At 40.5% G+C, this 144,179-nt stretch overlaps 5 protein-coding genes and 1 pseudogene across 9 annotated transcripts; 4 read left to right on the forward strand and 2 right to left on the reverse strand.

Moving 5' to 3' along the window:
• Positions 1-7,672: 7,672 nt before the first annotated feature.
• On the reverse strand, positions 7,673-11,989 carry LOC111838789 (carbonic anhydrase 4-like). The gene is made up of 9 exons (XM_023802102.2): positions 11,921-11,989; positions 11,226-11,304; positions 11,088-11,114; positions 10,090-10,260; positions 9,844-9,995; positions 9,660-9,755; positions 9,509-9,581; positions 9,119-9,282; positions 7,673-8,809 (listed from the first exon to the last, which is right to left on the reverse strand). Exons 2-9 carry the CDS (start codon positions 11,302-11,304, stop codon positions 8,615-8,617), a joined length of 957 nt encoding a protein of 318 aa, XP_023657870.2. The 5' UTR covers positions 11,921-11,989; the 3' UTR covers positions 7,673-8,614.
• Positions 11,990-15,466: 3,477 nt separating this feature from the next.
• LOC111838785 (uncharacterized) lies at positions 15,467-39,336 on the reverse strand. 4 transcript variants are annotated; one of them, XM_023802093.2, is made up of 18 exons: positions 39,319-39,336; positions 36,056-36,146; positions 34,576-34,627; positions 33,917-33,946; positions 31,631-31,657; positions 31,288-31,464; positions 29,864-30,012; positions 29,636-29,725; positions 23,286-23,358; positions 23,009-23,172; positions 21,877-21,982; positions 21,755-21,781; positions 21,491-21,667; positions 20,100-20,254; positions 19,838-19,927; positions 19,406-19,535; positions 18,399-18,562; positions 15,467-16,097 (listed from the first exon to the last, which is right to left on the reverse strand). In XM_023802093.2, the coding sequence occupies exons 2-18, from the start codon at positions 36,065-36,067 to the stop codon at positions 15,918-15,920; spliced, it is 1,803 nt and encodes a 600-aa protein (XP_023657861.1). In that variant the 5' UTR covers positions 36,068-36,146; positions 39,319-39,336; the 3' UTR covers positions 15,467-15,917. The 4 variants fall into 4 exon arrangements, with proteins under 4 accessions (XP_023657861.1, XP_023657862.1, XP_023657863.1 ...); XM_023802094.2 differs by lacking the exon at positions 39,319-39,336 and adding an exon at positions 37,113-37,130; XM_023802095.2 differs by lacking the exon at positions 39,319-39,336 and adding an exon at positions 36,369-36,386.
• Positions 39,337-42,127: 2,791 nt separating this feature from the next.
• On the forward strand, positions 42,128-54,825 carry kat8 (K(lysine) acetyltransferase 8). The gene is made up of 11 exons (XM_023802096.2): positions 42,128-42,755; positions 43,238-43,312; positions 43,394-43,572; positions 43,743-43,796; positions 44,557-44,721; positions 45,075-45,164; positions 50,064-50,204; positions 50,517-50,610; positions 53,972-54,122; positions 54,275-54,429; positions 54,608-54,825. Exons 1-11 carry the CDS (start codon positions 42,383-42,385, stop codon positions 54,670-54,672), a joined length of 1,542 nt encoding a protein of 513 aa, XP_023657864.1. The 5' UTR covers positions 42,128-42,382; the 3' UTR covers positions 54,673-54,825.
• A 714-nt stretch (positions 54,826-55,539) lies between these two features.
• Positions 55,540-62,125, forward strand: LOC111838787 (serine protease 33-like). Of its 2 annotated transcripts, none has more exons than XM_023802099.2 (7): positions 55,540-55,798; positions 56,035-56,081; positions 56,272-56,295; positions 56,387-56,552; positions 56,645-56,916; positions 59,346-59,506; positions 61,120-62,125. In XM_023802099.2, the coding sequence occupies exons 2-7, from the start codon at positions 56,036-56,038 to the stop codon at positions 61,375-61,377; spliced, it is 927 nt and encodes a 308-aa protein (XP_023657867.2). In that variant the 5' UTR covers positions 55,540-55,798; position 56,035; the 3' UTR covers positions 61,378-62,125. The 2 variants fall into 2 exon arrangements, with proteins under 2 accessions (XP_023657867.2, XP_023657866.2); XM_023802098.2 differs by having other exon boundaries at positions 55,541-55,861.
• A 4,384-nt stretch (positions 62,126-66,509) lies between these two features.
• LOC111838783 (uncharacterized) lies at positions 66,510-77,389 on the forward strand (annotated as a pseudogene).
• Positions 77,390-97,272: 19,883 nt separating this feature from the next.
• Positions 97,273-101,258, forward strand: LOC111838788 (carbonic anhydrase 4-like). The gene is made up of 9 exons (XM_023802101.2): positions 97,273-97,420; positions 97,892-97,970; positions 98,086-98,112; positions 98,705-98,875; positions 98,970-99,121; positions 99,210-99,305; positions 99,383-99,455; positions 99,682-99,845; positions 100,175-101,258. The coding sequence occupies exons 2-9, from the start codon at positions 97,892-97,894 to the stop codon at positions 100,367-100,369; spliced, it is 957 nt and encodes a 318-aa protein (XP_023657869.2). The 5' UTR covers positions 97,273-97,420; the 3' UTR covers positions 100,370-101,258.
• The last annotated feature ends 42,921 nt before the right edge of the window (positions 101,259-144,179 follow it).

Genomic DNA, 144,179 nt, shown 5'->3' on the forward strand with positions numbered 1-144,179 from the left:
TGAGACTCCCAGACATTCCGGGCTTACCTGGACTGAAGCTCTGTGGCATCTGCTAGAAAAGGGGCCTCAGCTACCACCCATTCCAAATAAAAAAATCCATCCATCCATCCCTCTTCTAACACACACACACACACACACACACATATATATATATATATATATAAAATCTTTTTAAAAGGTATTGTTGTCTGGTTAAACATATATGTTTGGAAAAAAAGCTGTTAGGTAATCTTATGGCCAACACCTTACATGTTTAGCCCAAATTGTAATTTAGCTTAATTGCACGTATATCAGGGAGACAATATCACAGCCTGAAGACCTAGGGGACGTAGGACAAGTTTCTTTACTCAAGCTGTCCATCTACTGAATGAAACCCCTGCTAGAGGCAAATGTAGTGTTGGTGTATTTACACACTGACACAACTGAGGATTAAAGTGGACATTTCTCTTGTGAAACATTTATTGATTAAAAAAAAAAGAATAGATGCCTTAAAACATAGACACCCCCATTATTATTATTATTATTATTATTTTATTCTTAATGTTCAGCAGGGTGGTAGTTAATTTAAGCTTAAGGAGAGGAATTTTACAAGGAATTTTGTGGTACTGTATGAGTCTACCTGGCAAGTTAGGAGGTTCCTCTAGGGGCGCTACTGATTACACGTAACTCCAGAACAGTGCCACAGAGAACGAGACGAGGGAGTGAGTGTACAGCAGCAATTTTCATGCTCTTTGAGTTAAAACAATTAAACCCCATTTTATTATCTCCTTACATTGCAGGTAACTACTGCACACCAGGGTGAGAATGTTCCCTATGTAGTTAGTGCATATATAATGAAGGTGATTTAGTGAAGGTTATTGCACCGAGTGCCAGATAGACACTGAACTGCGGAAGTGGTTTAGTGAATATCGCGAAGCACCATGAAAGTAAGTGCTGTTATCGCTGGTCGGCGAACAGGCAGGAAGCGGGGAAGGAGGAGGCAGGCAGGCGAGGATGCCGGAAACGGGGATTTATTAGGGGAACGACAGGGCAGACGGCAACAAACATCAATGACGAATCTGGGGAAAATGGACTCAGACGCGGACTAAATACACAGGACAAGCCGAAAATAACAGGCAACAGGTGATGATCACAATCGGGAATTAACACGAGGTAACTAGAGGGGCGTGGCACACAGGAGGATCGGACGAGCAGTGTCCCCCTCATGACAGTAAGCCAATTTAGTTTAGATTAAAATAATTTATAAGGATGTGCTGTTATAAAAGGGCATACTTAACAGGAACCATCATCACTTATTCGCCTGTCGGCAACTGGAGCAGTCTGGTATTATGCCTAAGATGTCTGCCATCGACCACATCATGACACTGAGGGTTCTCATCGAGTGCAAGCGTGAATAGAGGTTCTTTGCACCCTTTGTCAATGTTCATAAAGCATTTGACTCAGTTGATCAAGTTACCCTGTGGGACATCCTGAGATTTTGCAGGATCCCCCTGAAGTTGCTGGACGTCATGGCCAGCCTATATACTGGTACTGTGAGTGCTGTATAGAGTGGAGGGTGAACCTCTGTGTTCTTCCCAGTTGATTCTGGGGTTCGCCAGGGGTGTGTTCTTGCTCCTTCTCTGTTCCTACTCAGTTGTGGGGCATCTGTTGGTAAAGAAAGATTTACTGAACTTGCTGACGATGCTGTGATCCTTGCGGAGTCAAGGGAGGCTCTGAGGATCTCAAGAAACTGAGTGAGGAGTCTGAGTATCGGGGATTGCGGGTGTCCTGGATAAAGACAGAGATCCAAGCATTTAATGACTTCTTAGGCACAGCCATCAGTAGTGTGTCTGCCTGCAGGGAGAATGTCAACCTCGTCGAGAGATTCACTTACCTTGGCAGCGACATTCATGTCTCTGGTGACTCTTCTTATGAAGTCAGCAGACGGATTGGGAGAGCATGGGGGGGTTCATGAGGTCGCTGCAAGAGGACAACGGTCCATGTCTTTAGAGCCCTGGTGCTCCCTGTCTTGCTGTATGGCTATGAGACAGAGCCGCTGTCCAGTGAGCGGAGACGAAGACTGGACTCCTTCGGTACTGTGCCTCTTCCGTATTGCCATACAACTGTACTCCTTCTAGTATGTTATTGCTTAATTATTTGCTATTTTTATGTTTTTTTTTCCCCTATTTGATCTTTCTTTTTAAGCACAGACTAGGGAGCAGTGAGAGAAGCATTTCACTACGCTCTAAAAAAACGCTGGGTTATAAACCACCAAACTGGGTTAACTGGCACCCTGGAGCTGGGAACATGTTGGACAGAACACATGCTGGATTATTTGACCCAGCTTCTTGGGTTATACAGTTGAACCGTCATGCTGGGTTGTTACAACTACCTAACAGTTAAATTTATCATTGGTACTGGATTGTTCATTTATTCCTTCTATTATTATTAAATACATATTAATATCATATTTAATAGATGTATATGATTATAAAATATAATCACTTGACCAACACTAAATGTTGTTGTAAATATTGCTGTTGACAGAGTTAAGTTTCACAGCATTAATATCTACTGAACTTTGGTGTCAACCTGTCAGTTTTTAGTAAGAACATAAGAACATATTACATGATAATTACCCCCTGACAATACGATATCTCTTAGCTCAGTTAACTACCTAGCTAGTTTACATTAACTAACAGCTATCTGACAGCAGATGAAAGATGGGGGGAGAGGGGGCACAACTTCATTATTTATATGCAGGGGAGGTGGTATATGTCCCATATGTCCCACCCACTCCCCGGTTCCTAAGCCCCTGTGTGATACATTTGTAAATTTTTTGCAATATTATCAGCCCAAGCTGTAACCTACCTCTCTGTGAGTTTTGGAGCCAAACAGAAATGTGATAGTTTCTTCTGCTGTGTCTGATCCAGGGTTTCATACATATAATTCAATACTAAAGGACAGTGAGAATTCTCCTGTATCATCAAAAAATGACTTGCAGGGTAGTCAAAGCAACAATTTCTACCTGTAGTGGATGTATAAAAAAAGCTGTCAATCTGTGTGTCACACTTTCACCTTTAACTGAGTTAAACTTGAAATAAACAAATAAATAAATGAATGAACAAATCGCTCACATAAATAAATAAACAAATTAACTTTCAATATATACTTTTCTCTCTTTAAATAGAATTCAATAATTTCTGACTTCTCTTTCAGATTAAATGTCTGTCAGTCATACCCAGGTTTACCAGAAAAGCTTGTTTGTGAGAGTGACAACACTGTCTGCTTAGTTACTGTGCCTCTGTGTTATTTACATTCAAACCAAACACCTTAAGATCAAACAGGTTCTATTTTCCACTTTCTACTGTCTTCCACATTCCATTATTTACCTCCATACCATAGATAAATTTGACACATTGTGACATAAATGCTCTACAGTGAAATATATGACAGTGAAATATAATAGAAAAACAGTATTGAAAACACAAAATCAAATTATCACATGAAATGAAACAGGTATGGGCAGTTTTGTAAAATTCTGTAAAGTTATATGCATGGGGGCATTTTTTGTGTGTGTGGGTGGGTGAATTCTGAGATTAATGCCTATTTGACTTGGCACATGCCTACATATTTTTTTGTATCTACCTTGTGCTCATTCCATCAACGTTACATTCCTCTGATCTTATCAGACATTCTTTCATGATCCGATTGTCCGCTTCTCCCGTGTGTCACGCCCCCTCATCTACTCCATGTGGATTCCCCGTGTTTCTTATTGTTGTCATTAGTCCTATGTATATAAGTCTGCGTTAGGTATGTTTCCCTAAGGATGATCCGGCTCACAGGATCCTCATTGCTGGGCACCCAAGTGGCTGGACCAGGCTAAGGGGACGCCCACATAACATCTGGCAGACGGATGGCCATTTCCGAAGGGTAGGACTGGACCGTTTATCTGCCTGGGGAATCTCCGGCTGGGATCATGAGGAGTCTCGCTGTGTGGTGGGTGCGGCAACGCGCTGCATCAGTGCATGCTCCCCAACCTGACCTAACCAGATACCATACAAACATCTGACAAAAAGATTTACAAACACTGAAGTAACAAACTTTGTGAAAACCAATACTTGTGTCATTCTCAAAACCTTTGGCCGCGACTGTAGATTCCAGGTGGTAAACACGTGCCGTTTATCAAATAATTGTTTTGTAACAAAAACTGCTTTATGTAAAATGCTTCCTTGCCTCTTTACTAAACAAAATATGTTCAATTGTTTCTTAATGGAACTGAAATGCCCAATATTAAAATATACTGAAGAGTCAAAACATAACTACCCCCACATGATGCAAATATCATTTACTACCTTGTTAAAAATAGCTCATGTCTTTAGATGGTAAGCCAACATTTCATAGTCAGTAGTGATGGGGATGACACCACGCATACTGAGTTTGATTCAAGACGAAGACCTTGAAGGACAGAGTCAGAGTCAAGACCAAGACTTTGCAGGGGTGAAGACTAAGTGAAGAGTGAGACTTTTTTTTTGGGGGGGAGATCAAAACAAAGTCAAGACTGAGAGCAGAAACAAATCAAGTCTGCTTTCAGACCAAGGTTTTAATCATACATATTTACTATCTCCACCCTACGGGAGAGCTACTGTAGCACAAATTGCGGAAAATGTTAATGCTGGCTATGATGGAATAGTGTCAGAACACGCAGTGCATTGTGGCTTGATGTGTGTGGGGCTGCATAACTCCATACTGGTCAGAGTGCCCATGCTGACCCTTGTCCATTGGCAAAAGCACCAGTAATGGGCAGGTGAGTGTCAGAACTGGACCATGGAATAGTGGAAGAAGATGGTCTGGTCTGATGAGTCACATTTGCTGTTACATCATGTGGACTACTTTGTGTGTGTCAATTATTCTTACTTCCTCCCTCACCCCTTCTGGGGTGTGCTCCATGGAGCACAATGTCGTTGAAGAGTTTATGCTTCTGCGGCCTGCAAGACAACTACCTCAACCTCCGGCAACTACCCTACAACCTGCCTGCCCTTGGCTCAACACCATGCCTCGCCATCCATCCTGCGGCTGTGTGTCTATTAATCCTGCCATCGTGCATCAAGCACCACGTGCCTGCACCGGTCGGCCGCTGCATTGAGACATATATTTCAACCCCTGTATTAGCTTAGTCATTTCATCTTGTCTGTATTAGCTTAGTCATTTCATCTTGTTTGTTTGACTCATCTGCCGGCCCCTGGAGGATGGGCTCCCCCTTTGGGTCTGGTTCCTCCCAAGGTTTCTTCCTCTTAGGGAGTTTTTCCTTGCCACCGTTGCCTTTGGCTTACTCAATGGGGGGTCCTTACGAGGCAGAAATGTAAAGCGCATTGAGACAATGTAATGTTGTGATAATGCGCTATATAAATAAAATTGAATTGAATTGAATTGAATTTACCTGGGGAAAAGATGGCATTGGGATGCACTATGGGAACAAGCTGGCAGAGCATTCATTCATGCATTCGTGTATTCATGTGGATATTATTGTAACACATACCAATTACCTAAATATTGTTTCAGACCAAGTACACAGCACTGGGGATGGGCTGATGCACATTTTCTGAGTTCTGATCCAATTCCAATTCAAAACTGCTGATACATAAGAACATAAGAAATTTACAAACGAGAGGAGGCCATTCGGCCCATCAAGCTCGTTTTGGGAGAACTTAACTAATAGCTCAGAGTTGTTAAAATCTTATCTAGCTCCGATTTAAAGGAACCCATGGTTTTAGCTTCCACTACACTAGCAGGAAGACTATTCCATACTCTAACTACACGCTGTGAAAAGAAGTGCTTCCTCAAATTTGTTTTAAAATGTTCTCCCGCTAATTTCCACTTATGGCCACGAGTTCTAGTATTTAGACCAGGGGTGCCCAAACATTTTCCCTTAGTGGGCCAAAATGAAAATCTATCGGAGGACCGCGGGCCAAATGTAATATTTTACACAAAATACAAACACTAATAGTAAAGTAAAGTACTTTTATTTATCAAACAGTTATCTAACCTTCCTTTCTGTGTAAATAACATTAAACAAAATATGACAAATAAGTCCTATATAGGCATTTAGAGCACGTCTAAACTTTTGTAATCACATGTAGTGCAAAATGTCAAAGAGTGCATGTCCAACAGAAACACAACAACAGTAGCAACAATATAATTGCACCACTAGTGAGAAACATGAAGCTGTTCTTTGGCGTTTATCAGCCTATCAATATTAGGTTGCAGCTGACTCACTGAGAGGCTGAGGATGTCCTGTAGGTGTGGGTCAGTCTAAGTGCTTCTGAGCCTGAACTTGTTAAGGTTCATTACACTAAAAGTCTGTTCACAGATGTAAGTGCTGCCAAACAAAGTGCGGCAGCAAAGACTCATGGGACTTTTTGTAAATTGTTAAAATATGACTATTTATGAAGTGTGGAAATGTACATACTGTATGTGCACAGATATACTCTACATTACCCTTATAGTTGCTTGTATTTCAATTTTAGTCTTAGATATTTCAAATGTAATCAAAGCACCATGAGTGAGGACTGTATAATATACAGTCGAACCCACTTATCTCGACCTTGGCCAACTCGCCAACCCTAGTAAATCGACGTTTTTGAAGTGGAACCGCCAAATTCTTTTATGTCGCCGAGCCCTAATATCTCGAGCACGAAAGAGGGCCAAAATCGCCACTTAACATCGGTTATCTCGATCCCCGTGACTAATCGCCGGCTTTTTAAAATGTATCACAAGTGCTAAACAGCGCGTATTCAAATCGCATTCGCATGGTAATTCGCTGAACAACGCAGGTGAAACGCGATCTAGGTAAATCCCCATCAAAACCAAAGCCAAGCATATCTGCATGCGGCAATGACAACTAAGATGAAGAAGATGCGGACGAAGATTTGGAACCAATTCCCTCTGCCGGTGAGGTGATACAAATGCTACAAAAAATTCGACAGTATGGTTCTTTTGTAGGGGATGGACTGTTTTAGACAGCATAAATAATATCGAAGCATTTGTTTTCAAGCAGATTGTTAAAGGCAAAAAGCAACAAAGCATTTTAGACTTTGTAAAGAAACCATATTAACTGCGTGTATGATACATTTCAGAGCTGTCAGAGCGAAATGACTTGTGAATGTAATTTTGACACTGCAGATTTGCTTTTTGTAACAACGGACTACACCCCGCAGGTTTTTTTGTGAGCGATCTTTGTGTTTGCAATGTTGGATAATATAATTAAAGGTTTGTATCGAGAATCGACGGTGGTTTTTATTGTATACTGGTAAATCTCCGCTTTTAGTTGGTGCACATATGCCTTTTGTTGTTAGTCGACATGCATGTGCATTTTTATAGCATGCAAACAAATCACGGCAACGCCAAAAACCCGTGCATGTACATTCTAATTTATTTTAGATATTCATTGGCGGGCCAATCTAAATAGTACGGCGGGCCAACCTTGGCCCGCGGGCCCCACTTTGGGCACCCCTGATTTAGACTAATATTGAAATAGTCATTTGGCTGAACAGCATCCAGACCCGTTAGAATCTTAATGCGAGAGCTCTTTTTACTTTAATATAATAAATGTATATAATATGTATTTATACTTTATATAATATTAGTATAATAGTATTCTTTAAAACTAGTAAACACAAATGAAAAAAATGAATACCAAAAAAACTTTAATTAGGCTCCTAAAGACATGCATAACGTACCTTTCCACCTCATTTGTTTTAAGTATTTTTGAGCCATTTGCAGTTCAGTTTGAATATCTTCCAAGCGAGGATACGCAAGTGTCGAATGCTTAAAATACCATGCAATTTTTCTCCCTCTGGCAGCAGCGTCACTTACACTTCGCTGCAATCGCAGCGCTCGTGTATCACAAACTGTATCGAGTGCGCACAACAGCCCAAGCTAGCGACTCCCAAATCATCCGCTGCTTTTTTCCTATTACATTGTCTCACACAATTGCGTGAGCATTGTTTAGTGGGATATTCTACTACACGCTACTTCCACCTCTCATAACTTTGTTTTTACTGCTGTGGTACTAGTTGTTGTTAAAAGCGTAAAATGCTTCCAAATTGTCACGCCCTTATCTGATGTTCTTAGGCTCTTCGTACTGCAAGGGCATACAAGGATGGAAGTCGCCGTGCTCACACCAACTGAGTGGCAAAAAAACTGAGTGGCAGCGTTAGCGTTCAGCTTGAATGCAAGTCGTTTCGAAAATGGGAAAGAGCTGTCCTGCAAATGATTTTACAAATTGATATTTCATGTTATAAAGAAAAAGCTCTTGAATTATCTGAAACCCATGGAAATTCTTCAGGTGCAAAATGCTACAATATTATTAAATATTATTGGCTGCTGTTTTTATATAAATTCCAAAACATTTAGTCCTATACTCCCTTTCTCCTCCTACTTCAATCTCCTTCTAATGCAAAGGCAGTGCACAAAAATATACATGTACTCAATTTAAATACATTAATGATTAAAATAAATGATTTATAACTATATATTGTTATTACAGTCAATACATTGGCGTTCCTCTATCATAATATAAGTTATCCTCCAATATTGTAAAAATGAAAATCACACTGACATCAAAGTTTCCTCATCATGCATCACGTTCCCAGAGGAGAACATGTAGCATGACCAGGGACAGAAGGAAAAGTCTGTCTGCAGTCATTAGTGGTGATGAAGCTGAAGCCTGGGTCATGATACTTCTACCATTGGGCACCTGAGTACTTCGGTAGGTATTGGTCATCAGCACGGGGTCAGAGGTGTATAGCGACGTGCTGAAAAGGTCAATCTATGAGCACAAACAGAAACAGTGGTGTATTATGCACTGAACAATTACAATATTTCCAGGAGGTACATAATTGTATAAATTTCGCTGTATAAATTCAGCTGCAAAGGTGCCTAACTAGTGAACTTTAAATAATTATCTTAACACCTCTATGTTCATTAATTTGCTCTGTATGTGTGTATGTCTGTGTATGTGTATGATATAACCTAACCAGACATATGCATTGCATTTTAATATACCCAATGGAAGCAAAAATCTGCAACTATAATAGAACAGGTACCAGATATATTAATTTCATGAGGTAATACCTACCAAATTCTTGCTAACTTTGACTGGATCCTTGAATACAGTCCAAATCACAACCTCGTCACAACCGGGGGTAGTCAGGGAGCCCAAATAACGGTAATACTTTGTACGGTCCACCCCCACCAGGAGATCATCAAGTGAAAATTGCTGAGTAATGTTTGCCTTTTGGCCTGAGGAACAGTGGGTGGGAAATAACTTTACTGATACTTCTGCCACCAGATTTGTCCACATAGGATATGGAAACTGCTTTGATGGTAAATTTATATATTAAATTTTGTGTGAAATTTAAGAATTATAGTGAAAGGCAAGAGTGAAAGATAAGAATAAATGTACAGGATCAACCTTAGACAGCCCTTTTAAAAAATGCGCTAAAACTGGTTTCATTCTAAGACTCACCACTGTTTGTAACATTGGGCAGGTATGATGTCAAGATTTTCCAGCTCTCTGGCAGGGAACTGTCATTTTTTTTCTAACACAACAAAAAAAAGTCAGGGTATGATTTTCAAAAGTCACACACTATTATGTCGATAAACCTTGTATCGCTCACCTCTATTAAGAAGCCCAAAGCTGCCAGACCTTCAGGGTCTTTGAGGGCAAGGGTTGTGTTGCCTTTGTATTCAGACTTTACAGTCACGATATGTAACTGAGGGAAATGGAGGAATAACAGTGTCAAATCAGCCTACAGCACAATTAAGACCAATCCAACATGGCACAACGAACAGTTTCATTACCTCCATGGGGTATTGCTTGCCATCCACAGTGTGCTCTGATCCTGGAACATCACTGCCATTGCCCCAGTGCAGATGGAACTGTTGGGCATCGTAGGTCCCAGGGAGCCCCCCACCGCTGATCTTCACAAGCCCGTCTCCTAATGTTACCTTCACTAAGGGTGGAGAGAGAGGAGAGCCAACACATGTGCATATTATTTGGATACACGCCAGCCCACTATCAACCAGTGTTTCCAGGGAATAGCCCACCTGTATGGCCTGTGTTCTCTATTGTCGTCATAGTGTTTCCGTTACTAAAGCCAGTGAAGTTGAAGGCTATCAGACTTGAGTTCCCTTTAACACTGGTGGTGTTGATATTGAGGGGCGATTGCCGTGTTCCATTACAGAAGCCCAGTGGTTCTGAGACCCAGACATTTTCATCTAAAGAATATGCAAAAAAAAAACTAAATCAGGTACATTCATCCACGTTCTGCAACCACTTGTCTCATTCAGGGTCGTGGAGGATCCAGAGCCTATCTTGAAGGCTATGGGTGAACAAAGCAGGGAAAAACCCAGGATGGGACACCAACGCATTGCAAAGCATACTCACACATGCACACCTAGGGGCAATTTTGGTAACTCCACTTAACCTCTGCATGTTTTTGGACTGTGGGGGGGAAGGGGTGGGTGGACTGGAGTATCCTGAGGAATCCCCACAACTACATGGGGAGAACATGTAAACTGCACACACTGAACCTGATGGAGACTTTACCCCTGGTCCTGGCAGCGTGAGGCAATAGTGCTAACCACTGCACCACTGTGCTCCCCTAAGTGCAAATTCATTATTTAAAAGAAAAAAAGAACATTGAAGGAAAACACCACACTTGACGTTGTGGACAGGAGGCCAGTCCATGACAGGGCATATACAGTCACACACACAATTTAAAGACCTAATTCACCAAACTGCATGCTTTTGGACAGTGCGACCAGAGCAGCACAAGGAGAACATACCACGCAAATTCAAACAAAAAAATCAACTCAAAATACAACCAATTAAGATATTACATATGAGATGTAATACAAAAATATTGTTAACATGGGTCACAAGGATAACTCAAATGTCGTCTAACTGGTGCAACATAAACGTGGTACTCTTATTGGCATTTAAAATGAACGTTGCGTTGCATTGCACAGACCAGTGTAAGTAGTGCCATTACTTATAGGCATTGCCATTTATTTGGGAGAATGCGTAAATAAATGGTACTTACTGCATGATGCATTATTGTAACACCAGTCTGAAAGGAAGACGCATTATTCATTCGATTTTGACATATAAAAATATTTATTATGCAAATATGACAACTATATGTAAAGAAAGATTCAATTAGGAAAATGGTTACGCTTACGTATTTGGCCAGATTCTCCGTGTACTAAGGCCACCAACACAGACCCCAAAATGAACATCGTGTCAAGTGGAGTATTCATCTGAAAAATGATACGGGAAACCCCTCATTAAAAGTGCTTTCAATGCATTAGTGACGGTGAAACTACAGAACCATTTCGTTAATCATGTTCTCCGTGTGAAAGACAATAACACAGGCAGGATGTCAGTCCATACAGGGATACACGTTTTCGCTTACACATGTTAAGGTTACACAAGTGTCCCACTTTCCAATAAAGATAAAATGGATTTCTCACATGAAAAACCAGTTAATAATAATTTAATTTGATAATTTGATTTCCATACAGTTATTCATGCGTTAATCCGTTAGGTCTATTTACTAAATATCTGTAGTGGTTCGTTTATAAAATTAATAATAACAACAATTATTATTATTATTATTATTAATTTATATAATAATAATAATAATTATTATTATTATTATTATTATTGAAACTCAAATAACGATAAATAGTATACGGGCACACAAAATTGCAGTCGAAGCCTTTTTACTTTATTGTATTATTATCATCATTGTATTAATAAACAACCGTTTATGCATACAAGCAACCTAGAAATTAAAGCCGAACATAATAATAAGCCTATATAAATATGTAGAAGTCAGCACAAGAAACTAATAGTAAAAGTGAGTAAACATACCTTTGCGCGTTTCCTTTCAGAGTAATTTTTCACTCAGAAACTTCGTAAGTTCTTCCCCTTATATACAGCTATTCAGTGATGTTATCTTATACTGCCACGTGCCATTCTCCTTCCCCCGTGAGTAAAGTAACAGCGTAACACCTGAAGTATTATGCCACCGCTGACAATTTCTTGCTATCCAAACAGGTTCTTAAACGTGTTGCTACTTTAATGCTAGGAAGATGTAGTGCTGCTCTCGTGTTCCGATAGCCAAATTTGGCACAATGTTTTTTGTGTTGAACGTCTCCTGAATTTAATTCTACTTGTGTTTATTAATTTATTTGTGCATATAGAACTGGAAATGATATACCTGTACTGTTACTGTCCTAATATTTTGCCAAAATTACATATTCAGGTGAAATAAATGGGAAAAAAGTCAATGTATATTATTTAGCCTATCATTATCTTGGCAAGTTTCCCCATTTTAGCAGGGCCCCCTAGAGGGCAGTGTCTGGTGTTGCGGCACCAGTTGCAGCACCCTAAATATGGACATGTCTCTGCCATTCATACTCAAATCAGTGGCCTTGATGAGTTTTAAAATCCATCCATCCATGTAAAAATGTTAAAAACAATCTGCATTATCTTGTATCACTGCAAACAGTATATTTATAGGCTAACAACAAACCCCTCTTAACGGCATAGCTTACTCATCTGCCTTCCATCACTTTCGGTGTATCTTGATAATGAACCTGGGTGGCTTGATCCATCCATGCTGTATTGGTGCCAGAATATCTGACACCCAGGCCCTAGTGGGTCACAGTGGAATTACCAGGATGCTGTCCTGAGGTGGGCAATTGGGTATATTGGGTGGACACCAGTATTTGAATTGTGCCTCAGGCAACATAGGCCACAACGCAGGAATACACCTGGGTGCCAGTCCATTTCAGGACAATTGAAGAGAAAATGTCCAAAAATCACTCAGTCCATGGACTTGGTTTTGGAAATTTAACAACAGTTCTTCGTTGGATTTCAGGAGGACTGAGTTTCGGTTCCCAAAACTGTAACATATAATGTAAGTAATGTGTGGTTTCATTATTAAGAACCATTGTGTTTAACACTGAGTTATTATTTGAATTACTGCAGCCTTCCTCTCAGCTTGATCCAGTGTGGGCAGTCCCCTCTGTGTGTCACACCTCTTTTTTTTAACTGATTAATTGTAAAGGAAGCACACGTTTACTGTCATATGATGCACTGATATGCCTGACAGGATGACAGACATTCCTATGCCACATGATTTAAGACGAAGACAGGATTTCTCAAGCAAGACGGTGGCAGGAAGAAAGTTATCTTCCTGATACCTGCAATACACAATCTTCCTTAGACATACCACCCCTCGTGCTCACTTACCACTTCAATCTACTCTATTATCTTCCCTCTTTGTTAAACAGCATTTTTCTGACACTGTCTGACCACAACAGATGTCATGGCTGAGTTTCCATTCCTTTCTATTGTATGTTTATATTGTATGTGTTGGGTCAGCCCAGATACATGTCACCCTTTTCTAAACATATAATGTGCTAATCCTGATGTTCTGATACAATATGAGTTCTAAAATGACCATTCACTATTAGCTTCCCAATGTTCCCATTCTAAGCTATGCCATTTACAGAAACATTACATTTTATTCACTTATTGTAAAAAAGTACACCTTGTGCTACAAATACAAAGATTTCCAAATATTAGCTACTGAATATTATGTTAAATATTAGATAAATTCTATACCATGATTTACTGTACATCAGAGAGTTTTAGCTAGAAGTTTCACACGAGAAAATTTGCGATTTGATAACGAACACAAGCTCCACATTTAGCAGATGGGTTATACAAGCTAAACCAATACTTCACATCATTGTAAAGTGCAGGAAATATTCACTTGCATTCTCTATCCAATTCAGCATTTGTTAAAATTATTACTGGCAGAAATTTACTCCTGGCAATATACTGGGGACATTGTAATAGACAGATGGTCTTTACATCTTGCCAAAAACTTCAGATCAGTTAGTGCTTTTTTTCCTCCCTCCTTTTTATAGTTACTGTGGCAGACACTACCAGGCCTTGGAGAATGGATGGTCTGACCTGTGTAATGTGCCCTGTTGGACTTAATTCGACGTCCATCCATCTACCAACTGCTTACTCAGTACAAGGTCATGGGCGGTGTGATTAAGGTATCACAGGAAACAAGACAGGGCAACTTGCTAAGTATAATGCCCTTCCATCACAGGGCTCTTACACACTATGGGTAATGGTGAAAGAAAGGGAGATCCATGGGGACAGCTTGTTAATCACATACATGTAGAGCAGTCTGCATTTGAACCCCTTATCCTTGGCAGGTCTGCAACTCACTAAATTGAATTTTGAATTTAGTGATTAATTGTCATTGTTAACACACCACAGCAAAATGTGTTCTCTGCATTTAACCCATATGTGACACAGCAGGGGGCAGCTAATTCAGCACCCAGGGAGCAGTGCTTGGGGGCGGTACCTTGTTCAGGGTACCTCAGTGGTGCCTTGCTGGTCAAGGATTCGAACCAACAATCTTTCAATTGTGAGTGCACTTCCCTAACCATTAAACTACCACTGCCCACAAAAAGAAAAAAAAACTGGGGACAAGCACTGACCCACCATGCTAACCAGAGTACTTGTTATTGTTTCTATGATTCAATTTTGATTTTGCAAGACGGAAATAATCTGAAGTGTTACTGTGATACGATTTGTTTCAGTAATACATGATCAATATTTTCAATATAGTGAAACATAAGCTGATTTTAGTGGAATTTATTTATATTCAAAAAGACTTAACAATAAATGTTTCATTTTTCATTTTAACAACAGAATGATGAAAACAACTATACAAAGAACTTTAAAAAGAAGTCTCAAAACTACAAAAATGACTGAACAAGAAACATTATGTCTTGTATTTATACTATAACAAAAAAAAACAATTTATATATATATATAGCTTACTCTCTGAAAAGATATTGGTCTAATCTAGATAAAAAATACTGTAATGTATTTGCAACTATTCTGTTCTTTACAGAGTCTACTCTGTACTCTGTACCAAGTCTTTAGACTGCTTTATTTTGGCATACTGTCATCGTTTAAAGATATGAATTGATATTTCTTAATTGAGTCAAATCGTATGGTGGCCTTAAGAATTGAGTTATCGATTAGAATCGATTAATAGTTACATCCCTATTGCATGAGTAGACTTGAATATATATATATTTTTAGTTGATCATTTTTTTCCTTTTTTCAAGCTACATCATTGGTAAAGATCTGGGTTGGGTAAAATGTGAGATGGAGACCATAGTATGTCTGCGTGCATGTATAGTGTTCTCATGCATACATACAAACTGTACTACATTAACAGTCCAGTATGTACTGAGTGAGTATGTGATTTCAAATGCACTACAGTTTACACTGAGTATTTTTCTTATTGTATAGAGTTTTTGAACATACTGTACTTTATCTGTAATGTCTACAGTTATGTGAAGAAAGGACAAGGAATCATCATTACCACTTTTAATAACAAATAATGGTACTTCTACTGATGTTTGAATCTTATTTATTATTTCATTATCAATTCAAATGATCAGATTTATTCAAACAGATGTATGGCAATATGATTATTTAGAAAATCACTGAAGATCAAAACAGTATTTTCTCTGGTCATAACACATTCATGATCTATATAAGACTAAACTTAAACATATTTTAGCATTTTAACAGACAAATAACACTTGATAAAGTTGTGTATAGATATTCCGGATTTAAAAAATGATTTTCTTCTATTTCCACTCCACCCTGTGAGTCGTCCATTTCTTTGTTTTTTCCTGTCCTTTACCGCCACCCCCCTGCATACACTATACTTTCTGGTTTCAGTCGTGAGCCCTCACCTTCTTGGCTGATTTTAATTTTTTTTCTGGACACCAGCCAGTGCCCCCTGTTATATTTCCTGTTATCCTTTCTTACTGGCTGACATGGACCCCCAGCCTGCAAGCAGAAGGTTAAGGAGCAGCAGAAGTGGCCATGGAGCGGCAAAGGTGGGTGCGGCACTGATGTAGACCTTGCGCTTGTGGAGACACTGCTGGGGGCGATAGACTTCATTAAAGCCCATCTTAGCTGGGAACATCTTCACCTGAGGGAGGAGAAAAGGCAAAGCATAAACATAGCTGATTTAGGGTTACTCCTATAAGTACGACGTGAAGATTTTCAGGATTTAAGCAATTCTTATAAAAAGTGTACACTATAGTGTTATATAAGTCTTTAATACTACTATTTAGTAACTTAAGTCTCTACCACAGTTTAAGCAAGTTACATATTTTATTGAGAAGTGCACTGTTGAAAAGTATTATGCCAGCGTATTTTGTGCCCATCTGAAAATAAATAACTTTGTTCCTGAATACTATTTATTTTTCTAATTGCAGCTGATGGATGATCATCGATTCAGCTGATGGTTGTATTTTAAGATGCAGCAGAAATGCCAATAAATTGGATAGAATATAAAGTGCACCTTCAGGAATACTCTTATATAGCATTCATCACATCCAAACTTTCTGACAGATGAGGTTTTAAGTAAGAAGTAGTGCAAAATTGTACAGGAGACATAGAGCCAAATCTCACAAGCAGAGGTGGATAGTTCAGGTCCAGAAAGTAAAAATTCAGATCAATATTTTGTTTCAAACAATCCAATTGAGCATAAAGAACCACAGTCACAAAGTACTCATTTGGTTTGTTGAAAATAAATCTTGGTTTAGATTTTTACTTTCTCGGCCTGAACTATCCATCTCTGCTAATTAGACAATTCCTCTAATGAACTACAGTGTCCATACGCTTTTACCCATACAGTATAATGACTTACTTTTAGACTTGTACCTTAATCCCAACTGTTTCCCTAAAGAGCAGAGGCTAACATTATGAGACAATGTTAAAAGTTCCATTTTTTTTTTACTAATATAGACCCTTGGCTATGTTAAGGCCTCTCATATCTTAACATGTAAACAGTGGCATACCTTGTGATGAGTGAAATAGATGAGAGCAGCTTTATTCATAATACTGATTATTCATAATCAGCCGCCAAATGCAAAATAACATTATTAAATGCAAGTCACAACTAGTCAGTAGGGTTCATAACCTGTTGGATATCTTCTCCACTCATCTTCCAGCTTGCTTATCATATCTGATGGGTCAGCCCTCAAACAGTGGTTCTCATGTACCATAGTCTAGTACAATGACAATTTCTGTGCAAGCTTCTGGGTCAACTTATACTATGACTGGTATCAGCAGAAATGCCACACATTTCATGAATAACTAAACCTTGCATAGGGACACGGGTATACACAGGTATACATGTCAAAAACACTTATTTACTTAAAGGGAAGGTGTATCTTTTCAATGAACCAGACTGTTGGCAAGCATTGAGATGGAAGACACAAGGCTAGACATAAAGTAAAGAGTGAAAAAAGAATGAAAAGAAAATAACAGGTATTTAATGCTTAATTGCTCAACAAGTAAAGCATTATATTAACAATACAAAGAGTGTGGGTTCAAATCCCAAGGAGTTCACATAAAATTGTATCTGATCCCTCTATTAAGTTGATTTAGGTAAAATGGTCAGATAAATGTAGCTTCAATTATTAAATGATTAACTTTTAGTTGGTTACTTAATAACATAGGAATTTGGGAACTTTTTTTTATTTTATTTTATTTTACCCACAGCATCAGTTAAATATACCACATATTCAGTAGAATGCAAAAGTCTTAGGCAGTCAAAGGAAATTTTTAAGCTATTTATATGAGTACTATGCATATATTTGGTCAGAACAAAAAAAACAATTCAATATTAGAAGATATGCAAATTAAGAATAACACAACAAAAACTAACCGGAATTTCTTCTGTTCTCTGAGTTAATGATATCTTGTTGGATGGCTGGACGAACACCAGTTCAGTTCTCAAACCTCTCTTCAGGGGCACCTCAGCCATTCAATGTATTTATAAATTTTCAACAAAAGCTCACTTAATTAATTTATTGAATTCATTTAAAAAGTCAGTGAGGTTTTGATTACCCAAACAAGGAGCGCTAGTGGTTGAGTCAAAAAAAATCATGGGTGTATTGGACGATTGTTTCACATACTGGGGTGACTTTACGAGAAGTTTTGAAGTGGCTGAACTGACATACTTCAATTGAAATTTTACACCAACATGCAGATCATTTACCAGTAACCCTGCTTCGTAGTATAGAAGTATAGATAAAACTCAGGGATTATTAGGGGTAACACACTCAGGAAGATAAAGCAGCACTTACAACATTGTTTGACCACCTAAGACTTTTTGCACAGTACTAATATATATTTTATTGCAAATATGGAGTACATATTCATGTATTCAAAAAAAAACTGATTGCACAAAATACTCAACAACTGAAGTTTGCTTTCTCACCAAGTCCCTGCTGACTGTGATTGGTTGCATAAAGACAGTCCATACCACTGCCTCATCGCAGGTGGGGGTAGTCAGGGATCCATTGTAACGGTAATACTTAGTCCGGTCCACATCTCCAAGAAGACAATCTAATGAAATTGGTTCATGCACATCTACAGCGCTATCTGAAAAAAAGTCATGAAAGATTTCAATGTATATTGGATTTAATATAATAAATGAGATATCCAGTAATAGCCAGTGGGGTGGTGTTTCTCTAGCCAAATCTCTAGAATTTGTAGAAAAATGCCTGACCCTTGGCTTGAAGCCCAAGCTTTGCTGTCTGCAATGTGTTTCAGAGATAGAGATGCTTCACTATCCCCGTGGGGACACAGGGGAGTAGGATGGCCTACGTGAAAACGGTTTAATTCAGATGTACTTGCTTGAATAGGAAATAATAACCATTTAACTTGCTCAAGAAAAGACATAGAGTTCTAAAACAGTGGCCACTGTCTGTGATGTGACACAAAACAGTGTGCAATTGCAACAGAGTGAAAGGGAAAAAAAAGATTCATTTATATTACTTAGATGTGAACAGGTTATGTATTGGAAAGCAGTTAATCCAAAAACCAAACAACACAATTAAATAATCCTGAAAATACATCAAAATTCATCAGAAAATGAAATAGGTCTTGAAAATCACTTTCTTTAGCAGTACCGTTTTAGTCTGTAGGGCAGCAGAAGGCATATCTGTCAGTATAACTAAGCATATGATTTTGAAACAGACCTGGCATAATATTAAAAAGTATCTCACTGTAGGAAAAGCTGTAGATCGTGTCAGACAAAGATTAATTTTTGGTGTGCTGCGAACAAGCAATACATTATTATCAGACAGAAACAATAATATCAGCCAAAGGTAACTGTGATGTAAACAGCCCCTTTACTGCACTTTTGTATCTGAACTAGAGGTAACCAAGTCTTTACAGTGAAACAAGTATATGCTACCAATCAAGAACTTCTTAACCCCACACCTTTCTCTTGTATTTGAGTTAAATACGATGTTAGGACCTTCCAGCAGTTCATCTTGAATTCTTTGCTTTTTAGCTGAGCTATATAGCCTGTCCCATGGTCCAGGCGTTCCTTATGTTCCTCATCTACCACCTGGACAGAAAAGAGATTTTTATTTACCAAAAAAGATGTACAGTAATTAACACAACGAAGGTAAATTAAGGTAAGCAGTGGATCAGTGGATCATATGGTATTTTGCAAACCACTACGATGTCATACTCATATTCATGTTATATTGCTTTTTACAACATTGCACATCTTGTTACATTTTTATATTTGGTTGTGAGACAATTACCAGGAATAGGGTTCCTCTGCTGTGGATTTAGGGCAAGCTGGATATAAATGGATGAGATGCCATTAATGGATGAAGCCCTTAAACTGTTATAGAGATTTACCTCTATGAAGAATCCTAAGACAGCAAGTCCTTCCGGATGCTTCTTTGCTTCGTTCATGGTAAGCCCTTTCATTATATTAACAATGTGCATCTGTCAGACAACGGAAAAAGAATAAACTATTAATAAAAAAAATATTGTATTTATTAATATACAATAATATTAAAATTAATACTACCATAATGACTACTACTATTAATAATAATAATAATAAGTCAGGAAGAATTAGACTAAATAGATAAACCATTGAGACTGTTTCTCTTACCTCCATTGGATATCTCTTGGAGTTCACCGTGTGTTCAGAGCCGACAGAGGAGTCAGAGGAACTTCCCCAGTGAAAGTGAAAGTGAAGAGCTGAATACTGGTGGTTGAGGCCCCCTCCACCAATTTCCACCATGTTTTCCACTAGCACACAATTAACTGCAAATAGAGCATGAGGGAAAACTGGATTTTCAGTACAATGCATTCTCTACACCTTTGTCTGTTTGAGCGTTCTGATTCTAATATGAGGTTGGTGTGCCCATTGTTGCTATAATAACCTCTATTCTTCTGGGAAGACTTTCCATTAGATATTGAAATATTGCTGGTGGGATTTGCTGCCATTCCAGTAAGGTATCAATGCTGGGTTATCAGGTCCCATTCTGTGACTTTATGTGGCTGCCACTTCGCTAGTGAACTTGCTCCCAGCGGTTTTGACTTCCACGCTCACTTCACTTGCAGTTCACCAGGGCAGCTCTAGCAAACTGAATTCTTAGAAAGATGGCATCCTATGATGGTGCCAATCTCTTCTGCACAACAACGTATTCTACTGCCAGTGTTTGGTGCATAATACTGTGCAAATGTCTTATGCAGTCAAAGAAAATATTTAAGGCTAGTTGTCTGGGTATTAAAACATATGCAAATTAATAGTAACACAATAAAAAATAAAAAAGAATTTCTTCTGATCTCCAAAAATTGCAGACATCTTGCTGGATGAATGCCACTTTGGTTCCCAAAGCTCTACTTAGGGACACCACAGCCATTCCATGTATTTGATAAATTTCTTCTCACACTCAATCAATTAATTACCTTAATTTGCTAAATGTCATGTAGTCACAAGGTACGGTATGGTAAAATCCGACAAGTTACACCGATAAGCCAGTAACCCTGCTTCGTAGTATAGAAGTATAGATAAAACTCAGGGATTATTAGGGGTAACACACTCAGGAAGATAAAGCAGCACTTACAACATAAAGATGTCAATGACCAGACTGGGAAAAGACTAACAAGAAAGCACTTAAATACAAAAAATCAATTAGACATTTGGTAAACAGGTGGATTCCACATGAGGTAAACAAGGGGGCGTGGCACACAGGAGGAGGAGGGCATGACACTAAATAACCCAATGATGTATTGATTAGCCAAACAAGGTGTGGTAGTAATTGAGTCAAAAATATATTGGGTAATAGAGTGTTGCTGAAAATTCTGGGATGACTTTAGAAGAGGTTTTGAAGTGACTAAGTTGAGATACTTTGACAGATGTAATATCATAGTTTTCCACCAACCATGAATATCATTTAAATGCAATTGTTTTTGAATTCCTAAGATTTTTGCACAGTTCTGTATGTAGTTGTGAATGCACTGCTAATGTGACAACTAAGAGTGAATGCTGTGTACCTGTGTGCCCTGTGTTTTCAATAGAGCGGATACTGTGGGGACTGGAGAAGTTGGTGAGGGTGAAGGCTTTAAGGCTAGAATCAGGGATGACATCCTTGGTATTGATGCTGATGGGAGACTGTCTTTCTCCCCCACACTGAGAATGAGGCAGCATGTGCCAGTGTGACGGGACATATTCTGGTGATGAGAAAGAAAACATACTGAGCTGAGTGAGAGAACAGTCAAAAAGAATGATTCTTTTCCCTATAACCTGTTTTAGCTTACCACAGTCATGGTAACACCATGTATGACCTGAGGGAGAAACGTAAATGAGTCTGAAGCTGGTCTGACAGCAAAATCAAGTCATAAAATCACGCACAATAATGTATTGTTCATTTACTAGTTACCCCCGTCAGATAGTATTGCTGGGGAAGCGTAGATTTTGCGGCCATTGAGATTTTGTATGGGTCTATAAATTTCCTCATAATTCATAGTTTTTGGAAATTGTTCTACCTGAAGCAGAAAGTAGAGAAGAAAAGTGAAAGACTTATTTAACATTGCCATTAAGCTCTAGAAAAAACTAAGAGACCACACCATAATCTGCATTGTTAAATTCTGCTTTAATGCTGGTTCTGCTAGCAGAAGGCTACACTGAGTGGCAGGTTGCTTCTACGCTCAAAATTTCTAAGACAGCAGTACACAAGAACAATGTGAAACAGGAGACACAGGGAACAACCAAACACTAGCCAGGTAGAGGGCAGAAGCGACTTTCTAATGACAGAGATAACCATCAACTTATCCAACAGTGCCTCATAAATCGGATGATGACCTCAAATGACCTTCAAGATGAATGGGAAGCATTAAGTGGTGTGAAGTGCAGTTAACAGGAGCCTAGAAGCAGCACTGAAGTCCCATAAAGCAAGGAAGAAGCCAATGAGAAGCAGGAAAGAGCCAGGCTGAGAAATGAATGAAACAAAATCTTGCTGTAGTCTCTTAATTTTTTCCAGAGCTGTATTTAAAACACCATCTTTCATTTGTATTTGTTTAGAACTTACACATTTCAAGCTGGTAAATGCTTTAACATGTAGCCAATTTTTAATTCACATTGCAATAACTAACATTTTCTATAACTAAACATTAAAAACATGAACAGGACAAGAATAGAATAATTCATGACCTGGTTTTCTTAAATCAGAATCCAAATTGAAACATATTGTTATTACATCACTGTGCAGACTTTTTACTGTATCTGTGATCATCAAGTGCATATTTTGCATTTACCATATTTTTCATATAGATATAGATTCCCTTTCTAGCACACCTCTTTTCCAGGAATATATATGATAATTCAAAAAGTTTGTTATGCAGTTAGATGTCAAATGTTTAGCTGAGTTGAAGCTTTATTCATGACAAACATGCTGTTTTAGGTATTATGTCAACCCCCTGTGACAGTGAATTAAACTGAAAATGAAAAGATTCCATCTCACCTTGTAAGCTCCTGTTATTTTTACATTTCACTGTATTTTCACTGATTCTTACCAGATCTTTGGAGACTTTAATTGGTTCTTTAAACACTGTCCACACTACCACCTCATTACAAGTTGGAGTAGTTAAAGAACCATTATAGCGGTAGAACTTATTAAGGTCCACATCTCCCAGCAAATCGCTGATGGATATCTTGTGATTTACATTGACGAAGGTCTCTACAATAGGGTGAAAGCAAACAAATCAGTTTGGTTGATGCATGAGAAAATTAGCAATGATATATTATTTTTGCTATGCCTGTATCACAATGTTAAATCACTGATCCACTCACGTATTTTTGTTATATTTGCAAAGTATGAAATCAAATTTTTCCATGCTTCTGTCGTTTCCTCTTCATCTGCTTCCTAGGGAAAAGACAAAATAAATTATTAATAAAAGTTCTTGTATCATATGTTCTGTGTCAGATGCCATATTGTCATATAATAAAATTATAAATAGCTAAGAAAATTGTACATATTTTACACTTGAAATGCCCTTTTGACATAACCGACAATCAAGAAAACTCCCCCCCATTCCATCCCACCCAGTCGCAATATTTTGCCTTGGGCCAGGAAAATGGTCAAAATACCGGTCTGCCACACCTGCCCCTCGAAACGTCCGTGCCCATCACTGACCTGCATTGATATCCTAAGAGCTGCAGGTCATACAATCTGCTTTTCATATTACCTTTGTGGGCAGCAGGAACAACTTTGAGCTCAAAGTCAACATGCAAGAAATAAGTCTAAGTAAAAAATAAACCTTCAAGTACTTCTTTCATTACCACATTTAAACTAACCCAGTTTATGTTGCCAAGAAAAAGTCTTTAGGTTCCTAGATATGGGAAATAAATAGACTCAAACGGCTATACCATCAGGATTGGTTTATCCACCCAGATGATGAGTCATACATACAACTTCAATCTGTTTATCTTGGATAGGGGCCTGGAGCATCTCACACAGCATAGGGAACCAGGCGTGGGATGCCATTTCATTGCAGGGCACATACTACTGGCAATTTAAAGAAAGTTATTACCAAAATAGTCTTTGAACTATGGAAGGAAACCTAGGAGAGAACATACAAACTCCAAATAGAACAGGAATCTAACACACTCGATGTGCAAGACAATGGTGCAACCCACTGAGGCAACATGATGCCAGATGATCAGTCACATGATTAAATTTGGTCACAGTTTATAACAGAAGCACAAGAATGCAGCAGTATTATCATTAATCAAAAGCAAAACTATAAGAAAAAAAAATTGTACACTGAAAGATACAAAAATAAAGAACTACAATGAAACTAAAACTATTCTGTTATTGGTTTTGAAAATACTATATACCTAAAAGTAATGATTTTTTTTTATTTAATTTTTAATTAGCATTAATTATACCTGGAATATTATTTGCCTATTTTGAGGACATTAGTACATAATGCGCTATGTATCCATGTAGGATTCACTAAAGATCAAATAAATAAAATTAGCCCTACAATGTTCAGTGCATACTTAGAAACAATAGTACTATAACATAAACTCAAACTAAAATATATAATAACTATGGCTGTGAATGGACAAAAAAAAAAGTCAGTGATACCACTGGTCGGAATGCTCTGTATGGCTCCCTAGTAGCATGTGGTGAGGATAGGGTTTCGAAGACTTGCGTTCCTCAGCTACCATAGCTGCACCTTCTTTACTCGAGTGGAGGTGATGAGCGTCCAACTGAGTTTGCCCAATGCACTCCAAGAAATCTGCTGCTTCTGACTTTCTCCACTGTAGATCCCTCATTATGCAAGAAGTGGACCATGGACCACATGGACCTTTTCAAAGTCAACAATTATTTCTTCCATTTTGTGCACTACACTTGAACTAGGCACAGCCACTTCACCTTCAGTCACTACAAATTCATCACCCACTACTGACCCACCACTGTCATGTCATATGCAAACTTGATTATGCTGTTTTCCCTTTATAGTATAGTTATGAGTCAGCAGGGTCACCAGAAGTGGGCTGAGCGCACAACCCTGGGGGAAGCTTCCACTTCCCCATTAGCTTCTATGGGATGATGGTTTTGAAAGTTTAACTGAAGTCAATGGACAGAATTCTAACATACTGTAGGAGTCATTCCTATTCAGGGAGCAAAGGGCCAGGTGAACAGCTGGAGATATAGAATCCCCAGTAGACTGGTTAGGATGAAAGGAAAACTGGCTGAGTCCAGTTTTCATGTGCCCCATGACAAACCTCATGAAGCACTTCATAATGACAGGTGTGAGTGTGGCAGACTGTTGACTTCTTCGGATCATATCTGATGCCAGTGCCCTTGATGCATGACCACCTGGCTCAGATAAATGTTGATGATGTGTTTGAGGACATCAGCAAGTCTGTTTGCACATTGCTAGGGATGTTGTCTGGTTCAGAAGCTTTGTGGGGATTCACTCTTGACTGAGTTCTCCTCATATGAGATATGAACAGACACCTCATGAATAAAGATCTTCATGTCATTCAGTGCATTAAACCATGAATAGAAGATATTTAATGCCTCTAAGAGGCAGGCATTGCTGTCATAGCTCTTCCATGAACCACAACAGGTACCATGAGTCTCAGTTATCTTGAAAACAGACATGGAATCCTTGCCCACATACAGTATATGCTTTGCTGCCTTGATCTTGTGTAAAGGGCTTGCCCTTGCTGCCTCCTAATCTGAAAACAGCACTGTGGGCTTTCAGCGGTGTTGGTACCTTTGCTAACATCCTTGATTTCTGGTTGCCTCAGGTAATGAAGGTCTTGGAAACAGTTACATCATCTATGCACTTCACATAATCAGTGATGGATGCTACATGCTCCTGAGTTAATATGGTGCCCACAGGTGGCAGCTTTCTTGAACATGTTCCAACTTGCATTTCACAACAGTCCGTAATAGTTCAGATATCTTCTTCTGGCTGGACTGTAATCTTTTGTTGGGCTGGTTTGGCTTGTTTGAGCAGTAAAATGTATGCTGGCATTAGCAATACAGACATGTGATTTGAGAGACCATGGTGGTGCTGGGGAAAACGTGTTTCTTTGCTTTGTATCCGGTTTGTTTTCTCGAAAGTTCACGTGCTAGCTAGGTTACCTGAGGCAACATGACAGGACAAAAAAGCAATTTTCTCTCAATGACAAATATAAACCCATCAAAACATATGATAAACTGCCAAAAGTGAAACAATGAGATGCAGCAGCGAAACTGCAACAAGCTGTGTTTTATGTACAATACTATACTGTATTATATCATATTTTAATTATACACTGTTCAGTAATCTGTAATTTGAAAAGTATATGAAACAGCTGTACTGTATTTTTAAAGAGTAAATACATATCAATAAATAGCGACGCTGTCCGTTTTATTTCCTTATATGCATGTAATAAATATACAAATGTGAATTAGATGGTAATCTGCCTGAGACAAAGAAAAAGAAAAAAAACGATGATCATCCACTTGTAGTGATCAATTTCATACTGACAGACATGATAACTATAAGTGAGTCTGCTGTATTTGCTGTAAAATATAGTAGAGTAAAAGTCAAAAGTGTCCACAGCTAATCCTACTTAATTATGACAGTATGACAGATATGTCGAAAATGTACTTCAGCACAGTAACAAAGTCATTGTTCTTTGTTACTTTCCACCACAGTATTTATATGATTCATCACTATGCCCAGATGGCAAACTAAAATAAAATACATATTTGTAACAGCATATACCTGCATATTTTTAAGATTACATCTATGCCACATTTAACAAACACGACTTAGGAGCATCTTTGTGCAACAGCACTACCCCAGGCCTGGTGTCAAAGTATGGCAAAAGAAGTGAGAACATCCAGGAATGCAGGGAGGGATGAAAAGCAGCCACAATGAACTGTCGCAGGAGGTAGAGACCACCATTGGCGAGTAACTGAGTACCACAGTGTTTACACACCATGCATTGCGCACAGAGATGCACAGATCACATTTGTGAGTGTAGGGTGACCAGATAATCCATGTCAGGGAGGACACATAGGATTTGTAAACTACCATTTCAATTAAAAGGAGCTCGATTCTGCTTATGCGCTGAGTTCTTGTGGAGTGTCTCGTAAAGTCATGCCATTGTCAGTAATGTTAATGTGAAACAGGTGTATGAGTCTTCCAATCAAGGAAACAAACCAATCAAAGCACAAGACGAACTAAACAATTTAGCCAAGCACAAGAGCCTTTCAGTTTTAAATCAGTTTGTAAAACCTGAAGCAGCTCAAAGTGTCCTCCCTGACATGGATTAGCTGGTTCACTATTTATGTAATGTTCTATGAGAGCCCTCTCCTGGTTCTTTGCAGTGATACATCATTAAATCAGGACCACAGGTCGATCTTTCATTTTACACTTATGCTAATTTTTCATTTAAGTGATCTGCATAGACTTGGTTTTCTTATGAATTGAATGGATTTTTTTCCTTCTCTCTCTCATTTTCTTTTGCTTCATAAAAATAGCCCAAGTGCCCCCCTTGAGAGAAGACCTCCTAGTAAGTGCCCCCCGGGTTATTTGAGTTTGACTTTAAAGCCCTGAGCCCAGAGTGAGACAGAAGTTTTGATACATGGGACAATTTCACAAAGACACCTTCTGTATCAGCCTTAGATATGTATCAGCCTGTAAGATATTTCAGGATTGGTTATACTGTCCTCCTGAGAGATCTTCAAATAGCTTGAGAAAACCAATATGAGGAATTGCAGATAAGGCACTAAGTACCTGCTCCAGAAACACATGGCATGAAAAAGTGCCACTTAAGTATTATGTTCACACAGTCCCTGAAGTCACACGAACAAGATTATCCATTACAAGGAAGCTGGTGATATTAGTGACCTGACTAGGAGAACAGGCTTACATGGTCATTGTGCATATAGGATACATAGGACGATGACTGTGATGGAGACCATTCAAGCTGCTGTCATGCAACACCTTGCATTTGCTTTGTCATTTTATCAGTTCTGTGACCAACAGCCACAGGCTAAGGGCTCAGGGTGTGTAACACAGCAGAATGTCAACGTGTGCGCTCACTTCTGCACCCACAGTAGCCCAGAAACACAATTAAATACTTTTGAACACAATTAAAATTGTTTAGCTGATATACTGTATAAGGTCAGATTGGATAATTTGAATTTATGGAACTAATGATTTAATACAACATGATATAAAAATCATGAATTGTCATCATAAATGAAACTTATCAAAATGTCCATAAAGTAACTAGGATGTTATATTTAATACAATAAAAGTTATTTCCACAGTAAAAGTACTTTAAAGTTTTTCAGCATGTGGGAGGTTACATACAAAAGGAACAAGTCATTCATGCTACCAACATTACAAACAAACTGAAAAGTTTACTGAAAACAGACCTAATTAGTAATATTTAACTCAATCTGCATTCTTTTAGATTTGGGTAAAATGCTTGGTAATAATTAAAATTGAGATACTGATCTTCTGTACATAGGATTCATCCATCTTCCATACCAACTTGCCCTATGCACAGTCCAGAGCTTACATGCATCCAGGATGGGGTATCAACCCATGGCAGGACACACACACACATACACACACACGCACACACACACACACACACACACACACACACACACACACGCACACACACACAGTCATGTAATCATATCTTTTTGGGGATCACTCTTTCATTTCTATGGGAAAAATGCTAATGCTAACTATGACAACCTTAACCCCTATCCAGCCCTAACCATAACCATAAGTAACCAAACAAAATATAAGAGCTTTTTTAGTTTTTTCATTGCAGTCACAGATTTTATACAATAGAGTTTTTCCATATGGGGACCAGGAAACTCACACACACAGCATTTTGCAACTCCACTACACCATAGCATGTTTGGGGCTATGGGCGCAGTAATGCGGTAACTCCTCACCCACAGAGCCAGGGTGGAGATTCATCCTAGTCTTCAGAACAATGAGGCCACCATGCAGCCTTTGCATATAAGCTTTCTATACAGACATACATGCATATATATATTATATACACATTATATATACACTATATTCACAATATCAATATTCACTGCCTAGTGTTTGTCTATTTTAATTTTATTTTTTCTTTATTATTCTTGGAAAACCACACTAATACTTAAAAAAAGATTTATACAAATCAATGCAATACTCAATGACATTAAACCTGCCAATTTCTACAGTGGGTTCCAAATTAATTAGCACACCTTACAAGAAATACACTAAAATACTATTAAAAATACATAATATAATTTAATAAATAGAAATAATAAATAAATCAAAACTAATGATATTTACATAATAGAGATAAACTCAAAATTACAAGATGCAAAAACTATTGCATTTTTTTGTTTCCATGAAACCAACCAAAATTAGAATCAATGTCTTCCAAATATTCCATTGGAATAGTAATAAACTTTATTTTTCACATTTTGGCAATTTGAGTTCATCTCTATAATGCGATTTATTTATTATTTATTTTTAGTAGTACTTTAATGCATTACGAGTCAGAGGTGTAAAAAAAATATGTATTACTATATAGAAAAAAAATTAACTAAGTTGAACACACCTGCATGGACATTTTTATTTTACCTTAGAACTATAACTGACCTCAATAAAAAATCCAAGAACAGCAATTCCGTCAGGAATCTGCTTTGCCTTTTCTTCTGCTAATTCTTTCTTCAGACTGACAATGTGCATCTGAAAAACAAGGAATGTAAGTTACTGACATATCTTTGTGTGTGAGTGCCTGTTCACAATATAAGTATTACTGAAACACATCACTTCATGGGAGAAAACGATGAAGCGAACAGAATATAGAAGCAGCACATATCTCACCTCCATCTGATACCTCTTGTCATTTACTGTGTGTTCTGACCCTGGATGGTTTTCGCTACCCCAGTGGAAATGGATCTCATTAGCTGAATAGTTGTACTTCAGCCCCCCTCCTTTCACCTCCACAGTATTTTTCTCCAATGTACATCGTACTTTAGGAGGTGAAACACAGACACACAATGAGAAACAAACAAGGAAGGAAGTTGTGAATAATGCACAGTTTCTTGAAATGCAAACTCAGTGATAATTATTGTTGTTTAACTAGGTTAGGCATCTTCTTTTAGGTTAGGTAGTTTAGAAGGATGTTTATTACAAACCCTCTGAACAAAATTAAGAAAAATAAGAATGTGACGTGGTTTCTGTGGGTCTTTAAAATGTCTTATAATGTCTTGAATATGATTTTGATAGGTCTTGAAAATTGATTGAATTGTGAAGTCAACATTACTTTTATAAAGTAGCATTAAGTCTTGGTTTTTAATGTGTTTAGGGAACATTTGTATTGGTCATGCTGTAACAAAACTACAAAACAAAACTAACGGGCAGTTCTGTCTTCTTTTTGTAGTCATGTTCACTTACGTGAATGCTACTCAAATACAACAGTAGCAAGACATTTTAATGAATACAAACACACTGTACACAGTTAGTGTTGCACTGGCATAGAAAAAGTCACACAGAGCAGGAAGGATGGGTATCTTAACACAAAATACTAAGAAAGGAAGCCTATTTGCAACACAATTTGAACAAACTGGCCTTACTGAACATTTTGTTTTGACCTGTTATTGTAAATGTATTTTAATGTATTGTATAGTATGATTCTTGTGTGTTTTTGTGTTTGCTTTAGTGATTGGGCTGTTCCTAAATTATTTGCTATTAATCAAGGTATTGAAGGTAACCAATCGTTTATGACATTTGTAATTATAGGGAATGGGAACAGGTGGTCATATTCCTTTCTGCTATATAACAGCTAGCTTGTGATTACTTTGACATTTGTCAAAACCTCTATTGGCTTTTGCAGTAATGAAAAGATCTATCAATCTGACCCTATTTGTAGAAAATTGCCTTCCTGAGTGCAGGTTCATCCTTTATTTTTGATTCATAATGGTCATAACAAGGTCTTAAAAAGTCTTACGTTAAACTGTTAAACCTGCAGGTATCCTATGTGAATTAATGCCGAGGAACTTTTTGTAGAGGAAGGAAACAACTTTCTATTTTGGACAAAAGCTCTGGCTCTGGACAACTATTTTGTTATTTTAATTTATACATTGTTTATCAGTAGGTATATATAACACACTGTAATAACACAGCCCATCATAACATTCTCTGAATATGGGAGCATGTATCCTTTATCCCAATGGAAATGCAGGCCAGTGCTCGTGTCCCATATCTGCCCTGTGCAGAATTCAGACATTAGTGAATGTAAGGTCCACCTGTGTGTCCTGTGTTGATGAGTCGGGTTATGCTGTGTGGGTTAGAGAAGTTAGTGAATGTGAAGGCTCTGAGCTGGGAGTCAGGGGTCAGCACTGATGTGTGGATGTTGATCGGTGACTGTTTCGATCCTCCACACTCTGAGGGAATGAGTTTGGCCCAGTTAGGGGGGTCTTTATCTGCAGGAAAGAAAAAGTTTAAAGAAGAAGAAAATTTGCTCATAATAACTGCCTGATTATGATGAAAACCTAGGAAGACGGAAATATTTAATGGCCAAATGGCACTGTGACTACAAGAAACCTTGAATGAAGTATTACAGGAACAGTAGTGATGACTCCTTCTTACCACAGCCTTGGTAGCACCATGAGTCACCTAAACGAGAAATGCGAAAAAGAGAATAACATTCATAATAACATTCATGATAACATTCATAATATTAACATTCATAATATTAACATTCATAACAACATTCATAATATTAACATTCATAACAACATTCATAATAACATTCATAATAACATTCATAACTCTCTCTCCAAGCAACATTCACATAATTATGTTGACTTTATGTTTGATATCATTAAATATGTACATGTTTTACAGTGTGTATATATATATATATATATATATATATATATATTAGGGCTGTCAAAATTAACGGGTTAACGCAGATTAATCCATCATCATGATTAATCTGATTAAAATTTTTAACGCAATTAACCCATCTGCAGCGCAGAATGATTAAAAATCACTGAAATGTCTCTGTCAACTCATTTCGGGTAGTTTTAGTGCGTTCCATTTCCCCTTGGAACTTGTATTCCGAGTCGGATTCCGGAGTTTTGAAGCCGGAAGTGACTACATGCGCTCCCGTTTCTCGGACATCCGAGAAATATCTCGGAGCAGCACAGAGGATCCCGAGTTCAGAATCCAAGATTGCTGTGCCCTTTATCAACAGAAGGGAAAGTTGTAGTCTTATACTGTTTAAGCACTACTTCTCATTTGTGGCTCATTAAATAGTTCGCACACGCTATACCGTCCAACTTATCTGTGGATGTGTTGCTACGGAGTTTTATATGTAAAGCACCGCACATAATGTGTTATCAACTGATATTGCTAACAATGGCAATTAACCGGGCTAGAATTGGACTTCATGATTAGTTGGATTATTTGTCGGGTTTACGGTAGTTCGTGCCAATTGTAAACGAACGAAGATAAAGACCATTTAAAATGAGGTACCTTAAATCCGACAAGTTGTCCGGCTAAGCAAAAAATCTTGCTTTTTGATATGGGTCCATGGTATTGCACTTCTGTGACAGATGGAATGCATCCGACTCATGTTCAAGATAAATAATAAACATGTTAAGTGCATATATATTCCCTTTTTTCTTGAGTCTGTTTGCTCATGCAAAATTAAATGTGATTAATATAGATTAAAAATGAATGATATTTAATCATGATTAATCAAAATTAATCCACAGGAACCCTGTGATTAATCTGATTAAAAATTTTAATCATTTGACAGCACTAATATATATATATATATATATACACACACTGCCCAGTCAAAAAAAAAAGTCACCATTTGAATTTTGTTGGACTGCCTTTAGCTTTGATTATGGCGCACAATTGTCATGGCATTGTTTCCACAAGCTTATGCAACATCTCAACATTTATCTAGATTTGCATTCGTTTCTCACCTAGATCTTGTACTGACAAGCAAGTTGAACCACTCTGTAAAGTCTTCTCCAGCACATCCCAAAGACTATCAGTAGGGTTAAGGTCAAGACTCCCTGGCAGACAAATCATCAGTGAAAATCTGTAATACTGATCCAATCATTGGTTTTTAAGTACTTGCTGATTTAAATTCAAATGGTGACATTTTTTTTGGCCGGGCAGTGTGTGTGTGTGTGTGTGTGTGTATGTATATATATATATATATATGTTTAACTTTGTATTTTTTTTTCTTTTAATTTATGATTTTATAATTTACATATGACAAGGCTTCTCTTCTGTTCATATCAGGCTGTCAACTTTACATGTAGCATTCATAAATTTCAAAAACAAGTAGGAAGATTTAATATGACAAGAAAATTGAAATGGAAAAATATTCTGGCAAAAGTTAGATTAGCAAAAAAATGCCATAACAAAATAAATAAGTCTGTGTTATATCTTTGTGTCAGATATGGTTGGTTTCTTTCTTATGGATTTTTTTTGCCATTCTCAGCTTCAGCTTGCTTCTCAAGTTTTGGTTTTGTTGAAGCTTTGTCTGATGGCCACACTAGTCTACCACCATTCAAGAGCAAAGTTTTGCAGTTTTAAAAGCATTAATGTATAATTATTCAATGTCGTACTACACAATTCATTCATGGTACAATGTTGAGTGTTCAGTCAAAGAAAGGATTTTGCCTTTTGACTCTGACTCTTATACCAGCTAATAAAGATTTTTTTTTAAGCCAAGTAATTCTCATGGCTCAGTCTTTTCTCTGACATGATTTAAAGTATAAAACCACAAATCGTCTCTTTGATATCACACCTGATGCCACAGGTTACTGAATTGATTCCCCGCAGATTTATGACAGCTTGTCAATCAACTTTTGAGTCATTTATGCCACGGGTAATTTTGGAACTCACCGGAGATTGTGTCTTCTGAGTGTGATGGGCCTGGGCAGAAAACCAGAGAATCCATTTACACACACATCACCCTGGTAAAAGTTAACTTCAGACACATATGTATTCTGATTTTCTTTGCAAGAAATTATTAGTCTGACGTGATTCATTTAAACTTATTTATCAGTACTATATACTGTATACCTAGGGACTACATCCAAACTGCAGGGACACCACCAGTATTCAGCAAGCAGGATGATGGACTCATAACTAGAGTAACTCCAGCCATAGAGATACTAAAATAAAATACTAAAATACTTGCATGTACACAGCCCTCCATAACTGGATTCAGCACAACCGCTTTGTTTACATAAAAGCAAAATACATACAGGACATTCAACTAGTGAAAATAGAAATGTATTCTGATTTGCATCAGAAACGTAAAGATACAAACACAGAGATACACACAAACTATGAATAAATTATAATTACACATACAAATAAAGACAAAAATCACTATACAACTGATCTCACATCCACACATCCTTTAGTGCCCCAGCTCAGACAAATGCTCATTTAAAGGTCTTGGAACAATAGGTATGTACATTACCTATAGTACTGTACCTACACTTGGTACAGTAGGTATCTATAAAATACCAGGCTGCATCTAAAATGATACTGACCTGTAATATGAACCAAGAGGAACATGAACTCCAAGGTAGAAGTGCTATAGATCTAAAAGAGAGGGGAAATAAAAACTGCATATACAACCAGCGCACCCTGTAAGCCATTGTATCTATGCACTTGCGAGGACAGCGTATCCAATGTAGGGTTATGGTGAGCAAAGAAAGCTCAGGGCAGGGGTACCCTAGACGGAATGCAGTCCATTGCAGGGCACTCTCTCTCTCTCTCTCTCTCTCTCTCTCACACACACACACACACACACACATGCAGCTCCTATATTCCTATTAATTCGGGGGACTCTTCATTTATTTCTATAGGAAAAACCCTAATCCTAACTATAACAACCTTAACCCTGACACAATTAACAATCAGTAACCAAACTAAATACAAGACTTTAGCTTTTTGATTGCATGCACAGATTCTTTTTTACAAAATTATCATATAGTGTATATAGACTAATCACTAAAGCAATACATTAATTATAGAAAGAGAGTACCATTTTAGGCAGTCAAAGGATATTATTTTTAAATAATCTTCATGTTGGTGTAAAACTATGATATTTTGTCTGTGAAAGTGTTACTTTAACCAGTTTAAAACCTCTCCTAAAGTCACCCCAAATACAATCCTTGTATTTGCAATATACCCATACATTTTTAAAATTCGACCACTAGCACATCTCGTATTGCTAATGAATACCTAATTAATTTTTTTAAAGTAATTAGATTAATTAATTGAGCTGGTGATGAAGTTTTAATGGAATGGCTGAGGTGCCCCTGAAGAGAGGTTTGGGAACTGAAGTGGTGTTCATCCAGCCATCCAACAAGATATCAGTAATTTTCAGAACAGATGAAATTCCTGTTAGTTTTATTGTGTTATTCTTCGTTTGCATATGTTCTAAGTCTTAATGTCTAACAAAATTGTGTTTTTGGTCTGAGCAAGTATAAACTTACTATCCAGATAAATAGCTTTAAAGATTTCTTTTGACTGCCTAATATATAATATTGAGGCAGATATAGATATTTTTAATGACTGTCCAATCAAAATATGGCGCAATCCCTAGAATATCATACCAGATGGAACTTCACAAAATGATTAGAATATTATCAGTTCATTTTTGAAACCTATGTTCTTGTTAAATGCTCCTAAACCAGGACTTTTTTTGCATTCCATGAGATAATCTTTTAAAATCCAGTATTACTGTATTTTCATCGTAATCCTGACAGGCATTTCCAAGGCCATTTGAGATTCCCCACCCGGACTGTAATACACTGCAGTTATACTTTACGGTCTAAAAATTGTACATTACAAATGGAATGGTTACAAAAAAACCCACCGCATATCACACAAGTGTGTAGTTCATGCATAAAATGTGTTTCTGGCATCTACCTATTGTTGAATGTGTGTATCTGAATAGAATTTTAGAATAGCCTTTTACTTTCCATGATCTTTTATCAAAAAAAAAAGAATGAGGTCACTTACCTTATCTGTCATTGTATTTTCCACACACAGTACTGCACAACACTGTCAGGTTAATATGTTCTTGTCTGAAAAGATCACAGTCTCTTGGCCACTGCCCAAGATAAATGTCAGAAAAAGTGAGAGTCAGTTTGTTGTGGTCCCCGTGGAGAGCCAATTGGAGGGACAAATGACATAGATGTTAGTAAAGCATTACTATGTCCAGTTAAAAACCATTACTTTGATCTTGCACAAAATGTTACAGCTATGTAGTTATATATACATTATATTTAAATGAATCATACACGACAGTACTAGTACACAGGGCAGGACTGACCATCTGGAATACCAGTCCCTTTCCTGGTAGGTCGACAGGGTTATAGGCCGGCAAATTTTGCCCATTGGCCTGAAACCCAAAATTGTATGTGTATGTATGTGTAGTGGATCAGCACAGCGAAAACCCAGGGCTCCTTTTAATCAAAGTCCAGCCCTGCAGGTAAAGTGCAATAATACTACACTGTAACAGTTTATCTCCACAGCGTTTCAACATTGTTGTATTAACTCAGCATATGATGAAAGAATACATTTATAAGTGGAATGTTCAGTTAATACTATATATGCCTATAAATATTTCACATATATAGTGTATAGATGCAGGATCAGTGAAGTGCACCAAGTATGAAAAACATTTTTTCAAATCAGATGTCGGTATATAACATCCACAGCAGCAGTGTTATTGCAGTAAAAAGTTGTTTTTCTAATTTGTGCATATTGATATATGCTATTTTTAGGGCTAATATGTTACTTTAGAAAGCCAGTAAGTTTAACAAAGGGAGGATGAAAGATCGAAAAAGATTATGTCATGATGGTACTGGCACAAGGAGAGAGAATCCAGGGAGCAACTTACAGAAAATGGGTAAGCTATTATGAACAGAGTACACAAGAAACAAAAGGGACTGGACTGGGTCAAAACAAAGGCAGATAAACATGAAGGAGCAGGGACTAATCTAAAGACAGATTTAGGGAGGGTGAACCTACTAATGCAGAAACCATGCAAAGCCAAAACGGACACAGTACTCACAATGGCCTACAGTGGACCAGGGCAAGGATAGGATACATAGATAATGAAGCTGGAACAAGAGAGACATGACATGAGTCAATTAATTACCACATTAGGACAGGGAATTGGGAAGCGACATCTACTGGCCAAATGGGAACATGGAGGACGCAGTAGGAACAGATCCTGACAGATTAATTGAGGTAAGATGCCAGAAATGTGTTCATGGCAACAGTCTAGTGTTGGCAGGCATATCATAATGAATTACACCCACCATAAACAAGTCAATGACCTTTAGCCAATTCTGTCCTTTAACTTACCCTCTTTTCATTACCCTAAAGTTACCCTAACTTTGATGTTGGTCCGGATCTGTTTTTTGTTTTAAATGAAAACTAGGGAAACCACAACATGCTACAGTAAGATCTCTGAAAAGGTCAGTCCAAAGGAATAAAACAGCAAATATATGTGGTTTTAGAAATCCTATGGGGTTGTGAAAAGTAATTCACATTTACATTTCTATGAGCTGGAAATTCCACATACAGTTAGCCAGATCCTGTGCTCTGCACCTGTGTTATTCTAGTAAATCAATTAAATATATTTCCATCACACATTAAAAATCCACTTGGCAAATGCTTTTGCACAAAGTTACATACAAGAGTGGCAGATAATGCATAATAAGCATGCAGCTATCAAGGACCCAACTTTGGTAAAAGTTAGGATGACTAGATAATATTCTAATATTCTAATTCTAATTCTAATAATCCATGTCAATGAGGGTACTTCAGGTTTTACAAACTACTTGAAAATTGAAAAGCTCCTGTTCTAAATTGTTCAGATTGTATTGTGATTTGACTGGTTTGTTTCCTTGATTGAAAGTCTCATCTAGCTGTTTCATATTAACATTAGCGACACATGTACCTGTATGATTATAGCAGACTGACCAATCAGCACACAGAAAGAACTTAAGTGAAATCAAGGTCCTTTTAATTGAAATGGTAGTTGTAAAATCCGGTCGTAGCTCAAAGTGTCCTCCCTGACATGGATTATCTGGTTACCCTAGCATAAGCTTCCAATGAGTGATCAGTAACAAGTGCAATATAGTTATGGGAACAAGAGCTAAATGAAGACAGATTAGAATGTCACATCAGAAAAGCTACACAAATACCCCCTCCCCCCCAAGAGAAAATCTAGTATGGAACTTGTCCAAGTACACTACAGGTATCCAAGACTTCTGTCCTGGTTTCATCCCGGAAGTGAGGACATAAGGCAGCCTGGACATAGAAGTCAAACATACTGTACAACATTAAGACACAATATCACAGACATTTAATTAAGCCTCTATAGTGGCAGCACAATCGATTTGTTTTGATCCGTGCTGCTGGAAGCACATGGTAAAATTTATCCGCTAATGTCCATGTGTCAGTGGTAGGCGGTGAGATTAGTTGAGGTGTTCCTTGAGTTTAATTAAGTGACTGAATTTGATTATTTACCTCCTTGTTGTGATTTCTTATTTGTTCTTATTGTGTGTCTTTATGAGAATGAGAGAGAAAGAAAGATAGAAGGAAAGATCCATTTTTTGCAATCTATCCTGTAACAAGCTGCAGGAACAAACGGCACATATCAAATTGTCCTGACATATGGAAAGACGTCTAATATCTCCTGTTAACATTGGCACTTCACTCCCAGTGTTACAAATGCAATATTAGGAAAGTAAAATAGAGCAGAATTATATCTGTAATATATGTAACTTAGCCTGCTAATGTAAGTTCATTGGGAAAACCAGCTCCTTTGCATGTAGTACAGAAAATAAAATCACATCATATGAGACTCACATGTTTCACATTATGCTTAGCAAATTAAACTTAATAAACAGTATGCTGCTTGATATCAAGCTAATGTTATGGACAATACAAAGGTTTTTTCCTAATGTTTTATATACACCTGGTCTGAAATACCAACACATACTTTGGCAGCGGTGTGCACAAACACAAGGGTGGCTTATGCTAAGCTAACAAAATGTAATATGGAATATGGTGCCTGCCCTGCATGATATGCAGTTTTTATTTCCCACAAGGCTCACTTATCAACTGGCCAGGATCGGAAATCTAATGGAGTAATGTCTTACCTGACTGTTCACAGAGCTGCAGTGTTATCCTTAGACCTCCTAAACTGATTGTAAGAAATGTGAAACAAAAATAATCATCAGGTGATTAAATAATCATATGGTTACCTTTTGGGTTTTTAGGCTGAACATGTTGGTACTGACACACCACATCCCTCTCCTAAAGCTGTCTTGGTTTCCATAGTGACAGATTCTTCAGCCCAATGTCAATCACTGTGAGTATAAGTGAACACCATTAAACTTGTACAGGTCCATTAACAGACTCTAAGCTATTGCTGCATTTACTTACTTTTCTTACACTGAACTTCTCTTTCATATACTTTCATTAAGTATGACTATGTTTTAAGGCCATTAATGTATGAAAGATTACAGTGGAAAATATATGTAAAGAGGGTCCTGCAAGTCTCAAACATGCTTTCATTTTATTCATATGTCACACCCAAATCATAACTATCTCACAAATGTCAATTACTGATTTGCTCTAAAATACAGAAATGTAGTGTACAGAAGTACTATATATATATAAGAGCAATTCCTTTTTTTGTTCTGTGCAGTTTATTGTAAATTTCCCATTTGTTCTGTTCAGCTTCAATGAAGCTGTAAAATTTCATGAGTATATACACATGGATTGGGATGGTGATGCAGTGGTTAGCACTATTGCCTCACACCTCTGGGATCATGGTTCAAGTCTCCACCTGGGTTACATGTCTGTGGAGTTTGCATGTTCTCTCTGTGTCGTCAAGGGATTTCCTCTGGGTATGCCGGTTTCTCCTCAAAGTCTAAAAACATGCTGAAGTTACTAAATTGCCTGTGGGTGTGTGAGTGTGCCCTGCAATGAGTTGGTGCCCCATCCTGGGTTGTACCCTACTTACACCCATAGGCTTTGCCCCCCCCCATGACCTTGAATAGGACAAGTGGTTAAAGAAAATGGGTAGATATACACATTTTAATTCCTTTACTTTTTTATTTACCTACTGAAATATAACACAGCCATTCTCTGGCATTTAAATTTGCACATCTACTTCGGTAGATTACTTAAATATGAATAGTAATCAATATAAAGTTTATAAAAATATACTTTATTTGTCTAACTAGAATCCTTTCAAGCTGAAAATACCCCACTTTTTTTAAAAACTCTCATGTAAAATGAAGCTAATAATTAACTAAACTAATGTCAGATTCCAGTTTTGTTAGTTATACTCCACCTTAGCATTTAATTGAGTGACTATTTGTATTGCAGTCTTACTTGAGGTTTCCAGTACAATAAGGCACTAATTGAAATGTATTCTGAAGCCTGCAATGCCGAGGCCCACAGAACCTGAAACTTCATAGCCCTAGGATAACATAAAGTCAGGGATCGTGTTTACAGTAATTTTCAAGTCTATGTCTGCAGGGTCACTGGTTGCAGTATACTCAAGAACTTGAAGATTTCAAACCAAGATGCTTGTGGAACCTGTTCAGGTCTCTCACATAAGATTATATTGTTAGTGGCCAAAAGATAGATGGAAAAACTCACCTCACTACAATTACCAAGAAGCATGGCTGAGGATCTTCTATGAATGTGTCTTCTGTTGTGTGTCATGTTTGACATGAGGTCATTAACTAGCAAAAGTTTCAGTCTGTTGGAGCAAAAATGAGTCAAATATTTTAGAAAATTAACAGAAATGCCAAGTTGGTTTAAAATAAAAGTACAAGAGGATGAAGAGTGGAAAAAATGTAATTGGGTTATTCCTGTGGATCTTATCGGCAAACAGTGGTACTATGATCAGATGTGTATGCAAATGAGGCTGTATACTACAAGTTTAAAAACAGTACATCTAAGATGGAAAACTAATCTTAGCTTCAATGGGTAAGACACCATGTTAACACTAATATAATACAGGAAATCAGTGTCTCGTTCTAGTATTAAACCAGGGAAAGGAGCACATCTGTCTTTTTATGAAATAATAAGCATATCCCTTCTAGTACTGTAGATTAAAACTATAGGTATTGGGAAATATACTACTACTACTACTACTACTACTACTAATAATAATAATAATAATAATAATAATAACAACAACAATAATAATGCAGTGAAGATGAATTGCCTACAGTAACAAAGTCAATGTATTACTTAGAATTATGTCGTAATTGTAAAATATTTATCTGTAAAAAAAGCTGGGAGAAGTAAATACAAATTTGAAGCCAGTTATGCATATAAAATTTAAACTAGACAGTTTACTCTTACTAATATAACCAATAATAAACTAATATAAAATGATAATTGGACTGACATCCCATCCAGGATGTCTGCTACCTTCTGGGATAGACTCTGGGCTCTCTACAACCCAGTACTGGATAAGCAGTATAGAATATAGATGAATGGAAGTATTAGACAATAATCTTAAAATACATCTTATATTAAATTAATGTTATGATTAAGCAACATAAAATTTGAAAATAAAAAGCAAACAGCTTTTTAAAATTAAAAATTAACATTGTATGTGTTGTTAGTATAGTATACATTCTTATTTTTCATGCTAGGATGCATTTTTCCAAACAAAGAGAAGTTAGCTTCAATGTAGTTACACAGTTTAGTCATTCATCAGGTCAACTGCAAAAGATGTGGCCCTCTCATTAGAGGTCAGAGATATTGTTGATAATTGTATTAGCTTTTTTGTTAGTTAATTTTTAGGTTCTAAAAATGCATGCATCTGAGGCGTAAAATGTAATTGTTGAGGCCCCACCATTAGTATTATTATTGTTATATAAACAATAATAATACCAATGGTCGTATTAATAATACTACAATAATAATACTAATGGTGGGGCCTCAACGATTACATTTTACGCCTATTACACTTTATTTAAAACATAATCAACGCGACCAAGACAAAGGGTTAAAAGGTGTATGATTAGAATATTAAAGCGAGTCCCCTAGCGGCGGTTCCATGTGTAAAGTGCATGCCTATTGTTATGTGCACTGGCGCATTTTATCTCCTGCTGAAGCTATAGATATTGGGAAAAGTTATCACTGAAACAGAAAGTTTAAGCAGGCATCGTCATTTTTCATGACGTTTTTGATATTTTTTCTTTGAGATAAAGGTTTACTACCCGGTCAGACACTGGGCCGCCACATATATAGCAGGCGAGCATTTGTGCTGCGCACAGTTTAAAGAAAACGTTCAAGATGGCCGCCATCGCTGTGTCCATGTCATCTGACTGCAGGACGGCCTACGGCGGCAGCGGCGCAAACGGGAGTGGCGGCAGCAGCGCTAACAACAGCTGCGGTCCCGAAGACCAAATGGACATCGAGACGAAGCTGACGAGGCCATCTTCCAGCGACCGCTCGGATTTTGAGTCCGGGACTCGGGCGCCGTGCTCGTCTAACGGTAGTGGTGGGGAGGACGACGAGGCAGAGGCTGTGGACCGGGAGCGGGGAGCCATGGTCTTGAACAAACAGCGCGCCCTGGAGGGGAGCGGCCTGGTCGGCGGCAGGGAGCAGGAAGTCTCCGTGGAGATCGGCGAAACGTATTTGTGTCAGCGGGCTGATAAAACTTGGCGTGAGTCTTCCCTTATTAAATAAAATATTAAATAGTATATTTACGTGTGGTGTTTAGTTAACCATTTCTTGTAATTGCGCTCTCTGCGATTTGGGAATGGACGCACAGATGCCTGCTTGGATGTGTTTACACTTTTTTGCTAGATAGACGAATATCAGTTGCGGCGTGTGCGTTTTCCTGGTAAATCCAGTTAAAGTCCGTGAGCCTGACATTTATTTGTGAGAGCACAGGGCGTTAAGTGATCGGTAGTTTCGACAGAAAGGCTTGGAAATACTCTGGCGAACTCTGAAAGGCAGAGCTCCCACGCGCAAAGTCCCATGTTTACAGAGATAGCATGTCAGCTAAACCTGTCACGTCTGATTCTTCGGTTCATGAACCTGTATCGCTGATCGTTGGTCAGATTAGTGTTAATCGGTTTCTTTTGTCGTCTTAGTTTATGACTGATTCCAGAAACGAACATAGTGTGTCTTTCCTTGACTCAGATTCGGCCGAAGTTATCCAGTCCAGGCTAAATGAGCAGGAGGGACGAGAGGAGTTCTATGTCCATTACGTGGGCTGTAAGTATCCCTTCTAAATACCTTAGTTATCGTAATGTGCGCTTCCCCGCCTAACCACAAACATTGACACTTTTATGTTAGTTAACAGAAGGTTGGATGAGTGGGTGGGCAAGTCGCGCCTAGCCCTGACCAAAACCGTGAAAGATGCCGTGAGAAAAAGTGTGGAGGGGTGCAGCGGTGCGGAACTGGGGGAGCAGCCGGAACGGAAGATCACCCGAAACCAGAAACGCAAGCATGATGAGATCAATCACGTCCAAAAGGTCCTTATAATATTTACCTATTTTCCTTCATTTATGCAAGGGGATGCTGATTTGTTTTTATTCCTAGATGTGATGCAATACTTTGTGTTGTGGCTGTGAGCTAGATTTGATTTGATGCACCATTTGAGTTTGGTTCTCATTGAGATTTATTGCATCGGTTTGTCCTTCAGACATACGCTGAGATGGATCCAACAACAGCTGCCCTTGAGAAAGAGCATGAGGCGGTAAGTAGGTGTGACCAGTAGATGTGATTGAAATATCACATTTTATATCTCTAAGAGTACAAACAGGATAAAAACAAACACGCTACATAAGTTACTCTTTAGAGTACACTGCATAAGGACTGTGTACTCTAATTTTTTCTGGAACCTCCCTAGGCCAGCTACAGAACAAGAGCTGCTGCTTCACATAACAGATTTCCCTTGGCTAACTTTTTATCTACTGCATTAAATCTGTACATTTTCCCTCGTTTCCCCCTTAATTTAATTTTGTAGTGGTTCTTCTTGAGTTTTTTTTCTTGTGAGCTTGATTGGAGTTTTGATTTAGCACTGGAAAATACTGCTCAATTTATATATCTAGCTAGTTAACTTGAGTCACTGAAGAAATGGAGATTGTTCACTAGGAATTGTGGGATTTGGTGTTGGATGTATGGACTGCACGCAGACGGAGACATCGCTTTTAATTACAGAATAGACTGCAAGGTACCAAGCACAATAGTAATGCTCCATCAGTTCTCCTCACACATAAACTAGCACCTAAAACCTCGCTTTGCACAAAGAAGCAGCTCTGTCTCACATGCAAAACGGTATCACACAGGTGCTACTGGGGTAAATTCATTTATCGCACAATTTTTTTTTTTTGTAGCACGTGCAAGACTGTACAACGCTGTTAAAACCATATTGTGCTGAGGTCATCCGGCTATGACTGATATGTCTGTGCTTTATAAGGCGTCTGGTTCTGTCATGTCGCCATGTGTCTCCTTAGATCACCAAAGTCAAGTATGTGGATAAGATACAGATCGGCAATTTTGAGATTGACGCTTGGTACTTCTCCCCATTCCCTGAGGACTATGGCAAGCAGCCCAAGCTGTGGATATGCGAATACTGTCTCAAATACATGAAATACGAAAAGACCTTCAGATACCACCTGGTTTGTTCCACACTGTAGATTATAGTCTGAACTGTGTCTTTCTCTGTCATATCTGAGTCCCACCACCCTTATTATATACATTGTATCTGTCTTCCTGCATTCTGATCCTGCGTTGCTTGTCTGTGTTCTTGTAATTTCACTATTGGATGGTATTTGATATTGCTGCTGCTTCCCTCTCTGGAATTAAGTCTGTCCTATCCTGTCTGTCTACTGCTAGATCTAAGGTGAATGCAGGGCGTTATGTAAAAATGTATTTAAAATCTTGCACTAACATGATGGGTAGAATTAAGCAATTTTTAGCATCCTGAATACAAAGTTGTCACTTGCTGTTCATTTCCCCCACCTTTCATCAGTCTCAGTGTCAGTGGAGACAGCCCCCAGGGAAGGAGATCTACAGAAAAAGCAATATATCTGTTTATGAGGTTGATGGCCGGGACCACAAGGTAAGCTGTTACCTTACATGAAACATAAATATACAGTGGTACCTCAGTTCTCTAACTCATTAGAACTCGAATTTCTTAACCAGTTCGAAAACAAAATTACCTAGAGCTCGATCTGAATCTCAGAAGTCAAACCGTGAACGCCGACCTAAGAACTTGTACGCGCAGGGAAATGAGTCATGCGGTATGTCTCTCAGCGGAAACAAAGGGTAATGCTTCAGTCTCAGCCTCGCATTAGCTGTGATAGTATCGTGCATGTTTACACTAGCTGAATACATATATTTAGACAGTAAAAATACATTTAGACAATGATAGACAGTAACAGTAATTATTATTATTATATAATACATTACATTTAAAAATCGATTTCTTATTCATTATTTTAATATTAATAATAAACCATTAATATGTTTAATTATAATAATATTGTTGTGCCGAGCACAAACGGAACGGAGACAAAGGTGCAGACGTCAGGGTATCGGGGAATCAGGTTTAATTACAGGTAAGGCAGGCAAAACGCCGACGGACAATACAATGACCGGACTGGGGAAACAAACTGAAACGCGGACAAAATACAGAGGACTAATGACAACAACCAGACACAGCTGATCACACAGGTTAACGAGGGGCGTGGCACATGAAAGGAGCAGACGATCGGGGCAGGACACATTGTTTAGATACATTTATTTTCTTACTTTACAAATTACTGTTTTGATAAATGTGCTTAGATGTGTTTAGTACAGTATATGCTCCTCTTGTTTTATCCAGTTCATTTTGTGTTTAAATCAGGGTTCCTGCGGGCTCTTAAAAAGCCTTAAAAAGTATAAAATTCAGAAAGTTAAATTTAAGGCCTTAAAACGTCTTAAAAATGCCCAGATTTTCATCCTAGGTCTTTAATTTAATTTACCCAAGTCTTAAAATTCTTACCTTTTTGGGAAATTAATTCCCAAAAAGCGTTGTCCGCAGAAAATAAAATAGTAAAACGCTGTAAAACTAATCCGTTGGTTGTGTTTTGGCTGATGGCTCTGGATCTGGAAGTTACGTTCCAGACCCATCAGCGAAAGGTGAAAATCCGCGATATAGAAAGACCGTATACATAAACTTTTTTTTTATAGTTTAAGCCTTAAAATACCACTCCCACATGTGAACCTTGTAAACACATATGATATGTGGATGTTGGGCTAAGGATATGAGTGACATAAAATATGAGAATTTCTGGTATCATTTGAATGTTTCTAGTAATGCATCGTGTTGGTCTTAAATTTTGCTCATAATGGTCTTAAAAGGTCTTAAATTTAACTTACTGAAACCTGCAAGAACACTGTTAAATGCTTAAAAAACATATTTTGGTGTAATTTTTTGGGGCCGGGAACCAATTAATTGGTTTTCCATTATTTCTTATGGGGAAAATTTGATCACAACTCGAACTTTTTAGGATTCGATCTGGAGTTCTGAACGGATTAAATTCGAGTTCTGAGGTACCACTGTATCAGGTATTTCCCAGTGAATCATTGCTATGGATTCTTTTGATTTGTGTAAAGGCACATCTTTTTTTGATGCTGTTTTGAGGACTTCTAAATTACCACTATTATCAGCATCGCAACCAATGTTGCATGGTCAACCCGCATCTTGCATTGTTTTTGATAGTGTGGTTTTGAACATCACGGTTTAAAAATATAAAAAAATGCTTTAAAACTAACAAAGTTATACAAATATGAAATTGGTGTGCAAAGTGCGTAAGTGTGATTGAACGTGTTGTGTCTGCATGCTGTCTGTTCAAACATCCACTGGCCAGCATCCTAACTCTGTTGTCTAGCGCTGGTTGGTGGCGAATCATCTTTCACATGATGTTCATCAGTATCATAGCAGTCTTTTTTTATATAAAAATGTTTCAAGCGTCTTCAATGTTTCTGCATTTCCACTTGTCTTCACTTCCTGTAATCTGTTAAATAGAGGTTTAGTTATAGGTTGTTGCATTACTAAAGGATTCAGTAGTGGCTGAAGGGGAGGGGTGGATTTTGCTGTTTAGTATACCATAATGTGTATTAATAGGTTTATATTGTTTAGGGGGGGGAGAAAAAACTTCTACAGTACATGCACAGTGCTGTACTACTAACGTACAACTACTATACTGATTTTACCTAGAATTTATGTTGTGTAAGTACAGATCATAATGTCCCCATAACGTGATAAATATCCATTTTTTTCCCCTTATGGGGACCGGTTTCCTGGTCCCCATAAGGGAAAAACTCTATTTTATAAAAATCAGTGACTGCTATGAAAAAACTAAAAATGCAAAAACTCTTGTATTTTGTTAGGTTACTTATGGTTAGGGCAGGGTAGGGGTTAAGGTTGTCATAGTTAGCGTTAGCATTTTTCCCATTGAAATGAATGAGCGGTCCCCATAAGGATATGTATACCCTGTGTGTGTGTGTGTGTGTGTGTGTGTATAAAACCAATAAAGTTGAAACAAAAAATAGAAAAATTAAAAGAAAAACTTTCAAATCACACAGGAACACAAATACAGAAAACTCTAGATTTATAACATTCAGTGGAGGGTGCTGCTTGAGCATGTAGCGACAAGCTGTTTCACAATCTCGACCCTACCATAGAGAAACTGTGGTCCCCTTTTTGCCACAAGTGTCATTTTGGGACAAAAAGCTTGTCAGAAGACCTTAATGCTTGACTTGGACAATATGGGAGAATAAGCTCACTCAATCTAGGGCTAGCCCATTCAACACTTTAAACATAAACCATAAAATTAAATCAACGCTAAACTTCACTGTCAGCCAGTGCAATGAAGCTGTACTGAAGTAAGATGCAGGAGCATAAGAGCCAATGAATAAGGTTGCCATAGAGACCCTGCACTTGTGAGCGCCAAAACAGTGATCACTGCGTATATGGTGTCCTATTGCTAAAACAACATTAACTTGATTATGTTTGAAGTATACAACCAAGAGGCAGATGATTTACGCCATCTACTGTTGTATTTGTTATTTGTATATTGACATTTAGTCCACTAATAGAAAATGAGTTTTTTTTTTTTTTGATGTAATTATTCAGCCCAATGGGGTAGTTTTTCCAATTTTTCTTATTACCATTTTCTTTTTTGCCTATAATGAATGTCATTCTTTGTATAAATCTATACATTGTATAAGGCAAAGTCCTTGATTAATTACATTTGAGTTTTTCCAGTGGAATTTGATGATTTGGGGACCATTTTGTGGGGTCCAACAAAGATCTGTGAATGCCATCAAAAAACTTAAAAAATCTTGTATTTTGTTTGGTTAAGGTTAGGGCTAGGTTGGGGATAAAGTTGTCATGTTGGGATTACAGTTTTCCCTATAGAAATGAATGGAGAGTCCCCACAAAGATATACTTACAAACCTGTGTGTGTGTGTGTTAGTTATACTAAATTTGTTTTGGTGATGCATTGTTTACTTTTCAAGTGTTCTCAAACAATACCACTGGAGGGTGAAACGTGACAGTATGTGTGTTTGTCAACATGTATTTTGATGAATGATGAGTAATTTATCTTTGCCGTATATAGTTTGGATTCCAATCAGGAATTGGCTAATAATGAAGTTTTTGTTGTAACAGTAACAAACAGTATTAACAATATATTACAAATATTTGATTAAACAATAATTACTTCTCAAGTTGTATGGAGAATTTAGGTCTTTATTAAAAATTTCATTTTACATTAAGGGTATCATTTATTTATCTTCTAGGGGTCTTTGAGAGGACAAATGTATTGAGTAGGTGTCCATTATTCTTACATACAATTACATGTTAATTTAACTTATTCATTCATTCATTCTAGTTTTTTTATACTTACCTAATCAGTTTGCATTGTCTTCTAACCCAGAAGCCCAGGTGAGGTAACCTGGCGGATGACTCGTATTGATAAGCAAAGATACCATTCACCATGCAGCTGTTACATGGCAGGTTTTCATGCCACAGAGGGTGATTAGAAGCCTAAGGATCCATAATATAACATTTCAATTCATACATTCTAGATTTGATACCAGCCTGATCATGCTGTATGTGGTCTCTCTAGGTTAATTAAGACCTGAAGGGTGCATTGGGGAAATGTGAAGAAGAGAAAGCATGTACAAAATATGCATTCTGCCAACACAAACATTGCTAGGCAGCTACATGTATTTAGACACACAGAGTGCTTTTCCACTTCACCAAGTACTTTCTTGGAAAACAGAAAGTACGGTACTGCAAGGTGTTGGTTTCCATTTGCATAAAAACTGGTACCGGCATTGAATGACATCACAACACAAGGCAGGGTATTTTGTACTGATTTTGAAAAATGTTGTTAGCATACTATAGGGCTGGACTATGTGCTTTATCAATACCAATTGTTACATCGCTAGTCAGCTAAATTAAGATCAGGCTTTTTCTTGCCTTCATTTAGGTACAAACATTATAGCACAGGGAGTTGTGTATAAGGGTCGGCCAGGAAACAAAATGTGTGAATGATGTATTAATTATTTGGATAATAATTGGAGAATTCGGAAAATAAGCAGTCTTCCCAATAAAAGGTTAGGGGAAGAAGCTGGGTTACTAGAAAAATTGATGGGAGGCAGTTTGATTAGAAAAGCTCGATTAAGAGATGTTGCTATTGCTTCTGAATGAAATTATAATACATAATTGTGCTAAAATGTACAAAAAATGTGTACTGTTATGCTTAGTTATATGAATACTAATAATGGGAATGTTTTAATTTTAGCCACAGTTTCATTGTTTTGCACAATATATATGTTTCTGTGCACTTTATGTACCTTGTCGCTTAATTCAAAAGAACTTTCCTCTGGGATCAATAAAGTATATATCTTAGTTTAATTTTTAATCATTACTTGCATTTGTATCTTTTTTTTTCTTTTGCTGCAGATATACTGTCAGAATTTGTGTCTACTGGCAAAACTCTTCCTGGATCACAAGACCTTGTATTTTGATGTGGAGCCTTTTGTGTTCTATATTTTGACTGAAGTTGACAGGAACGGAGCCCATATTGTGGGCTATTTTTCCAAGGTAGTATACGCATCATATTACATACTTTCTCTATAGACGGATTCAGTAAACATGCTCTGAGCTGTTTAAGTATTAAGGCTAAACTACAGTTTGTTTATATTTATATTTTTATATATATATATATATATATATATATATATATTTTTATAATTAATAATAATATAAAACTATATAATTCTGCCCCCTTGAGTGGTCCTGAAACAGTATGTCACTCATTAAGTGGTTGTTCCCCTTGAGTGTTGTCAAAATGTAATCCTCTCCTTTGAATTGTTAATACTCACTGGTGTCAGTTTTTGTGATTTCAATCACTAGGAGAAGGAATCTCCAGATGGAAACAATGTGGCTTGTATCCTCACACTACCACCTTACCAACGCCGAGGATATGGAAAATTTTTAATTGCTTTCAGTAAGTACATTCAGTTTTGAATATTTTGTTACATGAAGCAGAGGTTTATTTTTCACAGTTGATTACAATGTTCTCTTGCTTTTGCTCAGTATTCTTACTTTTTGTCACTGGGATGTGAGCATGGGATGAAATATAGACCACAGTCCAGTGATTGATGCTGAGTTCTGTCAAATTCATATATGGCTTTTGTATTGTGTTTTTCAAGACCACACTTTGACCACAAAATGTCAATTGTCTGCACAATCACATTTTGTAGCTAAATGTGGGACACAGAACTTGAATATTAAGAAGCAGTTGATGGCTTACAAATACTCTGTGCATCTGTCTGTCCATACATCTTATTGCTTATCCTGCACAGGTTAGCAGGAATAAATACATTGTTCAAAAAATTAAAGGAACACTTTTTAATCAGAGTATAAAGAGGTAAGGAACTTGCTCTGAGTACAGTCCTTTGCCGCACCCACCACACGACAAACCTCCTCAGGGATGAGAACCTGAGTGCAGCCAGTTATACTGACATAGATAGACTTCATCCACCAATAGCGTTCGCTGTCAGAAATGTTCAAATAGCTACTTAAAGCTTTGATACAAAATGCTACAACTACATTAGTAATACTCATCATAAGTGGTTGCATGACGAGGTGTAGAAATTATGTATTGTCTATGAAAACTCCTAACACGATAATGTTACTGTACCGTATGGAGATGCCAAAGCTAAAGTCTGCCTCAGCATCCCAGTAACGTGTGTCGCTGCATTCTGTAACTGTATTTGTTTTATATTGATGGGGAAACAGGCAAGGGGGCATTGAGAATCGGTGAAGTTATACTTATAGATAAACCATACTTCATCCGCCAATAGCGTTCGCTAGGGATGTTGCAGCCTTTAGTACTAACCGATACCGATACAAATCCGATACAATAATCAGCACAAATCATGAATACTTTTACCCATTTCATTGTGTGGAATGTATGAACGGCTAGATCAAACTGAGAACAAAAGTCAGCAACAGTAAGTATGGAAAAAAAACGACCAATTTATTAACTATTGGTTGCATAAATGTGAACCTTTTACATAAGAATATATAAAAAAGAATTAAAGAATAAATATTAAGACCCTGAAAAATACCTTAAGTAAATAAACAAAAATATATTTTTAAAAGTGCAAAATACTAATTAAAGGTCACTTCAGTTATTTATTTTTTTACCGTCAGCAAATGGTAGGAACAGCTGAGAGCAGGAACATAAGAAAAAAAAAGTTGTTAATTGACCAACTGCTAAAGGTTGAGTGTCCAAAGTTTCAATTTCACACACGCTGCCCGAAAGAATGAGATCGTTGCATTTACTATCCACAAAAAATAGTGCAAACAAAATAAATATAACTCTAATACAGGGCAGAAAACAAATACCTAACTAAAAGGATGACTACACTTCCTACTCCTCCAACTCAACTTTCTGCAGTCCGAGCATGATGTGGAGATAGCCTTTTTGCTATCTCTTGGGAATTTGTCACGCTTTGCGAGGGTTTCAGGCAGCGTTGGTTGCTTGAAGTTGCCAGAGGATTGTTTCTTTAACTCAGTGGTCTTGCGAAAGTCCTCATGCAGAGTTTTGTGATGCTGCTTCAAATGCGCGATGAGGTTGGACGCATTAAACTTTCCCGGTTCTGTTCCACCACGGGAAACTTGTGCATGACAAGTGTTGCACTGAGCCACACTGTCTTTTTCGGACTTTAATGAAAAATACTGCCACACGGCCGACCGGTCTTTTTCTTTGCTACTTCGCTAGCAAGCAGTGTTGTGATCACATGAGCTTTGCATGCTGGATCTGGACGCTGCTGTATAGAATAGCTGTAACGGCGTTTAGAGCGGAACGGACTGCTTATATCGGAGATTTTTAACGCAGTCCGATATAATCCGATAGTTTTTTTGGGCTGATATCGGACCTATTTACGATATCAATATCGGATCGGGACATCCCTAGCGTTCGTCAGAAATGGCATGACTCCGCCCCCAAACTGTCAAAACCCCACCCCCGGCAGAACGCGAGCGCAGAAATTTCCCTCAAGCGCAGAGAGCACCCGAAGTTAATGCCCTTTGCGTGCAAACCCACCATAACATTGGGAGGAGAAAAATGAATTAGAGAAGGTGATATTATGATGAACGCACACGCAGCTCTTCGTCCTGTGCTCGCGAGTTTCACTTTTGCGCTCGTGAGTGGCATGTTTACATGTGTGACCTTTGACTTTGATGTGACTCCATACTAAAGCCCTACAAAATGGCCTCCAGCAGGCCACTCGTGTGAATGTCTCTGACCAAACAATCAGAAATGGACTTTGTGAGGGTGGCCTGAGGGTCTGATATCCTCTAGTGGGCCCTGTGCTCACTTCCCTGGAACCATGGAGCTCGACTGGAATTTGCCCTACAATACCAGAATTGGCAGGTCCGCCACTGGCGTCCTGTGCTTGACACAGATGAGAGCAGGTTCACCCTGAGCACATGTGACAGACGTGAAAGGGTCTGGAGAAGCCGTTGAGATCGTTATGCTGCCTGTAATATTATTCAACATGACCGGTTTGGTGGTGGGTCAGTGATGGTCAGGGGAGGCATATCCATGGAGGGACGCACAGACCTCTACAGGCTTGACAGCGGCACCTTGACTGCCATTAGGTATCAGGATGAAATCCTTGGACCCATTGTCAGACCCTATGCTGGTGCAGTGGGTCCTGGGTTCCTCCTGGTGCACGACAATGCCTGGCCTTATGTGGCATGAGTATGCAGGCAGTTCCTGGAGGATGAAGGAATTGATACCATTGACTGGCTCCCACGCTCTCCTGACTTAAATCCAATAGAACAGAGGACATTATGTTTCGGTCCAGCACACAACACCAGGTTGCACCTTAGACTGTCCAGGAGCTCAGTGATGCCCTGGTCCAGATTTGGGAAGAGATCTCCCCAGGACACCATCCGTCGTCTCATTAGGAGCATGCCCCGATGTTGTCAGGCATGCATACAAGCATGTGGGGGCCATACAAACTATTTGGTACTATATGGACTAGCCTGCCACATAGTTTTTTCACTTTGATTTTCAGGGTGTCTTTGAATTCAGCCCTCTTCAGTTGATAATTTTCATTTCTATCAAACGATGTGGCATCCTTTCGTTCCTAACACATTACCCAGTCCATATCAGTATAGATTTTTTTCTCATTGAGATCTGATGTGTTTTCAAAGTGTTCTTTTAATTTTTTGAGCAGTGTATAACTACCACTTGCTTAATTACCAAAATTGTGTGTGTCTGTGTGCACCAAAAACTTTTCTCCTTGCTGTACTGTAGATAATATTCTTCCCACAATTCTCTTTTCCTCTAGGTTATGAACTTTCTAAGCTGGAAAACACAGTTGGCTCTCCAGAAAAGCCCCTTTCAGACCTTGGGAAGTTGAGTTATCGCAGTTACTGGTCTTGGGTGCTGTTGGAGATCCTCAGAGATTTCCGGGGGACATTGTCCATCAAGGACCTCAGGTATGCACGTATGAGGGTAACATCACTGTCTGTATCTTAATCTGTTAATTGTGGTTTTGCATTTTATCAATTATTCGCCTTCCTTCGCATTATCAAGTGAAAGTGATGGCCTCTGTTGTCTTTGCTTCTTGCTTCATTCTGCATTCCTTTAGTCAGATGACCAGCATTACGCAGAGTGACATCATCAGTACGCTACAGTCACTAAACATGGTGAAATATTGGAAGGGGCAGCATGTCATATGTGTGACACCGAAACTGGTTGAGGAACACCTCAAGAGTGCCCAGTACAAGAAGCCACCAATTACAGGTAAAAAGCTTGACAAATATCAGTGCCTGTCTTCATATAATTATCAACATTTATACATTGGCATTCGTTTTTGTATGCTGGGTTTGTGCTTTAAGGGGGTTCAAGATGTTTTTGACTTCTGCTGGGTTTTTCCAGTTGCATTCAAAGTGTCTCTGTTAAACTTTTGTTTTTTCTCCAGTCGACACAGTTTGTCTAAAATGGGCTCCACCGAAACACAAGCAGCCAAAGTTCTCTAAGAAATAGGACAAGTGCAGGAGAAAGTGGACTAAAGAAATTGAACATGTGTTTATAACATGTAAATGTTACCTGATTTCCATTTATTGTTATATTGTTGGCTTCCATTTGTTGTAAAATGTTTTCCGTAGCTTGAATTTTTTTTTTTTAATAAATAAGAATAGCGATATTCAAAAATTGTCTCCCCGACTTTTTTTTCATGATTGTCTGCTTGAGATCTTTGAGGTATTTTTGTTTGTGAAGAGTACAGTGCATGTCCACAACACATGTAATGAGTACAAGGCTTAAAGTGCTTGCCTAATGTGTGGAACTTTTAACAGAAATGAATGTAGTAAGTGATGCTAACTATACCTCATAGAAACCTGGTACTTGTGTAAACAGACCCACCCCGTTTTTCAGGATTTGTGGTAAGAGGCAGGCACAGTAACTTTCTTGAAGGTCCTATAGCTCAGGGTACATGTTTTATATAAATTGACATAATACATTTTTTATCTTTTAGTCTGTTCTTCAACTCTGCCTTACCCAGTATCTTTTAATTTCAAATATAAGTACAAGGCCCTCTGTAGTTTCTGTTATCCCTGATGAATGATATTAGATTGTGCTGCCAGTTCGGGTTTCTGTAACCTTCTTCGAGGTGTCTACCATAGTACAATCAGGTGGCGCGAGAGGCGGAACTTATTTAAGGGAATGAAATACTCAGAATCTTGAACTTTTTCAGTTATTTAAAAATTAAGAATTGCACGAAATAATCACGCAGTGAACAAATCTGTTAATCCAGATTTTAACAGGTTTTAGATTCGTTTTCTGTTCCGCTCTAACCTGTATAGGTGAGCGTAATGGATTGCCGAGCTTATGATTGGCTGCGCTTCTCAGGTAGCTGCACGTGAGGTAACGCTCGCCACTTGCCTTCCGTTCTATCCCTTTGCATTTGCTATAGTTGTATTTTGTGATCGAAACGGGGAAGAAAGCAGTTATAATCGAATGAAGAAAAGATAGTCTTACATATAACAGATTTAGACAGATGCGTTTTGTTCTCTTTTTTTGGTCTGGATTTTTAATCGGCAAACCGGTTTGTTTAAATTCCTTGTTTGGAGGCGTCTGGATATCATCAAACCAAGCTGCTTTAGAAAGAAACGTAAGTTATTCAAGGTGTATCGGGAGTTTTTCGTGACAAACGTTGAAAAGTGACTTTGATGAGGTAATTCCTATCTATATTCTTAATCTTTTAAAATTATTTTCGGCTTTGTTTAAACAGGTCTAGTTATTTTACATAAAGTAAAAGCGACACGTGTATGAAAGATATCGGTGACTATTTTAATATATTAGCCTTTTTGTATTTTTCTTTGTGTAATATATTATCTGTCTTGAAAGGATGGTGGATTCGGATTTTCTAGTGATTATACACCTGGTCATGCTAGGTGAGTCTTTGTTTTGTATTTCGCACGTATCGTCTAGTTTTATTAAATTTACTGCTAACGGCATCATTCTTCTGTGGTGCTGTGAATGTTAAAGCCAGTTGTTGTAGCCATAATAATCACGTTTTGCCTTTTGATAACGTTTCCACTTTCACTATATACAATCATTTTAAAACTTTGCGATCTCTAACAGGTTTTTGGACATGTGAAGCTCAAGGTAATCTTCATTAACATTTTAATAGTTATTAGTCCATTTTCGTGTTTAATGTAGTTTCCTGTATTAACGCATTTTTCTTACAAATTTTAAGTGTGTGGTCAGCCTCCCATAAATAACAGGATTGTTGGAGGAACTAATGCACTGGATGGTGCTTGGCCATGGCAAGTAGATATTCAGACCAACGTAGATGGTCATATTTGTGGAGGTTCCATCATCTCCGAATACTGGGTTTTGTCTGCGGCACATTGCTTCACACAGTAAGTGAACGTAGTTCCATGCCATACTACTGCATGGGTTGTTTTTTTGACACAAAACTTTTTCAATTCTTGTTTCTGCTACTTTTCTTTAGGCCAATAACTCCATCAATTTATCTGCTTTACCTGGGCCGGTACTATCTCAATGGCAATAACCAGTATGAACAGCAAAAGAGTGTGGCTAACGTGGTGATTCTGAATGGATATACAGATACCGATCACGGCAAAGACCTGGCTCTGGTGCAGCTAGATAGCCCAGTCACCTGGTCAGACTACATTCAGCCAATCTGCCTGCCTTCTGCCAGCACCCTGTTCCCTGATGGAATGCTCTGCTATGTCACCGGCTGGGGCAATACTCAGGAGGGTGGTGAGTTGATGACCTTCATGCTAGATTTACATCAGGTCTGTGGGGAATGGTCTGTGAAAGGCAGTAAACGCAACAAAATGAACAAGAAATTAAACTAAGGTATCAGTTTTCTGTTCTTATATTTTTTGTTTGTCAGATATTGGGTTGCTCAAGGTTGCATTACCGGGGATAGCGTGGTTAATCTGGAGTGTTACTGACTTTAGAGTCAGGGATCTGATCTACTGGGTATTTGTAACCAGTTTCTGATTTTTATCAGTATCTAAAGTTATTTTTGTGCTGATATCTGTGCTGATATCACACTTTAATCATGCATGCTAGTTCAGGTAGTGGTGAACCAGTTTGATTACATTTCTGTTACTTTTTTCTGTGAAATACAAGGCTGGACAAGAAAACAGCTTTGATGATTTTATGAAATTCAATACCCTCAGTAATGGAGTAATTTTTCCCTTGGTTTCACCTGTGTGACCAGCTGCATTCAATATGTTTGATGGTCATGTTTCATGGCCGCTGGCAGCCAATGAGAATCATGCTTTGGGATGCATATTGCTGACGCACCTGTTGTAATGTGAGTGTGAGTCATCAACAACTCTCGTGTTTCAGACCAAAACAAACTGGCCTGGGAATGGTTGGAAGGGATAAAATCCTTAGTGCATACAGATAGGTATTTAATTAAATGCCAATCCGGATTGCTTGCAGATCATCATCATGACAAGTTCTATCTAATGTCAATACTCTCCCAAAGCTAGTACTTCACGTATAGTACATATGTAATACACTATGTAAATCTTTGGCCAAGCGTAAAGAGATAAAGGGATAAATATATAGGTAGTCCCTGGGTTAAGAATGTCCTACTTATGGACAACTCCTACTTACAAACAAACCCTACTTACGAACAGACTCCCTTAAATTTTCTTATACTAAATATTTTGGTAAAATACAATGATCCGTAATAACGAATACATGCACTACTTTGTGACATTGCGCAGCCTCAGCGGTTCATGGACTTTATGTAGTATAGCTGTCACTTTTTTTTTCCAGAAATCAAGTTTATGTAGTTTTCCAGCTGTATTACAAACATTGAAAGAAGATTCACAGAAGTATTGCTAGGAAACACAAAACTATTAAAAAATAGGCTCTGTAGACGGTAAACAATAAAATTACAACAAACTGTCAAATGCGCATTATAGGCTACAGGGACACTTTAAAATTAGAATGGATTATTGTTTGAATATGAATTTTTCACATCTTTGAATATCGGTTAAAAAGTGACAGTTACTTTTATTATTACTGTATTAATGTATATGTTACTGTTCCAACTTTACCTACAAATTCGACTTGGCCTGACTTAGGCTACAAAGAAATCATTCACTGAGGACTGCCTGTATAACAGTGATTTTGGTTGCATTTTTAAAATGATATTCAAGCCATTTTGGAATTGTTCTTTTCTGTACTTTCTTGCCATTGATCTCAAATGAAGGTATTTTCATAATTATACATAAAGCACGTTCGCTTCTATGTTCATAAGTTTTGGTTAACTATTTTGGCCGTTTATTCAAGTGCTCCTTCTATGTGAAGTAAATTTAAGTAAAAAATGTAGCATGCTATGATAATGAGCTGTGGTTGTTTGTCAGCCTACCGAATAAGTTTCCGTATACCACCCCGTCAATTCTGTGTAATGAATGACGCAATGAGTCAGACAACATTCTTAAGATGTTCTTAAGGTATATTAATTTGTTGTAGTCTCCTTGGTGGTCAAAAGCAAAACTTTATATATGAGATTTGCAGTAGTTTTGCTGAGTATGTGTTTGTGTTTTTTTTTTTTTTTTTTTAAAGCAAGTCTTTTGCGAACCAAAAGTTTTTGTGTGCGAGTTCTGTCCGTCCCGTCCCGTCCCCCCAACAAATATTACTTACATATAAGATCCTTAGATGTTCTATTCATTGTTTTTGCTCTTCACAGTAGCTTATTTGTCCTGAAAATGTTTCTACGTCCTGAAAATTTTACCCCATTTACCCAGCCCTGCATTCTTTTGCTTGTTGTCGCATCAAAGCGCTTCTTTCTACCTTCGGGCCACCTGTTTTTTTTTTCTTTTTCTTTAAGGAACTTGTTTTGTTGGTTTTCTCATGTTCCTTGAATAAGATCCATGCTAACTGTGATGTTATGCTGGATAGTGAAGCAAGGCTGGGTGTTGAAATTTTTAAATTGTACAATTATAAATGCAAATCATGCCAATGGAAATTATTATTTTACTTAAGATTTTCTGAATAAGGTTCTTTGTTAATGTTTCTGTCATTAACCCAGATACATTGTTATAAATCTTTTGCTCATCAAGTAAGAATGGTTTTCACTAGGTTGCTCAGCATTTGGTGATCTTGTTTACTTGCCTATCTTTCAAAGTTTTTTTTTTTTTCCCCCCCTACTCTTCCTCCAGTTTCCCTTAGTGGTGCGGGGATCCTACAGCAAGTGGGAGTGCCCATCATTGATCAAAATTCCTGCCAAGCAATGTACCAGATTGGGACAGGTAGCCCTGTGTCTATTCTGTCAGACATGATCTGTGCTGGCTATCAACAGGGTGGCAAAGACTCTTGTCAGGTAAGCTATGCTTTTTTTCAGATCATGCTGATGTGACTAATTTATGTTTAAATGCTGCCTTTAATAAAACAGAAATATTAGTGCAGCACCTCTTAACTTCCGGTTGTATTCCTGTCAAATTAGACCCATTTTGCAGCTTTTTCTGTTGTAAATGTTCTTTTATCTGATTACCATAAGATTTTATTTCATCCTGCAGACTAAACATCCAAACATATGGATTTATTGATGTGCCATTTTATTTTATATAAATGAATGTGTTTTAAAGTAAATTACAGTATCGTTCAGAACGCACAGTGCATTCACAAAAATAATTCTAATTGATTATATGTACTGTATTATGTAAAATGATGCGGCTAAGCAGTGGGGCTAACCTTCATTTTGATGTACAGAAATTGTAGAAAGTAAATTAAAATGGTATAAGTGAAACTGGTTATAAGGCAGGCTAGCCTACTCAGAGAGGGTAAATGGCACATATCTATGGCTAACCTCGAACTACTGGGTGAGTCTGTCAAACCTGAATATCGTCTTTTATGATGTATTTCCATTGCAGTCATGCTGTAGTGATATTTAAGTTTTGCAATGCAGTATATTTCTGAATAATTGAGAAGGAAAATTTTAATAGATGCCTTTTAATAATCGAGTTTGAGTAATTGTGACGGCTCTAATATTATTCACTATCAGTAGTATGGCACATTGCAATGTATTGATGCATTCCTGATAATTCTGAACTTGAAAATTTCCAACCACCTACTTAAGAAGTACTATAGAACAGCTGAAAGGAATGGATTCATAATGCAAATTTCTGCCAGCGTTTGATGGTAACATAAGATGCTGAATCTCACAGACTTACTAATGGAAATTGGTGCATATTTCGATAGAGGAGATATTCTGCATAAACAAGGTTAAAAAAGATGTAGGCAATGTTGGTGTGGTGGTAGTTTTTGCAGTTTAGAGTCTGATATGTTTATTAAACATAAGAATACTTCTGATGCTGATAAGGTTCTTCTCGGCAATCAGCTCTTGAAAAATTCTGTAACCGTTGTTGGCAGAGTTTAGCAGATTAAACTTAATCTCTCCTCTCTGGAACACTGTTTGTGAGTCCTACAGAATCCTATTCCTTTGTCACGAACACTTGTTACAGCCGACAATGCCACACTCGACCTGAAGGTGGCGAAACAGCTCAGGCAGTTGTGGATTGTACAGTTTGACGTCACTTGTAGCCCCCCATTTATGTACAAATACACAAAGAAAGTAAGCCAGAAGACCATCGCAAGGGTGGGGAGATAAGTGGACAAATAAGTAATGGCAGCCCAACTCTGTGGCTGCTATGTCGTTGCTGCTTGTATTTAGAAATGGTGAAACGTGGGTCAATTTGGTTGTGGCCAGCCACTTCAGAATACTTTCTGCATTTCTGTTATTTGGAGTGACAGCAGGTTTCTGATATTTTATTTAGATGGTTTTGGGTTGTGTTGCTCTGCTAGCAGAGGAAACCAGGGGAACAGCCTGTCAGATTAGTGTTTCCATGTCCCGCAATAATATTGGCTTTGGAACCTCCTGAATTCCATAAGGTGACACTTGCGTGTCTGAAGCACTTTCCTGCTGTTTTTTCTCAGGGGGATTCAGGCGGACCTCTCGTGTGCCAAGTGATAAATAATACTTGGGTGCAAGCTGGAGTGGTGAGCTTTGGGCATGGTTGTGCCCAGCCCAACCGACCTGGCATCTATACCAAGCTGTCCAGCTACACTGACTTCATCACAAGCAATGTGCCTGATGCCCAGGTGATTGGAGGGGCTTCTCACATTTGGGTGAGCGGAACGGTGGTGCTAGCCAACATTTTGGCCTCCCTGGTTGCTGTGGTGCTGTTGCGTTAAACCTCCAATCAGGCTTAATGGGCTAAGTCTATGCACTGACAGGCAAAATGGATCATGCTGCACTGAACCAAACATCTTAATACTACTCAGGCCCTGCAGTGACAACTCCATAGTGCACTGGACAGCATACTGTATTGTTTTAAGTTGTCCTGTCATTCTCTATAAAAAGCAGCATCCACATAGCAATGCTTTTTATAAATCATGCCAACATCAATCAATTGTATTGTTCACTGCCTTCTTGTATTAAATAGCTTTTAATTTAGTTATTTCTTAATAATGCCTTAAACTGTGCATCAGATGTTTCAATCTCATTTGACAAAATTGTCCTAAATTTTGTAATGTATTTTTTTTAGCTTGTTACATCTATGTATGCATTGGTAAATTGCTTTTTTTAAAATATTTTGTAGAAAAGCAGATGCAGCTTAAGCTGAGATAAATGGTTAGGAAACTGCTACGTAAAAGTGTCCTAACAAAAATATATACAACCCTGACGATTCCCCAAAATGATTTAATGAAAATTTCTGTGTTGCATTGTTCACTTTGACTCCCCTCCCTAAATATAAAATAGAAATATAAGCTGAATATGCATAATTTGTTTCTTTATCTCACTACTTTAGATTTTACATATTTCTGTAGTAATGTGCACAAGATGTGCCGTATATGTGACGACTTCTGAAATCATTTGAAAATATTTACTAAATATTTTTAACCATCATGGATATAAATAAAAGTTAATTGCTTTCCTTTTTTTGATTGTCTTTGTCTACAAGGGTGTGGCATTTACTTAGTGATATTCATTTGTAATATTTTGTAACTTAGTTTTATAGATATTGATAACCAGTAGCTGGTTCTCTCGTGTCATTACAACATGACGAGATTTCTCATCGGAGTGAAAAGCGGTCTCGCGAAGGCGCTGCAAATCAGCTGCTGTAAGCATGTCGGCGTCTGACGAAATTACCATAGTAGATGCCCCAGACACTTTTAAATCATTTTGGGTACCCGGCGGAAAATATAAACGGCGAAACCACAAACCATCGGTAAGCATTGTAAAAAAATAATGCCGTACACAGCGGCTAACGCTACTATGCAAAGCCATTTGCAGCACCATCATAGCTCTTTACTTAAATCCACTGCACCGGTGGAAAAAAAAAAACATCAAAAAAATGTTTATTTATATTCTATTTTATGTTCAGTTGAGAAGTCAAATGAAGCCTGTCATTTGAGTTTGTGGGGAAATATTTTATGGTGCTAGATCAGGGGTCACTAACAGGCGGACCGCGGTCTGAGTCCGGACCCAGCCGCCATCCCATACGGACCCGAACCTATAATTATAATATTAAATTACTTTTAATTTTGACAGGGCGATTCAATTTTAAGCGGTGACATTACAGCTTTACTCTAAACTTTACAGCACCGTATTAATAGACCAAGGAACATACAAACCAATCGTGTGCGAGTTAAGCCACCCACGTGACGCTACTTAGCCAATCAAATCTGTGCATTCAAGGCGATCGCAACTCTGAATGCAGACACAGACAGAGGAAAGAGGCGAATGACAAGCGAGACAATTAATGATACAGGGAGACAAGACGTGAGTTGGAGTCACAAGAGGTAAAACAACTATGGCGCTTTCAAAAATGAGAAAAGTAGACACCGAAAATAGAACTTTCAAGACTGAATGGACCGACGCATACATGTTCATTCTTCCGGCCGCAAGCATGAAACCAGTGTGTCTCATATGTTCAGAAACCATGGCACTTATTAAAAGTGGCAATGTCAAACGCCACTAGGAGACAAAGCACAAAGCCTTTGAACAATCATACCCACCCAAGTCTGAACTCAGGTCCCAGAAAATTAGCAGTCTCAGAGCCCAATACGATCAATCCACCAGGATCTTAACCCATTCTTTCACCGCCCAACAACGTGCTCATGAATGTTCCCTCAGTTGCTTGGGTTTTAGGTCAACAAAAAAAGCCCTTTACAGATGCAGGTGTTGTCAAAGAGTGCATGAGTGCAGTAGCAGAAACATTACTTGAGGGTAAACAGAAAGAAGAGCTTTGTGACAAAATAAAGCAAATACCTATGTCAGCATCAACAGCCACAAAGAGAAGTGAAATATTAGCTCAGGATGTGCTATCCCAGCTGGAAGAAGCCATTCATAAGACACCATGTGTAGGCTTGGCTGTAGATGAGTCCACTGATGTCTGACAATGCTCAGCTGTTAGTTTATGTAAGGTTCTTCAACAACGATAAGAAAGAGTTCTGTGAAGACCTGTTAGGTGTAACTTCCCTTCAGAGCACTACAAGAGGCGAGTATATCTACCTGGCCATTAAGAAAATGTTAACAAAGTGAGGAAGAGTGTCAAACCAAGTGGTTTCAATAACCACAGATGGAGCCCCTGCCATGATGGGGAGAGAGAAAGGAGCTGTAGCAAGAATGAAAGAGGACAATCCTGAGCTAATCTCTTACCATTGCATTATTCATCAGTCTGTCCTATGCTCCACCCTGTCAGATGAGTATGCTGAGGTGATGAAAACAATGATGAAAATGATAAATTTTCTCAGGGCATCTTCTTCTTGTCAGCATCGCATGCTCAGGGAATTCCTCAGAGAAGTTGATGCAAACACTGATGATCTTTTGCTTCACAAAAATGTGAGATGGCTCAGCAAAGGCAGAGTATTGGAGCGATTTTGGTCCATCAGAAGTGAAGTAGCAGCTTTCTCTGAAGAGCTGGAAAGTCAGAAGGCAACAAACTTTTTCTCTCTTTTTAAATGATGAGAAAAACATGGATATTGTGGCCTTTTTGGTTGATATCACTTCACACCTGAATGAACTGAATTTTAAGATGCAGGGCAAGGACAATTCTATTTGTGAACTGATGACAGCTGCCCGCTCCTTTCAGAGGAAACTTGAGGTGTTCAAAGAAGACCTGCAAGGAGACTATGCACACTTCCCAACAGTGAAGGAACAGGTTCAGGGACAGAGAGATGTGTCCTCTTTTGTTGACTTTGTTGATAAGCTGATTGAAAACTTCAGCAAATGTTTCGATAGCTTCAGCTTTGGACAGCAACTCACCATGTTCATAAAGAACCCATTTCTCATCACTGATGTCAGAGGGTTCTCAAAGGAAGTCACACAGCACTTCAAGTGGGCAAATGCTGGGCCTCTCCAGATGCAACTGGTTGATCTCCAAGCAGATGTGGCCCTGAAAGAGCAGTTTGGAAGAACTGAACCTGTCACTTTCTGGCTCCAAATGGTCTCTGAGGCAGCTTTCCCTAATCTGAGGAAAGTAGCCCTGTACATCTTGTCCATGTTTGGCTCCACATACAGCTGTGAGGCAGCTTTCTCCACAATGATCATAATAAAAACTAAATATCGCTCCAGGCTCACCAATGAGCACCTACACATGAGTATGAGAATGGCCCTGACACCATTCCAGCCCAGATTTAAAATCCTGGTAGGGCAAACTAAAGCTCAATTCTCTCAATGAACAACAGAAAGTGGGGAAGTGGAATATAAGGGGGAAAGAAAGAGAAACTGTAAAATTAAGATGTTTTGAGATATCTGTTGAAAAATTTATTGAGACTGTTAAGTCGAGATGTGAAAGGTAAAAAAAAAAGGGAAACTCAAGCTGCTGCTATTTTTTTTCTGAAATTAAGCACTTTGTTTTAAGATGCACAATTTAGCCATTTTATTTATTTTCTCTAATTCATTTTAAACTGCAGCCCTATATCTAATGTAGACCTACTGTGTGTTTCAGTGTTAACAATAAATTTTGTTGAAATGTTTTTCAATTGTATTTTCGTTGATTTGACAGTCTATTGTTCATACATTCAGATATTGATAAAAATAGGCTGCTTCTGTATCACAATCATAACGCAAGTTAGACATTATGATGTCCCGGATCTCTGCTTGAGGAGATTTTCTCTAACTGGACCTCTTCAAATTTTAGTTGAATACCCCTGATATAGACAATATGAGAGAGAATTAAATTCAGCGCTTTTATTTACAACATGTGCTTATTAATGGCTGTATATTATTTAATTCAGGCAAAGTTACGTCTTTATTGTGACAGGATTTGACGGATTATCTTACGTGACACTGTGGGTTCGTCTTTATTTCTTAGAGCCAAGCTGCATAAACTACATATCAGTCATTTATGTAACACATCTAATTTGTGCATTAATAGCTGTTATGTTAAAGTTTACTAAATATAGCAAAGCAAGTAAGTATACTTCACCTGTGCACGCAGTTGTTGTTTCCCCTCAGACGCCGTGCTGCAATGTCGATCATGCACGTAATTCTCAAAACACCCACAAGATGGTGGCGTTTATTGGTGAACCCGATATTACAAAACCGATAACCGATTATGGTAAAATGCTTAAATATCGGGAAAAATATCGCTAAATCGATATATCGGTCGATCTCTACTCAGAACAGCTCTTTATGAATGAATATCTGGGTTTCAGATTATTAGTCGTTCAAATTAATGTTTTATTTTAAAACTTCCAGTTTCTAATATGATATATTTTTTTCAAACAAATGAAGTAATGATTTATATTAAAAAGCAATAGGTTTGTGATATTTTTACCGAATTAAGCAAGCGTCCCAAGACTTTCTTTGAGCACTGTATGAGAATCAGTGCCCCATTTTGAAGTACTATTAGATAATGTTAAGCATGCCTTACAGTAGTGGTTCAAACTTTTAATGTTCACAGACTGGTACAAAAATTTCCCAGACCAGTAAAACAGACAGGGGTTATGCCACTGGATCCATTAGTGCTGCAAACCCCCCAGCATTCTGGAGCCCCCTACCTTACAGTATAGGTATCGCTACTGAGAGAGAACATGCTTTAGTGATGGGCAAAATGATACCATCTGATGTATTTTTTGACTCCACTAGATGGTGCTATCTGTTCCCCCCAAAGCAAGCAAGAGCACCATCTAGTGAGGTCAAAAAATACAGAAAATGGTTCATGAAGCTAACATGCTTTATGGCAGTGAGTTCAGTATGACTGCCTACCATGACATTCTAGAGGCCCTTATTAAAGAGAGCTGCTGCATTTCTCAATATTCTTTTTCTGATTTTATTCTTGATTTTTTTTTTTTTTTTTTTTTTAAATCTCATCGAACAGAGGAGCATTAAGGAGCAGAAATCACATGGTTTCTCTACCTAACTAGCTGGCTATGAGCTTGTGGTCTTCCCTTACTGAGACTGTCCCTTTGCACTCTGAGCAGCAGTGAGGGATTAAGTTACTTCAAAGCATCTTGAGTGTAACAGGATGGTAAATTTCATGTACACTGTCCAATATGAAGGTAAAGGGTTTGTTTCTTGCTTATTTTTTTGTTTAATAAAACTGTATACCTGGTAATTTCTGTTCATTTGACAGTAATTCTTAATTATTTGAAGTACCGCATAGTTTATTGTACCATTTACACATTATCTGTCTGATTCTTCACTGTTGGTGTGTGTATGTTGAGGAGTCTAGAGCAGACCTCTCTTTCTAAATGAAGTAAAGGGGTTTCTTGTTCAATACTTGCTGTTAATATGACAACACTGGAGGGGAGAAAATATCAGTTCATCAAGTTAATTCTTGGTTGCATAGTTTTGGTCAGTTTCTGTTTTGTTAAATTGACTGTGTATTGTGCGTTTTTATACATTTGTGTTTGCTTTCTAATTGTGTTTTGTTAATTATTTGCTTGTATTTTCCCCCTCATATCAAGTGTGTCATTGTCATATCAATAACAATGTCTTGTCTGCACACCCCTGGGCGTTGCCCCTATTAGAGTAGATTAGTGCCAAATGGTTTCAGTCCCGATTAACTATCAAAGTAAATAAAAAGTACAAAAAAAAAGAAGCTATTTTCATGTATTCCAGATTTGACTCGTTTCCCCTGCTCAGCATCCCATTGCCATTAGAAGCGATGTGAAGTAGGTGATTTCTTGTGAAAGTGATGAGCTGTTAGAAGTGATGAGAACGTTTGAGCATCCCAGCAGATCAACTGTGAAGGTGGTCCCCAAATGCATAAATAGGTTCTGTCAGCAGAAATCCAGCTTGATAGTGGAAGATCGAGAATGTGGCTGAACCCTTGGGAGAAGAGGACTGCAAATTTTTCCTGAAGACCTGGGGGGTATTCCACGAAGCAGGTTTAAGGGAAAGTCTGGCTTATTTAAGTGAGAGTTCCGTTCCGTGTCTTAAATGAATCCCCGCTGAATTACCATGGTAATTTAGGCCTGCGAACAAGCCTGGTCCGGACCAGGCTAACTGTCTCGCTTAGTTTAGCGTTGTCTCAAAGACCGTCCGACGTGTGGGAACATATTCCCAAAAGATCGTTCCGTCTGACAAAATTCCGCGATCTTACTACTCATGTCATGTAATCTGTTGAATTATATGTCCTCATCTGACATTATATTTTACACTGATTAATTTTTTTTGTTAATCTGTAAGGTGCACCAAAATGACATGATTTTGTTTGAGTTAGCGGGAGAATGAGTCTTGTATATATGTATATAAAAAATGGAACCCTGTAGTCGCATATAACGGAATTTCGCTTATAATGGACAAACAATTTGGTCCCCAGGGCCGCTTTTAGCTGTAGTTCTGTTCGGCTATAACGGGCATGCAGTTCCGCCTACAAGGCGTGGTGTGCCGGTGATATGCAGCGCAGATACGTAGTCGGGGTTATTAATAGTCACGCATCTGGTCTGGTACAATGTAATAATCGATACCACAAGTGTGTCTGCTGAGGTGTGGCATGAGTAAATGGTGTCCTAGCCATACCGAAACTCTGGATATAGCAGACTGTTTTGCCAGGTCCCTTTAAGTCCGTTATAACGGTATTTTACTGTAAAATAAAAGCGTAAGCATATTAGAAAGGTGAAACTTGAAATGCAAAGGCTGTAAATGGAAAAAAAAATCGTTAAAATAATATGAACAGGAAAATATCTTTATATTTTTAGTGGCTGTCTACTTTGTAAGTTTACTACTAAGATAGCAAAGACAACATACGGTTATTTGTGCAGAACATTTCACACGGATGTGATTTAAAGTATTTTACGGAGATCAAATAATATTATACAGTAATAATGACAGCCGAAATCAACCCAAAAGGTTGGCTATGGGGATCAAGCCAGCAACTTTCGTATTATAAGGCGACAGCATAAACCACTCTACCACCATGCCACTGTACTAAGCATTTGTAACATTTACGTACCATATGCATTTAGTCTGTTTGCAATTCATTGCCAAGCCAACTCCCTGGCTGTGTTTATGGCCATAGTGTTGCCTTTATTTTAACAATTACATCTTTGTATTTTTCATACAGCTCTATTAGCAGCTTTTATTCTGCCGCGGAAAGAAACACCGCTCTCGTTTTACAGGCTTTCCGACTGATTTGGTCGATCTAACGTTCATCCATTTATTTGGGCTTCTTAAATATCGCGGGTGTGCGCACTAAGTGAGACTATGCAAGTCTGTCTTGAATGAACCTTGATTAATTAAAACTGAACTGCGTTCATGGAACGACAAGAGGTTAAGTTTAGAGATGGAGGTAGGTTGAGTCTGACTTTTTTGGGAAAGTCTGCCTTTCTTTAGCTACTTTCATGTAATACCCCCCTGATGTTCACCATTGGTGCCAGCAAAATGCCAAATTCCTTCTGAAATTTAAGGGTGATGTATTGAGGGAATTCTTTTTCTTTATTTTGGCAGGGCAACCATTTCAATCAGATTGACTTGCCACTTTAATGACAGGGGAAGGCAGGACCAGCTGGATAGTCTGTTTCTTTAGTAAAAAGAGGAAGTTTGTTGTAAAAATGCCAGTGAATGATTTAATGATAAATACCCCTGTTTCTGTGTAAAACAAAATTGGTTGATGCTTTTAAATCCTTTGCTCTGAAGCCAAGTAGTGAGTGGTTTAACAATTAGAGCAAATAGTATAGGAGAATTAAATTCATGATGGTCCAATACAAGGCACTTATTGGTGATTTGATTTTGGGGCGATTGCATGTGACTGGTGTAGGAATTATTAGCTCAGGTAAATTTTAATATCTCCACCAATATGTTTTGAAATTAATAAAATTTTAATTATTTAATGATGATTTTTTAACTAATTGTTAGGCTGAATGGTTGGTTCCTCCAAACTCGATTGTGAATCCCCATGAGTCTGTTAGTGTGAGACATAAATGGGATTGACTAATTACCAGTATCGCTTAGTAACCTGTGTTAGAAGGTTCGTCCACCAAGCTGCATCACCAGGTAATGTAAACGATCGGTAGCGAACCTAGCTCCCCTCACGGCCAATGAGAGTCTCGCGATATTTCAGGCGAGTTTAAGGTTTCAGAGCATAGTAGCCAGATCGCACAGAGGCACTTTGAACACTTAATGAACAGAGGCTGAAGTTGTGTAAAAAAAAAACATGCATTTATTCCTAACTAACACTACAACTAACATAAGACAGACATTACACTTAATATAAGCAACAAACATGACATAACGGAATAGAAACAAACAGAATGTAATCATGAAAATGCAATGACCAGGGGGCTGTTCCACGAAGCGAGCTTATAAAATTGAGGATTATTTGTAATAGCCTCACTTGAGTTAGCCTAACAGTTCACTTCAGGCTCATTGAGTTCCACGAACAAAATTCAGGTGTATTTAATCTCCACTAATTCAAGCCAAACTTGACAAGAGAGGTTTGTGCCCGTCCACGCGATATAAAAGGCAGCCTTGTTAATCGATGCTGGATAAGTAAGAATGGAAGGAAAGGAAAGAGCTGCGTTTCCCCCCCAAACGGAGCAAGAATTATTACTGCAAGCCTATGAGAACTACAAAGACTACAAAGGGGAACACGAGCTGCATCATCAAATCTCGTGAGGCTGCATGGCAGAAAATAGCTGACAGGTTAAATGCGTAAGAACATGATTTAAGTAACCTTTGTGTTAAGGATGTAAAAATATTTAACAACTAAATGAGAACAGTTTCAAGCCTTCAAAATGTATAGTCACAATAATATTCCCTTTTACATATGTATTTTGTTACCAGTTGTAAGGTACTTTAAGGCTATTTTAACACATAAACAGGACAGTGTGTTAATTATATGGGTCCATCTTAGACAAAAAGTGATATATAATTGTAATTATTAATAATGCTTGGTTTCAGGAGCAACATCAGTGGAACGAAAAGGTCCTGGCAGCAAGTGAAGATTAAATACAAAAATATTCTTCAGAACGGTAAAAAGTAAATCTAATTAGAACTACATTTTTAAATAATTAATTTAAAGCCCACATTGCGTTGTATAATTTAGCCACCAAAGAGAGAGCTGCGGCTGCTGCAACCGGTGAAGGCCCACATCCAGCAGCCTGTACCCCAGCCGAGGTGATAGGCCCACATCCAGCAGCCTGTACCCCAGCCGAGGTGATGGCCCACATCCAGCAGCCTGTACCCCAGCCGAGGTGATGGCCCACATCCAGCAGCCTGTACCCCAGCCGAGGTGATGGCCCACATCCAGCAGCCTGTACCCCAGCCGAGGTGATAGGCCCACATCCAGCAGCCTGTACCCCAGCCGAGGTGATAGGCCGTGTACGGTGCTGTGCAAGGGCCATTATTGAGGGGATTGAGGGAGGAAAATCCTCAGACGTTGTTCCTTCCAGTCATGTGCAATCTTATGTTAAAGGTACCGTAGGTCTTTACTGTTTCACCTCTCTGCCTTGCTTTCTGTTAAATGTCTTAAATATTCTAATGCATTACAGTAGTGGATGGTGTCTTGACCCTCTTGGATCCTGAACCACAGTCATTAGAATCTGTTGTGAGTATTGTATTTAATCATATACACTGCAATGCCTTCATCTGCTGCTAATTCTGTCATGTATTGTGGTTTTTTTTCACTTAAGTTATTTCTGTAAGTTAAGTCCCGCTTCTAATGGAAAAGTTTAATTTTTAGTACTGTTAATACTTATGGTCAGGCATTGTACAGCAATAAGCATACCACTGCATGTCGTACTTTGTATGTTACAATAAAAGTTGAATTTTATTGCATTGTGGCCATGGTAAATAAAAATAACCAACAAATGTTCCCTTTTTGCAGATCGCAGGGCCATCCACGACACAGGAGGATGAGGAAACAATTTCTGTTTGCTCAGAAATGCTAGCCGTATGAACTTGAAACTATTTTGCAGTGAATAACATTTGTCTCTTCCTTATAAACCCATGCAGTATTTGCTGTGTACAGGTAATGATTTATGTGTTGTAAATGACTAGATGTTTAAAGATTTAGCACCATTAATTCCAAAGAAAGTTTCCGTAATGCCAAGAATGCCTTGGTGGCCAGGAAAGGTAATGAATATATTTAAAAAGGACTTTAATGCAATGGAAACCTTCCTAATTTCATGGCACACTGTAGCTTTGCTTAAATGTTCAGCATCCCCCACACTGTACAGAAATGATCCACTGGCAAAGTAACGCAAAGTGATACACATAGACTGTGCAACCGTAAGGGCTTTAGAGTGACGTGTGTTCTTAGAAAAGTAAGGTTCCAATAACTGACACAAATATGTAATACTGCGTCTAATAAATCTATAGCGCTCATACAAATAATCATCTGGAAAATGCAACAGATCTATGCTGGGCTGAAGTACTTGTGGAACCTGTTGCCTTAAAGCTCTATGAATAAGCCGCGCTCCCTCATCAACTGGATTATGAATAAACGGGCATGCCATGGTTATTCATGTAAACACCTTCAATGCACACCTTGTCATTTTATACTTTGAGTAATTGGAATTGCCTGCATGTAAACTGTAATAATTTTATATTGGAGGGTCGATGTGTGTGAGAGAGGGAGAGAACAGCAGTAGAATAATCCCAGCCCCGCAGAATGTTGTGCTGTGACATCACATGGCTTGTCCAATCATATTCATCAAGCTAAGCTAAGCTTCACAGCTAACCTGCCACGGAAAAGGCTTGTCCAAGAGCATATGTTGACATAGTAACTAAGCGGAGCTTCAGGTTAGCCTCGTTTGTGGAACCGAATTTGGAAAAATTAAGCCGAAATAAGCCTGGCTTTTGAGGTTAGCTCGCTTCGTGGAACAGCCCCCAGATCTAACTGGGTAACCTTAAAAGGGAAATACTGTTCTGCAAAGCAAGCACAGTTTGTGGAAACACGACCCATATAGCAGGTTAACAGAACAACATAGGTTGTTAGAATGAAAGGAAGTTGGTTTACTTGGTTGCAGATTTGGGGGGGAGTCTTGGCAGTTGGTGGCAGAGGCTGATGAACTGATGGCACTCAAGAAGGTGCGGCGTTTGGAGCGGTTTTTGGAGTGGAGCCCCTTGGATTCTCTCTTCTTGTGGAGCTTGGAAGGTGAAATGCTTTGTCTTGGTTGCAGTTCTCTGTTGGGTAGCAGGCCTTCCCCGGCAGGCTTCAGGAGGGCTTCTCCTGGGTTGCTCTTCTCCTCCCTCTGCGGGGCTGATGTTCTCCACCTCTCTTCTTGGGCTCTCCTTTTTCTTCAGGCTTTGTTCTGAGGTGCCACCGTAAACCCGACTTCGGCACAGCTTAACGCGACAGCTGCGGTTTGCACATGTGGGAAAGTCTGCAAGAATGCGAAAGGTCTCAAGATTCATCAGTCAAAGATGGGGTGCCAACGGTCATGCAGTGGGCGACGCACTGGGCAACCTGGTGAGATGGAGGAGGCTGGGACCGGCGACTAACCACAGTTCCCGGAATCTCCAGGCACACAGCAGAGAAAGAGAGGGCAATTCCATCCCTGATGTACCTTTGAGGGCAGCACAGAGGCAGAGTGGGAATACCCAGCAGCATCTACAGTACAGACACGAGGCAGGGAAGCAGACAATCAACTGGCCAGCTGGACAAGCAAGGAAGGAGTGGGAGAGATTTGACTGTGAAGTGGATCAAGTTTTGGAGAACGTTCTCGCGGGGGAACTGAATCGAAAAGTGAAGACAATGGCGAGTATAATCTGGAGCATTGGAGCAGAGCGGTTTGGAGTGAAACAGATAGGAACTCATCAACCTAGACCCGAACAGCAAAGGGAGAATCGCAGAAACAAGGAGATTAAACAACTACGCTGTGATCTCCGGAGGCTTAGGAAAGCTTTCAGGCAAGCGGAGGAAGTGGAAAAACAAGCTCTGAAGGAGATCCGGGACAACCTGAGAGAGCGTATTAAGACCTTACGCCGAGCAGAGTATCATCGGAGGAACAGAAGACGGCAGTCTAAGCAGAGATAGCAGTTCACCAAGAACCCATTTGGCTATCTGAAGAAGCTCCTGGGCGACAAAAGGTCTGGTCAACTGCAGGCGCCAAGGGAAGAGGTGGAGGAGTACCTCTCCAGCACGCACAGTGATCCAGGGAGGGGCACAGAGCTGGAGATCAAGGAGGCCGTAATGACCCTGGACGAGCCAACAACCATGTTTAAGGACCAAGAACCATCATGGAAGGAGGTCAATGATACCCTTAAAAGGGCAAGGGCTGGCTCGGCACCGGGACCCAATGGGATTCCATACAAAGTCTATAAGCAGTGTGAGCGGTTGAGAAGGAGACTCTGGAAGCTGTTGAAGGTGGCATGGCGGGGGAATCGCCTACCAGATGAGTGGCTCATTGCAGAGGGGCGTTTTATACCCAAAGAGGAAAACTCCTCAGGTATAAAACAGTTTCGCACCATCTCTCTTCTGAATGATTATCTTTGGAATTTTGGCAGGCAGACTTACCTCCTTTCTACTCAGCAACAAGTATATCGATACCGCAGTTCAGAAGGGGGGTGTCCCAGGAGTTCCAGGGTGCATTGAGCACACAAGTGTCATCTCAAAGGTAATTGAGGATGCAAAGAGCAATCAGGGAAACCTTGCAGTCCTCTGGCTTGATATATCTAACGCTTATGGAACTGTCCCGCACAAGCTGGTGGACCTCACTCTGCAAGCCTACCATGTCCCAGGGAAAGTCCAGCACCTCCTGCACGATTATTTCAATCGCTTCAAGATGCGATTCACCTGTGGGGACTTCACAACCAGCTGGCAGAGGCTGGAAAAAGGCATTGTTACAGAGTGCACAATTTCGGTCATTCTATTTGCAGCTGCAATGAACCTCCTGGTCAAGACAGTGAAGAAGCCAAGGAGAGGTGCGGTTCTGGCAAATGGTGTTCAGCAGGCCCTGTTAAGGCATTCATGGATGATCTGACAATAACTGCAAGATCAGTTCCAGAAGGTCGTTGGATTATGGAAGATCTTGCCAAGATCATCGCAGGTGCCAGGATGGAGTTTAAGCCATCAAAGTCAAGGAGCCTTGTTCTGAGGAAAGGACGCATTCAGGACCGCATTCGCTTCAAAATTGGAGAGGGGATCATCCCCACTGTCAGTGAGAGACCCATCAAGAGCTTGGGGAAATGGTACAGAGCAGAGCTGAATGACCGAGAGAGTGTGAAAGAGATGCTTAACCAGGTTGAAGCTTGGCTGCCAGCTCTGGACAGGAGTGGGCTACCTGGTACGTTTAAACTTTGGGGCTACCAGCATGGAGTACTCCCAAGACTTCTGTGGCCATTACTGATGTATGAGGTGCCATTAACAACAGTTGAAGCCTTAGAAAGGAGGATTAGCACCTTCCTGCGGCTAGCAGTTCCCAAAAGCTTTTCTTCAGTTGGCCTGTACAGCTCTGGAAGTAAGCTTCAGCTACCATTAACATCTGTGGTGGAAGAGTTTAAAGTGGCTAAAGCCCGCCAGGTGGTAATGCTACGGGACAGCAGCGATCAGTTTGTGAGCCAAGCAGATATCTCCATCCACACAGGGCGGAAGTGGTCAGCCAGCAGGGCCGTGGCAGATGCGGAGGTAAGGCTACGGCACAGAGACATCGTGGGAACTGTCAACCAAGGCAGGCTGGGGCTAGGGGTCATAACCAGGGCAAGGTGGGAGGAAGCAAATGCCAAAGGTCGTCGCAGCCTCATCCAGGAAGAGCTTCGTATGGTGGAGGAGGAGAACAGACAGATGAGGGCAGTGGCTATGACAATCCAGGGGAGGTGGACATGCTGGGGCAGTGTCCAGGGAAGATCATTGGGGTGGAGGGATGTGTGGGGCATGGAGGAGAAGAGGATCAAGTTCCTCTTGTGCTCCACCTATGATGTCCTGCCATTGCCAGTTAACCTCCATCGTTGGGGGCTGATTGAGAGCCCAGGGTGTGAACTATGTGGGAGACCAGCAAGCCTTGAACACGTGCTGTCATCATGTCAAGTTAGTCTGGCAGACGGTAAGTTCAGGTGGAGGCATGACCAGATATTGGCGGAGCTGGCCACAGGTCTGGAGGAGGAGAGAAGGAAGGCCTGCAAGATCATAAGGTCGACAGCGCCCAGCCTCATTAGGTTTGTTAAGGCAGGGGAGTGCTCTAATATGTCATCAATGGACACAGGAATTTTGACATCTGCTGCTGACTGGGACATGAGGGTTGACCTCAGGAAACAACTTAAGTTTCCAGAGGAGATTACAACCACAACTCTCAGACCAGACATAGTCCTGTGGTCTAGAGCAACCAAACAAGTGGTTCTTCTTGAGCTGACTGTGCCATGTGAGGAGAGGATGGAAGAGGTCCATGAGAGAAAGCTTGGGAAGTACCAGGCCCTTATCCACGATTGTCAACAGGTGGGATGGCGTGCTTGGAATTTGCCAGTAGAGGTAGGCTGCCGAGGATTCCCTGGGCAGTCTCTCTGGACTGCCCTGTCCAGGCTTGGCATCAGAGGTCGCAACAGAAGACGTCTAGTGTCAAACATCACTAAACGAGCTGAGACTGCATCTAGATGGCTCTGGGTAAAGCGCTGTGAGTGCTGGAACAACCCACTAAGTAGGAAGGAGTCATCTTGAGCAGTGGCTGTGGAGCCGGAGGGGCCAAGGGGGCAGCCCCAGGACGCTGGGGTTAGCTGTCAAGCCCTCTGGAGGTGTTGTGGGTTAATTGACGAAACACTGGTGAAGGGGGGTACCCACCTGATGACCTGAAGAAAGCACCAAAGGCCCACACCACAAGCTCTGTCAGGCAAGTGTTGGCCATCATCCTCAGGAAAGTGGCTGGATGTCCATCCAGCCGTTGGGGGTGAGAGCGATGAAACCATCGTATAACAGACATTAGTTCACTATTACCTATTGAGTAATTAAGCATAATTCTTTAGTAGTTAATAGTACCGATTTAGTTGTTAATGAAGCACTACTCCTTTGTTGCTGCTTACTTCTTACATATTTACCTGTTAACTACGGAACAGTATTATAAAGTGTTACCCAAATACAACTAAAACAACCTATATAATCAATAACACAATACAATAAATGGAAAATAAATATAAAAAGTATACAGAATTATGTTTGATTTTGTCTGTGCATGCAATGTAGTGCAAATCTGCAGTGTGGTGAACTGAAAACTCACTGAACTTCAAAATTAAACGAACAAACCCAAAACTCAATGATAACTATTTTACTTACAATATTTATAAATACCAATAGCAAAAGATTGCAATAATAAACTGTCACTCTTGGTTTCAACTGAATGCTTCTGTGCACCTGCATGTGACGGAATGAATGAATACTGTGAGCCACCAACGCCAAAAGCTGTCATTCATGAGCATTAATGGTATTTGTAGTTTATCCTGTCTTGTACAGAGACGTCTGGTTTCCAGGCAGGTCTAAAGTATCTGACTGCAAGTCTATATTTCCAATCAATGTTTCCTAAAAACTATGTATGAAGCTCACATAGGCTCTCCAAGAAGCACAGCATCTGGGCAGGCTGCAGATGCAAATAATTGGACAATATTTACCAATAATTTTTGTCTATTATCCATTTAGACAAAACTTACATGAATCTTCCATAAACTCTCAGTAAGAGTAAAGATTTATACCTTTGCTTGTCACTGTGGCTGTACCGTTGTAATTGTGCCTTTTAAAGTTCAGAAATGGACTCTGAGAAGCATCCTAATGGTACAAACAGCATTTATGTACTGTAGTGTTGTCTAATAAAGAAACTGTATTGTATCTTATTTGTTTTATTGTCGTGTCATTCCCCATGGTGCATCCTATTCTTGTTCTATCCATCTGTCCCTCTCTCATCTCCCATAGTTCGCGTTTCTTAACTATACTACATTTCCTCCATTTGTAGATTTTTTTTCTACCAAATACAAAACTTAAATTTCTATATAGTTTCCAACACAATGTTTTCTTTAACAAAAAATACTCTCTTTGAATATGAAACCTAAAACATTTCCTTTTTTTTTTTTTCAAAATACAGAATTAAAATTTTCTTAAGTTTCCAGTACAATGTTTTCTTTAACAAAGTCATATTCTGAAATGGGCTGGTCTCTTGACAACCATCCCTGACCTGGTGGTTAGTTGATCTGGTGGTTTCGGTTCAGGTACAGTAACAGTCTCTTGAAGTGTCCCTACCCCAGGCAAGTGCTGAGACTGCGGTACATTCTCACATGCCTTCATGTGCCTGTCCAGTATCACTGGTTCAGGCATACTAAATTCTCATGGCAAGGGTGCGTGTCGAAGATGCTCGACATTCCTGATTATGTAGGATCCATTTTCAGCATTGACTAGTTCAAAATAAGTGTCAGAAGTATTTGTCAATATGACATGGTGAACATCCTTGTATTTTGTCTATAATTTGTTTGTCTCCAAGCTTGCAACATAGACAATGTCTCCAACTTTGAAATTATGTTCTTTTGCTCCATGTTTCTTGGCGGCATATACTTTCATGTTGTTTTTATACTCATCATGATACTGTTTCATGCCACATTCCTCTTTGTCTTCCTTCACCCAGTTTGGCAACTTTGTGCGTATATCCCTTCCAATGATAAGGTAAGCTGGGGTTTCCCCTGACACTCTGTGAGTAGTTGTGCAATATGCCATTAGAATCTTTGACAATTCCTCCTTCCAGTTCTTTCTTTCACATTTAGCTGCCCTGAAGGCTTTTTTCAGGTAACGATGGAAACGTTCGATCTTGCCGTTACTCTTTGGGTAATAGGGAAACGCCGTAATGTGTTTGATTCTACAAGTTCTAAGATAGACTCAAAAAGATTAGACACAAATTGTCTTCCATTGTCAGTCACTGCCTCTAGGGGGTATCCAAAGTGTGCAAAGATTTTCATAAATTCCCCTATTACAGTTTGTGATGCTATATCTAACAATACTACTGCTTCTGGGTAGGATGTATAGTAATCAATGACTGTCAATATGTGCTGGTTGTCTATTGGAGCTACGAGATCTATAGCCAGCTTTGTCGAAGGCTTTGGGGTAACTAGTGGTTGGAGCGGTTGATTCTTCATGTAGTAGCTGCTTTAGTGTTATGTATGGACCTTAGGTACTTATATACCTAACCAGTGGATGGCACTGTAATCTCTGTGTTAGGTAGAAGTTGTGTGTAACTATAGGATAGGAACTGAATAAAAAAAAACCTTGATTTGTGCTTGAGAATGCCGGTGTCGGCTGCGTTATTGAACGCCTCCACGAAACCTTACGAAAAGGGCACCATTACACCACAAATTTGGTGACGAGGTATGGTTTCTGCATGGGACCAAGCGGTGTGTCAGTCGCGGTATTGTTGTTTAGTTCACGGAATACACACCGGTAGCGATGGCGACAACCATCAGTCACATAGAAGCTTTCAATGAGTCTGTGGAACAGTGGACAATGTATATCGAGAGATTTGAGCACTTTACTGATGTGAATGAAATTGGCGCAGACAGGAAAGTGCCCGTGTTGCTGAGTGTGATGGGGTGCAAAGCTTATGGACTGCTGCGTAGTTTGGTGGCTCCGGAAAAGCTGGGCGCGAAAAGTTTTGCCGAAACTGCTAGCGTTAAGAATTAGCATCAGATTAAGGCAAAATCTTCAACCCCATCACATTCAACCACATTACATTTTTCAGTGTCATGTGGTTGAATGACTGCTACAGGGATGAATATCTTTGTAATATTTAATGTATATTCATATACACATGATATTTTGGAACTTATGTGGATGTTTATTATTAGTGGCTGTCAGTGGTTTGCATTAGCAACTAAAAAAATTGAGGATTTTTTTAAATGAAAGTTGTATAAGTGACTGTGATCTTGCCTCTCATTCCCATATGAGAAATTTTCAGTATTGCTTTTCAATACTAATCATTAATAAACGGCAGAGATGGAAAAGAGATGTTGAGGCAGGGAAGAAGAGAAGTATACAAGATCTAGATGAGAGAGGTCAAAGGATGAGGAGAAAGGCAAAGGAGCGGCAAAAGAAAAGGCAACAAGCTGTAAACAGTATTGCAACCGCTCCACAAAGTCCTGAAAGAGATGAGCTGATGTCGCATCAGGCTTCAAGGTGAGGAAAAGATATTTCAAGTGTGGAATCAGTAGTAAGTTATATGTACATGTTAGAGAAAGTGTAGGTTTGCGTGTGTGTGTGTGCGGGCGAGTGAGTGAGGGGGAGAGAGAGGGACACTGATTGGCATCTACTGAGTTGTTATAAACCTGGTTGCGAATCTATTATCTGTTTTAGACAATCTGTAAAGGAGAAGAAAAAATCTAGAAAAACAAGAGAGAAGTTGAAAAGGCAGATAGTAGAATTAAAGAAATTACTTCAACAAGAGAGGAAACTTAAAGAGAAATACAAAAAAGGCTTCAACATGTAAGCAAGGATTTGCCAGGAACCACAGCTGACAGAAATGTCACAAATGAGGTCAGAAAGACTTTACGTCACCACAGAGCACTCACAGCTCACATAAAGGACATCTACAAAAAGGCAGAAACTGAAAAAGAAAGGCAGGCAATATCAAAAGTAGTGGTGGGGTCATTACCTCGTGTGAATCCCCGATTGTGATCACCTGTTGCCTGTTGTGTTGAACTTGTCTTGTGCATTTAGTCCGTGTCTCAGTTAGTTTCCCCAGATCCGTCATTGTAGTGTCATGTTGAATGTTCGATGTTTGCCCGGATCCCTCAATAAACCCCGTTTGTCTGTCTTTACGGCTCTGCTCGCCTGCTTGCCTGCTCGCCTGCTCCGTGAAACGTGACACAGACTCCTAAAACTGATGACAAAGTGGTGATTGATCCTTGGGCGATTAACCCTGTTCTAAAGCATTCAATCCTGTTATGTGATACATATTTTACCGTTTTGTCATAAATAAACAAAATAAAGCTTCAAGATGTTTTTTATTGTTTTTATTATGTTATGACAAATATGTCAAGTTATATTTTGTAAACATTACATGATATTATTGCACATGCTTTTGCAGATTATGAAGTAGACATTCAGGGGTTTCCTTTATTTTATTATTATTATTATTATCTAAGAAAAAAAATATTATTAATTACAAGGGACACATAAACTGCTAGGCCATGCTAGTGGCAGCTTATAAGCCTATTGTAAAAAATAATAGCGGAATTACAAAACGGCTGTGATGGGGTTGAATTAAAATGTGACTTGTGTCAGACAAATATGCAAAAAAATAACTTAATTTTCTATGTTTAGGTGGGAAAAAGTATTTTTATACAGTCCTGACATTATCAGATATTATCAAATCAAAAAATATCTAAATTTGTAATGTACTTTTTTTACCATCCTTCTCAATCACAAATGGCACCATTTCTGTACAGTCACCCGCATATTCTTAACAAAGTGCTGAATTGTGGGACTGCTGCATGTAACAGCAGTAATAGCATGCTGTATCCTATTCTTGAATGTTCATTTACACAGGAGAAAGGCTGAAAGTATTGAATGGCATTATTGAAATGGAGCACTGACTCCACCTGCTGGCTAATTTATTAAAAAAATTGTAATTGCTGCAGTGTACACAGCCTGAAGTATCATTGAAGTTTGATAAATTTCTAAAAGTCAAATGGCAGGAAAATTAAAGCAAATTAAAAATATGGATTAGATGAAGGAAAATGTGATTAATCTTTGAATGTTTGATGAAAAATAAGGAAATTTTAGCTGCATTAACCAAGGTATGTGGGTCTTAGATATATTTGGACAGTGGCTGTAGCACCCCCAATTATCACCAAAGTTGGAGGGTCTGTCTGTAGTCCAGTGATACAGAAGTGAGTCAAATTTTGTGAGGATTGGATGAAGCATGCCTGAGATTTAGGTTTTTGAATGAAATGGGCATGGAAATGGTGCGGCCAGCAGGTGGAGTCAGCGCTCCATTTGATAAAAGTTATTCAATACTTTCAGATCTTCTTATGTGTAAATGAAGTCTGATAATGTTCTATGAGGCAAATGGGTGAAAAATGAAAGGAAATTAAAAATATGGACTCAGGTGAAGGTAAAGGTAACAATTCTTTGAAGGATTTATGAGAAATAAGGACATTTCAGCTGAATTTGCTAAGGTGAGTCTTAGACGTATATGGACAGTGGCTGTAGCGCCCCCGTTTGACCGATTGGCACCAAAGTTGGAGGGTCTGTCTGTGGTCCAGTGCTACATTAGTTGGTCAAATCTGGTGAGGATTGGTTGAAGCCTGGCTGAGATTAAGGTCGTTGATTGAAATGAGCATGGAAATGGTGCAGGTTGGGTGTGGCTGGTGGCCATACTGTACAGACAGGTCAAGTTATTTTTATAAATTATCCATAAGGGCAGTGTCTTGATTGGCCTGATACCAGAATGACCTAGGTGGGGTGGACATTGTAGGAGTTATAGGAATATGTAATATACGGAGTTTTTAAACATCACGAGGGACTGCAAATTCTTGATTTAGTTGAGATTGGTGATTGCTAGGCCTGTCAAATGCATGCTTGATATTCATTGGCTAATTACGGCCACCATTGTATGACTAATGACTGCCACACTATGGATCTGACCTCAGGCTTGGGCATAGTAGACATATGCCAAATTTCACTTGGATAGGCCAAGCAGTTCAGGAGATATCGGAAGTAGGTTTTTGTAGCGCCCCCTATTGATTAAATGTGGGCCGCTTCGTATGGTGTCCCCAGAATGGAGCAGGGAGGTAGGATTTTAAGTTTGGTTAAGGTAGGCTAAGGCAGGGAGACGTTTTAGCAGTCAGACTGAAACTGGCCAAATTTAGGTGGAGTTTGGGCATGGCAGATGGCCATATGACTTTTTTCTTAACAATTGATCAGCTCAGAGGACTGATCGGTTTGACACCTCATTTGTCTGATTTGGTCAGATAGTGTAGAACTTTAAGGCAGAAGTAAGTTTAGTAAATTATGCAGGTTAGCAAAAAATCTAAGTAGGCGGAGCGTAATAGTTTCACTCTGAAAGTTGTAGGGAATATCTGCCTGTATCTGTAGAAAAAAAGAATTTCGATTGTAGGACTAACAGGACAGGAGATATTGGCCGAAAAGTGTATGGGGGGGGTGCTATAGCGCCCCCATCTGGCTGACAGACTTGGGTCGGAGGGTCTGAGTAGTGGGTAGGAATTGAAATCATCCTACCAAGTTTGGTTGGCCTCGATCTTACGGTTTAAGCTGTAAATTCAGTTTTAAGGCAGAATAATAATAAATACTCAAAAGAAAAACCCTAACCCTAACCCCATCTGACTGACAGACTTGGGTCGGAGGGTCTGAGTAGTGGGTAGGAATTGAAATCATCCTACCAAGTTTGGTTGGCCTCGATCTTACGGTTTAAGCTGTACATTCAGTTTTAGGGCAGAATAATAATAAATACTCATAAGAAAAACAATAATGGTCCATAGCACTATGTGCTTTGGACCCTTAATTAAAAAAAATCATTAAATTATAAATGCCCTGGTTTAGATTATAACAGCTCTGATGTTGGGGTCGGCACAGACTCCTTTTAAAGTTTAAAATGCATAATAGCACCAAATAGATTTGTGTACTGCATCAAGGCTTTTTGACTTTGTCAGGAATCTCTATTTAAACAAAGTAAATTAAAACAAAATCAAGGCAAGGCATGCCCGGACATGTAAGGCAAGATAAGACTAATTCAGCTTATTTATATAATGCTCTTGAGCTTTATTTTACCATTATTTTTTATTGAAAAAGAGATATCTTGTCAAAAGAAATGTCCAGAAAGCCACACCTGTCACGCCCAGAGGGCGGGACCAGGATGAAAGGAACACGTAAGCATTGATCGCTCCACTATTTAAGGTGGAGGGAATTTCGCAGTAGTGCGAAGTATTGTTGCCATGTTCTGGAGCCATACCGAGCATTTATTTGTCTTGTGCTTTCCCCGCTTGTCTTGCCTGCCCTGCTCGTCTCGCCTGTCCTGCCCTTCACGTCTGCCCTGCCTCCCTCGTCTCGCCCGCCTGCCTTGCCCCGATCTTCTGGTCTACCCTCCTGGATCCATCCGGCTTGTTGTCACCCCGTCTCGTCACCATCTGTAGGACTGATCCTCCCGGCTATTGGACTCTCGCGACCATCCCGACAATTCTCTTGGACTATCCCCTCTGGCTTTGGCGATCTCGGCACTTATATTAAAGACTTGTTGCTCCGCATATTGCGGTCCGCTCCTGTTCTGTTCGCCGATCGTAACAACACCAAAAATATTAAAACCAATCTTTTCATGGATAAGGAAGCCTAACAAGGTAACCAAGAGGTAATAAAGAAATTGGATCATAAATTATTGTGTTGAGGGAAACATTAAGTGCAGGTGTGAGATGCACTGCTAGGATAGTCTGTATCAGGCTCCTTACGCAGGACTGAAGTACCATAAAGCAAGGAAGGAGCCCTTCATTAATGATAAACAGGGAAGTGTGTGTGTGTGTGTATAAAATATAAAAGTTATTCATTTATTTGGATGAGGCTGGCATCAACTGCCCAACTCCTCAGTTTTTCCGGACAGTTTGCATGGAATTATCATCCCTCAACAAGTCAGAGATACACATTTCCAGCAACTGACACACTACATACTTGTGTGGCTCAATGTAAATTTTCACTGGGCAGCAGACATTCAAGCCTGGGTCCAGAACATCCCAGCATTCTCTGATTTACACCTTCCCCCTGTTCTCCTTTTGTGAACCCCACTGAGGAATGATTTTCCTCATGACATTGGAAGGTGTATGATAGGAGACATCAGCGGGTATCCCAACTCCAGGCAATGGAGGATGCATGTGAAGACATTAGGGTCGAGGATTGCCAGGCCTGGATCGGGCATTCCGCGAGGTTTTTACAACGCTGTTTGGCAAGAGACAATGTAGTATATTGTTACGTCCAGCTTGTCCGATCCTCATGTGTGCCACGCCCCCCTCATTACCTCGTGTTACTTCCTGATTGGGATCACCTGTTGCTTGTTCAGTTCAGCCTGTCTTGTGTATTTAGTCCGCGTCTGATTTAGTCTGTGCAGATTTGTCATTAATGTTGTCTGACGTAGTGCCTGGCCCTGTCCCTGTCTGTCCGTCTGTGCACAATAAACCCAGTTTGCCTGTCAGTCCGGCTCAGCTTGTCTGCTTTCCTGCTCGCCTGAACCGTGTCCGTGACATATATGATGTGGATGAACTTCATTGGCCAAGCCGAAATGAGCGGGATGACATTTAGTTCACTTTCATTCATTTAATATATTACTCAGTTGTTGTTTCCCCAGCTGTTTGTTTTAATGTTTTACTGTAAAGTTGCTTTATGTGAATCTTTCTTTGTGTATCTATTGTGGTCATTTAATGCACTCATTGCATGTACAGGTCTGTTTTTCTTTCAAACTCCATGGTGTGGTGAAAGTAATATAGCTCATTTTTTCCACAAGGAAAAAGATGTTACGAATGAACATATGGTGACTCCTATGTCTTGTCTTGCATCAGGGACAATCACACATGACAGTTGTGTGTTCATTTTTTTAGAGCAGTGTGAAGATCAAGGATTGTTGTGGTTATTCATATAATGAATGTGTCTGCGATTTTGACATGAGTACATAATTTTCAGGCCAGTTTTTGTGATTTTGTGGTGCATTTTGCTTACTATACAGTATATGACGATTTTCAAATTATGTGTACAGTTTTGAGAAATGTGTTGAAGCATTTGCAACCATAGCTTTTTCATATTGTTATGACTTGCTGGAAGACAAGGCAGGGAGAGAAGTGTAGAAATCCTGGACTGGAGGTAAAACTTGGGATTTATTCAGGAAGGACAAGATCTGGAGCAGAAGACTCTCAAGACTCCGTATAACGTCAATGACAGGACTGGGGAAAAACTTTTTATTTTTTATTTTTTCTCTTGTATTCTTATTCTTGTATTACTCTTTTGTACTCTTTCAGGCTATCTGTCTAGAGCTGTGGTAACGCACAAATTTCCCCACTGTGGGATCAATAAAGTCCTATCTATCTATCTATCTATCTATCTATCTATCTATCTATCTATCTATCTATATATATCTATCTATCTATCTATCTATCTATCTATCTAAATTAGACAAGACTATAAAGAGCTGTTAACATAGGGATTCCACACGTGGTTAACAAGGGGGTGTGGCACACAGGAGGAGCAGCACTATCAGGATGTGACACATATTGTGTTTTTATATTGTGATGATTGGTTTAGAGTTAGACTTACAGGCAATAGTTAAGCAATTCCAAGTCTGGCCAAATTTGAGGAAGTGTTTTGGGCCTGGCAGTTAGCAGCTGCAGCCAGTTTATAGTGTTTAGCTTGATCAGCCACTTTTGTGTAATTTTTGTGTTTTGTGCAAGCACTGTGAAAGTGTTGTGAAAAAATGGTTGCTGTTTTGTTCATATGAGTTTGGAATTGACAACATGTATTGATACCTGGGTCAATGCAGTTCACCTAAGAAAACTGCAATTGGAGGAATTGCTTAATTAAGCCACACCTATTGTTCACACAGGTATATACATAGGCGCCCTGTCACGCAATTTCTTGCAACAAGGATTAGCAGCAGAATGGGTGGTTATACAGGAAATATTATTGAATTTTGGATGTTGTCTTTCCAGCAAGACAGTTTGTCAAATATCTGCCCTGCTAGAGCTGTCCTGGTCATCTGCAAGTGAAATGTTTGCTAAGGACTAGATGTCTCAGAGCAAGCTCAGTTGTGAGATTTGATCACCCTACTTCAATACCCAATCTGAATAGCATCAAATCTCACCAGCAGTGTTCTAACATCTATAGCAAAGCCTTCCCAGAAAAGCAGAGGTTATTGTGGCAACCATGGGCCAACTCACTTCATATTAATAGCCTTGGTTTTGGAATGAGATGTTGAACATACTTTTGGGTATAGAGTGTATTTAAGTTTAGTCCAGTGAGACCATTATGGGCTAGGGACAGGTTTTTAAGATTTTAAGATGTTTAAGATTTGGATGTGCCCGTTTTTCTTATTATTGGAATTGCTATTGAATTCACACAGCTTGCTTAAATTATATAAATTTAATTAAACTATGAAACAAAAATGAAGACAGCTTTGCTGGGCAACAAGTGAAAGTGCAGGTTTCCTCTGCTTTCAGTTCTTCTAAAGACATTACAGACGCTCCTCTACTTACGAACTTTCAACTTACAAACTTTCAGACATATGATACGAAAACATCAATTTTGTTTCTGCGCACCAATTCCACCTAGTACGATTTCTGGCCTCTACTCCCACGGCGCAGCAGTATAGCGTGTGTTCTCCCAGCATCCTAGTTCTTTATACTTGCGTACCCCCTATCAATGTCTCCACAAGCGCAAGGTCTACATCAGTGCCACACCCACCTTTGCCGCTCCATGGCCACTTCTGCTGCTCCTTAACCTTCTGCTTGCAGGCTGGGGGTCCATGTCAGCCAGTAAGAAAGGATAACAGGAAATATAACAGGGGGCACTGGCTGGTGTCCAGAAAAGAATTAAAAATCAACCAAGAAGGTGAGGGCTCACGACTGAAACCAGAAAGTATAGTGTATGCAGGGGTGTGGCGGTAAAGGACAGGAGAAAACAAAGAAATGGATGACTCACAGGGTGGAATTAAAATTATGGAAGTATATATATATATATAAAATATCCAGAGAAACTATATATAAAGTCTACTTTCAAATAAGTCTATAAACTTAAAACTTTGTGACGAGATCATCAAACCTGAAATATTGATTTTTAAGTAATTGTATCTATCTGAATAATTTTGAAAAACAGATGATTTTGAAATGAAAAGATTCAAATATCTGCAGAACTACCATTTTTTTGTTGATAAAAATTACAACTTTTCTTGACATAAAAATGACCTAACTTTTCTTAACATAACTGTAGATATTACAAATAAAATATATTCAAAACTATATATATATATATACAGTCATTGACAAAAGTCTTGTCACATAAGGACATAGTAACTTAAAAAGGCATATAACTTTATTTCTAATCAATCAATTGTTACAATGAATGGATCAATTTAATGCCAAGGGCTTTCACATTAATAACTGGGTGCAAAATGAAACAGTCAAAAAGTGTCCTGATGTTCACAGCTTGTTAAAGTCCATGACACCTGTTTTTGCAAGGACAAAAGTCTTGTCATGTCTTTTAATGATTCAACCAATCACAGATTAGAGGTTCACCTGTGACAAATATTGTAATTAACATAATCCCAAGAAAGAACCCCAAGAACACCAGACCTTCACTTGAAGTGCAACCTGACTTCTGACAACATGCCAAAGATTCAACCACAGACCAAGTCTGCTGCTGAGGTGGCAGACATCGTTAATGTATCCAAACGTCAAGTGGAGAGGATTAAAAAAAGATATGAAGAAACTGGTGATGTTCATGACAAGCCCAGGTCAGGCAGACCCCGTAAGAGAACTCTTTGAGAGGACCGTTTGTTGCTTCGAAAGTCCAGGGCCAACCCTTTTTCAATTGCAGCAGAGCTACATCAGCACTGGTCACCAGAAACTGCTGTGTCTACAAGAACAATTTCTCGAATTCTCGCACGCAGTGGTCTCCATGGCCAAATTAGTGCTCAGAAACCAGCATTAACGAGAACGCAACAAAAAAAGCATGTTGAATTTGCCAAGGCCCACAGCTTGCAGCAAGGATGGACAGTGGCAAAGTGGCGGAAGGTTGATTTTTCTGACGAATCATCCATTGAACTACATACCAAATGCCGCAAATACTGCAGGAGACCTGTTGGAACCCGCATGAACCCAGAAAACAGTCAAGTTTGGTGGAGGAAAAATCATGGTTTGGGGTTACATCCAGCATGGGGGTATTCGAGAGATCTGCAGAGTGGATGGCAACATCAACAGCCTGAAGTATCAAGATATTCTTGCTGCCCATTACATTCCAAACCATAAGAGAGGGCAAATTCTGCAGAAGGATGGCGCTCCTTCTCATACTTCAGCCTCCACATTGAAGTTCCTGAAACTGAAGAGGATCAAGGTGCTCCAGGATTGGCCTGCCCAGTCACCAGACATGAACATTATTGAGCATGTCTGGGGTAAGATGAAGGAGGAGGCTTGGAAGACGAAACCAAAGAATCTAGACAAACCCTGGGAGTCCTGCAAAACTGCTTTCTTTGCCATTCCAGATGACTTCATCAACAAGTTATTTCAGTCATTACCAAGATGTATGGATGTGGTCCTCCAAGCTCATGGGAGTCATACACATAATTATTATTTTTTTCCAAGGCACCATGGCTTTATGTTCTGATGTTATTGTAGCATGTTTGTGTATTCTAAATTAAGTATATGTATAATTTCTACATTATTTTTGTATATGACAAGACTTTTGTCCAGGCAAAAGTTGACCTTTCTGTCCTAATTCCATGACAAAACTCAATGAATGATGCAAAACTTTATTTTGGTATAATAAGCATAATCTAGAGGGCTTTGCCTTTTCTTATAAGCCATTTCTGATTCCAACTGATTAACTACAGGTCAAGTTATTATTTGTTGTTCCTGACAAGACTTTTGTCAGGCACTGTATATATATGTATATATATGAATATATTTATTTAATAAGAAAAATGTTAAATTGATATGGGCACAATGTATTCAGCATTGTTACCATATATTATTACAACACTTTTAGCCAAAGTGACTTGCAGTAGAGAGAAAACTGTGTGTGCATGCTTTGGGAACTGAGCCCGCAACCTTTGCATTGGTAACACAATGCTCTACATGTTGAGCTACAGGAGCATCTCCAGTTTAACAACACTACCCATGACCCTGTACTGGGTAAGGATTTGCCAGATGGATAAATGTTGAATCAAATCCAACAGAGCACATTACTCAGGTCACACCATTCACTCTCTGAGGGTTGATAGTGTCAGCCTCAGTGTTTTTGGAAATCTTCTTATTTGTAGTGCAAGGCAGTGTTTTTTTTACAATAAGTGAGTAAGATGTAATATTTGAACATCTATCCATTATCTATACGACTTTATCCACACCTATGGGCAATTTACAGTAGCCAGTTGACATGATCTGCTTGTCTTTGGACTGTGGGAGGAAACTGGAGCACCTGGAGGAAACCCACGCAAACTCCACACAGAAAGGCACCCTGGGATCAAACCCAGGACCTTCTTGCTGGGAGAAGACAGTGCTAACCACTGCACCACCGCGCCACCATATTTGAACATTTAATAGCCAAACATAGACGAAAATTAGAAGATCCTGAAGAAAATGATGACATATCAGAAGGCATTATAGTGTTGATTATAATACTTCATAAGTTCTAATTGAGCTGTCATCTATAATGCACTATAGATACCTTCATAATGCATTATTAATATTTGGTATAAGAATTAAGGATGCTTTGTACTTCATTATGAAGGTATCTTTAGTGCATTATAGATTAGTTTCATAAAGCAGACAGATCATATCTTAACCTCTCAACATGGGGAACTCCCAGGAGTTCCCTTAACCACATTTTAAAACAGGGGGCACAATCTGCTTTCCACAGTTTTAAAATAGATCTCTTGGCAATCACCATACCATATACCAAGGCTGGACGAATGTTATCATCAATATTCTCCAGTGCAGTTGAATACCCAAATAACGCTGTTTCAGGGTCTGGCAACAAAGTGATGTTAAATACATCAGAGTACCATTTAAATATGGAACACCAAAAAAAGTTTAGGGCATAACCAGAAGTGGTGTGCTAGGGTGGCCTCTGCCTCCATACATCGATCACACATGGGTGACAGATCTGGACAAAGTCGATGCAATCTAACTTTGGCATAGTGCAGTCTGTGCACAACCTTAAACTGAATAAGCTGTAATCTGGAATTAATAGAACAGGTTTTAATTCCACCAAGAGTATTAGTCCAAATATCACTATCAATCATAATATCCAGCTCTGCTTCCCATGCACTTCTTATTTTGTCTGTAGATGTATTCAGGTTACCAGCAAATATTCCAACAAGATCCAAAATTAAATGTCTTGCATCTGGGGGGTCCAACAACAACTTATACAACGAGATATCTTTTGGAATGGAGTCAAATGCCGGTATATTCTGCCTTATATACACTCACCTAAAGGATTATTAGGAACACCTGTTCAATTTCTCATTAATGCAATTATCTAATCAACCAATCACATGGCAGTTGCTTCAATGCATTTAGGGGTGTGGTCCTGGTCAAGACAACCTGAACTCCAAACTGAATGTCAGAATGGGAAAGATAGGTGATTTAAGCAATTTTGAGCGTGGCATGGTTGTTGGTGCTAGACGGGCCGGTCTGAGTATTTCACAATCTGCTCAGTTACTGGGATTTTCACGCACAACCATTTCTAGGGTTTACAAAGAATGGTGTGCAAAGAGAAAAACATCCAGTATGCGGCAGTCCTGTGGGCGAAAATGCCTTGTTGATGCTAGAGGTCAGAGGAGAATGGGCCGACTGATTCAAGCTGATAGAATAGCAACTTTGACTGAAATAACCACTCGTTACAACCGAGGTATGCAGCAAAGCATTTGTGAAGCCACAACACGCACAACCTTGAGGTGGATGGGCTACAACAGCAGAAGACCCCACCGGGTACCACTCATCTCCACTACAAATAGGAAAAAGAGGCTACAATTTGCACAAGCTCACCAAAATTGGACAGTTGAAGACTGGAAAAATGTTGCCTGGTCTGATGAGTCTCGATTTCTGTTGAGACATTCAAATGGTAGAGTCAGAATTTGGCGTAAACAGAATGAGAACATGGATCCATCATGCCTTGTTACCACTGTGCAGGCTGGTGGTGGTGGTGTAATGGTGTGGGGGATGTTTTCTTGGCACACTTTAGACCCCTTAGTGCCAATTGGGCATCGTTTAAATGCCACGGCCTACCTGAGCATTGTTTCTGACCATGTCCATCCCTTTATGACCACCATGTACCCATCCTCTGATGGCTACTTCCAGCAGGATAATGCACCATGTCACAAAGCTCGAATCATTTCAAATTGGTTTCTTGAACATGACAATGAGTTCACTGTACTAAAATGGCCCCCACAGTCACCAGATCTCAACCCAATAGAGCATCTTTGGGATGTGGTGGAACGGGAGCTTCGTGCCCTGGATGTGCATCCCACAAATCTCCATCAACTGCAAGATGCTATCCTATCAATATGGGCCAACATTTCTAAAGAATGCTTTCAGCACCTTGTTGAATCAATGCCACGTAGAATTAAGGCAGTTCTGAAGGCGAAAGGGGGTCAAACACTGTATTAGTATGGTGTTCCTAATAATCCTTTAGGTGAGTGTAATTCCGCAGTTGTAAGTACCTAAAGAACTGTGTATGGAGGGAAAACTTTGATTGAAGCTGTTCAAATGACGCAAAGCGTCCGCCAACATAAAGAGCTTTCAAGGCTATTATACCCTTTTTACTCCAATCCTTAAAGGTCATGTCTGTTAAGGATGGCAAGAAGCAATGGTTATGCCAGATTGGGGCATGAACTGATGTGTCAGGGAGTTTACAAGATTTCCGAATTTGATTCCAAATTCTCTGAGCGTTGGTCACTATAAAATGATTTTTCAATGTCGCAGGAGGTTTAGGTGACTCGAAAAGGAGAGCTGGGAGAGAGATGCCCGAGGTTAGGCCAATTTCAATAGCAAGCCATGGAGGCAGGCATGAGATGTCCTCCACTTGATATCCATATTGCCAATATATCATAGCTCTCACATTGGCAGCCCAATAATAATGTAAGAAACATGGTATCCCCAACCCCACATGCTCCCTTGATTTCTGAAGGTAAATCTTTGATATCCTGTGATCCTTATACCCCCAGATAAAAGGCATAATGATAGTGTCAATGGACTTAAAAAATGATTTGGGGATAAACAGTGGAATGTTTTGAAATAAATATAGAAACCTTGGTAAGGACACCATTTTCACAACATTTACCCGCCCAACCAGCGAAAGAGGTAGGGTTCTCCATTTTTTAATATCTTCCTTCAACTTACTCAACTTCTCAGTGAAGTTCATTTTAAATAGGTTCTTAGGGTTTTAGGAAATTTTTATGCCCAGGTACCTCGATTCTCTAACTCACTAGAACTCGAATTTCTTGAAAGTCGAACAAACCAGTTTGACCTAGAACTCGATCTGAATATCAGAAGTTGAACCGTGAACGCTGACTTAATACAAATTGTACGCACCAGGAAATGAGTTATACTACAATGCAATTCTTACTTGAATGCCTTCTTCACAGACTGGACGATTAACCAAATAAAGCAGTGCAACATTACAGTAACTAACAATAAGTAAACCACTAACTTACGTGTACTGTTAGACCATTTAAGTCATTTATTTAAACTTTATTTTTCCAGGTAAATTAACTGAAAACCAGTTCTCACTGCTTTACGTGATATTCAGGAGAAATAGCAGATTACGCATCGGAATTGCCTGGGATACAAACGTCATACGTGTAACTAAACTCTTCAGCCAATAAGGGCAAAGGTGTGTCGTCACGGAGGCGGTTCCAGTTCGTGCAGCCGGGTGAGAGGTCTCAATGCATCTAACCATAATGCATTGCGTCAGGATCAGAATGCGTTGCTTTGAGCCAGTGCCGTAAGCAAGTCGAACGCACCCAATGACCGGACTGGGGAAACAAACTGAAACGCGGACTAATGGTGCATTCGATTATTTCTCTCCAAGTCGGAACTCGGATGAAAACGTCACGATACGTCACGAAAAACATCACTTCCCGTCGGAAACACGCCCCTTTTATGACGTTGAAGTCGGACAAGATTTTGTTGTCCGAGTTGCTCCTGTGACGTAATTTCAACATGGCGACTTGGTTTGTTTGTAGTTTGTTTACCGTTCGAAAAAAGAATATCGCTATGAATGTACTAAAATATTTTATAAAGCTTTTAATGTGGTTTGACTAGTTAGTGTTTCTTGTTTGTCTCTCGGAAAAATCTCCATTTCTCCATTTTCTTCATTTGGAAAACTCCAAATCTGCTAAAATATAAAGCAACAACACACAGCAACATGTTCATGGTGGCAGCCATGTTTGCTCCGAGATGTGGGTAGCTCGAACGGGAGATTGTCGGATGTGATGTCACTCAACTCGGAATTTCCGAGTTCCGAGAGAAAAACGAACGCACCATTAATACAGAGGACTAATGACAACAACCAGAAACAGCTGATCACATGGGGATCCCACACGAGGTTAACGAGGGGGCGTGGCACACGGAAGGAGCGGACAATCGGGGCAGGACAGGGGTAATGTTGGGATAAGATCTTTATCGTTTTGGAAGCCATTAAGAAAAAATGTTCTTGTTTTATCCTGTTCATTTTGTGTTTAAATGCTAAAAAAAAAAAAAGATATTTAGGTGTAATTTTGGGGGGCCGGGAACCAATTAATTGGTTTTCCATTATTTCTTATGGGAAAAATTCGATCAGACCTCGACCTTTTTAGGATTCGATCTGGAGTCGGGAACGGATTAAGTTCGAGAACCGAGGTACCACTGTATTTTATATTATCTGAAACAATTTTAAACTGTACAGTGCTTGAAAAAGCTGGGTCCAGGTTCCCTGACAGTGATAGAAGTTCACTCTAATGCCAGTTAATAGCCTGAAACCTCACTAAAAGAGTTAATGAGTTGAAATAAGTGAGGAACTGACTGCTCTGGTTCTAATACAAAGAGGACAATGTCGTCAGCATATAAAGATATTTTGTGATTAACACCGCCCAGTGGAATAGGTTTAATAAGGTCATGTTCTCTGATGCTAATTGCAAGGCGTTCGACAGCCAATATGAAAAGGAGGGGGGACAGTGAGCACCCCTGGCGTGTTCCCCTATGAAGGGAAGAGGGCCTTGACCGATTTTCATTAGAGAGGATAGAGGCAGTAGGATGGGCATAGAGCAAATGTACCCAAGAAACAAAAGATTCACCAAGTCCAAACCGTTCCAGAACCTTAAAAACATATTCCCATTCCAACTGATCAAACGCTTTCTCTGCATCTAGGTAAATAATAGCATTTTTAGAGGATTTACCAAATTTGTGATACATTATGTTCATGACTCTTCTAACATTAAAAAATGAAAATCTATTTGGAATAAATCCAGTCTGGTCCATATGAATAACAGAATTTATACATTTGTTTAGCCTATTTGCCACAAGTTTTGAAAAAATCTTGAAATACACATTAAGTAGCGAGATTGCAAGATAGGATGCAGGATCCGTTTCATCTCTATCTTGTTTTAGCAAAAGTGAAATGTTTGCATCAAACAGTGTTTGTGAGTGAGAGAAAATTCTGTGTAAAAGTGGAGCTACCAGTTTTTTATATTAAAAATTCAGGTTAAATACAATGGTCCATAAGGAGCATGCATACTACTTTGTGACGCTCATGAGAACATTGCCTGGCTTCAGCAGTTTGAGGTACAGTATAGTATCATATGTAGTTATTTTTAATTCTGCATAATTGTTATAGTATTAGCAGAAAAGATTACAGTGGATATGGGATCACCAAAGCTGGACATTTGAAGATGGGGAAAAATGACTTGGTCTGATGAATCTTGATTTCTGCAGTGACATGCAAATTGTAGGGTCAGAATTTGGTGTAAGCAGCATGAATCCATGGACATACCTTGTATCAACAGTTAAAGCTGCTGATAGTGGTGTAATGATGGGGGAATGTTTTCTTGCCATACATTGGGCTCCCTGATACAAATCAAGCATTGTTTAAATGCCACAGCTGGATGAGCTGATTATTTCTGGTATGACCACAATTTACCCGTCTTGTAATCAGTCCTTCCATCAGCATAGTATGCTATGTCACAAAGCAGTTAGCTCAAACTGGTTCCAAGAACATAACAATGATTTCAGTGTACTTCAATGGCCTCCTGAGTCACCAAATTTGAATCCAACAGAGAACCTTTGGGGTGTGGTAGATCAGGAGATTAACAGCATATATGTGCAGCTGACAAATCGGCAGAAATTATGTGATAAAATCATGTCAACATGGACCAAAATCACTTAGGAATGTTTCCAGCACCTTGCTGAGTTCCTGTTCAGAGAGGAACTGAGGGTCATATCCAGTATTTATGGTGCTTCTGATGAAGTGGTTGGTGAGTGTAGATATACAGATATGCACTCTTTGTGTACAGTAGTTACATGAAGCTTTGGTTTCTCATGTACTACTCATAGTCTATACATATTGTACTATGTTTTCAATGTCCCAAGACACCGAAAGAGCAAATTCCAAAACTCACCCAGTCCATAATGAGATGTTTTTGAGATGAGACCATTAATGATGTACAGTCAAGCTTCCTAATCATATGTTACAGTCTTAGGAACCAAAATTCAGTCCTCTTGCAATCCAGTGAAGAACTTTCATTAAAATTCCAAAACTCACTAAGTCCACACTGTAAAAACGATAACTAGATATTATTGGTCTTATTAAAGTTTTCAAATTAAACTGACTCAAAAATAACGCTTTACCATTTGCAACTTTGAAAAACTTGTCTGCCCTACAATTTTTTCTGATTGTTGTCCTCACAGATATATTCAAATCAGCAGAACAAAGACTTGTAAGTCTTTGAGCAAATTTTTTCTTGAAGCTGGGGGAACTCCCAACTGCGCATGCGTGAACAGTTGGAACCGGTTTTAACGAGTTCTCTGCTGAACTTGAGTGGTCATTTTTCGAACAGAAAATCCAAAGTGACTTGATGTAACGTAGCCAGATTTGGACGTTAACTTCAGTTGGGGATTCATTATTTTGTTTTGTTGAATATTACAGATTTCTGCCTGGTCTGTCATTCGTGAGTGGTTGGTGTTTCAATATGGTCCTTAACCCCTAGCTTATTATTATCACAACATAAACATGTGCCCTTACATTGCTCCTTAAATCTTTTCAAGCAAGCATGTTCCTTGCTTAATAGGCATACATAATAAAACAGGCACTTAACAAATCTGTACACCTTGCTGCTTAACCGGAAACACTGGATTTATTTAATGTGGTGATGACATACAAGGAAGACTGTGATTGGTTATATAGTTAAATGCAAGCCCCTCCCTTGATGACCCAGGGACACGTCAAACTTGGTAAAATCAGGACATGCTAGTTACTATATTTGTTCAGGATTTGAGCGTGAGTAGCAAATAAGTTACTGAGTTACTTGTGCACCACAAATAAAGTGTTATGGAGTAGTTTATGTTAAATAGCCTATAAATATACTGCTTTAAGTGATATTAGATAATTAACTTGTCCATCCATCCATTTATCCAGCTTCCAATTATGTATAACTTGGTCAGGGATAATCTTCACATAAGTTTAATATTGCTAAAAATAAACCTAAAAATAATAATAAAAAAATGATAGAGCACAGACTATAGGTTAGGTTACAAGCTATGTGCTTACCTGGCTTTATAATTATAACGTAAAAATTACAACGTATTGCTTTGAAGGGTGAGCACAAGAGCAGCTCGCATCTTCTTTGCATTTCCATAACACGTTAAAGAACTTTGTTGTTTCTTGCGGTCCCAACAACAAAAACAACAACAACAATAATAGTAATAAACATCACTCATATTTAACAGATTTATGTAGTTAAACGACAGAAGGTGGATTAAAGGTGGAGCTCGCGGTTGCATAACACTTAAGATATTACGCTGCTCACGGGCGAAGGAGAATGGCACGTGGCAGTATGAGATAGCATCATTGAAATAGCTGTACAGGTATATAAGGGGAAGAACTTACGAAGTTTCTGAGTGAAAAGTTACTCTTAAAGGAGACGCGTAAAGGTATGTTTACTCAGTCTCACTATTAGTCTATTGTACTGGCTTCTTCATATTTGTTTCAGCTTAATCGATCAGTAAATAAGTAGATTAATGCAATGATAATAATACAGGAATTTAGCGTCTGTATTAATTCAGTCATTAAAATGTACACATTTTGTCATAACCTAAAAAGAAATAATTAAAACGCAGTACTACAATAAAACATGGGACGAATAAATTGATGAAAATTAAATTATCACTACAATTATCTGGTGTGAGAAATATGAGAAATTAATCTTTTATGTTTATTTATCTTTATTGAAAAGTGGGACACTAACTTGGTTGATCGAAAACGTGTGTCCCTGTATGGACTGACATCCTGCCTGTGTTATTGTCTTTCACACGGAGAACATGATTAACGAAATTTCTGTAGTTTCACCGTCACTAATGCATTGAAAGCACTTTTAATGAGGGGTTTCTCGTATCATTTTTCAGATGAATACTCCACTTGACACGATGTTTGTTTTGGGGTCTGTGTTGGTGGCCTTAGTACACGGAGAATCTGGCCAAATACGTAAGCGCAGCCATGCATTTTCCTAATTGATTCTCTCTTTACATATAGTTGTCATATTTGGATAATAAATATTTTTATATGACAAAATCGAATGAATAATTCGTCTTCCTTTCAGACTGGTGTTATAATAATGCATCATGCAGTAAGTACCATTTATTTACGCATTCTCCCAAATAAATGGCAATTCCTATAAGTAATGGCACTACTGTACAATGTGACGCAACGTTAATTTTAAATGCCAATAAGAGTACCACGTTTATGTTGCACCAGCTAGACGACGTTTGAATTATCCTTGTGACCCATGTTAACAGTATTTTTGTATTACGTCTCATATGTAATATCTTAATTGGTTGTATTTTGAGTTGATTTTTTTGTTTTCCAACAACTGAATTTGCGTGGTATGTTCTCCTTGTGCTACTCTGGTCACACTATCCAAAAGCATGCAGTTTGGTGAATTAGGTCTTTAAATTGTGTGTGTGACTGTATATGCCCTGTCATGGACTGGCCTCCTGTCCACAACGTCCAGTGTGGTGTTTTCCTTCAATGTTCTTTTTTTTTCTTTTCTTTTAAATAATGAATTTGCACTTAGGGGAGCACAGTGGTGCAGTGGTTAGCACTATTGCCTCACGCCGCCAGGACCAGGGGTAAAGTCTCCATCAGGTTCCATGTGGTTGCAGAACATGGATGGATGGACTTATACCTGATTTATTAATTTTTTTTTGCATATTCTTTAGATGAAAATGTCTGGGTCTCAGCACCACTGGGCTTCTGTAATAGAACACAGCAATCGCCCCTCAATATCAACACCACCAGTGTTAAAGGGAACTCAAGTCTGATAGCCTTCAACTTCACTGGCTTTAGTAACAGAAGCACTATGACGACAATAGAGAACACAGGCCATACAGGTGGGCTATTCCCTGGAAACACTGGTTGATTGTGGGCTGACGTGTATCCAAATAGTATGCACATGTGTTGGCTCTCCTCTCTCTCCACCCTTAGTGAAGGTAACATTAGGAGACGGGCTTGTGAAGATCAGCGGTGGGGGGCTCCCTGGGACCTACGATGCCCAACAGTTCCATCTGCACTGGGGCAATGGCAGTGATGTTCCAGGATCAGAGCACACTGTGGATGGCAAGCAATACCCCATGGAGGTAATAAAACTGTTCGTTGTGCCATGTTGGATTGGTCTTAATTGTGCTGTAGGCTGATTTGAAAATGTTACTCCTCCATTTCCCTCAGTTACATATCGTGACTGTCAAGTCTGAATACAAAGGCAACATAACCCTTGCCCTCACAGACCCTGAAGGTCTGGCAGCATTGGGCTTCTTAATAGAGGTGAGCGGTACAAGGTTTATCAACAAAATAGTGTGTGACTTTTGGAAATCATACCCTGACTTTTTTTGTTGTTTCAGAAAACAAATGACAGTTCCCTGCCAAAGAGCTGGAAAATCTTGACATCATACCTGCCCAATGTTACAAATAGTGGTGAGTCTTAGAATGAAACCAGTTTTAGCGCATTTTTTAAAAGGGCTGTCTAAGGTTGATCCTGTACATTTATTCTTATCTTTCATTCTTGCCTTTCACTATAATTCTTAAATTTCACACAAAATTTAATATACAAATTTACCATCAAAGCAGTTTCCATATCCTATGTGGACAAATGTGGTGGCAGAAGTTTCAGTAAAGTTATTTCCCACCCACTGTTCCTCAGACCAAAAGGCAAACATTACTCAACAATTTCCACTTGATGATCTCCTGGTGGGGGTGGACCGTACAAAGTATTACCGTTATTTGGGCTCCCTGACTACCCCCAATTGTGACGAGGTTGTGATTTGGACTGTATTCAAGGATCCAGTCAAAGTTAGCAAGAATTTGGTAGGTATTAACTTTATTATTAATATTTGTCGATTCTATTATTTGTGATTTCTGGTACCCGTTCTGTTATAGTTGCAGATTTTTGCTTCCATTGGGTATATTAAAATGCAATGCATATGTCTGGTTAGGTTATATCATACACATACACAGACATACACACATACAGAGCAAATTAATGAACATAGAGGTGTTAAGATAATTATTTAAAACTGATTAGTTAGGTACCTTTGCAGCTGAATTCATACAGCGATATTTATACAATTATGTACCTCCTGGAAATATTATAATTGTTCAGTGCATAATGCACCCATTTTTGTTTATGCTCATAGATTGACCTTTTCAGCACGTCGCTATACACCTCTGACCCCGTGCTGATGACCAATACCTACCGAAGTACTCAGGTGCCCAATGGTAGAAGTATCATGACCCAGGCTTCAGCTTCATCACCACTAATGACTGCAGACAGACTTTTCCTTCTGTCCCTGGTCATGCTACATGTTCTCCTCTGGGAACGTGATGCATGATGAGGAAACTTTGATGTCAGTGTGATTTTCATTTTTACAATATTGGAGGATAACTTATATTATGATAGAGGATCCAATGTATTTTTTCTGTTTTAAAGTGAGATTGAAATAGGAAGAGAAAGGGATGACAGAATTAAATGTTCTGTAATTGATATAAAATGCCTACAGGCTGAACAAGCTGATTAAAAAGGCTGGTTCTGTCCTGGGTGTCAGACTGGAGAACCTGGTCGAGGTGTCTGAGAGGAGAATGCTGAAAAAGCTTCTCAGTATCATAGACAACCCCTCTCACCCCATGCACGCCTCCATGATGGGTCACCAGAGCACACACAGCAAAAGACTCATTGCCTGCAAATGCAGAACTGAATGCAACCGGAAGTCCTTTCTACCTGTGACAATAAGAGTGTATAACTCTTCCCCTTTCTGTAGGTGATCTTTTTCAACCTTTTCATCTTTTTCAGCATTTATGTCATTAGGCACTCATTCGGATTGAACAATATTACTCATCTGCTTTTTATTTACTCACCTGTATGCTATTGAATTTTTTTTTTCATCCCCTCATCACAAGCTGCTATCTCATTTTATTCATGGCACAAACACTGTCACTTTTCATAACCACTTGCACTAATAATCTGTTTATTTTATTATATCTGTTATAGTTATTTGTTGCTTTGTTAGGTTTATTTTGGTATTCTGTTTTTGCACTATTACTACTGTTCTTTTTAACTTCTTTTTAAGCTCTTTACTGTCTTATCTTAATTCCTCTTGTTGCACTGAGCATGTTTAAGACAAAAGAATTTCCCTTGGGATAAATAAAGTTCTTATCTTATTTTGCACATAAAGAATTTCCTGGGTTTCATACAATTAAAGAGCTTCATACAATTACAGAAAATCAATGTATCAATACCGATATTCATAAGACTCCCCTGCACCCCCAGTTGTCCCAATGTAAAGAGTGGAATCCCCCATCATAAGTTAGTAGCTTAGTTTTTTTTTATGAATGTATCTCTCACTATAAAATGGTTGGAGATTAATGATTTAGCGTAACTAATGGAAAGGCCAGCAGGCCGGATGGACTGTAAACTTTGCCCCTCTGTAAATTTGTGTGATTGTTGGTGATCAAAAGGAGCCACTCTGAACATCAAAAGCACTTTCCATTTGTGGGGCAAAAGGGGGACCCTTAGCTGTTGGGCCCTTGATCAAGTCTCACACCCAAAAAAAAAAAAACACATCTTAAAAGAGTGCAAGATTCCTATGTACTTGTACGAACTGAAAAAAGCATCTTTGTTTAGGGTTCAATCTACATAATTTACATAGATTCCAGCATAATTAACAAAAAACATATCTGGAGAGTGCAGTTTTAAAAAGCTAAAGAGTATTATTCCAGATACAAGGACAAACACAAAGCAATTATAAGATTACTAGATTACTCAAAGCAGTGTTCTTTTTGCAGTGATCATATATAATATATTATATATAATAATATTGTATAATATTAATATAATAATCTTTTAATACATTGTAATTGTCACAACGGGCTGGGAAGGGAGACAAGGATCCAGAAATGCAGGGAGAAAAGAGCTTTAATACGCCAGACGCCAGGGGCAAACAGGTAAGTTGAAGCACTGACACGCAGCGAAGGAGACGCGAGACCGCCCGGGTGACCGGAGCGGATACACAAGGCAGGGGAGCTTTCACCATAGTGGCAGGCAGGCAAATAGATGTTGAAGCGGCAGGCAGTAAGCGTAGTCGAGGTCCGTGAGCGTAGGTCGATAACGAGGGGATCCGTCCGACGAAGATGCACAGGACAGGGAGATACACAGGGAGACGAACAGAGGGAGCCGGATTCAGCAGGACGGGCGGATCAGGATCGGGAGCTGGACTGAGGAGGGAAGGTAAACAAGGTAAGGTTCGCACACTAGGAATACGGGCAAGGTAAGGGAGAGCAGGTAGACGAAGGACAGAAGAATGTTCAGTATGGCTTGTAAATACTTTGTGAGGTGTTTTGGGTTTGCCCTTCTTTTAAAGGGCTGTTACGTAGTTGCTGATGTGTTGCACCTGTCCACCCCTCCTCCCATGGGCATGACAGTAATATATTTCAGTGTTGGATATTTCAAGTCCATTGTGAGACATCTGAATACGTGAAATATTGACTGTTTTGTTTAATAAAGAAAAGATGCATGATATTTTACATAAAGCAATTTGTTATAAAACAGTTTTCTTTATTTACTGTATATTAAACGGCATGTGTTTGCCACCTGGTATCTAAGTAAAGATAAGCATTTGTTAAACAGAAACACTAATATTGAGATAGAATGTCTTGTAAGACGAGAGAAATGTGACATTGATGGAATGAGCACGAGTTGAAGAGTGAGATGGTCAGATGAATAAAAAAATATGTCCACACAAAATTGTCATTTATCAAATCACACTATTAATCTCAGAATTTAACCCCTCTCTCACACACAAGAAAATTTCCCCAAGCACATAACTTTATAAAATTTTACAAATCTCTCCTTATCGGTTTCATTTCATGTCTTGTGTTGTCTTCTTTACTGTGTTTCACCAAGAGAACATGAAGGATAAAGCATTGACGTCACAAGGTATTTGAAGTGAATGATGAAACATAACAGAAGGTGGAATGTAGATAACACACAGTAGTTAAGCAGACAGTGTTGTCACTCCCACAAACAAGCTTCTCAGGTAAATTTCAATATTACCTTTAGGGTATGACTGAGAGCCACCTCCTTTTAATCCTAAAGAGATTTCAGAATGTATTATTGTGACAATATGTTAAAGTTTTAATTAAGTCCAGTAAAAGGTAAAGCTTTACATTTACTGCACTTTTTGTTTCACTCATTTCTCAATATGTGGGTGTGCGTTTGTGAATAATATATATTATGTGAGTGGTGGGTTCATGACTTAAAGAGCTGCCTCTCTTACCTACCTGTGTAATGCCACTAATGCTCCCACCAGCTGTACAGCAGACGAGGAGGGGGCCGGGGAGCTGGCCAGCAGTCCCTCCCCGATTTGGTGGAACAGAGTTACTAACCTTCTGAGACTTAACAGGGGTTCAGTGCTACTTTACAATAAGGCTACCCTTAAAGGGATTATGAATGGTTTATAAGCAGGTAATTCATTAGGTTGTAAATCATTACTAGACAGTTATAAACAAGTTATACCACAGTTTTCTTCTTTATAAGAGGCAAAATGTAGTCTTATTGTAAAGTGGTACCAGGGGTTCTTACAGTAGCACTAGGAGAACTCCACAGAGTGAATAAAAGGCCTCTCTCACCTCACCTTGGCCCGTAGCAGATGCAGTAGCTGATAAAGGAGCAACAGCTGGAGGAGAAACCAGAATTGTGGGCTCCAGAGGAAGCAGGTCCAGGTTGTTTTCCTCATGGTTGCTGACTCATCAATCCACTGGTGCATCTATACAGATGTGGACAAATTTGTTGGTAGCCTTACAGCTCATTGAAACAATGCTTCATTTCTCCTGAAAAGTGATTCAATTAAAAGAAATTTTTATGCCTGCATGCCTTTAGACAAAACTGGACCTTTTTGGCCAGTCACATTAGCTCCATGCATGTTTACAGAAAGAAAAATGAAGATGTAAAAGAAAAGAACATCATATCTACTGTGAAACATGGAGTGGGCTCAGTTTTGTTTTGGGGCTGCTTTGCTGCATCTGGCACAGGGAACCTTGAACCTGTGCAGGACACAATGAAGTCACAAAACTACCAAGGCATCCTGGAGCGAAACATACTGCCCAGTGTTAGAAAGCTCAGCCTCAGTCGCAGGTCATGGGTCCTCCAACAGGATAACGGCCCAAAACATATAGCTAAAACCACTCAAGAATGGCTGACAAAAAAAACCATTGGACTATTCTTAAATGACCCTCCATGAGTCAAGATCTTAACTGAACATCTATGGAAAGATCTGAAAATTGCTGTGTGGAGACGCCATCCTTCAAACCTGAGACAGATTGAGCAGTTTGCTCAGGAAGACTGGGTCAAACTACCTGCTGGCAAATGCAGACGTCTCATTGTGAAGTACAGAGATTGCCAAGAAGCGGTGATTGCTATGTAGCCCCTTTACTCCTAAGGTATTTAAGGTAGGGCTATGGGTTCCTTTTAACTAAATAATTTAAGGGTTATGCTTAATTCCAGATCAATTAATGTTCAATAAACACAAACATGTAAATAGTGAAAAAGTTTATTAAAGATTCTAAGTATAAAAAGAAAAGCTTAAATATCTTCACTCAATTAGTACAAGTCCTTCAAGTTCAAATTCTAACACAAACCAGTTACAATAAATCCACAAATAATAAAACCGGCATAATTAAAATAAAACCCCAACCCACGTTGCAGGCCTGATAATGAATATGGCACTCCACAGAGTCACAGTCACTTATGGGTGTGCACATAGGTGAAGAGTAGGCGAAGATACAGTCTGCAGCGACGTCCAACTCCAGCTCTGCCAGAGGAGGTCTGAGCGTTCCTGGTAGCTCAAACCGCTATCTGGTTAACTCCTGGCGCTTCAACGGGCTCAGCTGTAGTCGTTTCAAATAGAATAAATTCACGATTATTTAAAACTTTTTTTTTTAAACAAACTACAAATTAAATTTACAATTCCAATAACAAAAGGTTGGTATTCTTTTAAATTAAAATTTTTAACAGCCTACTCATTTATTTTACAGGGTTACACCCACCCCCTTCTAAATGCCTGTATGTCCTCATCAGACACTACATAAACGAACAATATTACAGTTGTAGTAACTTCTGTTAGTTCTGCCCAATCTTAATGACAATACCATGGTGCACAATGGTTAGGGGCTGATCTCTTGATCTACCAGGGTCATCATATGTGAGTAGAATTGTAGGTTTCACAGATCTCTTTGGTCTAGGCTCAGATCTGGACTCCACATTGTCTTTGCAGATTTCAACCAATTCTTCTGAGTCAGACTCCAGCTCATTGTTATGGCCCCCTTCCAAGTTACTTGTCCGTCACATTCTTCATCCCTTTCCTCAACCTGGTCAGGTTCAGAATCATGGTCTTCCTGTTCAGGTTCAAAGCATGTAAATGCTTTCTTACATCCTCAATGTCAGCAGGAGCTAGCCGACATGACCGCTCACAAAAAAGTCTGGAATCAGAAAGGCGTATTCGGTGCTCCACCCCTTTGGCAAACCCCACATTCCACTCATGCATTGAGAAGCCTTGAGACTTTTGAGCTAACTTCTGACAGTCGATTCTTCCATTATTCTGAAATGGGAGAGTCCTCAAAGTTTATCATACTTGTGTCAAACTCAGCAGAGGCATTCATAGTGACCACTGAATCAATGTGATACACACATCCAATCACAGATCCCACAGGTAGAGAAGTTTCCCTTGTACCTTCATTCCTGACCAGCACTCTAAATCTGTTGATGTCTAATGCCCCACTGGGCACAACCATTTTATAAAGGAACATATCAGAAGGCAGGACAGTAGCTGATGATGAATCCATCATCAGGATTTCGCGGTCAACTGGTTTCTTCATCTCAACTTTGCAAACCACATGAGTGTCACCTTCTGGGGGTAAAACCAAAGGACCCGGACTCAGCCATTTGACATAACCAACCTCACTCTCTTCATGCACAGGAACTGCAACACCATAGAGGGCAGGCTCATCTCCCTCACTAACACAAAGGGCTAGTATTTGTGTCACATCAATCCCATTCTCTCTACATTGCTTAACCAAGCATCGAGCATGGCTAGCGTTGGTGCCCACAATGACTGATGTCTGATCTTCAGTCCTAGGAATAGGACATATGAGAGCAAGGACAGTTACAGTCTGACTAGTCCCCACCACCTCAGCTGGATACTCAATATCAACCACTACATAGCCATGGTAAGGGTAGCCAACACCAGACTCACTTAAACCCCATAGAGAAAGACCAGATACAGGCTGAATTAGGGTGACCACCTGATCCATGTCAGGAGGGACACTATGAGCTACTTCAGCTTTTACGAACTACTTTAAAGCTGAAAGGGTTCTGCGCTCTGCTAAAATGTTTGGTTAGTTCCTAGATTGAAAGACTCATCCAGCTGTTTCGCATTAACATTACTGACACATATGCATGATTATAGGAGACTGACCAATCAGCATACGGCAAGAACCCAGTGCTTAAGTGAAATCCTGGTCCTTTTAATTGAAATGTATGAAATGGTAGTTTACAAATCCTGTTGTAGCTCATAGTGTCCCTCCTGACATGGATTAGGTGGTCACCCTAGGCTGAATTGGGACATCAGACAAAAATTTCTGGTACCAGGGCTCAAAAATTATTGCAACTTGAGAGCCATTATCTAACAAAACAGTGCATGGGTGCCCATTTATCTTCAGTGGCACAAGGCTAGGAGGTCCCACCAAGCTATCAGGTATATTTGCATTATTTGTCTTGGTAACACCACTTTTCTTCACAGCACATTTGACACCATTGTCATGCCCTGGTGACTGGTTGTTCTTTGACAGCTTTAGAGCCTGAATAAGCCTTTTGATGACCATGGCCTGGTTCTAAGAGTTTTGGCACTTTGCTGCGAAATGCCCATTTTCCCTGCATCGATAACAGAAATGCTCCTCTGAACCTTTGAATGATCTCCGTGGAGAACTGGCAATAGGCTTTGCAGCATCTATAGCCGAAACAGCAGCTTGTGGTTCAGCCAATTTTTGAGCATATTTCCGTTGAAATCGGTTCATCTGTTTTCTCAAAGCTGTAAGCTCACTTTCAGAAAAGCACTCACCCTGCTCTGGATTGAGGTAAGTTTTTCCAGTGCAGTCTGATATGACTTGAGCTGGCTTAGACACTACAGAAGCAACCAAAGACAGCTCTTTGATTTCCAATCGCTGTAGTTCAGTCTGCTTTAAATCAATATTTTGTTTTACATATGCACTGTGCACAACAGGACTAATCTTTTTCCTCCAGGCCTCATATTCCTCTTCGGCTCATATGTCTTGCAACAACTGAAGAAAGGTTGGGGGCTTTTCCTTCCTCTCCCTTAGACAAAGATTAACCATCATCATATCAGAGGCTATAACACCTCTCAACAACTGTTCAAGTCTTGCTTTGTCCGCACAACCAGGAGGAAGACCACCCCTCTGCATAACCTTTTCCAATGACTGTTCTAGTCACCTAAGGAAATCAGAGAGCTTCTCACCTACCTTCTGCTGCAATAGCCGAAAAGCAAAATACAGGTCATCCCCGGACTCTGCAAAATTAGTACTTGGCGATAGCTGCCATATTCACTTGAAGGCTTTGATGTCTTGTCTATTAAATCACTGACAGCTTTTAGAATGGCCTCGGTTGAGCTATTAGCAGCGTCAGCAGGCAATCGTCCAGTCACAGTTGGACTAGAATCTTGCGCACCTTCTTGGGGAGCGTCACCTACAATAACCACAGTCCAGTCCCCCCCACCACTGATGGGAAATACTACTGAAGGAACTCTATCCTGCTTTAACACTTCTTTACATTCGCACAGGACAAAGTACATATTGTGATGCATGCTGAAAGTCCGGCCTCTGACTTGCACACGCCCCAAGCTGTTTACTGTCTGCAGGGTTTCTTCAACATCACTGTTGTTCACCTTTTCTGGGATAAGCACCATGAGCGCATGAGCCACATCTAACGCCTCTCAACGACACCAACCCTTAAGCATCAATACCAGTTCTACTGGGCGATGGTGGTGCAGGAGTTAGTGCTACCGGTCGGCAACCGGAGGGTTGCAGGTTTGAGCCCCGGGTCCTCCTGTCCCCATCAAAGTGTCCTTGAGCAAGACACTGAACCCCAAATTGCTCCCGGTGAGCTGGTTGGCACCTTGCATGGTAGCCTCCACCTGTGGTGTGAATGTGAGGCATACATTGTAAAAAGTGCTATATAAATGCAGTCCATTTACTGTGGTTGCCATTAGTGATCGACCGATATTGATTTTTTATTACCGATACTGATACCAATTATTTGCATGTTTATGTGCCCGATAACCGATATTCAGAACTGATATTTATTTACTATTATACTTCTGTTTTTGACACAATGATTACAACACCACTGAACTGAACAAACTGTTTTATTTATAACAATCACTCCCTCCTTGCATACAAATCAAAACTCTTATTTATACACCAATAAGAGGGGTCTGAAAGTGCAAAAAATACAAGAAGTGCACTGTTACTAAAGTGTTTTTGTTCAAAAATAAAATCTTCAATGAGTTAAAAAAAAAACAGGTAACATTCTTAGCCACCTGAAAAAAAATAACGTTGCTAAAAAAAAGGTTAGTTGGTAGTTTGGGCGGAGCTTAAAGCTCTCTCCCATCTATGACGTCATAAGCGGGAGGTGGGCGTATCCTTTGTTCTGATTGGTCGGGGGGAGGGGGTTTTGGCCAAATGGTACCATACATGCTTATGCCACGTGTTGCCGATAGGGGGGTCGTATGGTTTGGTGGTTGTTAAACTTTAATAGAATAAAAATACATTACATGTATTTTATTAATGTGTTATTTTTAATAATGTTTTTAAGGAATAATAAAACATACAGTATAGCAGGATGAACGTAAGTTAGGGCAAAACTTTAGTGTTACATTTAAAAAGAAAGAAAGAAAAGCAGGCGGAATTTAAACAAGTAGAGACATGCCCCAGCGAAACACCGTATTTTAAACAAACGACACAAGTCCCAAACTTTTAACTTTTAAACAAGCACAAAAGAGCAAATGCGAAACAAGCACAAACATTTTAAACCTTTTACATATAACCAACGTGTTTAAAGAAGAACAAGAAAAACTTTTAGCGATATTTACCAGTGTTAGGTTGAAGAAAACATTTAACCAGCAAACATTTTAGCCCCGCAGCTCGACCGTGTGCTGCCTGCCAGTTCGAAAGTTCCGCTTGAAATGGGCGATCGCGGGGGGAAGGGAGGGGCGTAAACACGTTAAAAATGGCGACGGCTGAACCAATGGACGTATGTCCGCGTGGGTTCGAACCCCACCCCAGGTAAACCCTTTTCTGGGCAGTAGTGCCTAGCCGCTGGTAATCCTTGTTAAAATGAGCGCATGCTCTCTCTCTCTCACTCGCTCACCACGTAGAGACACTTAAATAGCAGCGCCGCTGTCAAATCGGTGGCAAAAATGGCAACCGACGGACAAATTTTTTCAGATCTCATACAGACAGAGCTTGCAATGAGTTTGACGACGACACCTACCCGTAACTTGGTACTGCTAAACTCGACTTGGGCTCCACGCAAGCCGCCGAGACAGTGCAAGCACGGAGCACTGTGCAGCATATTCTTGCATAAAGAATGTATCTGTATAAAACTCGAGAAAAATTTTTGAACAAAGTGTGGTCGGCCCACTTCTGGTGATGACGACCAATGAGATGAGAGAAGACCATGTTGAAAACGTATTAAAACCCCGCCATCCTGTGAGCAAGCATTCACGACGAGACACATCTCCCAGCAAGCAATGGCAAGCGAACTGACATCTCCTGAAGCCGCCCTACTGGAGCCTTCACCGCCTTCTGGCCTGCGATCTGGCATGCGATTCCCATCCATACCCCCCTATACTTTTGGGCTGCGACTGGACGCCCCACCACCGCTTCCTCGGATCTTGCAGCAGTGGCCCCTGCCACCACCATCTCCTTCTAGCCCGACCTGGGCTGTGTGGCCGGGATCACAACAGCAACCTCTGCAGGAGACCTCCAACCTAATGGACACATAGAGGCCCCCTGAACCGACGATAGATGAGCTCTGCGATCGTTTTGCGGGGCTGTCATTATCTGAAGATGCTGTGGATGGGAGCATCACCGACTCTGCCATGAAGATAATCAAAGGGGCACTGGCCTGTATTCTGGATCGGATCATCGAAGATGCCATGCAGGAGAATTGTATCGGCTGTTCTGTGAATCACCCGAGCCAGCGGAGGCACACGTGCCTCTATGAACCTGAAGCGTTTTATTTCTGTAACAATTTTGAAAAGCTGATGAAAAAACTGTATAGACCATGGTTTAAATATATTATCACAAAAGCGGTCGCGATGTTTCACCCTCACCCCCCACCTGTCAAAGTCCAAGGTGCAGTCGAGGCAGTAATTTCTGAACTTAAAGCCGAAATTAATGTACGGGAAAAATTACGCGAGCTGAAACGTGATGTTGAAGGGAAAGATTATGAGTGTGCTGTAGATGGGGCAATTAGTGATTTCTGGGATATGCACAAGTTCGAGCAGACTCTGGCTGGGGTGTAAACGCTGAACAACGTCTGTCAAAATGTGATTGGATGGCAATTTTTACATGCTTTTCTAAATAAAATGAGTTGAGTCATGAAAACATTGTGTCATTATTGATAGAGGTTCACGATGGATAACAAGCACTTGAAACGTGTCTATTATATGCCATCAAACCCTGGGTCATTTGGTGGTGTCGATAGATTATACAGGGCACAGATAAATGACCAAAGTGGACATACTGTGGATAAAAAGCAAGTTGCGACATGGCTGTCTGGTGAAGATGCATACACATTACATAAACCGATCAGATTTAACTTCAAAAGGAATAGAGTCTTTGTGACTAACATCGATTCACAATGGCAAGCTGACTTGGTGGATATGTCGGCTTACGCAGACCAGAATGATAATTTTAAATACATGTTGACGTGCATAGATATTCTATCAAAATACGCATGGGTGCGCTGCCTTAAAAGCAAGACAGGTGCAGAGGTAAAGAAAGTGTTTGAAAACATTCTCTCTGAAGGCCGGATACCCGAAAGGCTACAAACCGATCGAGGGACAGAGTATTTTAACACATCGTTTCATAAGCTTACGGAGAAACACGGGATAATACATTTTGCAACCGGTAATGATGTTAAGGCATCCATAGTAGAAAGATTTAACCGCACTTTAAAGACACGAATGTGGCGTTATTTTACGGCTTATAATACAAGAAGGTATGTGGACATTGTACAAGATCTGGCGAGTGCTTACAATAACACCTGCCATAAGGAAAAGATTCTAGTTGGGGGGTATTTTATAGCAGGCCACCTTGCCACAGAATGCCCCCCCTATCTAACTCTGGCTTGGAAAGTGCTACATGCACCAAACTTGCACCAGTTACTCATATGTATCCCTTATATATGCTGTATGAATTACTATGGGCTGGGCCATAAGGCCGAGATTCTAGCTAGGGGGGCATTTTATAGCAGGCCACCTTGCCACAGAATGCCCCCCCTGTCTAACTCTGGCTGGGAAAGTGCTACATGCACCAAACTTGCACCAGTCACTAATATATTTCCCTTATTTATGCTGTATGAATTATTTTGGGCTGGGCTGTAAGGCTGAGATTCTAGCTGGGGGGGCATTTTATAGCAGGCCACCTTGCCACAGAATGCCCCCCCTATCTAACTCTGGCTTGGAAAGTGCTACATGCACCAAACTTGCACCAATTACTCATATGTATCCCTTATATATGCTGTATGAATTACTTTAGGCTGGGCCATAAGGAAAAGATTCTAGTTGGGGGGCATTTTATAGCAGGCCACCTTGCCACAGAATGCCCCCCCCTATCTAACTCTGGCTTGAAAAGTGCTACATGCACCAAACTTGCACCAGTTACTCATATATATCCCTTATATATGCTGTATGAATTACTTTGGGCTGGGCCATAAGGAAAATATTCTAGCTGGGGAGGCATTTTATAGCAAGCCACCTTGCCACAGAATGCCCCCCTGTCTAACTCTGGCTGGGAAAATGCTACATGCACCAAACTTGCACCAGTTACTCATATATATCCCTTATATATGCTGTATGAATTACTTTGGGCTGGGCCATAAGGCCGAGATTCTAGCTAGGGGGGCATTTTATAGCAGGCCACCCTGCCACAGAATGCCCCCCCTGTCTAAGTCTGGCTGGGAAAGTGCTACATGCACCAAACTTGCACCAGTCACTAATATATTTCCCTTATTTATGCTGTATGAATTACTTTGGGCTGGGCTGTAAGGCTGAGATTCTAGCTGGGGGGGCATTTTATAGCAGGCCACCTTGCCACAGAATGCCCCCCTGTCTAACTCTGGCAATTACTCATATTTTTTCCTTATTTATACTATACAAATCACTTTGGGCTGGGATGTAAAGAAAATTTCAACTCTGATTGGGACTGTAAGATATGTAAAAATAGAAAAAAAAAAAACAGAATTTCATAAACTTTCTCAATAACTCTGTTTTTAATCAATAAGAATACAATTAACAGTAATGACAAAGAAAGAAAGAAAGAAAGAAAGAAAGAAAGAAAGAAAGAAAGAAAGAAAGAAAAAGAAAATGAGACTGGATATAGCCACCACCCTCCTCCAGGAACCTGGTCTAAACATGTGGACATTGTTTACAGGAAGGGCTAGAGCCGTCTCTATTTTCTGAGACGGCTAAGGTCCTTCAACATCTGCTGGACGATGCTGCAGATGTTCTACGAGTCTGTGGTGGTCAGTGCCATCATGTATGCTGTTGTCTGCTGGGGCAGCAGCCTGAGGGTCATGGACATTAACAGACTCAACAAGATGGTAAATGGTAAATTAAGAAGGCCAGCCAAGTTGTGGTAGTGGAACTGGACTCTTTCAATAAGGTGTTGGAGAGGAGAACATTGTTCAAATTAAGGACAATACTGGACTTTCCTTCACACCTGCTCCACTATATGCTGAGCAGCCACAGGAGCTCCTTCAGCAACAGGCTAAAACTTCCATGCTGCACAAATGAGAAACACAGGAAATCATTCCTGCCGGTCACAATAAAACTGTTTAACTCACATATCTGATCACTCAAACCACAAACCTAAGCACAATCACCTTAAATAACCATGTACACTGTGTATATGTTTGCTGTAACAACCCAGGTACTATGCAAATCATGTTTAATATATGCCAATGTTAATATAATTGCTGCTATAGGTTTTATTTTTATTGGTTATTTTATTATTTTAATTTTATTTTATTTTATTACTTTATTGTTCTATAGTTCTATCTAAATCTCTTCTATCGTCTGTACATAAATTTCCTAAATCTTTTATTTTCAGCAGGAGTTTGTTTTTGTAATGTAAGAGAAAGTAGCAAGCCAATTCTGTAATTCTGATTCTTTTTTGATGGTCATAGATAATCCCTTTATGTTTAAATCAGACATGAATTAAAAAGAACTAACGTAATTAAATGTAGCATTTTAAGATCATATGTAGAAATAATATTTAAGAAACATTTGTTAGTATTCAATGTTTATAAAATACTTCTAGGTTAATATTCAACCTCTTTTTGTTTTTGCAGACAATCTCAGAAGTGTGTTACTATTGTGGTAGTGATTAAATTATAAATTCGAGGGACGCTTGTTGCATGTCATCTCACCCCTCTCTCTTCCTACCATTTGCTGTCACTCTCCACTTTCCTTTGTGTAATAATGCAATTAAAACACACATAAATATGTATGTTTGTGTGTGTGTGTGTGTGTGTGAGAGAGAGAGAGAGAATGTATATAAAAATTGTTTTGATGAATCAGATTACACTCTGCAATGCAGGCTTGGTGTTAACATTAATCTACCTGTGTTCAGTGTTCAGTGGAGAAGGACTACTTGTGCCCAGTATGCACATGATTACTGACCAGCCACTAGGCAGTAGGGTGCAATACATGCATCCCCCATGGCTAATCTCGTGCCTCCCCACTCGTGAAGATCATGTAAAAAAAAATACATAATTTAATAATTATTGCACATAATGTTGTGTTAATTTGATTTAATTTCATTTGATTTGACTTCATTTAATTTGATTACATTTTTTGTTAATTTGTGTTAATTTAATAATTGCTCCACATAATTTTATTTATTACGAATGTCATATTTCTTTCTTTCTTTCTTTCTTTGTCATTACTGCTAATTGTATTCTTATTGATCAAAAACAGAGTTATTGAGAAAGTTTATGAAATTCTGTTTTTTTTCTATTTTTACAGTCCCAATCAGAGTTGAAACTTTCTTTACATCCCAGCCCAAAGTGATTTGTATAGTATAAATAAGGAATAAATATGAGTAATTGCCAGAGTTAGACAGGGGGGGCATTTTATAGCAGGCCACCTTGCCACAGAATGCCCCCCCTGTCTAACTCTGGCAATTACTCATATTTATTCCTTATTTATACTATACAAATCACTTTGGGCTGGGATGTAAAGAAAGTAAAGAATCTCAGCCTTACAGCCCAGCCCAAAGTAATTCATACAGCATAAATAAGGGAAATATATTAGTGACTGGTGCAAGTTTGGTGCATGTAGCACTTTCCCAGCCAGAGTTAGACAGGGGGGGCATTCTGTGGCAGGGTGGCCTGCTATAAAATGCCCCCCTAGCTAGAATCTTGGCCTTATGGCCCAGCCCAAAGTAATTCATACAGCATATATAAGGGATATATATGAGTAACTGGTGCAAGTTTGGTGCATGTAGCATTTTCCCAGCCAGAGTTAGACAGGGGGGCATTCTGTGGCAAGGTGGCTTGCTATAAAATGCCTCCCCAGCTAGAATATTTTCCTTATGGCCCAGCCCAAAGTAATTCATACAGCATATATAAGGGATATATATGAGTAACTGGTGCAAGTTTGGTGCATGTAGCACTTTCCAAGCCAGAGTTAGATAGGGGGGGGCATTCTGTGGCAAGGTGGCCTGCTATAAAATGCCCCCCAACTAGAATCTTTTCCTTATGGTCCAGCCCATAGTAATTCATACAGCATATATAAGGGATACATATGAGTAACTGGTGCAAGTTTGGTGCATGTAGCACTTTCCAAGCCAGAGTTAGATAGGGGGGGCATTCTGTGGCAAGGTGGCCTGCTATAAAATGCCCCCCAACTAGAATCTTTTCCTTATGGCCCAGACCATAGTAATTCATACAGCATATATAAGGGATACATATGAGTAACTGGTGCAAGTGTGGTGCATGTAGCATTTTCCCAGCCAGAGTTAGATAGGGGGGGCATTCTGTGGCAGGGTGGCCTGCTATAAAATGCCCCCCCAGCTAGAATCTTTTCCTTATGGCTCAGCCCAAAGTAATTCATACAGCATATATAAGAGATACATATGAGTAACTGGTGCAAGTTTGGTGCATGTAGTAGTTTCCCAGCCAGAGTTAGATAGGGGGGGCATTCTGTGGCAGGGTGGCCTGCTATAAAATGCCCCCCCAGCTAGAATCTTTTCCTTATGGTCTAGCCCAAAGTAATTCATACAGCATAAATAAGGGGTAAATATGAGTGACTGGTGCAAGTTTGGTGCATGTAGCAGTGTCTCAGCCAGAGTTAGATAGGGGGGGTATTCTGTGGCAGGGTGGCGCCCAGAGGGGGCGCCCAGTCACCCGGCTTGCTGACAAAAATGACAGAGTCTGTATCATGATACAGCGTGCGCTGTCCCAAGCGGTCCAAAAGATTGTACAGCTCAAGCCTGGCATAAGCTGTAGTGAAAGCGGCAATAAAAACATTGATTTGTTACAGGATTCACTTTGTGTGAATCAAAGCATTCTGGGCACCTGTGAAAAAAACAACCAGCAAATTCGTACGCCGTACGAACCCCACCGGTTTCGGCATAGCCATCGAGGTAGTAGGGACCCATTTTCACCTCCCCTCTACACAGCGCGTGCTGAATCTCTATTTGTTCGCGATGGGCTATGTATTCCAGCCATTGAATAGATGGTGTGGAATATGCTTTTTGCCGCTTGATATAATTATCCGGAGTGGTTAGCGCGACTGTATTTTCAGGCAGAAAGCTCATGCAAAACTGTTTCATGCACACTGAGGCTATGGTCACACATTGAAAAGGGTCTAGATTACAACTGTTGATGATCTCACCCCTGAATCTGAGACAGCCCTCTCTTAAGATGACAACATCATTTTTACAGTACTCTGCCATTTCTTTCCTAAAATCAAACACACCCCCAACAACAGTGTCGTACCAAGCCATAAACTCTCTCTTTTCCTTTTCCATCATGGTTTGCACACCGTATGCCTCAGGTGGCGGGTAGGGTCCGATGTAATTTTGATTTTCTACAGTGTTCCAAAAATGGGGGAAATAGCCTTTCTTTTCGCTCTCAAAACCCAGAGCACACCCATATTATGGGTTATTTGTGAATAACACTCCACCCGTGTTATTCTCAAAACACCCACAAGATGGCGGCGTTTATCGGTGAACCCGATATTACAAAACCGATAACCGATTATGGTAAAATGCTTAAATATCGGGAAAAGTATCGGTAAATCGATATATCGGTCGATCTCTAGTTGCCATATCTGAGTAATATCACTACTCACCTGTACTATTTTACACTAATGTAGAACGTTGCTAATAAAAAACTATACAGTTTATCCCAGCAGTGCCTCCATTTCTGTAGCCCCTTTACTCCTAAGGTATTTAAGGTAGGGCTATGGGTTCCTTTTAACTAAATAATTTAAGGGTTATGCTTAATTCCAGATCAGTTCAATTAATGTTCAATAAACACAAATAGGTAAATAGTGAAAAAGCTTAAATTAAATATCTTTACTCAATTAGTACACGTTCTTCAAGTTCAAATTTTAACACAAACCAGTTACAATAAATCCACAAACAATAAAGCCGGCATAATCAAAATAAAACCCCAACCCACGTTGCAGGCCTAATAATGAATATGAGTCACAGAGTCACAGTCACTTATGGGTGTGCACATAGGTGAAGAGTAGGCGAAGATACAGTCTGCAGCGACGTCCAACTCCAGCTCTGCCAGAGGAGGTCTGAGCGTTCCTGGTAGCACAAACCGCTATCTGGTTAACTCCCAGTGCTTCAACGGGCTCAGCTGTAGTTGTATCCCGAGTTGGATGATGTGGGGAATCCCGAATACAATCAGCTAACTTTAATAGCTAGCATGTACCAGTACACAACCACACTTCTGTCCATAGTATGATTTTTGTACAAGCTCTATTACCCTACACATACATTAAACCAATGTATGATTAATTGTAACCTCAGTATTTCACTGGGCTAATAAACGTTTGTCTTTCTACCATGCACACGCTCTCTCCCGTACTTCTCTCCCCTTCCTCTTCCCAGTAACCCCTCCGCTCAAGACCCTTGAACTCCACAGTCATATGACCCACTGGGTTTTCAAATAAAATAAATTTAAAACTTTTTTTTAAAACAAACTACAAATTAAATTTACAATTTCAATAACAAAAAGTTGGTATTCTTTTGAATTTAAATTTTAAACAGCCCACTCAGTTATTTTGCTGGGTTACACCTGCAAAAAGTGGTGCCTCAAAATATTAAATTAAGGATACTCTCTTTTTTTGTCTGTGCCATTTTCATTTGTTTAATCATATAAAATTTTCAACTGAATCATTACTCAAAAGCAAAGTCTGATTTGTGTTACATATGGAATAATAAGGGATGTCATTAAACTTTTGTCAGTTTCAAGTTATTTTGAAGATAGTTGTGCTTTTTTTGTGGAAGGGTACCAACAAATTCGTCTACGTCTGTAGTCATTTTAACATAATTAATATCGATAGGGTTAAAATATTAAAGTATAGGACCTTTGTGGGGATTTGCATTGAAAAACAGTGTTTTTCAATGCAAGATAGCAAAGATTTTGGGTCTGTCACCATCAACAGTTAATAACATTGTGAAAAGATCCAGGGAGGTAGGGATTTTGTGCATCAAGGCCAAGGGCGGAAACCGCTACTGAATGTATGACCTTTAAGCCCTTAGGCGGTATCGCATTAGAAACCGTAGCATTAGACAGACTTGGACTTGGGAGGCGTTCGGGAAATCATTGTAACTTAACACATTACGCTGCTGCATCAAGAAATGCTACTTGAAATTGAATTATGCAAAGAGGAAGCCATACTACAATTTTGTGCAGAAACGCCTGCAAGTACTCTGGGCCCAAGCTTATCTGAGATGGACCAAAAGATAATAGAAACGTGTTCTGTGGTGAGATGAGTCCACATTTCAGCTTGTTTTTGGGAAAAACAGATGTAAGATTCTACGTGCCAAAGATGAAAAAGACCATCTAGACTGTTATCAGCGAAAGGTGCAAAAACCAGCATCTGTGATGGTATGGGGGTGCCTCAGTGCACATGGCATGGGGGATTTGTATATATGTGAACATTGGAATGTTAGAGAGACATATGCTCCCAGCAAGATGTCTTTTCCCAGGAACTCCATATATATTTTAGCAGGACAATGCCAGGCCTCATTCTGCATGCATTACAAAAGCATGGCTTTGTAGACATAGAGTCCATGTGCTTAATTGCTCTGCCTGCAGTCCAGATCTGCCTCCTATTGAAAATGTCTGCCGCATGATGAAGAGGAGAATCAGACAATGGTGACCATGGACTGTGGAGCAGATCAAGTCATGTATACAGCAAGAATAGGCAAAAAATAGTTTTTTAAGTTCCCAAAAGATTGAGAAGTGTAATTAAAAGAAATGGGGATGTGACCCAGTGGTAAACTTGCCTCTTTCCCAACTTTTTTGAGTCTTTTTTTGAAATTGCAGTTTTTTTTCACGTTCTGGGTGGTTAAGGATAACGGCGGCAAAGAAATTCTCTATTTGGGTAATGTCAAACTGGATGTAGAGACAATGGGAATGACCTTACCAGAGTGTGGATTCCTAGTTGTTAAAGAGACTCAGAGCAATGTTTCTGTACCTGGTCTGATAGGAATGAACGTTATCAGCTGCTGTAGACAACTCGTACAGACAGACTTTGATAGAGCTTTAGGTCATCTAGCTTCTGACTGGAGAGAGGTTTTCCAGCAAATACAGACTCCCAAATGTATCCTATTCAAAGAAGACTACTTTGGCACGAGTGGCTGGCAAGGTACATGTTCCAACAAGTGTGTACATGTTCCAGCTTCATCTGTAGCTACAGTGGCGGTTAGGGGGACAGTCCCTTCCCGCTGGTCTAGTAGTTTTCCCAGTGTAAATTGTTAATATCTTGCAGGAAGATATCTGTTTGCAGCCTAAAATGAGATTAGGTATGCTGTTCCGTGGAGAATGTGTCCAAGCTGACGACTCTTGTAAAGTTCCAAATAATCTCTGCTTGTATTGAGCAGGTCACCATCTGATAAACAGTCCATTTCTAATGCAGTATGAGTTGGGGACACAGAAGATCAGGCCCAATTAGCTGCAGTCTTTCAGAAATACTCATATTTCTGCCATGGAGATCGAAATTATATGTCCGACATGGTAAGAAAACCATGTGCTTCTCACCCACGTCAACAAGCCCTCCCTGCTCCCCCAGAACATACAAGCACAACCACTTACATCTCCACCACTAACTCATATTCTTAAAGTGACAGTAACATATTTAATTGCATATGAAACCTTGCGGTGCTAGGTCACTACGTGTAGGTAGGACACCAGACTACTAGACCAGGCCCTGCCCCTTAAGATGTGAGACTACCGTTACCCTCAGGATTCTCTCAAATACAGCTACGTTGCATAGACGACACAGAATAATATCCCAGTAACTGGGCAATGTTTATTAACTCTAAGATCTTTAAAACTGAATTTATAAATAGCATAAGGTCACAAGACCATATCAAAACATGGCTAAAAACACACAAGAAAAAAGGTTAAGAGGCACTTTGGGTGCATCACTAGGCGGTGAGTCAAATGCTGGGACTGGGGCCTCGCTGGGCGACGTGTCGACCACCGGGACTGGCTCCTCAGGTATGGGCATCACGGGGATTGGCTCCTTGGGTATGGGCATCACGGGGATTGGCTCCTTGGGTATGGGGATCACGGGGACTGGCTCCTCGGGAGCCTGAGCAGGAACTAGTCACCTAAAGGATTATTAGGAACACCATACTAATACGGTGTTTGACCCCCTTTCTCCTTCAGAACTGCCTTAATTCTACGTGGCATTGATTCAACAAGGTGCTGAAAGCATTCTTTAGAAATGTTGGCCCATATTGATAGGATAGCATCTTGCAGTTGATGGAGATTTGTGGGATGCACATCCAGGGCACGAAGCTCCCGTTCCACCACATCCCAAAGATGCTCTATTGGGTTGAGATCTGGTGACTGTGGGGGCCATTGTAGTACAGTGAACTCATTGTCATGTTCAAGAAACCAATTTGAAATGATTCGAGCTTTGTGACATGGTGCATTATCCTGCTGGAAGTAGCCATCAGAGGATGGGTACATGGTGGTCATAAAGGGATGGACATGGTCAGAAACAATGCTCAGGTAGGCCGTGGCATTTAAATGATGCCCAATTGGCACTAAGGGGCCTAAAGTGTGCCAAGAAAACATCCCCCACACCATTACACCACCACCACCAGCCTGCACAGTGGTAACAAGGCATGATGGATCCATGTTCTCATTCTGTTTACGCCAAATTCTGACTCTACCATTTGAATGTCTCAACAGAAATCGAGACTCATCAGACCAGGCAACATTTTTCCAGTCTTCAACTGTCCAATTTTGGTGAGCTCGTGCAAATTGTAGCCTCTTTTTCCTATTTGTAGTGGAGATGAGTGGTCTTCTGCTGTTGTAGCCCATCCGCCTCAAGGTTGTGCGTGTTGTGGCTTCACAAATGCTTTGCTGCATACCTCGGTTGTAACGAGTGGTTATTTCAGTCAAAGTTGCTCTTCTATCAGCTTGAATCAGTCGGCCCATTCTCCTCTGACCTCTAGTATCAACAAGGCATTTTCGCCCACAGGACTGCCGCATACTGGATGTTTTTCCCTTTGCACACCATTCTTTGTAAACCCTAGAAATGGTTGTGCGTGAAAATCCCAGTAACTGAGCAGATTGTGAAATACTCAGACCGGCCCGTCTGGCACCAACAACCACGCCAAAATTGTTTAAATCACCTTTCTTTCCAATTCTGACATTCAGTTTGGAGTTCAGGAGATTGTCTTGACCAGGACCACACCCCTAAATGCATTGAAGCAACTGCCATGTGATTGGTTAATGAGAAATTGAACAGGTGTTCCTAATAATCCTTTAGGTGAGTGTATATCGTAATTATATATATAACGGTATTATCGTAAAAAATTTATTATCATATTAGATGTTATGCCATTATTTATTTGATGGAAAAAAATAGATCTTTTAAACTTTCTAATCTTTTGTAACAGTGCATGGTTAGTCCTTTTGTTTTTTTCTTCTCATTTACCAAATAGTAGATGGACTGTAAAACGTTCTATGGTGCAAGGCCACGCAATTTTTTGGCCCTCATACCAGAAAATCCTCAAGACTCTGATGTTGATTTGAGTGATGAAGATGATGACCAGACAGACGATCCTGATTATCAGCCCACACAAGGAGAAGACACTGGGGACACTTCTTTTGAATCCATGGATGAGGAGGAGAATAGAGATCGGCCAATATATCGATTTACCGATACTTTTCCCGATATTTAAGCATTTTACCATAATCGGGTATCGGTTTTGTAATATCGGGTTCACCGATAAACGCCGCCATCTTGTGGGTGTTTTGAGAATTACGCGCATGATCGCCATTGCAGCACGGCGTCTGAGGGGAAACAACAACTGCGTGCACAGGTAAAGTATACTTACTTGCTTTGCTATATTTAGTAAACTTTATTTAACATAACAGCTATTAATGCACAAATTAGATGTGTTACATAAATGACTGATATGTAGTTTATGCAGCTTGGCTCTAAGAAATAAAGACGAACTCACAGAGTCACGTAAGATAATCCGTCAAATCCTGTCACAATAAAGACGTAACTTTGCCTGAAGTAAATAATATACAGCCATTAATAAGCACATGTTGTAAATAAAAGCGCTGAATTTAATTATCTCTCATATTGTCTATATGCTCACCATTAGTCTCGGGAAGTTGGTCGGCTAAAATAACCCATCAAATTCTTAAATAAGAGTTTTGATTTGTATGCAAGGAGGGAGTGATTGTTATAAATAAAACAGTTTGTTCAGTTCAGTGGTGTTGTAATCATTTTGTCAAAAACAGAAGTATAATAGTAAATAAATATCAGTTCTGAATATCGGTTATCGGGCACATAAACATGCAAATAATTGGTATCAGTATCGGTAATAAAAAATCAATATCGGTCGATCACTAGAGGAGATTGAACCCACAAGCTCATATTCTAAACCACCACCTCATAAGAAGAGAAGAAAAGGGAAAAATACCCCAAAAACTATGATAGATAAGGAGGAGATTAAATCCACAATCTCATCTTCTAAACCACCGCCCCATAAGAAGAGTGGCAAAGGAAAAAACACACTAAAAACTGTTTCTGTGGTGGAGCCAGAGGACACCTCTGAACCTCCAGGGCCAAACAAAGTCACTCGCAGAATCTGGAAGTATGAAGATATTGAGGAATTCCAGGTTCCTTATTCAAGGTTTGAAGCTCCCGATGCTGTGAAAACACCCTTCCAGTATTTCAAATAACTTTTCACCAATGAGATGATTGAACATATTGTTCAACATACCAACCTTTACTCTGCCCAATCATGACTAGCCCTGTGGAGATCGAAAGTTTCCTGGCAATACTAATCTTCATGGGTGTTTTTAGTTACCCAGCTATGGAGGACTACTAGCACCATGAGTCACGTTTCAACATGATAGCTGATATCATGCCGAGGAAAAGATTCAAGCTGTTCATTCATTTCAATGATAATTATCAGTTCAACAACAGCCCAGAAAGATTTTATAAAATCCGCCCCCTTTTTGAGATGCTCCGTGAGCAGTGTCTCCTGATCCCATCCACTTACAAGCACAGTGTGGATGAGGTCATGGTGGCATATAAAGGCAAAGGGGCTGGCACACTCCGCCAGTATATTGCCAACAAGCCAGACAAGTGGGGCTTTAAATTATTTTGCCGGGCAATTTCATATGGCATTATCCATGACCTACTGCTCTATCAAGGGGCATCCACATTTTTCAATGTTGCGCTAAGTGAGCAGGAGCAGGAGCTACCTCTAGGAGCCAAACTGGTGACAACTCTATGCAAAACCATAAAAGAGCCGCAGCTTTCAGTTGTCTTCTGTGACAACTATTTTACCAGTTTTGACTTGATACACAACCTGCACGCAAACCTGGGTGTCAAATGCATTGGCACCGTCCGGTCCAACCGCATGGGTGGAGCTTCCCTAATGACAGACAAAGGGCTGATGAAGAATGGACGTGGAGCTTATGATTACAGGTCTGCTGAAGGGGTGATCGCAGTGAAATGGTTTGACAACAAATGTGTCAACCTAATGAGCAATGCCTGTGGGATCAAGCCTCTTTCAACTGTTAAACGCTGGAGCAAAGAAGCCCATGCAGAAGTTGCTGTCCCATGCCCATCACTCATTCATGCCTACAATCAGCATATGGGAGGCATCAATCTTTCTGACATGCTGGTACACATGTACAAGACCCCAACAAAGTCAAGGCGATGGTACTTTCCCCTGTTTGGATACATCCTTGACCTGTGCATCTCAAACTCCTGGCTTATCTACAAGAGGGACTGTGTCCTACTGAATGAGAAACCAATCTCTCTCAAAAGGTTTCGTCTGGCAGTTGGACACTGTTTGAGGCAAGTCAACAAGCCAGCATCTAAAGCTGGCCGACCATCATCCTCCTCTCCACCACACATGTTGCTTCAGAAGAAACGCTACACCCCACGACCCTCACAACCACAACTAGATGTGCGTTATGACAACTATGGTCATCTGCCACTTCACTGTGACAGGCGGGGACGGTGCAACCTCTGTCCAAAGGGTGTGTCGAGGTGGAAATGCCAGAAGTGCAAAGTGTTCCTGTGCTTGAATGCACACCAGCAGTGCTTTGTGGCATACCACCAGAAATAAGGGAGCTCTAATTCCCAAAAACCTGCTGTTGCAGGTGGTTCCGTTGCTTACTGTTCTGTAAGACAGATTTGAGGAAGTTTTATGGCTTTTGCTGAGAAGTTTTAAGAGAGTCCAAGAATTTTATTTGATTTATATATATATTCAGAGTTTTACCATTAAGGGAAATCTCAACCTTTTGGTAGAGGCCTGTGGTTTAAAAACTATGGGGTTGTTTGAATAAAAAGTTGATCATTATTGTTATTATTGCCCCAAATGAATAAAAAATGCAAAGAAAAAAATTCATGACATCAGGGTTCATGACTTTAGTCCTGACTCAGTATCACGGGGGGAGGTGCAAACCGGTTGCCTACTACTCAAAGCGTTTGGACTCGGTGGCTCGAGCATTACCACCTTGCCTTCGAGCGGTGGCTGCAGCAGCTGAGCAGTGATGGCAAGCGCAGATCAAGTGCAGCTGCATCCACTGACAGTTCGAGTTCCCCATGCAGTGCACGCAATCCTGACATAGGCCAGGACATCTCATTTGACGCCGGCGCGATTGGTGCATTATCAGAATGTTTTGCTAACACTGGCATATGTGACTGTGGAAAGGTGCTCTGCTTTGAACCCAGCGACCCTCCTTCCCACAGGGGTGGACGGGGAACCGCATGATTGTTTGCAGGTCATCGACTGTGTGTGCAGACCTAGGCCGGATCTGACTGACATCCCACTGGAAGGAGGCAACATCCTGTTTGTTGATGGGAGTTCTTTGCGGCTGGAGGATGGATCGCCAGCGACCTCCTATGCTGTTGTGCGAGATGGATCACTTGTGGATGGAGGGCAGCTGTCTAGACATTGGTCCGCACAGGCGGCTGAGCTGTTTGCACTGCAACAGGCCTGCAAACTGGCTGATGGACAGAAAGTCACTATCTACACAGACTCCAGATACACCTTCGGGGTGTGTCACGATCATGGTGCATTGTGGAAGCAGAGAGGTTTTCGCACCAGCACTGGAAAACCCATTCAGCATCATCAGTTAGTGGAGCAATTGTTGGACCCTCTCATGCTACCCGAACAGGAGATAATAGTGAAGTGTCAGGCCCACACAAAGCGGACTGATGAAATCAGTCAGGGGAATGATCTCGCAGACCAGTGGGCTAAAAGTTTAGCTAAAGACTCCACTGGGTTTGGGAATAAGGTTTTGCTAGCAATGGATGTTGATAAACTATGCGTTGATAATGACCTTGTTTTGATTCAAACAGGTGCTACAGAGGGTGAGCTCCGCAGATGGAAACGGAGCGGTGCACGGTGTGATGGGGAAGGCGTGTGGCGACATTCTGGGACTAACTGACCTTATCTTCCTAGATCTGAATATCCAGGAATGGCCAAAGCTGTTCATGGCCTGGATCATGTGTCTCGTGACGGGATGGTGGCAGCTGTGACTCGGGTGTGGTATGCCCCTGGGTTTGCTGCAGCTGCTGCCCAATTCTGCGGGAAGTGTATGGTGTGCATGAAATTCAATGTGGGGAAGGGCATTCCAACCGACCCGGCAGTGACCCCGAGTCCCCAAAGCCCGTTTGATCACCTGCAGATGGATTTCATTGAGCTAACGCCGTGCAGGGGATACAAGTATTGTTTGGTGATTGTATATCTGTTTTCCTGATGGGCATTCCCTTGCCATCGCCCTGATGCTCTGAGTGTGGCTAAATGTCTGCTGAAGGAGGTGATTCCTCGATGGGGCATTCCATCTAAAATCACCACAGACAATGGTCCTGCGTTTGTCGCAGAGACCCTGGCAAAATTGTCCCGTTGGATGCAAATTGATTTGTAACATTATTGCGCCTTTCACCCCTCGAGTGAGGGGATGGTGAAGAGCCTGCCCTGCCCTGGGTTGATGCCCTGCCCCTGGCTTTGTTTTTCATGCAAGCCAGGACACACCGCCAAACAGGGTTGGCTCCATTTGAAGTATTGACTGGGAGGCCAATGCGTGTTTTGTCTCCCTCATGATATGTCACACTGGAAACTGTGGATGGGGACTTGCTGACTTATCTTACAGGTTTGCGGCAAGCGATAGGTGCAGCCTGGGACCAGGTTCGAGCCAATTGGAGGACTACAGAGGGAGAACCACTATGAGCTGTAACACTGCTTGACCCAGGAAACTGGGTGTTGGTTCGTGACCTGAGGTTGAAGAGATGGAACACGCCAAGATGGAGGGGACCACACCAGGTCCTGATGCGGGCTCCCCCTTGTCCATGCGGGGATGATCCTCTCCTTCCTATCTGCCTCTACGAACCACAGCCCCAGGTTGTCATCAGTATGACCAGCAACGCCGACTCTGCTGGTGACTCGTGGTCCATCCAACCGCCGCCAGCGGCCATCGCCCCGCTGCGCTTTTGTCCGGAGTATTAAGAACATAAGAACTATACAAACGAGAGGAGGCCATTCGGCCCATCGAGCTCGCTTGGGGAGAACTTAACTAATAGCTTAGAGTTGTTAAAATCTTATCTAGCTCTGATTTGAAGGAACCCAAGGATTCAGCTTGCACTACGTTATCAGGAAGACTATTCCATACTCTGACTACACGCTGTGTAAAGAAGTGCTTCCTTAAATCCAGTTTGAAATGTTCTCCCGCTAATTTCCACTTATGGCCACGAGTTCTTGTATCTGAACTAATGCTAAAGTAACTATTCGGTTGAACAGCATCCAAACCTGTTAGAATCTTATAGACCTGGATCATGTCCCCTCTCAGTCTCCTTTGCTTGAGGCTGAACAGATTTAGCTCAAATAACCTTTCCTCGTATGACAGTCCTCTAAGACCAGGAATCATTCTTGTGGCCCTACGCTGCACCTATTCTAAGGCCGCTATGTCCTTTTTAAGATATGGTGACCAAACCTGCACACAATATTCTAGGTGAGGTCTCACCAAGGAATTGTATAATCTTACCATTACCTCCCTTGACTTAAATTCCACACACCTGGAGATATACCCCAACATCCTATTGGCCTTTTTTATTGCTTCCCCGCACTGGCGAGAATGAGACATGGAAGCATCAACATACACACCAAGGTCTTTCTCATAATCAGCTACCTATATTTCAGTAGGTCCCATAAAATACCTGTACTTTATATTTCTGCTCCCTACATGGAGTACCTTATATTTGTCTATGTTAAATTTCATCTGCCAGGTGTCAGCCCAGTCACTAATTAAATTAAGATCCCGCTGTAGCTGCTGAGCCGCTAGTTCAGTATCTGCTACACCACCCACCTTGGTGTCATCTGCAAATTTCACCAGTTTACTGTATATATTGGTGTCTATGTCTTTTATGTAAATTAGGAACAATAGTGAACCCTGAAAAATTGAACCCTGCGGTACCCCACTATGAACGCAGGCCCACTGTGACATTGAGCCTCTTTTAACTACTCGCTGCTTCCTATCCGTTAACCAGTTATCAATCCAGGTCGCGACAGTTCCTAAAATACCTGTCGCGACCTTTTACTACCTGTTACTTTGCTGTGGACTCTGATTCTGTGTGAACAGCGCGGATTTCGCGTGTTCAAAAGGGGGGAGTGTGGAAGTAAAATTGGACATTAGTAGGCCGGGAGGGGAGGCATATTGGGTCTGTTATGTCTTAGGCCTTAGGCCAGAAGAGATTGTTTTGAATACTATGTGACCTCGCTTTGTGATAGCTGCCTGCAGTTGGCTCTGCAGAAGCTCGGACCTTGAAGAGGCAGACAGTGGAGCAAAGGGGGGGGGGAGAAACCACTTGCAGGAAGAGACTCGAAGCCGCCCCAACTGGTGCACAAAGAGTTATAGCTTATTAAAGTAGTTGTAGTAGTCAATATAATATGTTACGCAATTGATTGCATCATGTTAATCATACTTATGTTAATCATACTAATCATATGTTAACCATGTATTTTCAGCGATTCAGGGACAATACATCAATGGGTTAATCATTAATCAATGGAACACCCAAACATTAACAATGATTCAATATCATATAATTAATATCTACACTCACCTAAAGGATTATTAGGAACACCATACTAATACGGTGTTTGACCCCCTTTCACCTTCAGAACTGCCTTAATTCTACGTGGCATTGATTCAACAAGGTGCTGAAAGCATTCTTTAGAAATGTTGGCCCATATTGATAGGATAGCATCTTGCAGTTGATGGAGATTTGTGGGATGCACATCCAGGGCACGAAGCTCCTGTTCCACCACATCCCAAAGATGCTCTATTGGGTTGAGATCTGGTGACTGTGGGGGCCATTTTAGTACAGTGAACTCATTGTCATGTTCAAGAAACCAATTTGAAATGATTCGAGCTTTGAGACATGGTGCATTATCCTGCTGGAAGTAGCCATCAGAGGATGGGTACATGGTGGTCATAAAGGGATGGACATGGTCAGAAACAATGCTCAGGTAAGCCGTGGCATTTAAACGATGCCCAATTGGCACTAAGGGGCCTAAAGTGTGCCAAGAAAACATCCCCCATGCCATTACACCACCACCACCAGCCTGCACAGTGGTAACAAGGCATGATGGATCCATGTTCTCATTCTGTTTACGCCAAATTCTGACTCTACCATTTGAATGTCTCAACAGAAATCGAGACTCATCAGACCAGGCAACATTTTTCCAGTCTTCAACTGTCCAATTTTGGTGAGCTCGTGCAAATTGTATCCTCTTTTTCCTACTGTATTTGTAGTGGAGATGAGTGGTACCCGGTGGGGTCTTCTGCTGTTGTAGCCCATCCGCCTCAAGGTTGTGCGTGTTGTGGCTTCACAAATGCTTTGCTGCATACCTCGGTTGTAACGAGTGGTTATTTCAGTCAAAGTTGCTCTTCTATCAGCTTGAATCAGTCGGCCCATTCTCCTCTGACCTCTAGCATCAACAAGGCATTTTCGCCCACAGGACTGCCGCATACTGGATGTTTTTCCCTTTGCACACCATTCTTTGTAAACCCTAGAAATGATTGTGCGTGAAAATCCCAGTAACTGAGCAGATTGTGAAATACTCAGACCGGCCCGTCTGGCACCAACAACCATGCCATGCTCAAAATTGCTTAAATCACCTTTCTTTCCCATTCTGACATTCAGTTTGGAGTTCAGGAGATTGTCTTGACCAGGACCACACCCCTAAATGCATTGAAGCAACTGCCATGTGATTGGTTGATTAGATAATTGCATTAATGAGAAATTGAACAGGTGTTCCTAATAATCCTTTAGGTGAGTGTATATACATATCTCAAGTAGAGTCTAGAAGCCGAGGCTGTCTCCAGTAAATTGCGTATAATGGGTGGACTTTACCTTGCTACCAAGGTGAACCAATGGAGCAGGAGAATTGTGTTTGTTATACGTTTCAGCTTAGTTTGTTGATGTTTCATGACCAATCATGACTTAGAAGTCCTGGGAGTTATGGTTTATCTACTGGTTGCTCTGTGTGCCGGGGGTGACTTGGTACCAAGTGCCAGAGCGTGATGGGAGTGCTTTGCTGAACTTGCTGGAATAAAAGAGATTTTCTTTACTCACCAAACTAAGAGGTCCAGACTTTTATTCTAAGTGCTTGATTTATAATTTTTCTACCACAAAGGAATAATAAAGCGTATAGTAGATTGAATGTAAGCTAGTGCATACACGTTGTATTTTAAAAGAAAATGCACGTAAGCTCATTTTATTTAACCGAAATGTTTAAAGAATTTAAAGAATACTGCACATTTTAAGCACAAAACGGCACAAGCCCCAAACTTTTAACTTTTAAAAATGTACACCATATTTTAAGCAAATGACACAAGTCCCAAACTTTTAACTAGAGACACCATATTTATGTAGAGACATGCCCGAGCGAAAAAAGAGCAAATGCGAAACAAGCACAACTATTTTAGCCCAAGTTTTTAAAAATGAGAAAAAGCCGTAATCAGTTTAACAGTTTATTTCAGTTTATTACAAAATAGAAAAAGTATTTCACCAAACGCGAAGATCCATCGATAGCGGTTCTGGGTTCCGTCAGTGTAGCACAAACAGCGGGGGTCAAGGGGGCCATTATTCCACAACGGAGCGAACCCGACATGCTGCCGGCCTGTTCAAAACTTGCGCTTCAAATGATTGCCCTGTGGGGCAGCACTTGGCGCGCAGGCACACTCAGGCAGACACACATTTCAAAATGGCGGCAACAAATGTCCCAGCTTGCCGCACTGTCATAATGTGAACAGCCTAGACAATAGGGTTGAATTCATGTGTTGTAACATAAGGTGGCGCCGAAGAGCCAAGCACTGTCTGGCCTATTTGCACATGTCCCAGCATGTCGCACTGTCGTAATGTGAAAAGCCTAGACCAGGGGTCGGCAATTAAGTTTGGCCTCGGGCCAGATTTTTTCCAAGCCATTACATGGCGGGCCACAACCAAAACAATGGCTAATTTATTGAATTAATAGGGGAGGATGAAAATGGTAGGCGCTCGTGAAATGACAGAACAGACGTACTGAGACATTCAAGCTGGCTGATGTACAGTAGGTTAAATTTGCTGACTGGGCATTGGGGGCACTATTAATTATCTGCAAGTCTGTTAAAAACAACAACAACAACCACTCACACACACATTTCCACGTGTTGCTGTTAGCTGCAAAAAAAATGGCACTATCAAAAAATCTAAAGAGAAAAGTTAGCAGTGAAAACAGGATCTTTCATGATGAATGGACAGAGAACTATGCATTCATCCTGCCCAGTTTTATTAATGCAAAGGCCACCTGCCTGATCTGTACCGAAGTTGTCTCGGTATGCAAAGAATACAATATTAGACGGCACCACGAAACGAAGCATGCTAACTTCAAGGTTGCGTTCCCTCAGAAGACAGAGGCACGAAAGCGCAAGATTGAAGCCCTGAAAGGTGCAGTAAGGTAGTCTGCAGACGCTGTCCGCTGACGTCATTTGTTTTTGCATGTTGAGCGTTCGCTCTGCACCTCGCTGATGCGCTTATTCACCCTCGTATCCAGATATAACAAATAAGAATTTAGATCGATTGAAATATTTCTGTTCTGAAAAATGAGGTTTCCAAATAAAGAGCTTTTTTGAGACTGTCAGTCTGATTTTTAAAAAATATCATTTATTTATTTTCATTCTCTAGTTCAAACAATCTCACGGGCCAGATGTTTTTGCTTGCGGGCCACATGTGGCCCGGGGGCCGCTAATTGCCGACCTGTGTCCTAGACAATAAGTTTTATGGCTGAACTCGTGTTTTAACAAAATGTAGCCGCAGTGTACTAATGTTTTAAACTTGAAATAATTCTCTTTAACATGAATGTGCTGTTTTTAATACAATGTTTAAGGGAGTGGTTCTTGAGGTATGGCATACCTGAGAGGTTACCAGGGTGCGAACCAGGGTCGCAGTTTTGAGAACAAGATCATTGCTGAGCTTTGCAAATTATATGGGGTTAAAAAGACGTGAACGACTCCATATAGGCCACAGGCGAATGCACAGTGCAAGAGGTACCACCAAACCCTTCATGACTTATTATGCACACTTCATCCTGAAGAGAAAAGGCAATGGCCTGAATACTTACCTGAGGTGGTTTACGCATATAACGTCGCTCCACATTCCACCACTGGGTACTCTCTGTACTATCTGCTTTTTGGTGTACATCCCATCTCCCTGTGGATGCTATACTAGGTTTGGGACAGGATCAGAACAGGAAACAAGACTGGTTGTCTGTGTACCAGTAAAGGCAAAGAGAGACAGATGAGCAAGCAAAGGAATATTCTGAACAAAAAACAGCTGAGAGAATTCTCTTGCAAAATGAAAAGGTGTTCTGCCCACTGGTAGATATAGGACAGCATGTTTACCTACATCATCGTCCTTTGGCCAGAACTAAAATTCAGGATGCTTGGGGGCATACTGTCTTTCAAATAGCAGAAATGCAAGGAACTTATTCTGTTGTGCCACTGGAAGGAGGACCAGTGAAAAGGGTTCATAGGTCAGAGCTGCATCCATGATCCACAAAACAAGTTTCACTCTGAGTCAGCTGTAGGGACTGATATTGATTTAGTCGTCATATGAAATGGATTCTGAGAATTACCCCGTTCAGTCAGTAATTGAGGGTGATGAAGCTATAACCCATGATACAGAGGAGTTCCTGAATACAGGGAGAAATAATGTACCTGAATTACCCTTTGACAGCAGTAGTTCTCAGCTGCAAACCTCAGGGCAAAGTTGTCCTATTCCCGCAAAAAGGAGGAGCAAGTGAGTTCATGCTGCGGTACATACAAATCCCTGTCACTTACCTAGGTCAATTTGTAATTAGTTGTCATGAGCACAGAGATGATTTCACAAGTGTTGACTCACTTTGCTTGAGAAAGCATTACAGGAAGCAATGTCTTCCCAGAATGATTAAGTAGTCATCAAGGGCGTTGACTGTTTACAGCGGATAATGTAACCAGGTTGGAAAATAGTCAGTGTTCTGGCATTGATGTTATTTGTGGCAAGTTCAACTGGGCTATTTTACATCAGAGTTAAAAGTGCGATGTCACTTTAAGAAATGGATTTTGGGAGTTTAACAGCCGCTTGCGCAGAATTGTTTTTTTTTTGTCCATGCAGTAATGGAGGAGGAGCACATGTGAGGATGCCCAGGAACTGAATCATCAGTCCACTGTTGAATATATAATCATTTTAACATAATATCGATTAATAAGGTTCAAATATTGAAGTATAGGACCTCTGTCGGAACTGATCTTCTATTGAATATTGATATATATTGATTATTGAATTCATTTTGGCTGGGTGATTTCGGATGGGAATATGAATGTGGGCTGATCGTGTGTTTACTAATTTTCTGTATGCAGTTTCAGGAAATGCTTCATTTTAATTTCATTTTGTCACGCCCCGCTCCGTCCGCTCCCGATGTGTGCCACGCCCACCTCGTTACCTCGTGTGATTCCCTGATTGTCTCTTACCTGTGATTCGTTACCCTTAGCCTGTGTCTTGTATTTAGTCCGTGTCTAAGTCAGTGTACCCCAGATCTGTCATTGTATTGTCCGTACCTGTCAGTCTGCGTGGAATAAACCCCGTTACCCTGACTTCCTGGCTGCTTTCGCCTGCTTCCCTGCTCGCTTTAAGCCCGAACGTGACAGAATGACAGATCTCCGTAGCAACACGACGCGGGAGACCGAGCACCACCGGCTCGGTCTCCTGCAAGACTTCGTGTTTTGGCGCTCCCAACCAAGAGTACTGGAGGATCCTGTAGCCCTGGAGCTGGCCACCCGGGGCGCGGACCTCCTCGCGGAAGAGCGCCCGCCCGGACAGCAGTACCCGCTCGAGCGGGCACGCAACCTCCTACGCCGTCTCAGCAAGCGTCTCACACGGCTGAGAGGAGAACGCGTCGCCCGGAGCCCGGGCGAAGTGATCGCGGAGGCTCCGCTTCCCCAGGTAAGCGGCAAGAAGCGGCGGAACAGAGTCAGAGTGCAGCAGGAGGAGGCTCCGTCGCTCTTCCTGGGGGCTTGCACTCTGCTCCCCGCCTGGGAGTTAGCCAGGGAGCATGAGGGCTCACCGCTCCCCTGGGATGACTTCGCCGCTACCCGCCTGCTCAGCGTCCACGGTGAGATGCCACCGCCGCGGGAGGCATATCCGTACCGGCCGGAACGCCTGCACGGAAAAGGGATCAGCCCGGTGAGAGACGCGATTCCCCGGGTCTCTAGAGCCGGTCTGCCCGCGGCTGCGCTGCCTGCTGCTGTCGCCGCCGATCTGCCCGCGGCACCGCCTGTCCTGCCTGACCCGCCTGTCCTGCCTGACCCGCCTGTCCTGCCTGACAAGCCTGCCCAGACAGCGGCTGCACCTGCTGCTGCGGCCGCCGCTTTGCCTGCAGAACTGCCTGAGGTGGCCGCGGTTGCGCCCCCTGCTGGCCACGTGATGGCGGCGCCCGCCGAGGCGCCCCCTGCTGGCCGCGTGATGGTGGCGCCCGCCGAGGCGCCCCCTGCTGGCCGCGTGATGGTGGCGCCCGCCGAGGCGCCCCCTGCTGGCCGCGTGATGACGGCGCCCGCCCTGCCGGCACCGGAACTGCCTGTCTCGCCTGTCCTGCCGGCACCTGAACTGCCCGTCTTGCCTGTCCTGCCGGCACCTGAACTGCCTGTATCGCCGGCTCCTGTCCTGCCTGTCTCGCCAGTCCTGCCGGCGCCTGACCCTCCTGAGGTTGCCACGGTTGCGCCCCCTGCTGCCCGCGTGCTGGCGGCGCTCGCTGAGGCGCCCCCTGCGGGCCGCACGCCTGAGGTGCCTGCTCTACCTGCGGCACCTCCTGCTGGCCGCACGCCGAAGCCCGTCTTACCTGACCTGCCCGTCCCGCCTGTCCAGCCGGCCCAGCCCTGCTCGCCTGTCCAGCCAGCCGCCGTTCCTGTCCTGCCCGTGGCCCCGCCTGCGGCCACGCCCGCGGCTCTGACTGCCCCGCCTGCGGCCACGCCCGCGGCTCTGACTGTCCCGCCTGCGGCCACGCCCGCGGCTCTGACTGCCCTGCCTGTTGCCTCTTTGAAGGCCTTGACTCCCTCACCCTTACCCCGGCAAAGCCGACGCCCCCCGGGACCCCGCCTGTCAGTGTCCCGTAAGGGCAGAGGACACAGGCGTCGGGTCCGGGTCCCGCCCTCCCTGCCCCCTGGCTCGCCCTCGCTCGCCTTGGCTGGGGCTCCGGGGCCGCCTGCGGCTCCTCCGGCTCGGGGTCGGCGGTCGCCTCCGGGTCCCCCCCTGGATCCTCGGTGCCGGTCCTCGGTCCCGCCTCCGGCTCCATGTCGGTCGCCTCCGGGCCCCCCTGCTCCGGCTGTGCGTCGGACGGCGCCTTCGCCGGCTCCGGCTGCGCCTCCGCCTGCCGCGGCTTCCCCCTCCTGCCCGCCTGCACTGGTGTTCCCTCCTGCTCCCTCCGTGTCCCCTCCGTCACTCCCTCGTCCCGTTCCCTTGGCCCCTGGGTGGTCCCCTTCAGCTCCCTTCTCCCTCCCGCCTGCGGCCCCTCCGGCCGCTGCCCGTCGCCCGCCTGGGCTCCCTCGTGCTCCCCTTGTTCCTCCTCCCTTTCCGTTTGTCCCGCCTGTCTCTGCTCCTCGTCCCTTTGTTCCTCCTCCGTTCACTCCTGGCCCTTTTGTTCCGCCTGTCTCCCCTTCTGGGTCTCCCTTCCGGGTCTGTCTGTCCGCTTTCCCGGTTCTTTGTCAGGTTGTGTCCTTCGTCTCGTCCCTGTTCCTGTTTTGTGTCTCGGTCTTGTTCCCTGTTTTTGGTTGATGTTTTTGCTTTGTCTTCCAGGTCCTGTTCCCCGGTTTCGTCCCGTCCGTCGCCTCCTCTAGGGGGGGGGGTTATGTCACGCCCCGCTCCGTCCGCTCCCGATGTGTGCCACGCCCACCTCGTTACCTCGTGTGATTCCCTGATTGTCTCTTACCTGTGATTCGTTACCCTTAGCCTGTGTCTTGTATTTAGTCCGTGTCTAAGTCAGTGTACCCCAGATCTGTCATTGTATTGTCCGTACCTGTCAGTCTGCGTGGAATAAACCCCGTTACCCTGACTTCCTGGCTGCTTTCGCCTGCTTCCCTGCTCGCTTTAAGCCCGAACGTGACACATTTATAAAGTGGTTAATAGTTTTGTTTTCAATACTTGCCATTAAGTACATGTACATTTCATTTTGCCTTTGTATTGTGGTCTGTGCATATGCTGTGCTGAAATGGAGCTGAGTCTCTAAAGGAACTGAAATGTCAGTTTTCAGATGTTTTATTGTTCTTTTTTTGTTTGTTTTAAAGATGAAAAGTCTTGAAAGTGGGTAGAATTTCTAATGCTGTTGCTGAATGTTTTTATGTATTTCTATAATTTCTGTACAGTTGAATCCCACTGCCGAACTTTGGATGTCATAATTCTTAAATATGAAAGACATTTTGTGTCACTTGGTATTTTGTGTCATCATTTGTATTTGGAGTGCTTCTACTCTCTTTATTTATCTCTCTTTTTTTCAAAAAATAAAACAGTGGGGAATAAGATCCTGGCGTACCATATTTTATTGTTCTGGACAGTTGGCAAATAAAGAATCCCACATTATTTGTGTGTCTGTGTGGTACTGTTTACCATGGACACAAAAGAAAAGTGATGTACAGGCCCTTGCATTTGAATTTTCAAAAACAAAAATGACATTAAGGGATTTTCAAATAAGTAATCGGAAAGCTGAGGTCTGAAATCACTGCAGGGGAGAAGTGAGAAACTGTCACGGTTCTGGCATCCTGTAATGCAACTGGTACATACTCTCATAATTTTTAAGGGGAAAAAAGGAGTGGCTGTATGGATCAGCAGAAAATGTGGGAGAATGATTGGATTAAGCTTTTGTGGAGTGGGGGACAATATTTGTAGAGCAACTCCCAAAGGAGGACTCCAGGCCCCACCTTCTCTTACTTGAAGGTTATAGCAGTCATGTGTTTAACCTGGAGTTTTTAAATTTAATTAAGAAACACAACATGCATATGACACATTACCCTCCTCATGCCACTCCTGCACTTCAGCCAGTTGATAAACCTGTTTTTAGAAGCCTTAAGCACAACTGGTATGAGAGAGGCCAAAAATGATATCACCTGACTGGAGGAATGAAGCTGCCAAAAACACATTTTTTTTTCTTTGTTTACTGAAGCATGGAAAAAAACTGCTACTGTGGATCATGCTCAGGCGGGGAGGGGGGTGATACGGGGGTGGTGTTCCCCATTAATCCTAGAATTATTTCTAAGGAAGATTTTGCACCTAGTGCTACAACAGATCAGGCCCTATCTCCAGCCCAGGATGGGACACTGCAAACTAAAATGAATTGATCAAAGGTCTTCACACTGTAGAGGTTGTAGTATCAAATAGTCCAGTAGAAAATGAGGCAGTTCCATCTACTTCCACTGCTGTAGAGCCACTGGACTAGACCTTTACCAGAGAGTAAATAAAAAGCCACATGCAAAGCCACCATTTTTCTTTCTAAGAAGCCAAGAGCACTTCCACTATATTTAAAAGTCAAAGAACCAAAACAGAGTGAAAAAACATGTATATGCAAATGTAGCGCCCTATAGAAATGGGTGTTAATACAAACGTCACCCTGCAATATTATGACCAATGCACCTGCGTGTGTGTGTGGTTTTAATGTGTTCTTTTTCTATGGGTGAGATGTTTTTTTGTTGGAGTTAAGCTGTTTATGCACTGAATGTATTGCTGTGGCATTCTGTTCAATAGAATTGATAAAATTGTATTGTCCGGATGGATACTGTTATAGGGTGGGTTTTTTAAAATTTGTTTTGGCCAATCATATCATTCTCAGAGAGTCCCGGAAGAGGGGGTGCGCGTGCATGGCGGTAAGGAGAAGAGGAAGATGAGTGGAGAGCTGAGGGGAAGCGGGGCTTGCTGTTGGCTGACGGGTAGCAGAGGAGAGCTTGTATAGGATTCTTTTTTTTCTATTACAAACAGAGGGAAGCTGGATCGCACAGCGAACTGGTCTGATTTGGGGTTTGGACTGTAAATAGAAGAGCAACTTTGACTGAAATAACCACTCGTTACAACCGAGGTATGCAGCAAAGCATTTGTGAAGCCACAACACGCACAACCTTGAGGTGGATGGGCTACAACAGCAGAAGACCCCACCGGGTACCACTCATCTCCACTACAAATAGGAAAAAGAGGCTACAATTTGCACGAGCTCACCAAAATTGGACAGTTGAAGACTGGAAAAATGTTGCCTGGTCTGATGAGTTTCGATTTCTGCTGAGACATTCAAATGGTAGAGTCAGAATTTGGCGTAAACAGAATGAGAACATGGATCCATCATGCCTTGTTACCACTGTGCAGACTGGTGGTGGTGGTGTAATGGTGTGGGGGATGTTTTCTTGGCACACTTTAGGCCCCTTAGTGCCAATTGGGCATCGTTTAAATGCCACGGCCTACCTGAGCATTGTTTCTGACCATGTCCATCCCTTTATGACCACCATGTACCCATCCTCTGATGGCTACTTCCAGCAGGATAATGCACCATGTCACAAAGCTCGAATCATTTCAAATTGGTTTCTTGAACATGACAATGAGTTCACTGTACTAAAATGGCCCCCACAGTCACCAGATCTCAACCCAATAGAGCATCTTTGGGATGTGGTGGAACAGGAGTTTCGTGCCCTGGATGTGCATCCCACAAATCTCCATCAACTGCAAGATGCAATCCTATCAATATGGGCCAACATTTCTAAAGAATGCTTTCAGCACCTTGTTGAATCAATGCCACGTAGAATTAAGGCAGTTCTGAAGGCAAAAGGGGGTCAAACACCGTATTAGTATGGTGTTCCTAATAATCCTTTAGGTGAGTGTATATAGTAATTATAAGGGGCGTGTAAAAGGCTGGAAATTGGGAATATTGGAAATGGGGAAATTGTAGGGAATAGCTTAATATTAAGCTACCTAGGACCTCTTCCAACATGCACTAAGTTGAGAACCATACCCTAGAAAAGTGGATACGCATATAGTGGAGGTGTGCTACACAAACATCCAAACACCACTTGCAAATGCAATGGATGTCAAAGAAAATATGGCTCAAAAGAAGACCCAAAGAAAGCAGAGGACTGGATCAAGTGCACTCTCTGTGATGCATGGTACCATGACTCTTGCGCAGAATGTCATGGACTGTTAGATGATTCTTTGTTCTCCTGCAAGGAATGTTTCATGGAGATTTTAAAGACACTTGTGAAGTGAAAAAGGCTAAATGGCTCGGTGTCACGTCACCGAGGGCGGAGCCAGACAGGTGCAATCCAGCAGGGGACAATTAACCTCCTTTCAAAAGGAGAACCGACCTTAATTCCCATGCGAAGTATTGCGCTTATGATTCCAAGCCTTACCGAGTAACTCTCCTGTCTCTCGTCTGCCCGATCGCCCGTATCCTACCTGTCATCCTCGTATTTGCTCCTTACCTCTGTACCTTCCTTCCCTAGCCCAGATCCCGAACCTGACCTACTTGCCCCGCCGAGTCCAGCTCCTCTCATCCTCCCTTACCTGTGTGTTCTCGTCCTGTGTTTCTTCGTTGGACTGATCTTCCCGGTAACGACTCCTCCTTCCGAACAATGACTACGATCATCGCACGCCACTTCCCCACTTACCTGCCAACCACCAGTGCTTTGCCCTGCTCCTCGATCGCCCCTCGATCATCTGGGCTGAAGATCATCGGGAACCCGCCTTCTCTGCTTACTGTCATTCCTGTCTGCCTCTCACAGTCTGTTTATTAAATTCCTGTTTTCCCCACATACCTGGATCTTTGTCTCTTTCTCGGATCAAACGTTAACACACAGAACTTTTTGTAGTATTAGGGGAAATGCCAGATAGGAACCATTGTGTTGTACCCATGTTACCAGGGGGGATAATAATACAGGCGGTCCTCATGTCTGGCTCTCTCTCCCTAATCCGTCATAAGCACGGCCAACTGAACACTTTTTAAATACAAATGCAGCAAATAGAAAAAAAAAGTTTGAGTAAATTGATTCATGACATTTTTAAATCATTCACCATCAAGTGTCCCACTTTTGCATAGTTCACCATAATATTTAACAGAATTAGCTAATCACGGTAATGCAAATGAAACTGGCTAATACAGTGGAACCCCCATATCTGCAGTTTCAATGACCCACGGTTTGTTAGTTTATAAGTTTAAAACCGCACTCCAAGCGAGTACAGGCTGAAAGCTGGTGAGTACCCACAACAGGCTAAAACATTTTAAAGCAAATAAATATTTCTTATTGCAGGTTACATACAGGTACATAATATAATATTATTAATTGTAGGATGTGTAACAGTAGGTTATGTTTTTTCATTGTTTGTCCTTTGAGAGGTACTGTATAAATAGCATGATTTTTCTGTCATGTTCAGATCATCTTTTGATACATGATATTTTTTCATTACTGTATTATGTTTTGATGGTTAGGCTGAGACATCAGAATCCCTTTTCCTGCACCAGGTGTAACATAGGGCCAGTGTGTCTTTACTGCATCCTACAGGGAAGTCATTTGTCCCTCGCTGTCTCTGTCTGTATTTGCATACATTGGAGCCGATATGAGTAATAGGTCAGTACTGGGCTAATAACTCCTCATTTGTGCTCCTAAAATGACAATGTTTTGGTTGTTTGTGTTGGAACAATGGAACAGCCCTGGAATAATGTGAGAAAAGAAAAAAACATAAGACTTATAACACTTTGCAAAAATAAATGGCTATTTTAACGAGGGAAGTGACCATTTGGAAAACATGAGCTAGATATTCAAGTATGTTTTTAACAAATAAATTGTGAGACCACAATTACTGTATATAGTAATTTTAAAATGCACTGACATATTTTACAGACAAAGTGTTAATTACTGTCCCTGTTGTCCTTTGAAGTGGTAGACTGTAGGAGGCATGTGGTTATGCATCTCATTATATATAATACATATGCCCCAAAGCTGAAGCTTGAACCTGTATAAATGGATATAGATGGCTTGTCATGCAGCATAGGATGCACAATATGTCATATAAAGAACATGCAGTGGGGCCTCAGGTGAATAACCGGTTTAAGACCATGCTGTCATGGTAGCCGGCGGGCAAGCGGTGAAGCAGGAGAGTCCAGCCGGTGATTCGAACAAACAGGGTTTATTGACGCACACTAGTGACGACACCATAACAATACAATGACGGAACTGGGGACTACTGACTTAGACACGGACTAAATACAGGAGACAGGCTAAGGGTAACGAATCACAGGTGAGAACAATCAGGGAACCACACGAGGTAACGAGGTGGGCGTGGCACACATCGGAATTGAACGGAGCGGATCGTGACACATGCATGTGTTTACGCTGAATTAGTATTAGTATACATAGATGTTGAATATATCCTCGCATAAGATTTTCCTGCATGCATATTCAGTAACATCTTTATCTGAAAGCAGGACAGTGTCTATGCAATAAATCAGACTTGCATTTTATGTTTCAGGTAACATGATTTTTGTAAGTCAAATACTGTATTTCAACATGTATCTCTGTCTCTGTGTTAGTCATGACGGATAACTAATGTATAGATATTATCTGTCACGGTTGTGGGCATCTCGGGCACGGGAACGAGGCATGGTGCACAAAAAGGGCGGACGACCCACTTGCGGCTCCAGGAAAACAAAACAGGGTTTATTAAATATAACAGAAAACACTATAAAACACCAAAACCAAAAGGACCACGGGGGTCAAACACTAAAGGGAATAAACTAAGACTAAATATTACAAAACTAAAACCAGGAAGGAAAACACAGGACACAGATCTAACCAAGACAATCCATAACACACTCATAAACAAATCAACAACACCAGAACACAATATAGACAATGAACCACTGGGGAACTGAACAGAAGCAGGAACTAAAATACTAAAGGGGTAACGAGACTAACACAGGGCAGGTGAGACTAATTAACAAAGACCAGGGAAACAGGGCACAGGTGAAACTAATAACTCAAAGGAACTAAAAACAGGGAAACTAAGAACTAACCAAGGAAACATAATCCAACACTAGGGAATTAAACAGGTAAAGACACAAGCAGGGGCACAAGGAACAAAACCAAAACCAACTACACAAGAAACTCAAATGAAACACTAGGGAGCAAAATACAAAAACAGGAGGTGGGATTCAAACATAGGACAGAAGGGTACTCAGGACAGAAGGGTACACAGACAACCACATGCTCAAACACATTGAGCCACAAGACCAGACAGGTAACAGGGGAGAACAAAGACTAACATGAGAACGAGATGACCAGCAACACCTGCTGGTCAAACAGGGAAGGGACACGGAAGGACAGCAGGGGCTGACCCTGACATTATCAGCCTTTGTGCGCAGGAATATTGTACCTGTGTAACTGTCATTCTCCACACTGACACTGCTGTTAGAAAGAACCTCTCCCATCAGGTAACTTCCCTTCCAGTTAAATGCCCAGACTGCACCTAACAGGACTTTTCCCTGAACAAACAACAAAACAACAACAAAAGCAATGTGGCTTCAATAACAATTACATTTGTAACAAAAGAATGTACCATAAAAAGAAGAAGCAGATGAAATGTTAGAGAAAGGATGCAAGCTGTGGGCATGAAAACCCTCTTGACTTAACTCCATCTAAAAGGATTCTCCTGATGATGTCCATAAAAAACTTAATTCTATTTGTACACATTTAATACTCCTGTTAATGTTACTACTGCTACCATTACTGCTAATAATAACATTGTTAATAACAACGCAATATTAATATAAATTTTTCATCTGGGGAGTATTCCATCAAGCTTGCTAAAGCCTTACTTATTTGAATAAGCCTCACTATTAATTAATAGTAGTAATGATGATACTTTAGTCATTATGATTAGGCAGGCAGAGAGGCACAGGAGGAAGGGCAAGGAGATGGCCCGAAAGCATAGTTCTTTTCATGGTGCAGGCGATGAAAGAGGTGACAATCCCCTTGCGGCTCAGAGACAAAAGCAAGACCTTAGCCCATGTGAGTTTCTGGTAAACCACCAGTGCCAGGAATGCAATTCAACATCACTGAGCCAACCCTAAATGAGGCAGAAAAAGCAGTCAAAGCATCAAGAGCAAGCTCAGCTCCTGGTCCCAACAGAGTACCCTGCAGGGTTTACAAGCAATGCCCAAGACTCTGAGTTCGACTCTAGAAGAGCTTAAAGGTGATCTGCCGGAGAGGAAAGATTGCTTCTCAGTGGAGGTATGCGGAAGCAGGTTAGGTTCCAAAAGAGGATTCAAGCAACATCAAGGAGTTTGTAATCATCTCACTGCTCAGTGCAGAAGTGAAAATTTCCTTCAAAATTATGTCCCAGAATTTAGGCTAATTCTTCTTGAAGAATGTCTGCAGTCCCATCATCCAGGTGGGTGCTGCACAGTGGTGGTGGTCGAAGTGGCTAGTCATTGCTTCTGTGAAGTGCTTTGTGTGTCTTGAAAAGCGCTATATAAATGCAACTTTCATTCATTAAACTTGTATATATAGACATCTCAGTACAGAAGGGTGGGGAAAGCAGGAGATCTGGCAGTACTAAGGCTCGACATGACTAACGCCTATGGATCTACCCCACACAAGGTCATTGAAACAGCCCTGATCAGACATCATGTTCAATCCCATTCTGGGCTACTACAGTGGCCTCAATCTGAGAGTATGAGAGCAAATGGGTGTATTTATCTCCTAGTAGTAGACTAGTACTCTGAAGTTTTTTGGATTACAGACCAGGAAACACAAGGAACTGTGCAATTCATCAATTCCACTCCATGGTCTTATGTGGTGGGAGGACCCTATGGGATAATCTGCCATAACAGATACAACCTAATTCCACTTTGGTAGTCTGAGAAAGGGACCGAACAAGACTGTGTACCAGATAGAACCCCAGAGAGTACACAGCAGAATGCTACATTGTTTAGTCCCCTCTGGTGATGCAGAATGTCTCTTCACCTGGTAGTTATACAATAGATTAGACAGGAATGTCATTAAACCAATATGATAATACCTGTGGTTATGTACACTGGGGAGGAGGAGTTGTAAGACAACAAACAGGGATTTATGAAGATCAGCACGGGAGGCCAGGGAGCAGGCAACACATACGCACAACGTCAATGACAGACCTGAGGCACGCAGAACTGTAAACAAGGGAGGAAACAGGAGGTTACTTAGGTTTTAGGTTGGTAAACAGAACAGGCATTTAATTGGGGGTGATGGCACATGTCTCTCCTCACTCTTTTGTACCCCATTCACACATAGATACACACACTGATTTAATTTAGTCACTGATAAATAACTAGCCTGTATTAATTCATATAAGTATTATTTGTTTACCTCCATATACAGAGAAGGATGATGCCATCATTTAAAAAAAGAAAGAAAAACATGTACAATAATGGGCTAGTGTCTGCATTTATTTCAGTTCTGTGCCTTGGCCTGCACTGCTTTCTCAATTTCTTCCTGATCAACATACAACCGCTTGTTAATTGTATGTGTTTTTG

The sequence above is a fragment of the Paramormyrops kingsleyae genome, chromosome 5 (genome assembly GCF_048594095.1).
Source record: "Paramormyrops kingsleyae isolate MSU_618 chromosome 5, PKINGS_0.4, whole genome shotgun sequence".
Lineage (NCBI taxonomy): Eukaryota > Metazoa > Chordata > Actinopteri > Osteoglossiformes > Mormyridae > Paramormyrops > Paramormyrops kingsleyae.

What these genes read in the sequence shown, in the direction of transcription:
- LOC111838788 (XM_023802101.2), top strand. Translation starts at nt 97,892, where the DNA reads ATGAATACTCCACTTGACACGATGTTTGTTTTGGGGTCTGTGTTGGTG. An exon ending in TTATAATAATGCATCATGCA is followed by an intron (nt 98,113 to 98,704) that starts GTAAGTACCATT and finishes CATATTCTTTAG; the next exon opens with ATGAAAATGTCTGGGTCTCA. An exon ending in CATTGGGCTTCTTAATAGAG is followed by an intron (nt 99,306 to 99,382) that starts GTGAGCGGTACA and finishes TTGTTGTTTCAG; the next exon opens with AAAACAAATGACAGTTCCCT.
- LOC111838789 (XM_023802102.2), bottom strand. Translation starts at nt 11,304, where the DNA reads ATGAATACTCCACTTGACACGATGTTCATTTTGGGGTCTGTGTTGGTG. An exon ending in CGGAGAATCTGGCCAAATAC is followed by an intron (nt 11,115 to 11,225) that starts GTAAGCGTAACC and finishes TCTTCCTTTCAG; the next exon opens with ACTGGTGTTACAATAATGCA. An exon ending in GCCCAATGTTACAAACAGTG is followed by an intron (nt 9,283 to 9,508) that starts GTGAGTCTTAGA and finishes ACTGTTCCTCAG; the next exon opens with GCCAAAAGGCAAACATTACT.
- LOC111838787 (XM_023802098.2), top strand. An exon ending in TATACACCTGGTCATGCTAG is followed by an intron (nt 56,082 to 56,271) that starts GTGAGTCTTTGT and finishes GATCTCTAACAG; the next exon opens with GTTTTTGGACATGTGAAGCT. An exon ending in TTGGACATGTGAAGCTCAAG is followed by an intron (nt 56,296 to 56,386) that starts GTAATCTTCATT and finishes ACAAATTTTAAG; the next exon opens with TGTGTGGTCAGCCTCCCATA.
- LOC111838785 (XM_023802093.2), bottom strand. An exon ending in TGCAAATATAACAAAAATAC is followed by an intron (nt 23,173 to 23,285) that starts GTGAGTGGATCA and finishes ACCCTATTGTAG; the next exon opens with AGACCTTCGTCAATGTAAAT. An exon ending in AACTCAAATACAAGAGAAAG is followed by an intron (nt 18,563 to 19,405) that starts GTGTGGGGTTAA and finishes ACTTTTTTTCAG; the next exon opens with ATAGCGCTGTAGATGTGCAT.
- kat8 (XM_023802096.2), top strand. Translation starts at nt 42,383, where the DNA reads ATGGCCGCCATCGCTGTGTCCATGTCATCTGACTGCAGGACGGCCTAC. An exon ending in GCGGGCTGATAAAACTTGGC is followed by an intron (nt 42,756 to 43,237) that starts GTGAGTCTTCCC and finishes TCCTTGACTCAG; the next exon opens with ATTCGGCCGAAGTTATCCAG. An exon ending in CAAGAAGCCACCAATTACAG is followed by an intron (nt 54,430 to 54,607) that starts GTAAAAAGCTTG and finishes TTTTTTCTCCAG; the next exon opens with TCGACACAGTTTGTCTAAAA.